The sequence below is a fragment of the Crocodylus siamensis genome, chromosome 14 (assembly GCF_052110815.1).
Source record: "Crocodylus siamensis isolate JL-2025a chromosome 14, ASM5211081v1, whole genome shotgun sequence".
Lineage (NCBI taxonomy): Eukaryota > Metazoa > Chordata > Crocodylia > Crocodylidae > Crocodylus > Crocodylus siamensis.
Genome location: NC_143408.1, coordinates 7482025 through 7624722, shown reverse-complemented (window position 1 = coordinate 7624722; position 142698 = coordinate 7482025). Strand labels below are relative to the sequence as shown.

At 47.8% G+C, this 142698-nt stretch overlaps 3 protein-coding genes across 8 annotated transcripts in view; all 3 read right to left on the bottom strand.

Annotated features, from left to right (window-relative positions):
* ATP8B3 (ATPase phospholipid transporting 8B3) overlaps positions 1 to 52428 on the bottom strand; it is a 54268-nt gene extending 1840 nt beyond the window's left edge. The window contains exons 1-27 of the mRNA XM_090026911.1: positions 52282 to 52428; positions 33274 to 33348; positions 32329 to 32420; positions 26762 to 26875; positions 25613 to 25711; positions 24526 to 24587; positions 23721 to 23793; positions 23532 to 23602; positions 22861 to 22943; positions 22352 to 22510; positions 20864 to 20952; positions 18253 to 18446; positions 16916 to 17124; positions 16419 to 16450; positions 14034 to 14190; positions 11156 to 11344; positions 10489 to 10601; positions 9998 to 10162; positions 9336 to 9447; positions 8792 to 8867; positions 7994 to 8135; positions 7484 to 7751; positions 6505 to 6728; positions 5099 to 5182; positions 2447 to 2686; positions 1553 to 1691; positions 961 to 1091 (exon numbers count right to left, since the gene is read on the bottom strand). Coding sequence (XP_089883037.1) covers positions 961 to 1091; positions 1553 to 1691; positions 2447 to 2686; positions 5099 to 5182; positions 6505 to 6728; positions 7484 to 7751; positions 7994 to 8135; positions 8792 to 8867; positions 9336 to 9447; positions 9998 to 10162; positions 10489 to 10601; positions 11156 to 11344; positions 14034 to 14190; positions 16419 to 16450; positions 16916 to 17124; positions 18253 to 18446; positions 20864 to 20952; positions 22352 to 22510; positions 22861 to 22943; positions 23532 to 23602; positions 23721 to 23793; positions 24526 to 24587; positions 25613 to 25711; positions 26762 to 26875; positions 32329 to 32420; positions 33274 to 33328 — 3372 coding nt within the window. The 5' untranslated portion in view covers positions 33329 to 33348; positions 52282 to 52428. The remainder of the gene's footprint in view (positions 1 to 960; positions 1092 to 1552; positions 1692 to 2446; positions 2687 to 5098; positions 5183 to 6504; positions 6729 to 7483; positions 7752 to 7993; positions 8136 to 8791; positions 8868 to 9335; positions 9448 to 9997; positions 10163 to 10488; positions 10602 to 11155; positions 11345 to 14033; positions 14191 to 16418; positions 16451 to 16915; positions 17125 to 18252; positions 18447 to 20863; positions 20953 to 22351; positions 22511 to 22860; positions 22944 to 23531; positions 23603 to 23720; positions 23794 to 24525; positions 24588 to 25612; positions 25712 to 26761; positions 26876 to 32328; positions 32421 to 33273; positions 33349 to 52281) is intronic.
* A 6845-nt stretch (positions 52429 to 59273) lies between these two features.
* On the bottom strand, positions 59274 to 73043 carry LOC149853304 (diencephalon/mesencephalon homeobox protein 1-like). Of its 2 annotated transcripts, none has more exons than XM_090026870.1 (4): positions 70415 to 73043; positions 61458 to 61664; positions 60509 to 60684; positions 59274 to 59986 (listed from the first exon to the last, which is right to left on the bottom strand). In XM_090026870.1, the coding sequence occupies exons 2-4, from the start codon at positions 61648 to 61650 to the stop codon at positions 59633 to 59635; spliced, it is 723 nt and encodes a 240-aa protein (XP_089882996.1). In that variant the 5' UTR covers positions 61651 to 61664; positions 70415 to 73043; the 3' UTR covers positions 59274 to 59632. The 2 variants fall into 2 exon arrangements, with proteins under 2 accessions (XP_089882996.1, XP_089882997.1); XM_090026871.1 differs by lacking the exon at positions 70415 to 73043 and adding an exon at positions 67736 to 67861.
* A 137-nt stretch (positions 73044 to 73180) lies between these two features.
* REXO1 (RNA exonuclease 1 homolog) lies at positions 73181 to 129053 on the bottom strand. Of its 5 annotated transcripts, none has more exons than XM_090026868.1 (16): positions 128766 to 129051; positions 110089 to 111845; positions 104243 to 104344; positions 101090 to 101291; positions 97924 to 98084; positions 95866 to 96003; positions 94424 to 94547; positions 92874 to 92987; positions 91449 to 91586; positions 88683 to 88796; positions 87208 to 87281; positions 82442 to 82552; positions 81457 to 81572; positions 80673 to 80811; positions 77593 to 77713; positions 73181 to 76888 (listed from the first exon to the last, which is right to left on the bottom strand). In XM_090026868.1, the coding sequence occupies exons 1-16, from the start codon at positions 128917 to 128919 to the stop codon at positions 76800 to 76802; spliced, it is 3654 nt and encodes a 1217-aa protein (XP_089882994.1). In that variant the 5' UTR covers positions 128920 to 129051; the 3' UTR covers positions 73181 to 76799. The 5 variants fall into 5 exon arrangements, 2 of the variants coding, with proteins under 2 accessions (XP_089882994.1, XP_089882995.1); XM_090026869.1 differs by lacking the exon at positions 128766 to 129051 and adding an exon at positions 121459 to 121589; XR_016439101.1 differs by having other exon boundaries at positions 76861 to 76888; positions 77593 to 79918; positions 128766 to 129052.
* Positions 129054 to 142698: the final 13645 nt, after the last annotated feature.

Sequence of the window (142698 nt, the reverse complement as noted above, 5' to 3'; positions counted from 1 at the left end):
AGTTACCCCAAAATGCTGCTCCTGGGTACATGACAGCTGCATTCCTGGGCTCCTGACCTAAGCAAACCTCACACTGACCTCAGGGGGAGTTTAGTAAGTCTGGGTCTTTGGACTGGGCCCCATTTTTGGACACTTTGGAAATTAAAACACCTTAGAGAGGCATGTGCTTTCATTCCCTGCACCACTGCTCTCTGCCACTGAGACCACCAGCACAAACAGTGTCAAGACCCCTGCAAGGATAGCTGTTCCAGGGTGGCACCATCCAGTAATCAGGCTCTGGAACGTTGGCCATGACACTGAATTGGGACCCATGCTGCTGTGGATTAAAATAAGGAAGAAGACCTGCCCCTGGCAATGAGGCAATGACTGAAGGATGCTGGTATGGATATTCCTGTTTCCCAGGTATTTCAGGGATGAAACAGATTCGCTGGCCATGTTCTCATGCTTCACAAAGGCTCACTCTTGATTAGGAAGCAGAGCAGCCATTCCTGCATAGTGCTGTGGTGTACAAATTAGCACTGCTGGGTGATGGGCACTAGCAATTAGCCCACCCTATCACACTGTGTCTGAAGTCAAAGCTGCCCAGAACAATACATCTGCCATGTGGATATGGCTACTGCATCTACTCTGGGGACACTTGGTGATCCTGAAACAGTCAAACAAAAAAAGCCGTCAGATGAAGACACACAGTCCTCCTGAAGAGCTCTGGTGCATTTTACTGGCAATGCAGAAAAACACAGGGTCACCTCCTAGTGACCACACGATATGCATGATACTAGCCTCCGGCCCAGACCTGGGTCTCGGATGCTGACTGATACCTGATGCTTCAGAGAAGCCCACGTTGTGCACCTGTTCCAATGCCGACTGGTGCATGTGCTGAGATGCCTGACAACAGGCCCTTACGACAGAAACCACAGGCTCAGGAGGGTTTCCCAGCCTACCTGCCAGAGCAGCACTCACCTGATGAATGGTGCTCTTGCCCATGATAACACGAACGAAGCGGAAGGTGAGGGAGGGGATGGTGTTCGCTACCACAGAGAGCAGGATGATAAGCAGAACATATGGATCAGTCAACGCATTCTTGCTGGCATCTGCCCAGAGAGAAGTCATACCACAGGGCATTCACACGGGGTAAAAGAACAGACAAAGGCAAGGGAGCAATGACACAGGGCCCCTCCACATGTCAGAGACCTCGTCCCAGGCTAACTGCAGCACCCAGTGATATCCTGGCTCACATGCCATGTCTGCCCTCCCCTCAAATCATACATCCCCAGCACAGCTCATAGGATGAATAGGGGAGGGCTGCATCAGTGACTCAAGGACTGAGCTAGGAGCTGCAGGCCAAAGCCAGAGGGACTTTGATCCAGGTCCACCAGATCATACTGAGTGGGAACTTCCCCAGTAATATTTATTATAGCTCTGGGGAATTTTCTACTGCTGCACAGGGTTCCCATAGCCCTGACTGCACCAGAGGGAAGACAGCAGCTCAGTGTGAATGGGGCAGCAATGGGGAAGAGCTCCTCCATTGTGGAATAACCTCAGGGCTCGTTACCTGGAAAGCGGAAGATGGACGGGGCCTCCTTGAAGGCCTGGAAGTTCTGCGTTAGGTAGGAAAAAACACAGAAGAGCAGCAGGCTGCCTGCAACAGTCAGGAATGACAGGACTGTCCAGAACTTAATGTCCAGGATGACCTGTCCAAGAAGAAGCAGATCATGAAGCTTTCTGAGGTCCCAGGCAGCTTTGTGGCATGTTTTACTGAGCTAGAACCAGTGGCTTGGACTTACCATCCTGCTTGACCAAGGCTGGAGGCAAGCAGTGAACGCAGAAGAATCCTGTCTAGCCTACAACCCAGCAAGTGAGATTTTCCCCCTCAGGGCTTGGCTCTGGTCTCTTTATGGTCTCATGACATTTGCTACTGATTTCAAAGGGAGCAGGTAGGTCAATGCTGAGGTCCCAGGAAAAAACCCACCCACTGCTAAAAAATAGGCCAGTCCATTTGGTGGTAACAGGAACACTGTGCAAAAGCCAATGAGAAATGGGTGCCCCACAACCCCAGCACCAAGGGCAGCACCATCATCTACAGCTAAACGGCTCTCGCTAGGCCAACTGGGCCCCTGAAGCTCAGTTCCTGCAGGCACAAGCCATGTGCACTCAAGAGTACACAGCCACCAGTGGTCAGACCAGAATGGGTCACGTTCACCCTGATTCAAGCCCACTGCCTCCAGTGCAGTTATATCCATTTAGCCCTGTTATACCTAGAAGCTGGGGTTCTGTTCAGCCCAGCAACTTTCATACTAGCTCAAAAGGTGCCACTCAAGGTCCTGTATTTGCTGAGCCTTTGCCCCTGAAGAAAGTGAAGTAGGCCCAACTTATACCATCCTTTCCTGCAGCACTATACACATGGGCATTCCCGCCCCCTTTGGCAAGTTAGAAGGACCCAGCTCACCTCAATGATGACTGACAGTAAAGCAGAGGTGGCCACTGTCACAGCAAAGGACTCATAATCACCCACAACTTTGCTCCCAACTTTGTCCTCAAAGGCCCACAGGGCAATGTAGAAGCTCCCCAGGGAGGTGGCTGTGCCATGGAGAAGAGTCAAGCAGAAGATCCGGTAGTTGAAGAACTCATCCCTCTGGCCCATTCTGTAGAGTTCAGGGAACTGTAGGCTCTTCTTAGCACTCACATCCTGCCAAATAGCAAGACAGGAGGCAGCTGAGTATCATACTCCCACCCCCAGCAAGAGCAGGCAGCCAGTGAGGAGATCCCAGCATCCGCGCACATGATCTGGGGCCTTGGGATCCTGGAGCACTGCAGCCCCAGCAATGTGCATGCAATCTGCATCAAATGTTCATCTGCAGCAAACAGCTCCAAATGCAATCATACCCCAGGCCACAGCAACTGGAGAATGACCCAGCCAAGGGAAAGGTGTGGCACAGTTCCTGCTCCCATGCCTGGGGCTCTGCTGTAATTTTAGGGATGGAGGCAGGTCCAAATGTGTTCAGGGAAGTAATATGCACAATTGGACCCAGAGCTAGGGTGGGTATTTGACCAGTCAAAGTTAGGTCAACTGACCAGTCAAATATTGGTCAAAAATTGTCAAAAATTGCTAATAGGTCCAAAGAATACACAGAAAAGCACAAATTTTCCATTAAGCAATGTGTTAAAAACAATTTTTGAAAAATCAGATTCTGTCAAGAAAACTATGAAAAAAATAGGGTTTCTTTTTGTAAAATTGCTATAATCTTTGACCAGTCAGAAATATGCAGTTAATTGACGAGTCAATGGACAATAGTTGACTGGCCAATTGATCGGCTTCCCAACCCAAAGCAGAGCATCTGAAAGAGATACAGCCAGACCTGAAGGGATACAAATCCTACACAGCATCTTGTGGAAGAGAAGGTGGCATGTCAGACAGAAGCAGAGGCTGCACTGAACTAACCTCTCCTGGGAGACTGACTGTCCAAAGAGGCAAGGATTTCTTAGAGTGAAATCTTTTATTGGACCAGCTATGTAGTTAGTCCAGATGTGCCTGGTTGTGCTTGGCTTCCTGTGATCAAAGACCTGATGAGGAATGCCTGTATTTGAAAGCTTCTCTAACTTTATTGGACCAACTATGTTGTTTGGATAAAAGATACCACCCTAACAAATCCTTGCCTCCTGCATAATTTCTGAACCATCACAGGTACAACACTATTCTTACACTTGCTTTTCTAAAGCAAACTGCCAAAGGAAAAGATCTAGATTTGCACCGAGATGACAGATCCACCCAAGACCAAAATAGGGGGTTTCAAAACCAAGTGAGTTTTTTTCCTGCTTTGTATTTTTAAGGTTTAAGGATATCTGGTTTTGTTGGAAGTCTCCAGGAGGACCCAGAATGTGAAAAGGAAGAGCTCTTAGCATTTTATAGGAGCAGGTGACAGGGGGTATGTGTCTACATTAGACGCTTCATGCATAGAAGACTAATTCTACTGCGCATTACCGCAGCGGGCAAAGCCTATGCTAATGCGCTCATGTGCAGATTTAGTCTAATACGCAGTAGCATTGCAAAAAAATGTTCATCTGTGCTAATGCACAGTAGCACCAATTACAGCGCATTAAGTTAGTACCTGTCATTACAGGTGCATAAATGAACATGTAGACGTGCCCATTGAAGTGTTTAACATAAAGAGCCTTCCTCCCACTATGTGCCACGTGCTTGAGCTGAACAACCTGGTAACCAAAGAGCATCAAATAGCCAGCGTGGGATTTGCAGATGTCCAAACATTAGGGAAGGCAGACTGAGGCCAGCACTACAGTTTCTGAAAATCCCAGGTTCTAACTACAGTTCTCTCCCCCTGACAGTCAATCAATCAATCAATCAACCAGTGAGTCAATCAAGCTTAGTTTTCTTGGCTCTGGTACTGTTTGTTCCTCATGCATCTAAAAAGTAGCTCAGGAAAACTGAGCCTGTGAGTTCTGAATGGGAAAAACAAGCAGGAACAACCATATGTTTTTAGCGGCGCAGGAGGGGAGCAAGGAATAAGATACAGTCCAAGGCATAATTCAAATAGAAAATATTGTAAAACATGTTTAAAAAAATTGAAAAGATAACTAGGCCCTCTCACCCTCCGAGAGCCCTTCTGTGAAATACGTCCTGGGGAATTATATGGGAGTTCCCAATAAAGGGGGCGGGGGGGCGGTGTGCTGGGAACTTGATCCCACAATTCCCTTTATGTCCTAACAGTGTCCTATAATGCCTGTCCCGAAGTATGCTGCTGCTGTGAATCTCTGGGATATATCGGCAGAGGCTGCTGTGGCCAGTTTGGTATAGCAGAGCACTAGTGTGGAAAGACAAAAAATACAGGTATTTTTCACATGACCAGATAAAGTCAGGTTGAATGTACCAGATTCCCAGCTAGTGCAAAGCAAAATAGCTCTGTTGAACTCAAGAGATAGGGATGCCGATTCACCTCGGCTAAGGATCTGGCCCTGCAGCGAACTCATCCATTCAGTGCAAACCACAAGTGAGATAAATGCCTTCTGAGCCCTGCGGGCAAGCTCCAGGGCTGTCCCTGCCCATGCATAGCAAGAGAGGGGCACTAAGCAGGGGGCACTTTACCTGTTCCAGCAGTCCCATGGAGAGCACAGGGTAGGCAGTGTAGAACACGTTGTAGAGTGCAAGGAACCATCCCTCATACAAAGGCTAAAGGGGGGAGGAGAAAGGGAAAAGGGTCAATGTTATGTAGACATAAGCAGACGGATGCTTTGAAAAAACTAAAAGAGGGGTGCAAGCAGGGCACAGTAAGGTAGACTGAAAAGGATCTGATCTAATGCCCAGTGAAATCCATGCCAAGTGTCAATGGACACTGGATCAGACCAAGAGTGCCTTCAGCCCTGCAGGCTGTGAACCAGCCACAGATCCATTAAAACCACAGGCTTTTAATCATCAAACCATGAAACGGTGGAGGCAGCAGGACCAGCAGCCCCTGGATTCTTTGATTCAATATTGGTTTCTGTTTATTTCATACTGCTTCTACATTTTTACTTTCCAGTTTGCCGCAGACTTCCCCCCCCCATAAAAAGCAGAACTGCCTTGTACAAGCCAGCAGTGGGGAAGATGGTAGTTCTGGTACCTGGAAAAGTTTAAGAAACAGTTTGGTTTTGTGGGAAAAATACCTTATCTGGATCAAAATCAATAATGTTGGCATATAAACAGTAACTGTTAGGTTTCAGAGGCAATACATAGTGAAATTCATGTTCAGAGCTCTTGTTTTAAGCTCTCTGCAGACTCAGACAGATGTGGCTGCAAGAAGCAGCCCTTGCTGAAATTGGGAAGGTTTCTCCTTATTTTCATGAGAGGGTGAAAATTAACTCAAAGTGTTTCAAAGATGACTCCTGACTCTGAGTGTCCACACTGAAACCCCTTAAAGGAGCCTGAGTTTCACAGGACAGTGCTCAGTCCTATCTGAAAATCTAAGCGCTGTAAGGTGTTGCCAAGCAGGAACTCATAATTACTTTTGCAGAGCTGAGCCACTGTAGCTTCGGTCTCCTTATGGTGAGCCCCATAAAAGCTCAAGATACTGGAAAAAACCTTATATTGTTTTTCAATACAACTGAGATCCCCCTTGAAAAATTCTAGTGTGAAATGGCTGCTGCAACACACTGCAGGGCTACAAAACTACCCAAAGCCCCTGGGCATAACCTGTGCCCATCTGGAAAGGACTAAGGAGAAGTCCCCTGCTTTTTACACAGCAGCTTTTACCCAGATGGTCTTTTTCACTGCTCCCATATAAACCTGAGCTGTTACCCTCAACTACACTTGGTGGATGCTCAAACAATTGCCTTCCAGGTTTCAGTCCAGCCTCCTCTTAGCAAGATGGAAGCAGGGGTAACCCACCCCAGCAATAACATGCAAGTGTCCTGCTACATCAAAGCTGGACAGCACCAGATATTGGGCAGCGTGTTAAGAGGGCGGGGACACAGGAGACCGTGGCAGTTATTAGGACACGACACTGATAGATTTACCTGGGCTGTAAAGCCATTGTAGAAAGCAAACCAGATCTGCGACATCAAGCCAGAGAAGGTCTTATAGAAGAAGTAGCGGAGGAACTTGCAGACGCGCAGGTAGGACCAGCGGCCATGAACGAGCAGGAGCCGCTGCAGGAAGCGGAACTGCGCCAAGGCGTAGTCACTGCACTGGACAGCTTGCATCCCCTCCTGCCCACTAATGCCAACTCCAATGTCAGCAGCTGAGGGAAGGGAGAGAAGCAGAGGAAGTATGGGTCTCATGGAGGAACATCAAAACAAGCCAGGGTGACTGTGGGCCAGCTCACGCAGGATTTGATGACATCAGCAACCTTTTGGCAGGCATGCCACAAATTATCCCTGGGCCCTCCCCAAGTGCCACTTTGATCCCGTCCCCCTGCCTGCCCTGTTCTGCTTTCTGCTCCTTGCCCTGTGCTGTCCAATCTGCCACTCTGCTTCCTCTCCTACCTGCCATTGTGCTGCCTGTCCCCCCACTGATCTGATGCATGCCACACACAAAAGCTGCCTATGCCACTGGTGGCTGGCCACCTCTGAACTAGGTATTCTATCTTATATGGGTCTGTTCCAAGACTTAGAGGTGAGGGATAAAAGGCAACAAAGAGGGAAGACCAGTCCCCTGGAAAGCTAACAGATTCACCACAGAGGTATCACACACTAAGCAGCAAATGTGCAGCCCCTCTCACTTGCTAGTGTGTAATAGTGTTAGTGTGGTGGTTGGTCTATCAAAGGGTAACGGTTTCCTACTGCAGCCAGCCACCAGAATTCACCTTTGGCTTCAGTGGCAGCAGTCTGTGCTAGGTTATAGAAGACTGCAGGCTCTAGCCCTGCTGTGACCCAAGCAAAAGGTTGTTGCAGAGGCTAAAGGAGATGGCAGGGCCCAATACGGAGGAGGTTTACCTTATGCATGCACACCACTCTTTCAGCTCATAAAATCCCCTTCCCCCACACTAAGCCTCACTTTTGATCATGTTGACATCGTTGGCTCCATCTCCGATGGCCAGCGTGATGGCGTTCTTGTGCTTCTTCACCAGCTGCACAATGAGGGATTTCTGTTTGGGGGTGACCCTGCAGCAGATCACTGCCTGGCAGCTGGTGGCCAGGTTCATGAAGGCTTTCTCCAACAAGCTCTCCTGCTCCTGTTGCACCTCTACTTTGCAGCACAGCATCCTCTTCCAGAAATTTTCCGTCTTCTTCTTCACCACCTCCCCTGTGCAGAGGATTTTATCCTTCAGGGAGAGCAGAGGTACAGGAGAAGACCTCAGACTAATGACTTACCAGGAGAAAGGCAGGGACAGGAAGCTTTAACCTTCCATCCCAGACCAATGCCACTTGACTGGCTGGGAAGGGAAGGATAATTATGTGGTGAAGGCAAAGGATTGAGTACCAGGACCCCTAGTCTGGAGTCTCAGCTCTTACCCAGGTTCCCTCTATGCAGAGGAGAGGAGGGGGAGGCTAAGAACTGCCTTACCAGAAAATCCCCAGTGATGATTAAGGCTGTTTTCCCACGATGAAAGGTATCCAGTGGCTGCTGGACAAAGCTGGCACTACACAGGGGTTCTCCACTGCTCCTAAGGTTGTTGTTGCTCACCCAGTAGGCACTGAGCATTTCACTGTGCAAGAAGAGCATGATGGAGCAGGGAGCAAAGACAAGCCATCACATGGAGCAGGTGTTGTGATTACACATGCTAAGCCTGCAGCTCAAAGCTAGCAGCATGGGGAAGAAACTGGCAGTTACTATTGTGCCATGAAGTGGGAAGGGAGGCAATAGCTGTAGTTTCAAGGAGCATGGTGCCTACTTCTCCAGAATTAGCCTGCTTGGTGCTCTCAATGGAAAAGACCAACACAGGACTCAATTGCCAAGGAGAGGGTCCCACTGAGGCAGGCTGTCTGGAGGGCTTTAGGTTTAATAGCCTGTTGCTGTCCTTGGTCATGTTCTGTAGAGGAAGAAAGGCTGTAGGTAAGGGCTGAACAGCAGGGCAGTGGTGAGCAGGGGGAAAGCCCAAGGCTTGGAGTAGCAGCACCTGAGGTTTGGGACTGAGAAGGGGCAAAGCAAAGCTAAAAGAACAGGAGCGTGGGTCCAGATTGAGGAGCATGAGGAGGTAGGTCAGGGAGGCCCAGGGCTGGGAGCGGCCCCCTGGCAGAACTATGTCCAGCCAAGTTGCCCAGCTTGCGTTTGCTTGTATGTCAAAAAACATTGATGCCTCTCACCTGCCCCATCTGATCAGTCACTATGAGCAAGAAAGAAACCCGCACATCTGCCCCTCACCTGATCTCCTCCTCCTCCAGGATCAGCATGTCATCTGAGAGCAGCCGGCATGCAAAGCCAATGTTCATCGCCGTCTCTGCAACAGGTATCATGAAGCAGGCACTTCAGCTGGACTGCCCAGGTGACTGGGTCAATGCCTTCCAGACCATAACTGTCTCAACTCATGTCTAGTCCCTGCTGCCCAGAGACCTAGTACGGGCCAGTGCACACCTCATGAGGAGCAGTGGCTTGAAATGAGGGTCCTGGTCTAGCTGTGGTCACTGATGTGCTGTATAATATTAGGCAGGTTGCCTCCCCTGCCTCAGTTTCCCCATTTGTAAAATTAAAAGCCAATGATTCCCTCCCTTCTTTTCTGCAAAGTGCTCAGTACTACTGAACTACAAAGAGACCAGCAAAACTAAAGAGATTCAGTGGGGAGACCCCAGTCTCCTCCCTTGCAGGGTAAGGTCCATTCTTCTCTGGTCCCAGACAGACAAAGGGTTTTATCCTGAGAGGAATCCAGAGCTTTGCATGGATGACAGCCCTTGGGCTACATACACTGTACCTTGCTTATCTCCGGTCAGCACCCACACCTTAACGTTGCCTTTTTTTAGCAGCTGGATGGTCTCAGGGACCCCATCTTGTAATTTATCTTCAATGGCTGTGGCTCCAAGTAGCTGAAGAACAAGGAGAGTAGATGGACCTGAGCAGCCAGCGTGGCAGAAGGCAGGACAGGGTGGGAAACAGACTGGTATCCAAGGATGGGGCTTGCACCCTGATCCATCCACCCAGCAGTGCTGTCTTGTCACTATTCTGCTTGCTGGTCCTTTGGGCTCCAGTCCAAGTGGGCAGCAGCTGAAAGTGATTCCCACCTCATTGTCAGCCAGGGGCCCCAATGTGATATGAGTTGGTGAGTTCTCAGCTCAATCCCCCAGTGGGCACATGTCCAAGTCACATGACCAACCGTGACAACCGGCCTCTTTGTGGGCACTCTCAGCAGATTAGGGGTAGGCAGCAGCTCACCAGACACTTTTATGTCCCAGCCCTGTGCTGGTATCACTGCGCCAAGCTGCAGCCCCAGACATCCATGCAGTCACTCCAGGGCAAGACTCTGCACCAGCCATGTCATCTGGCCTTGTGGCTCTGACCCAGTCACAGACCCGCCCTCTACCCATGTCCATACTAGCCCTCTGCTGAGTTCCCAAGCCTCACTAACCCTGATCCTACCTTGAGATCCTTCTCAATCTCCTCATACACCTTGTCCAGCTCTTGAGCACGGTTCTCCAGCATGATACTGGCCTTATGGTGCTTCTTGCTCCATTCAATGTAGTCCTTCTCCTTCACCTCCTTACTGGCCAAACACAGCGTCCTTAAAGTCTCTTCTGCAAAGCTCTGCAGAGGGGGACAGCACAGAGGTTAGTTAGCCAACAGCACCTCCCTTCTCTGTCCCAAGCACTGACCTCCTACATTCCCCCTGAAGGTGTACAAGGAAGGCGCATGCCTCCTTCTGATGCAAGTACCCCATGCAGTTCTTCATTTCCTTTTACCCCCTGGGGTGCAGTAGCTGCTCAGGGTGAACCAGGATCCAGCTCTAGGGAAGTAGGATCCCATGCCTAGGCCACGCTGGCTGCATCAAAGCTGGGGTGCCACAGGGAGGCACAGAAACAGACAGGTACAGCTGCCAGCCTTGCCCACCCAAGGGCTCATCTGGGACTCACATCAAGCGCCTTCTCAGTGATCTTCTCATTGGCTCCATTCTCATGCAGTCTTGTCAGGATCACCATGTCTGCCCCCTTCGAGTACAATCGGATCTTCCCATTGGGATCCCGCACTGTGGGAAGCAGGCTTGCTTAGCCAGAGTGCTATTCATCCCCATGTGCCTCCGCTGCAACTGAGGGAGCTGCAGATAATGTGGAAAGGCTTGGGAGCAACTAGTGCTTTCTTCAGGGGACTAGACTGTGACATCATTTGCACCACTGGAAATGCAGGGACTTCACTAGAGTCGCTCCTGATCTAGACCAGGCTGAGTAAGTGGAGGATCAGGCCTCAGAGTCTACTATGCGCCTCCAGAACTCCCAAGTCTTCCTCCTCCACCTGCCCACCCCCTCTCTGGTGCAGCTCCTTTCTGGCCCTCTCAGCCCTTAGAGGGCCAGGTTTGCGTTAAGATGTCAGAAGCAACCAGAAAAGCAAACAGACTTCTGGGGCTGATTGCCAGTTGCACCTGAACCTTATGAATCTATTCACACCGGTGCAATGTTGGCTGGCAACACAACTAACTCATAAAGACCACCATGGCTTTGTGTGCACTAATGTGTCAGGGATGCTGTCCTCAACCAGCAATTAATTGTCCATGCCAGGGTCTGTTTCAGCCCCATCTCTGCTCACCCAGGATGGACATCCTCTTGCGGACGCTATTGAAATCCAGCATAGCCAGCACTTGGTAGGTCCTCTTCACCCCCAGCTCACTAACGGTGATGGTGTCCTGTGTCCGGGAGAGAAAGACATATCCGAGGTTCCGGGCAGCCATCACCAGGGCCTCTTCATCCGGGGAAGCAGCCTGATAAACTAGCTGGCCTGGGAAAGGAGATGGAAATGGAGTAGAGACAGATGAGGCTACTCCTGTTTGCTCAAAGAGCAAAATAACATCTTCTTTAACCCCATCCACAACCACAAGAGTCTTGAAACTTAGTCTCTTCTGAACCACTTATCACCCTGCCAGGGTGGAACCACCTGCTTGGGTTCCTCAGAAGAATAAAGACACATATCATGCTCAGCACCTTTGCTTCTGAGCGGAATATTTTTAAATAAACATTATAGTACATGTTTAGTTAATCCTGCAAATCATGTATACAGCATGTCACAAATTTGGCTCCCTATCCTAGCCCAAATTTGCTCCTTCTGCTGTTCTGCAAAGCCCTTGAAAGCCTCTCGGTCCTCTCTACATGAGGCTTTGAGCCACTAATGTTGCCATCAGAGTAGGTGCACCAATGTAAAACCTCTGTGCTAAAGTGACTGGCATCAGTTTGCAGATGGAGAAAAGCAGGACTCCTGGGTTCTACCCTCAGATCTGAGAGAGAAGTACAGCTGTACAGCCCTTTGAACAGAAAAACTGTAACCACAAAAGATACTACTATGAATATGGCTGGTACCCGGGCAATTCCTGGTGCAGAAGTGGACTGTGCCTTTCACCCCTGTGCCAAACACAGCAGAGAAGCGACAGCAGCCAGGATCACCAGAAAAAGAGGACAGCCTGGGGGTTCTACTGGTCTTAAGCAAAGCTTTTTTTCCCTTCTTAGCATCAAGTGCTTAGCGTGGTAGCAGGACCTCACCTGGCAAGGCGAGATCACCTAGTTCCCCTTTGATACCCTGGAGGTCAAACCTTCTCCCTCTGAACTTGGCATGCCATTGCTTAATTATGTCATTAGGGTTAGGATTAGGACTCAGATTAGTACACTGAAAGTACTGATTTTCACAGATGCCTCCAATCCCAGGGTGGCTCTTCCTCCTGTATGTGAGTGTGAGAGTGCATGAGCGTTTACACATGTGTGTATACATGCATGCAGATGGGGTGTTTTCAATGTTTTTGATGTGTATCTCTGGTCTGTAGCAATCAGAGGAGCATAGGCTAAGCCCCTCCGGCATTACAGCAAAGCCCAGGTTTCTTAATAATCCTCCCTCACACATAAGGCAGCATTCCCCTTGGGAACTCTCATCCACAGGGAGGGTGTCTATCACATGTGACATCTCTGGAGGGTTAGAACAAGACAGGAGAAGGGTGGAAGACAGAACCCCTGGGCTCTATTCCAAGGTCTGACAGGGAGTATTAGTCATTAGAGCAGAAGAGCACTACTGAATTCATGCTTAGCCATAAGCCACTTCCCTTCTCTGTGCCACAGTTTCCCCCTCCGTAAAGCAGGGACAGTATCAACCTACCAGTACAATGGGCACCTGCACACGAGCAGTGAAGCTACTCTGATGCACTGTAATTACAGCATATCAGAGCAGATTCAATTAATCGAGTCTGCTGGTTTAACTAAAGCTCGTTTGATGGGTAAATACATAAGACATTCTGGGCTCTCTGAGGCTCTTGAAGCTGCTCTAATTGAACCACCCCCCGCACCGCATGTGTATAAATGCCCAATGTGATGTATATGAAGCCTAAAGAAACATCATGATCCAGCCTATCCACAAATCCACCAAGTCATCCCCAGGATGACACACCCAACTAGGCTAAAGCCAGTCCCTGTTGCCATGCACCCAGTCTAACTCCATTTCCTTGCATCTGCAGTGTACTTGGCAGGGCAGAAAGCTTGGCGTTATGCATATCATTTGTCACTACCAGTATGTCAGGCCCTTCCAGCACACAGCAATAAGAAAAAACTCCTGGCCACTGCTCAGGGGACACCAAGCAGAATAGTATCAGCTCAGCTTGTGGGTGGCACTTTAACTAGAACACCCTGCCCTTTACAGTGTGTGGGCTGATAGATCCAAAGGCTCCTACTGAACCCATTTAATTCAGGTTTTGATGGAAGGCCATGGACTGACTCTGCCTATTTGGAAAGGACAGTCCTGCTGCAAGTTGGCAGTCTTATCCTTTGTCCTCTCCTTAAACTGTTCATCTAGTCTGACACACTTCAATGGATTTAATGGCCCAGCAGAGCATTGTGATGTCCAGCAGAACATTTCTCCTCACAGGATCTCTGTTGGTGTCAATAGTTCTCCAACGGTACAAGGGGTGTTTCTGGGGAGGGAGGTATAAGGAGGCAAGGCTGCAGAGAGCTCCACTATACCAATTCTCCACAGGGGTAAGTCAGAGGAGCCCCTCAACTTCCCTACCTAAAGCTGGAGCCTTATGCAGAGACTCTGGAGGCTGGAACCATGTCCTTGATGGCCCTTCCTAATCCCTAGAGGGTTTGATGGGGCAGGGGAAAGGGGAATGGAGCTATGGTGAGATGAGAGAGTTTCACTGAACTTTGCACTTCTCATTGTCATTTAGACTAATACCAAGTGAGTGCAAAGCAGCAGTGGGTGCAGCAATAACTGACACTGCACTTCTCATTTGCACCACTGCCAGCATTTACACCAACCTGAGGTACTGGACCACACAAGGTGCTTGGACCAATTCATCTCCCTGATCTGGGCCTTGACTTGTGTGCAAATGGGGCAGCTTCCAGCCCCAGACAGACAACCCTTCATACATATCAGAAAAACACAGCCTTTCCCAGCAATGGACGGAGGCCAGACAATTTCTTAACCAACTCACTGTCTTTCTCCTCCACCATGACAGTGTGGCAAATGGCCAGCAGCCTCAGGAACTCTCTCACTACAGGGTTATCATCCCGCCGGACAGCTTCCAGAAGCAAAGGGTTGTAAAACTCCAGATTCTTGTCTGCATATGGGTTCCAGCTCAAGCTTTCATCCTGTAAGAGGCATTGATCTCTGCATTAATAGGAGTGAGAAACCAAACCCAACTGTTAGGGTAACACTGTGGATTTTTGGGGAGCATTGGACCTAAAGCTTTAATCTGTGACTCAGCAAAGCTGCTGACTACAAGGCAGAATGATATATATATTAAAAGTAACTGCGAATGCTTAGACAAGTAGTTTTTTGACCATATAATAGTATTGTTGTGAGATATATAGCTTTTATATATAAGATTTTGCTTGTGAATGCTTATGTTAAGTAACCATGTTAATTGTGTTAACCATTTTTCTGGAAAAAGCAGCAAATAAGTCTGTGTGCTGTGAACCAGCTACAGTGAGGAACGAGATAAGATACAGGGGCCCAAAAAGGTGGAGATGGTACAACCCGAGACAGAAAAAACAGACTGGAATGTGGAAAACAACACATCACTGGTAACAGAATCTGAGATGAACATATGCAAAAAGGTGAATGGTGATTGGTGAAGAAGCCTCCAGAAGCTTCCAGGTTTTGGTCAAATTCCACCCACTGACTAAAGAAGAGAAGTCAAGGTCTTAGACATGTGCTGTTAGCAGAAAGGCATGTAAATGAATGAAATGCATAGGCAATTCCATGCTAATGAAGCAAACAGTAAACAGAGGTGGAGCTTGAGATGGGAGGGAAAATGGGTGGAACCAAAGGAGGGTCAGAGGTGGAATGAATGGTAATGAGCATAAATCCAAGTGTATAAATGTGAGAGAAAAGTATTCTTCAGTGCAGGTCTCTGGTTTGCTGTTTTTTTGGGACCCTTGTCCGAAGCTGTCTCTATTCTGAATAAAGCTGTTGTGAGCAACGTGTGCAAGTAGCGTTTGCTCCCTGCTTGCTCTGGCTAATGAGTAACAGGATCCATGAGCAATTGGATCGTCCTCTCCCTAGTCATTGGGTGCCGCATGGAGTCGGGATCTAACACCAACATGGCACGATCACTTACTCAGCATGTCTCAGCACCACAGGGAGCCCCTTCCCATGGAAGGAAAATCTACATTGGCTCCGTTTTCCCTTACTTCTTTGTCTCCTATCCTACCATCAGTTTCTCTGTATAATGGAACCTTCTAAGTCCATATTTGACCAGCACTGCTCTTTATATTAAGAGTCCACTATAAATAGCTTTTAATAAATTATTAATACACATTTTAATAAATGGCTAATCAATTATTTTAGACTCCAACAGATCAATAGGTTGCTTATAACCAGGGCTTAAAACAATCTATTACTCCTAATACTACTCTTGCTTGTGACATGTAACATGCCTTTTAATAAAAGGAACCTTAATATAAAGCATTATGCAGATGCTAGTCCAATGATATTATTGAGGAGGTAATTAGTGGTGATAGATGCATTCTCCAGTGCCCTGCACATTGTCACCACTTACACAAGTGTAGGGGTGACATAAAAATATTATTTTTTATGTCTTGGTAGAATCTGATTCCCATTTTGCTATGACTGACAGCTCCAACCTAGAAGGTGACAATCAGGCTGTAACACCCAGACAGCACAGTATGGAATACCTGATCCTGCCATGGGGCCAGAGGGCAGGGAGAGAAGTAAGCTCTGCCATGTGTTGTTGTTGTTGTACATAGTGTCCCTGATGCACAGAGACATTAAGGACTCAAGCTTGAGATTCTGGAGCCTGACAGCTGCTCCACACACAGAAGTTACAGCTCTGAAGGTACAAAACTAAGCCAACATAGTTAAATTAATGCAACTGCGTATGTACACGCTTCATGATGTCTATTATTGAGCTGAGACAATGAAGGCTGGGTTTGAAACCCAGGGATGACTCCATACACAATGTTGCACTAGCTTAGCGTGTTATACCTTCAGCTAAACCAGTGCAATTTTGAAGACCGGAATCTACTCTTCTTACAAGTTGGATTTTAATAGATTTATACCATGAGCCTAATTCTCCATTGTCTTTGCCAAGTGAGTACAAAGTAGGTGCGCTACCATTTCACATCCATGGCATACCAGTATAAATTACTTCACACAAAGCCAATGAGAATCAGCTGATGACTTGTGTTCTCATCCCCACCTGTGTAAAGCATTACCAGCACTGCATAAATGACATTCGACAAAATAAACGTTTGACTCTGCTCCCACAGTACTCAAGAAGTCTTAGCCTCTGCCCTCAGATGGGAGCAGGGTCCTGTTCTATGCTTCCAGCAGATGAGCTGAGATAATTACTCACCAACAGTCTTCGCTTGCGGCCAGCCCCTGGACCTGCCAAAATAATAAAAAATATATATTTAATTAAGAGTTGGAAATGAATATTTTTAGTGGGAGATCAAGCCAAGGCTGCCCAAAGTGACCAATACTTCCACAACCAACTAGCTGGGTCAGCTGGGGTAGCATTGACAGAGCTCAACCTCACACCCCTAGGGTCATAGCAAGACCTCTTCACCACCCCGTCTCCACCCTCCAGCATGAGAAGCTGAGGTTCCAGCAAAACAGCTACCTAACAATACATGGAATAATGGTATTTCTAGAACAGCACCTATAACAACTGGTAAGGACCACAAAGCACTTTCTTATTTATTAATTAAATTAAACAACATATTCCTGGTTGCATGGCAAGCGGTAACAGAATAAGGAACAGAACCCAGTATCCTGCAGTACACAAACATGCCATAAGCACAAAGTCAGCCTCATTCAAATTCAAAGAAACTCGCTTCTGATGCAAGTTACCATAGATGATCCCATTGATGCAGCATTTCTTGAACGTCATAATGTTCTGCGTCAAGGTGCCTGTTTTGTCCGAGAAGATGTATTCAATTTGGCCAAGCTGGTCATTGAGGCTAGTGCTCCTGGCTTTCGCTGGAGTATCTTTAGCAGGGTAATACATCTCCACATCCCAGTCAATAAAAAAACTATTCACAAGATAGATGAATTCAAGCCTAGGGATCCAGAAGGGAGAGACACAACAGAACAGGAAAATTATTTTCGCCATGGAGACGAGGGATCTGCCACTGGCACAGAGAAAAGAGGAACAAATCTCCCCAGCTCTCTTTGTTCTAAGGCTCTGAACTTTCTGGACACAGATAAAGTGCAGGTCAAGAAAAGGCAGCTTTCCAAGGGAGCTCAGCACACTGAGCTGAATGGACGTAGGATGCAGAGCACCAACAGGAGGTACCAAATATTTGGCCTCAGGCTTTCTGGAAAACTTGGTCCTTAACAATGATATTCAAAGGTCTGAAGGTTCAGGTAGGGACCCAAAACAAAACTGATTCATACTAACCTAATCCAGTGGTCTTCACAGCTGGATGAGATTCTCAAACCCGCATGTAATCAAGAAACTTCCAGTCATCCCTACTGGACAGGCTGGAACTACCTCTCTCAGAGTTCTCCAAAGGGAGTTTATGTGCAAATGATAGCCAGGGTAGGACACTACAAAGCCTCCAGCCTCCAAGAAGGTTTAGAGAAGTCTTCTGGGTATTGATTCTGGTTTGTATCCCTAAACAACCTATATCCCTATGTCCTATTCGGTTTAGTGAGAATAAGATATTGATCTCATGTCAGGGCAGAACCTAGTAACTGATTTCTATGAAGTGCTATGAATAGATAACGTGCTGAATATTAATTAGATTTTGACTAACGGTCCTCCTCTTGGCCACCCTGCTGAATCCTTTGCCATCATCAGTCCATCTTCATGAACCTACCCCAAAATCCAAACAGCAGCACTTGCACTTCACCAGTAACTTTTGTTTGAGGACCTCAAAGCCAAACTATTGAAACTAATGGATTTAAGCAACGCAACCCACCCACCGAGCTATATAAACATCATCCATCTTTGACAAATAAGAAAACAGGGGCATACATAAAAGTGCTGTGCTCTAAGTCACAGCAGGACAGGGCCAGGTATGGGAACTGAACCCAGGACTTCAGACTTTCAGTCTTCAGCTCTAAATGCCAGATCCATGTGCTCTCTTGAGCTCTGGATGACAAAAAAGTCATTCCACAGGGAGAAGGGGTAAAGAGACAGCAACAATGTACAAGCATCATAAACTCTATTCTGCTGTTCTTACGTGATATACATGGACATAGGTATGATGATGCTCAGCAAGATCACAAACCCCCAGAAGGTGAAGAAGGCCTGCTCGATAGGGCTTGTCTTGGCATAGAAAGTCGAGAGATAGCTATGATCCTGCCGGAACTTCTCAGCCCAGATTCCACAGGCGACAGCGAGGAAGAACGATGCAATCATCAGCACCAGGAAGACCTGAAGGGGAGAGACAGGGTGAGAGATCTGTGCCCCAGGGCAGTTTACAAGAGACCACCCAGAAATTGCCAGAGAGATTTCATAACCAACCACCCTTGTTTCAGAGAGGCTGAAATTAGGCCTGTGTGCATTAAGAATTTTTACACCGGCATTCATACTCATGATGTTACTAGTGAAAATAATGTCCTACAGTAGTATAAAGCAGCATAAACCCCCCTAAGGCAGATAGGCCCTTAGGTTTTGTCTACATGGAACAGCGTGAAGTTAAACCATTCTATTTACAGGGGCAGCTCCTATAAAATATCATGATGTTGCAACATCCAGAGTAAAGCAAATATAAGATGCCTCAAAATCCAAGCCCCACAGCCTTGTGGGTACCCCTTCATTGGAAAAAGGCTAAGGGACATCACCCTGACTGAAACACGCCCTCGTGGGCATTAGGCAGTCAGCAGCAGTTCTTATCTGGCAGAAGCTACAACCATCAAAGCACTGAATGTCTGGACTCAGTCTGGCCTTTGAATTCTGTCTCAGTGGTCTAAAGGAGGGATGGTAGGCCTTGGGCAGCCTCCACTCCTTCATAATCTTGCCTAACCATACACGTTGAAGGTCACTGCGTGATGATCACAGGACTCCATACACACAGATTCATCAGGCACCTGACTACACCTCTTACACATACACCATGCTCCAGAGGATCGGCGGTTTTCTACACTTATCCTGGCATAACCCTCATGTGGATACTTTTATTCTGGCATAAAAGGACCGTCTTCTGATTTTGCTTACGTTGCTTGGAAAGGGGTTCAGAGTCAATCAGAATGATTCACACTTGCACTGGAATTAGTGTCCGCATGGGCAGCTATATAGTGATAACTAGAATGGATTACCGGTAAAGCTTTCCCTTGTAGAGCAGATTTTAGATTCAAGTGGAGGCTCTCAAACTTTGTCATGGTGTGGATCATATTTTACCCAGATCAAAATAATCCAATAACAGAAATTAGAGCTGTAATGACCTAGTTCAAGCCCCTGCTCAAGGCAAAACCATCCCTGTCTAAACCACCCTAGACACATCTTTATATAACCTGCCCTTAGAAACTCCCAAGGATGGAGATTCCACCAGCTCTCTAGGTAATCTGTTCCAATGCTTAACCACCTTCAAAGCGACAACGTTCTTTTGAATATCCAACTTAAATTCCCCTTGCTGCAATTCAAGACCATTGCTCCTTGTCTTGCTCCTGGGGGGTAAAATAACAGTCTATAACCACCCCTTTATAAGCAAACACCCTTCAGGTATTGATCAAATCCCCCCTCAGCCTTCTCCTCTCTGGACTAAACAATTGCATTCTATCAGCCTTTCCTCTTAAATCATGTTTCCTTTCCCTCTAATCAATTTTATTGCTCTCTGCTAGATTTTTTTTCCTGATTTGTCCATGTCTTTCTGGTTCTATAGAACAAGGAGAACTGTTTTCTGGTTGCTCAGAATCTAGAACAACGGCGTCTTGATGTTGAACGGGAGCTCCAAAACACCACCAAAACAGCAACAACACACACAGCGTGATCCACAGATAGAAAGCAACACATCTCCTGAACACCCCTCCTCCCTCTATCTGCAGCACTGACCCATTCATAGTAACAAAGCAGAGCGGTCATCCCTTAGTTGATATAATGCCATTAAAGAATTTCCTTTTTTTTTTTTTTTTTTAATGCATCCAGAAACCACAACAGCCATCCACAGAACAGGGTGTGAGAACCAGAGATGTACAGAATGGAAGTACAGAGCCACCATTTTGGAGCGGAAATGGGTAAATAAATGCAATCTTCAAATAGAGATGCAACTCCAACAACTGCTGGGCAGAAGGGATGGTCTTGCGGCTAAAGTTCTGGCCTGTTATTTAGGACATCTGTGTTTTGATCCCAGGTCCAATGCAAACTCCCTCTGAAACCATGGGGATAAATTCTTCTCTCTCTCAATGTGTGAGGAAGCCTAATTCATGTTTATGACACACACAGAGATCATGACAATGATGATACAAATTAACAGAAATTACATGGGTGGCGTTAGCACAGAGGTAAAGGGAAAATGAGGCAGTCTCCAGGGTACTCAACATCTCGCCAGAAAACCAAAAGGAAAACTTCCTGATGGGTCATTTGGTAGAAAGTTACAGACATCTAAGAGCAAGAGCATAGTGTCAGGTACTATAGCATCACCAGTACAAAAGTCCTACACAGCAATCAAATAGTACTCCTGTTTGCTTACTGATGCTACTGCAAGGCTATTATTCAAGAGAGGAGGACAAGCCTTTGAACTAGGATCTGCAGTTAGTCCACACCCCGAAGATAAGTGTCCAAGTAACAGGACAATGCACTCTCTAACACTCTTGGCTGCTTAAGAGCATCGTTTGTGAAAGCAACATACTTACTAAGATCACCAGCTTGTCCATCATACGGTCCAGCTTGGTTTTCTTCAACTGGATCTTCCCACAGTTTCTCATAATTTTGGAATCAAATCCTGGACAAATGATGTTTTAGAAGCAAAACTGTAAGCACATAACTATGGCTAGAGTTTGGTGAGCTAAGACACCGGCTGACTGCATTACCCTGCATTACCCTCTCTGCTCTCTACAGGCCTGGAACATAGGTGCCACGACTGTGACAGAGACAGTCCAGGGAAGCCTGCTTCATTATCCCACAGGTGCTATTGTGGGATAACGGAGCATGAGGCACTCCTAAAATCTATTCCCAATGTTTGCACATGATCTTGAAGAAGTCAATCAACCCCTCTGTGGGTCAGTTTGCCCAGCTAAAAACTAGGTTTATTTATGTGTGGTCCTTCACAAAGTCAGTGGTCTGCCCCTTTGAAGGCCTTATGCATGTTTTTATTATTTGCCCACAGGCAGCCAAACTTTGATTTGAAGGCAGCACTAGCCATTTGCCAAGAGCATAAATGTCAATTTACTCCTCTTGGCATCATAAAGGAGTGTGAAAGAATGGTGTAGAGAGACCTTAGGGTAACCGAACATCTGGCCCCAGGTATCTCTGGCATGTCTAATATGCCCATCTCAAAACTGCTTGCTGTCTAGCACTGACAGCCACAAAGTATTTTTGTTCCCTAGGGGATCTCCTCCTTCTCTGCCCATTTGGTTTTGATCTCTAGATCAGAAAAGATTATTCTGATCATTTAGTCAGGGCAGGCCAGAGGCTCCTACCCAGTACCTCCTTCACCTGCCCAAGACTCAGGCCTGAGCTGCCCTGTTACATTTGGAAAGAGACAGTCATTCTTGACATAAAAGCTTCCAATTATAAAGGATCCCCCATCTTCCTAGAAACATGAGCACAGTGGCTAATTAGCCTCACTTAAAAATTCACTCCTGGCGAGAGGGTCTTGTCCCTCCACACAGGGTCAGACCAAATGCCATATTTAAGGTCAGGAAGGGATTTTAACCCATGGTCAGCCTGGGAGTTTTTGTCTCTGTAGTCGGGGGGTGGGGGGGGTTGCGCCCTCTACCTGGGATCTCTTAAGCATATATTAGCTGCCATGGTCTCCCTGCTTTACCTGCGGCAGGTTAAGGTGTTATCTTGGGTTGTATCTGGGTTCATGGTAGTTTTGCTAAGAGATTCAATTACGGATTTGGACAGGATGGTTTGGGTAGGGATGATCCTGCCTCAGGCACAGGGTTGGACTAGATGACTTACAGAAGCCCCTTTCAGTCCTACTTCTCTATGATTCTCTGTGATTTGACCCCAAGCAGGTGTACTGATGTGTTCTGGCTAGGAATCTGGCCTCCTGATTTTAATGGGACTAGGCTGATTTATACTAGATGGGGATATGACCCATTGTGCTTTCTTCCCCTCCTGTTCTGCATGGAAGCAGCACAGTGCTAACAGGGAATGGGGCCTGCTGCGTTCACCTGCATAGATGACAAGCCCATAGCAGATCTCTGTGTTGCGTATCCTGCAGCCTCGCAGCAAGATCTTCTCACTGTCCAGCGAGTACTTCTCACCCTTCCACTCCAGCATGCCAATGAAGCTGTGCATCCGGCTGTTGGGCTCCTCACAGGTCACTTTCCCTGGGTGACCAAGAGCAGGAAGACTAATTCACAGCTAGGAAAAGGGGGATCTTTCCTCTCATCACCCTCTGTGACTCCTCTCCTTCCTGATCAAGGATAATTCAACACGGCTTCTGCGGAGGAAAGTCTATGCCCAAGGTACCATCCTGCACAGAGCACCTCTGCTCCATCAGGGTGCACCAGCCTCTTCCAGAACAGGGTGTGAATCAGGCCTCCTGCAGTTTGGTTCCCTCTTCTGAACAACAATGGGCTTAGAGCACTAATATAACCATCTCCCCAAAGGTTATGAGGCCTCTAGCACCTAATGCCCGAGTGCTTTTAGCACAAAATGGCTCTTTCAGGATGCTCACCGTCAAAGGCAGCCATGCTCTCCACACTCATCAGCTCCTCGTGTGTGACCAGAAGGGCTTGTCTGAACTTCAGGTTGGTTTCTCTGAAGACAAGAATGGAAAAAAAACAGGCAGTGGAGCTGCTAGCTCTGCTCCCATCCCCGAGGACTGGAGGGGTGGGAAGTTATTAGCTATTATTATTTGTATGACAATAGCACTTGGTGGCTCCAAGTGAGATCAGGCTCATTTGCCAGGTGCTGACCATTCACCCCCTCTTTCCCTGAAGAGCATATGTTCAAATAAACTAGCCAGACAGAGGGAGGCAGAAAGGAAAGATTATCATCCCCGTGTTACTGATGGGAAGCTAAGACTCAGACAGAGATGAAGTGACATGCCAAGGGCTCACAAGAAGTCCATGATAGGGCTGGGGATGTAACCCAGATCTATTCAAGCCCCTACTGATGCCTTACCCACAAGACCAATGTATTTTGGGCCCCATTTTGGATGTCCCACTTGAGATGCCTTAGGGACCTTACAGTGCTGAGCTCCCCGCGCTGGACCTTCTGGTCCTGGATGCTTCTGAAATCAGGTCCAAGATCCCTCCAGTTAGAGATCCAAAGCTGAAAGCCACGGTATCTCTGACCCCTTCCCAGTCTGGTCTTCCACAACACCTTGCCTGTCCCCCTCCTCACCCATCAATATCTGCCGTCTCCACATAGCACAGGCTGCTTGGCTCCGAGCTGGACAGCAAAAGCAGGTCAGCCTTGAAAACAAGTTAAAGAGAAAGTACCTAAGGGAGACCTTCTTATTATTAGGCCTCCTTGCCCTCCCCCATATACAGACTCAGAAAGGAGACAGTCAGCCACACAGGCCTGACTCACCGGCACAAAGCTGTCCTTGCGCAGACAGACAATATCACCAACACAGATGTCCCTCCATTTTTTCCAGCTGAAGCTGCGAGAGAAGAGCGAGCTGCTCAGAGGGCCAGCACCAGGAGACCAAGCCTCCTCTCCATTGGACAGAAGCCAGTTGGGTAGTGACAGGACCAGCTGCCACCTCTCCATCCCGCATGCCTCAATCCAGGCTTTTGGGACAAAATGAAACTTCAGCATGTGGCCCCTCAAATTCTTGGCTGCCCTCTGAGACTGCCAATTAGGAACCAGCTACAGGGCTGGTTTCACGCCATGTGCTGACTACTAGGATGTGGCATGAGATTCAGAAGTTCATGACAAGCCACCATCAATGAGAGTGACTTTCAGCCACAAGTGACCCAGCCTTGGATGGTAAATTTTGGTCTCCTCAGCATCTTTCTTCCTCCAGATCAACATCAAGCTAGAATGTCGCTACAGGTCAGTAGTGGCAAAACCACTTTGGATGCACTTGCATAGAAAGGAAACCTTCCTATCCATGCATCCTGTGGAGACGGGAACTCTTAGCAATGCTGGCTGGGAGAGGGATGAGTTAATCCCCAGGATAAAGCCAATGGTTTGGGAGAGAGGCATATATTTGGGAAGCTCAGAGGTAGTCACACAATACAACCACTTCTCTGGTCACAACTGTTATGTTGGGGGAAGGCTAAGAGCTTTGATAAGGACTTGGCACCACCTCTTGCCACTTCCTTCAAGCAAGGCCATAGAGACAGTTTATCCTCTCACTCCCTGGTGGAGATTCCTTGAGGCCTCTCACCTTTTCCCAGACAAGATTTCGCAGGGCCTGCAGTTGATTATCCAGTCACTTTTGTGTCGGGCCTGCACAAAAGAAAAAAAAGACAGGCTGAAGGGAAGGTATAGGCCACGATGGGATTTCTCACTAAGGCGGTAAGAAAACATCCCTCAGTACTGTGCCCTCTCCTGGAGATCCAGCTGCACACTGAAGAGATCTGCTCTCCAAGGTATTTGCAGCAGGGCAACAGGAACAGGGTTCCTCCAGATTTCTGTGCCCACAGCAGGTCATGGGGCTGCAGCCAAGCCAGATCAGCTCCGGGCAAGAGCCACCTCCGCAGCCCGCTTGGCCGAGACCTATCCCAGGAGGCAGGGAGTGTCATGCTGTCATGCCTGCCAAGGTGAGGTGCCCCCTGCCCACCTGACAGCAGCGAGGCAAAAACTCCATGCCACCGCCACCAGAGCCCCATGCCAGCCACACCACCATGGCCCACAGGAGGTACCACCACCACAGCAGTGTGGAGTTGTACCCACCACTGCTGCCAGGTGGGCAGGGGGTGCCTCACCTTGGCAGCCAAGGCATCTCAGTGCTCCCTCCCACGCTGGGGCCTGCCCACTGGGCCACGGACGCAGCTCCTGACCAGTGCCAGTCTGCAGGCCTAACCCTGCTGTGGTTGCAGAAATATGGGGGACACATGCCACCCCCCAGGGAGTTGCAGGAGCTGCCCATTACCATCCTGCCTGGCTGCATTGCTGGCCATGTGCAAGTAACCGCACACACATGCACGTGGCCCCTGGCCTCTGATGACCCTCCTCCTACTCCCCTTAGCCCAAGCAGCCCTTGCAGGCTCGAACTCTGCCAGCCTGCAAGGGGAAACCTGAAGTTTCCCAGGTTTTTCACCTTTAAAGGAGAAAATCTGCATTTTTCCTCAGGAACCAAAAAATCTGGATCCTTGTTAATGATACACTGAGCAACAAGCCTCTCCCAGCCTTCTCATCTCACTCACTGGTTCTCCAGAAAGGACCTCCCTGGCACCAGGGTCTTTCTGTGTACTTTCATTCTTCACAACCATGCCAGGGAATCATTGTCATTAAACTAACCCCATACTCACAATGTCATCAATCAGGTCCCGTAAGCCCCTGATGATAAGAAGGCAGCCCAGGGGCAGCAGAAGGGTGAACCAGGGTAGGGTGGAAATTTCAGGAAAGGTCTGAAAAAGCAGGTGAGACAGAAGAACATGATATCACCATGAAGGAAATAACCTTCACCACACCCTCATTCTCAAGGGTCAGAAAAGATAAAGTAATCTTCCCTATTCACATTAATCCTTTCGTGGAAGTGGTTGAACTGTGTGGTTTGGCTTAGGACCAAACCATAAGGAGCAAAAGGAAATTAAAGCAGCAAGCCTTATCTAGACAAAAACATTGCTCCAGTTTAACACGAACCTATTTTGAAACCAGGTTAGTTAACCTAGTGTAACCCTCCTGCGTAGATGTTCTTCTTTCTGTTTAAAGAAGGCTTATTTAAACCTATTCCTAATCAATATGAACTAAACTGAACTTAACCAAGGAGGTTCGTCTGCACACTGAACTGGGCCAACATAGCAATAGCTTTACATAGTTTTACACTGATTGAGCCAGTGAAGAGTTAGCCAGGGTCTTTTCATACTAGAATGCTCTTATACCAAAACTAAGCAGTTCACATACATATTTAAGCCAAATTAACTAAAGGATGGATTATGACTCCTGTGGTTATTTCACTTCCATTCATCACATGTGGATGGCCCCTAAGGGCATCTACATAGTCTGTTGCATTGCTTCAACTAAACCAGTTTAAAATTGAGTGCAACCCTATGTGCAAACAAACCCGAAAAGAAGCAATTTGGTTTACTGATTCTCGCTGATCCTAATTACCTCAAATTGCTTTTGAAAATCACACCCTTACTGACTCAAGGAAAGCAGGGACTCCTGGGATCTATGCCCAATTGCTTGCTCTGTGCTCTCCAGCAAGTTGCTCCAAAACTGCCAAACCAGAAAAAGGGATAGTTTCTGACCAAATTGGAGGATGGACAGGTGAAGTGACTTCCCCAGTATCACACATCAACTGTGTAGCAGACTTGGAGGTGAAACCCACTTGGAGTCCCGTTTCAAATTTCTGATGCTGCTTTTTCATTAGTCAATCTCTCTGCCCCACATGCCCACAACCTGGTGCTAGCTTGGCAGGCCCAGCTGTCACCAGCCTCCCTCCAGCAAGACCTTACCTGTAAAAGGATGACAAAAAGGAAGTAGAGATTGGCCATGCGATGGAACTGCTCATACAGGTTGAGTGGCAGGAAGGTCAGAGCATTGTATTTGCCCGTCTTGATGGCATTATCCTGCAAGGAGAAGATCCAAGACTGATATTGCTGCTGTTTCTCATGAAGGGGCAGGAGCAGGGCTGGAGTCACCTGGAGTTTCCTATGAAACATCTGCGATCTCAAAGGACAAATAACATCCCAGCTGATCTTTCCACTTCTTCCCAGAGGAAATACCCGACTCACTCTGCAGTGGGACTTGTGGGACTGGAAAATGCAGGGAACCTCTTTCTACTGAAGGGAGTCATATGGTGAAAGCGGATCTGCCCCTCACACACATTCTCTCTCTCAATCTCTATCCTTCATGCAGGGCTATGGGATGCAGTGTCATTTATGAGACGCATGGGTATAAAACGCTACCAAGCCAGAGCAAGAGCATTTGGCACCACGTTATGCCCTAGACAGGGTACAAAGGGAAACAGGTCCTCAGCCTCAATCAGCTCAGCTTTTTTCTTCCTCTCAGTGGTAGCTGTCATCTCAGTCAGCCCCAGGGATTGAAGGAGAGTTATCCTCCTCTCATGCATGCATACACATCACCCTCTTACCCCAGGTGCTGCATCCAGCTATAACAATTCCAGTCACTACCTAATTACAAGTAAAATATGTGAAAAATAGGTTGAGACCCCTGCTCTTTCCACTACCAAAAATTCTCACCAACTTTTCTCGCTTAAGCTAAAGATGATCTCGGTATAGACAACTATACCGTCACCTACTTTATTCTCTCTCTGTAGAGCAGGGATTACAAATCAGAATGGCTCCTCACATACAAAAAGCCAGTAGGTCATAGCACCAGCCTACCTCCCTTCCAGGCTAAATAACAATGGTGCAATATGGTGCCCTACTGGTCCTTTCTAGAGCCGGTAGAAATTTTTTGCCAAAGAGTAAATGGGGGGGAAGGCCATTAAGAAAGAAATAAAAGAATACAAGGCAGTCGAGGGGAAAGAGATTTAATGGTGGGGGTCTACTATAAACCAACCAACCAAGGGGAAGAGCTAAACTAGTAATTCTTAAGTCAGCTCACGGAGGTAGTTAGGTCAAAGGACGTGGTCATCATGGGTGACCTGAACTTTCCAGACATCTGCTGGGAAGAGCAGTCAACCAGGTCTGACCGCTCACATTGGTCCCTAGCCCGAATGCAGGACCTCCATCTAACCCAGGAGGTGCACAGCCCCACCAGGGGAGACACTCTGTTGGACCCGGTGCTGGCCACAGGTGACGACCCGGGGAGGGGACTGCGGGTGCTCGACCACCTGGGCGACAGTGATCATCGCCTGCTGGAACTCACCATCCAGCGCAAAGTGGCCAAGGCCTGCAGCAAGGCAGCAGCCCTAGATTTCAGGAGGGCGGACTTCAATGAGCTAAGGAGACTAGTTGGGGAAGCACCGAGGTCCCGGGGGGAGGGGGGCAGGTGTCCAAGAAGCGTGGTCGCTCCTCAAGGAGACGATCCTCCAAACCCAAAGGGAGGTAATCCCAACACAGATCAAAGGGAGCAGGAGGGCGCAAAAGCCCCCATGGCTCACCAAAAGCATCCGGGAATGTCTCCTAGCTAAAAGGGAGGCGCATACTCGATGGCAGGGAGGGGCCATCCCCAGGGAGGACTATACTGCGGTTGGTCGGGGATGCAGGGGGGCGGTCAGGGAGGCCAAGGCGGAGATGGGACTGGGACTAACTTCCCGGGTCAAGGGCAACAAGAAGTCCTTTTTTAAATACACAGGGGGCAAAAAGAAGGTACCGGGTAGGAAATTTGGTCGTTACACCAGATGACAAAGACAACATATTTAATGATTTCTTTGCCTCCATTTTCCTGAGGAGGGGCCGGAACAGCCCCCCCACCGGGCCCCCGTCAGAGCCCAGGGGAGGCGCACCCAGGCCGAGGGTCAGGGAGGGACCCAGGCCAAGCTAGTCAGGGAACTTCTGGAGGGACTGGATGTATTCAAATCAGCTGGTCCGGACGATCTCTACCCCCGAGTGCTGAGGGAATTGCCTGAGGTCATTGCGGGACCCCTGGCATGGCTGTACGAGCACTCGTGGTGCTCTGGTGTGGGGTCGGAGGACTGGAAGAGGGCCAATGTGGTTCCCATCTTCAAAAAAGGGAGGAACGAGGACCCGGGGAACTATAGGCCAGTTAGTCTTACCTCAATCCTGGGTAAACTTTTTGAGAGAATTATCCTGGCACTTGTCCACGAGGGGCCAGCAGGGGAGAGTATGCTTAGGGGCAACCAACACGTGTTCATTAGAGGCAGTGGGGCAGGAAGTCACCTTTTGTTTCTCTCCAAAATCTCTGTGCTGTGACAATGTGATGCGGATGGGCCCAGCAGAGAAGTCACACCCTTTAGGTAACCTGAGCTGGCTGCATTCCTGAGGGAGGAGGGAAGCCTGCTCCCCCTGCCTACATGACTGGCATCAGCTACCTGGGCGAGGGGCATCTACCTGGTGGGCTAGAGTCTGCCCGGCAACTGGTGACGTAGTTCAGATTGGTTGGCCAACAGCCAACAGGTGCTGGCCCCCATTGGACCAGGTGAATGAGGTCACAGGGGCTATATAAAGTTAAGACTGCCCAGGAGGAGGGGGCAGCAGCCATGCGGGGGAGTCGCACTTAAAGAGGAGCTTGACCATCTGAAACTGGCTCTTCCCCCCCGTCACTCCTGAGTGAGGAATGGCCTGCCTCCAGAGGGGATCTCCAACAGCCTCAGGATGATGCTTGTGAGTAAGCTACTCGAGGTCTGGGTAGATATCTAGCTGGCAGTAACACAGATGCGTGATCAAAAGGCTACCTCAGCCAGACTGCTTTGCTCAATGGGTTTTCTATGATATTGCTCTATCTTGTACCCTATTTTCACACTACCCCTGTAATCAATAAAGTTCTCCTTTGTGACCGGTGTAGGAGACTTAGAGGGGTGGGTCTAAATTATGCCTAAGAGGCCCCTTAGGTCTGCGGACTAAGAGGGACTTTCCTTTTTGGCCCCCGACTTGGGGAAGTGTCCCAAGTGCTTGTACTGGATCGAGTACCCATAGGATTTTAGGCCTGTGTTTCCCCAAGGACACAGGGCCGAGAGAGTCCCCTCTTGGGGTGGTGGCAGCTTACGTTACCCCCAGGCTAGTGAGTGTGCTCCAGGAAGGGGGTCAGCCAGACGTGAGGCGCCCCCAGGGAGGCACTCCGAGCCGGGAAGGTGGTCAGGCGCAGGGAGGTGGGTGGCTCAATGCAGGAGCGCCCCCTACTGGCTTGCCACAGGCAGGTCCTGTCAGACCAACCTGGTGGCCTTCTACGACCAGGTCACCAAATCCTTAGATGCAGGGGTAGCAGTGGACATAGACTTTCTGGACTTTTGGAAGGCCTTCGACACTGTCTCTCACCCTTTTCTCATTAGGAAACTGGGGGACTGTGGTGTCAACACCCACACAGTCAATTGGGTCACCAACTGGCTGGAGGGCCACACCCAGAGTGGAGGTGGACGGGTCATTCTCAACCTGGAGGGATGTGGGCAGTGGGGTCCCCCAGGGCTCAGTCCTCAGGCCCACACTGTTCAACATCTTCATCAGTGACTTGGATGCAGGGGTAAAAAGCACCCTGTTCAAATTCACTGATGACACTAAGATGTGGGGGGATGTGGGCACGTTAGAGGGATGGAATAGGCTGCAATCAGACCTAGACAGGTGACAGGGGTGGGCGGATGAGAATAGGATGGGATTCAACACCGACAAGTGCAAGGTGAGGCACCTGGGGAGGAATAACCAGCACCATACCTACAGGCTGGGGAACTCCCTTCTCGGCAGTGCAGAGGCAGAAAAGGATCTTGGAGTCATCATTGATGCCAGGATGAACATGGGCCAGCAGTGTGGGGATGCAGTCAGGAAGCCGCACCTTGTCATGCATCCACAGATGCATCTCGAGCAGGTCCAAGGCGGTGATCCTCCCCCTCTATGAGGCACTGGTCAGGCCGCAGCTGGAGTACTGCGTCCAGTTCTGGGCACCACACTTCAAGAGGGATGTGGACAGCATGGAGAGGGTCCAGAGGAGGCCACTTGCATGATCGGGGGCAGCAGGGCAGGCCCTACCAGGAGAGGCTACGGGACCTGAACCTGTTCAGCCTCCACAAGAGAAGGCTGAGGGGGAATCTAGTGGCCTGTTACAAACTAGTCAGAGGGGACCAGCAGGCACTGGGGGAGTCCCTGTTCCCCCGAGCACTATCAGGATTGACTAGGAACAACGGTCACAAGCTGGCAGAGGGTAAATTCAGACTAGATATCAGGAGGCGCGACTTCACTGTCAGGGAGGCTAGGATCTGGAACCAACTTCCAAGAGAAGTGGTGCTGGCTCCTACCCTGGGGGTCTTTAAGAGGAGGCTAGATGAACACTTTGCTGGGGTCGTTTGACCCCAGTACTCTTTCCTGCCATGGCAGGGGGTCGGACTCCATCATCAGCTCAGGTCCCTTCCGACCCTACAAACTATGAATCTATGAAACTATGAAAAGTATCTATGACTCTTGGGCTAACTCAGTAGTTTCAAGCAAAATAAAACAGAATACATTATTCTGATAATGCTGAAACATTTTGTTTTGATGTGTTGTACCCGAGACATCTCATTTTGGAAGTGCTGAAATGTTTTTACCTGTTTTAAAATTAAACTGACTCTTTTTTTTTAAAGCCCTTTTTAAAATCCAGCCTGAGGCAAAGAAAAAAAAAAACAGCTACAGAGGGCCAAAATGAAACAAAGTATTCAGCCTCAGGTTGAACAAAATGTTTTGGGCTGCCCCAAGTTAAATTGTTACCATTTTGCCAAAAATATCCTAACATTTCTGTATTGTTTCAACCTAAATTTTTTTTTTTAACTATTGGTTGGTTCAATCATCATACCAAAAAATACGATTCATCGAGCTGCAGTCCTTGCTCCAGCGCTCTGGACCATGACTGTGAAACACAGCCACACCTGTCTGTAAGATGCACTCGCCTTTATCTCAAGAAATTAGTAGAAATAGAGTTTAGAGGCATAACTAGCAAGTTTTGTGCTTTGAGGAAAACCCTACTGAGGGGAAGGTTGCCAGCCTTAGAGAGCAGGTGTGTGTGGGGGAAGGTGGGAGGGAGTCAATCTTACCTGCCACAGGAATTCAAAGTCCCCAGATGCTGCTGGCACAAAGAAGTATGCCCAGCCCTTGTTGTTGCTGCTACAGCAACAGCACCGAATCCCTGCATTTGGCTGGCTGCTGCTATAGTCATGGTATAGGGCTGCCACAGCACCATGGTCTCCCCAGGGAGTTGCCATTAGAGTGCCCCCCTCTAAGTGGGCACCCAGGGCTGGTGCCTTGCTCACCCACCCTGTTACGCTACTAGCAGTGTTTCCTGTCCTGAACATCTATCAGCTTGACCCCAGTCACTCTCACACTGCTCTGCCAAATGGGTCCCACTTTGAGCTGATGCAGGCAATGACAGTAGCAGCCCCCCGACAAAAGCCTGGATCTAATGCAAGATGTCTCACCGCATACTTCCTCTTTGTCAGGCAGAAAGAGACTCTCTTCTTGAACTGCATGTGGTAGGCTCGGTCATTGGCCCTCACCTCCCAGCTGAAATCTGGAAAAGTAGGCAAGCATTGAGCCATCTCCAACCCTCAATAACCAGACATGGGCAACACCTGGCTCATGGGAAAATGAGGCAAAAGGAGACAGGGGGTGTAGCTATTGGGTCATCAAAACACAGCCTAATGATGCTTTGATTGGTTTTATATGAGGACACTGGCATTTGGGAGCAATAAAAGAAGGCTATGGGTCTGGGATCCCAGTATTACAGAGAGATATGGAGTAGCCGGGACAGCGGAAGCTTGAATTCCAGCTACTACAAAGACACTCCCAGATCGGAAATTGTTCCTTTGCTCTTCTAGGACTAGATTGAGCGCAGCCCGCTGGGCAGTCTGCCAGGTGCCAGAGAACACAAGGAGACTTGCCCAACTCCACCCAACCCACCCCTGCACAGGGACCGGACACAAAATCAGTCTTTGAACTTCCAGCGAGGGAGAACTGAGGAAAATTAGCACTTGGATTACAGCCATGATGACCAAGTAGAGCACAGCTAGCACAGTGTGGAAAGGGAAACCTTCCAAAATATGCAGAAGGATCATCTACTTATGCTTTTGGAGGCTTGGGGTGTGTCTCAAGCATTTGCCCCCAGGGACAATCTCTTATGCACAATCTCTTATCTAAGGTGTTGGCTTAGTGACATAACTATGCACTGGCAAATTAGCATAGCTATAGATACTTCTGAGCAGGAAGTTGTGGGCTAAATTCCCCAATTGTATCATGGCCTACTTTCCATGGGCACCCTCATGCCTTTCACACTCCTACCTCTGTCTCAGATGCCTCTAATCCAGTCCAAACTTGCCCATAAACTCAATGCCAATGCACCTCCCACCATGCTGTCTTGCACTGACCTGACTGCTGCTTCTTTCCATTCAGGCAGCTCATGGACACCTTCTGCTCGGCCATGCTGATGGCAGCACAAGAATCTAGAAAGCAAAAGGACCAAGTATCATTACCAGAGTAACCACCACCACCTCACATTGCATTTAATTTCTCCTTTCACAAGGTGACAGTGCACTTAACAATATTATCCCTGAACTGGCCCTTTAAGTCCTCTGGTGCGAAATGGGAAAATTTCCTCTTGAACCCAGATAACGACAAACCTCTACCCAGAGGCCTCCAATAAAACAGATTATTAACAGGTGTAAATACAAATAATTCCTACTGATACCCAATCCTCCTAAATCCCTGCCTCAAGTTTATATCCCACAACAAAAAGTATCACAGGTTGCTTATGTGTTGGGTAAAAAAAAAAGTATTATTCTTCCATATGTTGTAAAGGCAATATCTCTTCAACAAAAATGTTTTGTTTTTCAAATACCAAGGTTAATACAGGCCTGACTGGCCATTTCCCACTCATCATGTTACTTTTTTCTATCATATTTCTTCTTAATCTTCTAAATAAAGCAGTCACGTGGTAAACTCACTACTGATTTAAGTGGCTGTTAATCCCAGGGGAATGAAATCACTTATAGTGGGAATAAATCCAGTCCCTAAATTCTAATTTCTCTTGCGACCTCAGGTCACTTCCACTGGTTTACTTGGACAGAAGGACAGACAGCAATCAGATATGAATCTAAACTTGCATCCAAACTTCTTCAGAGTTCAGGAGCATTTCTCTCTGGATCAAATAACTGTAGGTGCAGTCTTGAGGTCCTTGAAGCAATTAACTGGTTTTGTATATCAGGATGTCAGTGATGTAGCCACACCATGCTATCCTGTAGATAGCAAAGGGGTCCTGCTACTAGCATTAATTACAAGTCTAGTTGAGCTCAAGTGGTAACGGCCTGCATGTTTAATGCAAAAGCAGCAAGCAGCCTTATTCCCCCAAGCATACATATAGATGAACACTGGAAGGGGCTTTTGGCAATGTTTAGCATATACTATTCCCCCTGCACTCCATCAGATTCCATAGCATTTCACACAGTCAGTCCCGCATCCAGCTCAAAACCTTATATTTGACCAAAGCTTGAATCCTAGAAAAGCACCTGCTCTTGATCTGAAGACATCAAGAGATGGAGAATCCACCTCTTCCCTTCAGAGTTTGTTCCCATGGTAAATCAGATTTACAGCTCATGGATTCATTATGGTTATTCAGATACTACAGAGACAAGACTCCCATCGACATCAAAGCGGAGAGCATCTGAATAAGAGCTTCAGGATCTGGCCACATTTGCGGGGAGAGGGCTCTCTCAGAAATCTGAGAAAACTTGCTAGACTAGCAAGACTGGCACTACCAGCTGACACAATGGCGAAAGCATGGGTTATATCTCAACCCCATTTAAATCCAGCCCTGCTCCCAGGACAACTCTAAGATATTTTTCCCCCTCCAGAGGTTACAGGAAATCACTGGAGGCCATCAATGAGTAGGAGGAATTCTGTCAGCTCCTACCACCATACCCTAGACAGAGACCAAATGCCTGTATCAATAGTAAGATTTATTTCCCTTACGCTCTGTAATTCAGTGACCTTCCCCCACAGGGATGTTAGGGAGATTAATTGCGAAATGCTTTTTGATCCTTAGATAAAAGGAGTTAGTGACATATAAAAGTAGTAACTATCTTCTTATTAAATAATCCCATGTAGAAGACTTCCTTGCCATTATTTTTTCTCTTTCCTTTGATCATCTCCTAGACTTTCAAAATACAACATTTGATTTCCAAAATAGGAACATCTGCACACAAAGAAGCAATCAAACCTTAACAGCTATGAATTAGCCAACACCAAACCTTACAGACTTTGTGCAGTAATAATGAGCAACACAGCCCAGGAACTAGAAAACAAGAGTGATCCACGTGGTTTGTCTGTGTCTAGCAGCCAGAGTAAGAGAATCTCCTTTATATACATTATAACTCACCTGTTCATCTTTTGCCCCCAAATACATAACATATTGACCATGCCACAGACTCAGGGAAGTCTGATTGAGGTGTCTATGAAGATTTTGCCTACAAAATTTTCAGGCTCCCACATTCCTCCTTGCTCCCCAGTGCTCACTCACTCACCTTCCGCCCAGGTAAGCCGTTGGAAATGTTGCCACTGGCTTCAGAAGAGGAAAAAGTACGAATAAATTCCTACTTACCAAAGCAAGTTGGTCTAATAAAAGATATCAGATCCACCCAAAGAACCTTGTCTACTTACCAAAGAGCAGCTCAGGAACAGCAGAAGAGGAAATGACTAATTAGCTTCTCTTCAGAGTCCCTTAACCTTAGACCCTGCAGACAGCATAGTCCCTGCTTCCTTCTACTGATCCACAGCCAGTAGGTGCCTCAAAGGGATGGAGAAGAGCAAGGAGTGCAAGAGCCACGGTTTTACCTGGGCTCTTCTCTGAACTTCTGTGCACAGCCTGGGAATAGCTGAGGATGAGTTTTAGCTAAGTCAGCCAGAATTGCTAGTAGGGACCTGTGTCCTGTTCCTACCAACACTCCTAATATTGGCTCACACAAAAATCTAACCTATTGTCTCAATCTTTTTAGACTCAAGATACCCCTCAGAAAATGCCAGCTCTTAGTTATCACTTTGTTTCTGACTACTACAGAAAAATGATAGAGCAGCTTTTTGTGGCAAGGAACTCAGAGAAACCGTGAGTCCAAATGTTTTTTAATACTGTTAATTCCTAGTTGAAATCTCTGGGTTTATCCTGTGAATCGTGTTCGCACTCCTAAGAGTGCTAACATTGCATGGCAGCCCATGGCACCCTTGAAAGGATCTCAAGGCACCCTGGTTGAAAATCACTGATCTAGGCTAAATATATAGAATTTTCCTTAAAAATGCAATTCTCCAAAAACAGAACCAACCCTATGGGGAGGCTGAACCTGTATTTTACTAACTCCAGCTGAAAAGCATCAAGTAGGCCAAGATGATCAAAGCTTTAATCGGGGCCTGGACCTTCAGAAGAGGCCTTTCTTGCTTAGGAAAAAATTCCAGTCTCTAAGATATCCCCGCTGGACTTCACATTTCTGTGACCTATTGTATTAATGAATAATTAGTGCTATTACTATTTCTGCTTGGATTGTTCATCAGTTCAGAATTACTGATGTTCCCAGCTCCTGCCAAACCAAACCTGAGCTAATTAAGCACCTGCACTTGGCAGGATTGGAGGCACAGGGTTGAAATGGAAGCTGTGTGTGTAAACACAGGGGGATTAAGTACTACTCCAAACAGACATAACATAAAAACTGATCCTGGGGAAAAATGTGAACTGAAAGCCAGTACAACAGTGAGAAACAAAGACTGAAAGAACGAAGGAATGAATGAATGAAAGAATGAACAGAGAAAAGAATGGGAAAAAAAAAGTCAAAGCAGCCAAGAAATATTTCCAAGAAAAAATATGCCACAAGTTTAGTTCGAAGAAACCTCTTGGCCCCTCTATAAATATCACTCATCACCCAGATAATTAAAGATAAAAATTATACATTAGGCATGCTGGAACAGGCACTAATCTGCTGTCAGGGCAGCCATCCAGCTCAAGCTAGTGAAAGGTGACTGGCAAGCAGCAAGCTCTGAGGCTTCCTGTAGTTTCCTAGCTGTGCAGAGCTTCCTGGGGTTGGAGTGGAAAAGAGATGGTCTCAGCTACATGCATAATCCAGCTTTCCTGGAAAACACAGCTCCTCAATCCCCTTGGCCCCATTTGTGCTCTTCCCTTACTGCTTCCCCTTCTCCTTTCTTCGCAACTCCTTCGTGCCCATCATGCCACCCCTTATGCCTGGCAAAGCCTCCATGCCATCATCTGCCAACTGTCCATTTCTCTCCCCCTTCCAACCCTTCTTTAATCCCTGCCTCAGTCCTTCCTACCTCCTTTCCTCATCAATAACTCCCACATGCTCCATGCCTGTAGCTTTTGAGCTATGCCTCCTCTTATACTTTCAGATCTTCAGGCCAGAGGAAGCCTCTTATGGGTGTGAAAGCCTGGCAGGGCCTGAAATGGCAAGGCTATATATATGTGGGGTTTGTTACTCAGTCCCATCCCAGAAATGGGAAACCCAAGCCACCTGATTTCTTAGGCCCTCCAGCTGGGACCTGGCTATAAATTCCTGCTTGTTTTTAGTAGTCCCTACAGCCTTCATCGGTAGTGCTAGCATCCATCACTGAAAATACAAACTTTCAGGCAGCAAAATATTGCCTTGTGTACACAGAAACCTACTCTGGTTTGGTAAACCAGAGGCAAATCTATGTGGGCACTCCTCTTTTAGTTTAAGAGTGGCCTGCTTTAGTTTGGCTTAAGAGAGATATCCCAATTAAATTCAGCTAAACTTGCATATGTTTCTCAAACACAAAGAGTCTTCACAGAGGGGTTTGCATTTAACGCAGTGGGTCTTGACCTGTTTAGACTCAAGCCTGCCCTCAGAAAATGCCGGCTCTCAACTTTCACTCATTTCTTGACTACCGAAAAGGAACAAAGCAATTCTTCTCTTGCAATGGATTCCAAAAAGACCACAACAGGTTCGAATGTTTTTGACACTATGGATACCTAATTTGAAATCTGTGGCTGCATCCAGATGAGCACAGCTGTGCGGTATGTGTGACAGACTCATGCGTGGCACCACACACCACATATTTAGGCGTTCTCCACGCTGATACCTTGCAGCGCAGGAGGGGGTTTTGACCCCGCGGTCAAAGAAAAAGCAGGATGGTGCACATAGTGGCATCACGCGCTGCCCCAAACCAGAGCCTGGCTGGCCAGAGCCCCACTCGGGCTGCCAGCCAGGCTCGCAGATGCAGGAGCGCCACAGCTGCAGCTTCTGCCCCCCCCCCAGGTAAGTCTGCTGGGACCAGCACAAGTGCTGGCCCAGCCTCCCCCTACCCCACCCACGTTAACCTGCCACACACCAGAGGGCACGTGGCACAGGCGCTCCCTGGGGGCGAGCACCAGCAGTACGTGTGCCGCTGCTTCTCCTCTCTGGGGAACCAAACATCTGCATTCATGTGGACGCAGCTTCTGGGTTTATCTTGTGGATCAGGTGTAGGCATTTGCACTCCTAACAGTGTTAATATTTCACAGCACCCTTCAGCAGATCTCGCTGCACTCCGGGATAAGAATTGCTGGTTTAACTAAAGTGATTTAAGTGCTCTTTTTTGGAGACCAGGGCTTTTCCAGCTTTTTACTCCCATCGGTTCTGTAAATCCACGCACTTCTGATTCAAGTCTGCCTCATGCACACTTAAAAGAATAGTTTTCCAACCATTTCTCCCTGCACGACCCACTGAAAGCAATAGCAGACTGCCGGCCTCAGGGCCTGTTAGAGCTAAGTGAATCTTGGATTTTTTGATTCAATGGCCTAGCTAAAAACGAAGGGGGGAAAAATCAGTTTTAGTCAAACTAACACAGAAAATTTTCAGCAAAACGAACATACTGGATTATATCAGTTCCAAGTACTTCATTTGGCCCAAACTAATTGGCTTCATTTTCAGGTTATGCAGACCTTTTGCTTAACCATTTTTTTTTAATGCAAGTCACATTTTTTTAACAAAAAAAAGTCATTTTGAAACAGAGTCAAAAACATTTCTTATCGAAACTAATGTAAAGAAACATTTCTGAATTTCTAGTGCAATCAGTCATTTAAAAAATGTTTAAGCAAAGAAAATGTCATCGTATTTTGGAAAAAATGTCCTTCACATTTTCACCCAAAACTATTCACCAAATTTGCCCCGGGTTTGTGCATGGTTTGGGCCTCCCTGAAAGTCCATTTTTAAGCAAATTTACCGTTCACTGAAGAAAAAAATAGTCACCCAGCAATACGGGCAACCCCAAACACTGAAAAATCATGATTCAATCTTCCCACAAAATCATGCAATTGGCTTAAAATTAATGAGATTTTTTTTTTTCAGCATCCAAACATTTTGGGAGGGGTCTGTTTTAACCTTTTTGTCTCTCCGCTGACAATTAAATCCTAAAATTTCATTTCCTTCTGATGATCAGGAGCTGGGCTTGTCAGAAAAGCGTTGACAAGCTCGTGAGAGTCGACCCCGCTGCAATAAATGTTATGTTGGACCTCTCCCGAAGACCTGCTCGAGACAGGCAGACCATCGTGGCTAGGGAAAGCACGGAGCGACAAGAAGCGCAGCCCTCCGCCTGCCACCACTGGCGTGCAGATGGCGCCTGAGCTTAGCGGGGTCCTGCCCGTAGCACGTGAATGCCAGGAGACGGGACGCAGAGCAGCACGGGGAGCGCAGGAGGCCCCGGTCGCGTTCGTGGCCAGGCCTTGCCCGTGGAGCAGCTGCTGGGAGACCGAATGCGGGGACAGCCAGCCAAAAACGCGGGCCTCCCTCCTGGGTCCTTGCAGGCAGATCCCACTTACCATGCCCTGTTGCCTGGGGCAGGCCCGGTGCCACCCCAGCCCCGCCGTCATGTCCTCCTGCCCCTGCATCCATTTTGCTCAGCCCCTGCCCCCTCCTCGGGTCCTCGGGCCCGGAGCCAGCCCCCTCGACATCCGAGTGTCCCCCTCGCCCTTCCCGGCCTCCACACCCGCGTTGGGCCTAGGCCCTTCCCTACGCCCGGGCTTTCGTCCGCCGCGCCAAGGCTGCCTTGGCCCTGGCATGCACCTCTGCACTCCGCCTGCCTCCCTCCCAGGGCTCACATGCCCCTTTCCAGCCTCCCCTGGCTCCTTCCTGACCTTCCCCCTCACTGTCTCTTGCTTGGGGCACACATGGTAAAGGAGGAGCGGCCATCTTGCTTGAGGGCAGCCCAGCTACTAACAATAGAAAGCAGTGGCCATCTTTACTAAGGGCACACCCACTCAGGAGGGTTGATGACAGCCAAGTTGACTCTGGGCTTCCTGAGCTTCACGCTCCATAAAAAGCTATGGGGAGGCTGCGGCCATTTTTACTAAGGGCAAAGGAAAGAGGCAAGTCAGAGCCAAGTCAAGTGTAATGGCTCTGCAGGCTCCCCAGCGCATCCCTTCTCTCCTGCCCCACACTGAGAAAAAGGATGCACACTAGGGAGATCTCCATAGTTTCTGGGAAAGGGAAGGACTCCCTGAGGTCAGCAGACCGTGCTACAACACCGGGAGCTGCCTGGGTGCTTGTCGCAGTGGGGAGGCCGGAGCATCAGCAGCAAAGGACCTAAGGCTTGGATGCAGGCAGCCAGGGGAGGAACCCGGCTTTTTGAGAGCGGAGATATAGCAGTAGCTGTGGGAGGGAAACGGCAGGCCTGGGTAGTAGTTGAATGCTGCCACGAACAAACCCATAGGCAAAAGCCCTGAGCCCTGCCCAGTGCAACATGCAGGCCAGGGCTCTGCTGCCTCTGAAAGAGGGATGAACCAGAGGACACAAAGACTAAGGTCCTGGGAATCCTTACACCCCTGTATTGGACTGGCTTCTGGGATGGGATAGAAACAGCTGGGTTGATCAATGCCGCCATCACAGCTTGCCCACACTGCCAGATACTCGTCAGGGACATGTGCATCATAGTTTTCAGAGAGAGCATCCTTACGCCAAGGTCCCTTACACAACCCCTCTGCCTGGGGTCAAATAAAGGAAACCGTAAAAACTCCTCGTTCCCCTTGAGTGCAGTGAGCTGCTTGGTGCTCAGGCTGGCCCAGGAAGGCAAAGGCTGGGGGTTTAAGCACTAGATGGATTAACAAGTGGAGTGGGGAAACCTTTCTGCAGCCTATTTTTTGCAGAACCCATTACAGCTCTTCTCAGCATTTGGGACATTTCAGGATGTTTAAATCCTACTATCCATGGCTAGGCATGAAAAGTGTCCCCCAGGGCAGAAAGGAAGCCTGGCCTTGTAATTAATTAATGCCTCTGGATGGGAGTCAGGATATAGGCAGCTTTGTCTGTGCCACTGATTCCCGTGTGACCGTGAGCAAGTCGCTTCTCTCTGCACCTGAATGCTTCAACTGCAAAGTGGGCATAATAATCCTTCCTGGGCCATTTTGAATGCAAGCTATTCAGGACAGGGACCATGTCTTGCTGTTTACAGTGCTTGGAGTGGACCCTGAGGTGGTGCAGGGTCACTTGGAAGAACTGGATGCCTTTAAGTCGGCAGGCCCGGATGAGCTCCATCCGAGGGTACTGAAGGCACTGGCCGACATCATTGCAGAGCCACTGGCGGGAATATTTGAACGCTCGTGGCACACGGGTCAAGTCCCAGAGGACTGGAAAAGGGCCAATGTGGTTCCCATTTTCAAGAAGGGGAGGAAGGAGGACCCGGGTAACTATAGGCCAGTCAGTCTCACCTCCATCCTTGGCAAAATCTTTGAAAAAATCATCAAGGCTCACATTTGTGAGAGCCCGGCAGGACAAATTATGCTGAGGGGAAACCAGCATGGGTTCGTGGCAGGCAGATCGTGCCTGACCAATCTAGTCTCTTTTTATGACCAGGTCACAAAACGCCTTGACGCGGGAGGAGGGGTGGATGTCGTATACTTGGACTTCAGGAAGGCCTTTGATACGGTATCCCACCCCATACTGGGGAACAAGTTAAGGGGCTGTGACTTGGATGACTGCACAGTCCAGTGGGTGAAGAATTGGCTGGAGGGTCGCACCCAGAGAGTCGTGGTGGATGGGTCGGTTTCGACCTGGAAGGGTGTGGGCAGTGGGGTCCCGCAGGGCTCGGTGCTTGGACCGATACTCTTTAATGTCTTCATCAGCGACTTGGACGAGGAGGTGAAATGTACTCTGTCCAAGTTTGCAGATGACACTAAGCTATGGGGCGAAGTGGACGCGCCGGAGGGCAGGGAGCAGCTGCAAGCAGACCTGGACAGGTTAGACAAGTGGGCAGAAAACAACAGAATGCAGTTCAACAAGGAGAAATGCAAAGTGCTGCATCTAGGGAGGAAAAATGTCCAGCACACCTACAGCCTAGGAAATGACCTGCTGGGTGGCACGGAAGTGGAAAGGGATCTTGGAGTCCTAGTGGACTCCAAGATGAACATGAGTCGGCAGTGTGACGAAACCATCAGAAAAGCCAATGGCACTTTATCGTGCATCAGCAGATGCATGACAAATAGGTCCAAGGAGGTGATACTTCCCCTCTATCGGGCGCTGGTCAGACCGCAGCTGGAGTACTGCGTGCAATTCTGGGCGCCGCACTTCAAGAAGGATGCGGATAATCTGGAGAGGGTCCAGAGAAGGGCCACTCGTATGGTTAAGGGCCTGCAGGCCAAGCCCTATGAGGAGAGATTAGAGAAACTGGACCTTTTCAGCCTCCGCAAGAGAAGGTTGAGAGGCGACCTGGTGGCTGCCTATAAGTTCGTCAGGGGGGCACAGAAGGGAATTGGTGAGTATTTATTCACCAAGACGCCCCCGGGGGTTACAAGAAATAATGGCCACAAGCTAGAAGAGAGCAGATTTAGATTGGATATTAGGAGGAACTTCTTCACAGTTCGAGTGGCCAAGGTCTGGAACAGGCTCCCAAGGGAGGTGGTGCTCTCCCCGACCCTGCGGGTATTCAAGAGAAGGCTGGATGTGTATCTAGCTGGGGTAATGTAGGCCCAGCACTCTTTCCTGCTTATGCAGGGGGTCAGACTCGATGATCTATTGAGGTCCCTTCCGACCCTAGCATCTATGAATCTATGAGTCTCTACTTAATGCTAATGGCAGGTCAGATGCTTTTCTATGTTAACACCTTTTCTCCACGCCTATTGCTCACAGCAGAAGTTTCTATCCTCAGGTCACTTCCTACCGCTTTCTGTTAACAGCAAGACATCAAAAAATAGTTTTTTGTATCAGGCTTTTATTGATAATGGCGTACGGAAACCAAACCAAACCCAGAGTTGTGCATGGAAACTGCTGCTGCCTTTGAAATCTAAGTATTATCGTCCCATCTGCTCTATTTCTGGATACTTTATTCAACTGCTCCACTTCCCCCTGCATTGGTTTTAAAATACAAAGCACATCATAGACTTCTTGGAAGGAGAGGAAGAGCTGGACCAGGTCTATTGGCTTATGTCTTACTTGTCTGCCTGTCTGGGCACCAGGAACCCTTCAGAAATGTTGTATAAACTCCATCCAAATCTGCCCTGGCTTTGCCCATTGAAATAATACAGATCCACCACCAAGCAGAGGAACTGTTGGATGCCATCTGTAACTTCCCTCGGGTGAAGAACAGGCAGAGCTGGGCTATAGCAGACCCTGGCTCGGACTTTGCCATTATAACGAATGTTCATTGATTACATCAGTGTTTCTCAACCTTTTAGACTCAAAGCACCCTTCATAAGGCTTGAGGCCCCCGTCTGTACCTTTTGTGAATTGAGCAGCACCCTATTTTAAACATTTATCTTTTCATTACAGTGCAGGCCTAGTCATTACAGTGCCCATCTCCTTGTAGAAAGGCCAGACAGTATGGGCAGGAGAGCAGCCAGGCAGCTAGCCTGCACCTGCCCTTATTTACTGCACACTGGGAGCCTGAGCCTGCCCTTACCTGTTCATCTCCTCACCCTTCCTGTGGCACCCTGGTTGAGCATAACTGAATTACCCAATCCAGTCCACTGCCTTAGCCCAGGCTTATCCCCTACAATCCTCTTTCAGAGCTTTAACCAGGCTATTTATTAAATCTTTGCAGTGATCTCCAGCAGGAGAAAGTCCCTCATAGTCAACCTAATATGCCCCCTTGTTTAATTTTAATTCACCGACTCTTAATCATGTCCTCTCTGGTAGCCCCCTAAACTCCTTTCTGCACACGGATTACATGGCCCCGTTACCACCAAGTAAAAGTGAAACATATCTATGCAAATCAGGCACCTCATTCCCAGCGACTTGCCCAAAGCCATACAGGGGGTCTGGGCACTCAGATCACCTAAGACAGCCTCACTCTGTATTAGCAGTTTGCAAGTAGTTAACCTAATCCTGAGCCCCTGAACTGTCCATTAGCCAAGCTCTGGATTTTGTGGCCTACCTTTCTGGGACACCCCAACATGCCTGCTTTTCAGAAACCAGTGGGTAGCTGCCTCTGGGCCCATTTAAAACGGGCAGTGCCATCAAGCAGGGAGGGCTCTGGCTCAAGCCCCAGGAGGGCTGCGTTCTGTTCCCAGCTCTGCCACCGAGCAGAGCGGTGATGGTGAATGGGTTGCACCTGCCTCCCTTTGTCCGTCTTGTCTGTTTATGTTGTTAGAGACTATCCCTCGCTGTGTTTGTACAAAGACCAGCACAAAGGAATGGCAGCTGCTCAGACCTAATGTATAAGCAACAATAATCAGCTCTGGGAAGGTACAGAACAGCACATTCCCCTGGAAGAGCACGTCCTTAGCAGGGGACAGCATAATTGTATCAGGGGCCTGAGACTTCCTGGTTTTGTGCAGTCATTTGTATCTGTGAGTGGCAGCTGGACAACCCCACTGTTCCTGTTCAGCCACGTTACCTGATCTTACCTCTGAAGCAGAGATTCAGGCCCTTGCATTTTGCTGTCTTGCCATCCAGCTAGCTCAGTTGCTAAACTACGCTAGGGGAAACGGACACCAGGGCTAGTACGAGGACGTGGGATCACGCTTGCAGCCCTGCATGGTGTCAGGCAATAAAGGCTGGACTCGTCCAGTGCAGGCAACTAGAAAATAAACGGCGAGCAGTCAATCCAAATCGCTTGATGGGGGAAGCCGAACAGAGACCACAGAAGAGCAGAGGAATGGGACAGAAATAAAGGGGCATAAAATTCCCTGCAGGCAAACATCAGTTGCAAGACGGTGGGGGGAAAGAGACTGAAAGGCCCCGCTATAATTCCTACAGCAAAGAGGCCATAGGACATCCGGACCCCAGAGCACTAGGTGCTGTACATCTGTGCAACCACAGAGAGCTCCTGTCCCAAGGGGATTGCAAGCAAAATGGACACAACAGACAAAGCAGGAGAGACTGTGATTGCCCCAGGTCAGAGGGACCTTAAACTAGAACCCACATCTGCTCAAGCCCATTGTAATGCCCCACCAACCAAGCCCTCCACCCTCTCTACACAAAGGGCTGGGGAAGGGAATTCATGTCCCACCAGTGCAGGGACACAGGAGAAGCAGTCAGTCAGTATCTGGAAAGGCCGGTGTAGCCTCATGGCATGATCCCTAGCTGGCACACGTGTGTTTCCTGGGCATTGCTGGCAGGCACTAAGGGGTCATGGCCCAGCGGTGAACAGAGACCTAGCTATCTGCATAAGCAACACAGGGTAAGATTTTCTGAAGTGTCTAAGGGATTGAAGACCCTTCAAAACTGTCTTGGGCACCTTTGCAAATAGGACCCACAAACTCTTGCCCTGGCACCTGTGGTCTTTCCCCTCAGCCAGTGATGCCAGACAGCGACCTTTTCCCACACCATTCGTACCACCTTTGTCCCATGATGTCCCTTATACAGGGACTGCCCGGCCGGTTCATATCCACCCCGATACTCCATATTCAAACCCAGCCTGAACTCTCTCTCCCTTCTTCCGCCCTGCCCGCATGTGATTAACAGAACTAATCACCCATCCTATTATTATTGCTGCTGCTTATTTGTACTGCACAAGAGCCCAGAGGATCTAACCAGCAATGAGAGACGATGTTAGACCCTGTACCTACATAGACCACAAAAGGTTCCCAAAGCAAGCAATCAAACTCCAGTGACAGGAAAGGAAAGGAGCTGGGTGTCTTGGGGAACTAGCTGGGAACTCCAGAAATGTCAGTTCAGTTCTTGGTTCAGGCATTGATCTTCAGTGCAGCTCAGGGAAAGTCATCACCTGCAGTTTATCTCAGTGTCCCACCCAGGAAACCTCAGAGGGTCAGCAGGAGATGTGCCAATACTTCAGGCACAAGGACCTCAGCAGCCCTGGGAGCTAGAGCTTAAACTATGATGCTTGAATTCAACACCCCTTGCCACGTACCTGCAGGATTACCGTGCTGTAACCCAGTCCTACTGCATGCCTTTCCAACTCACCGGTCATGCCATAATTAAGGCTGTGCAGTCTCCAAGGTGTGAACTTTATCAAATTTCATTCTGCAGACCTGTCCTTGCTTACACTGGGCATAAATGCCACCCAGCTTCCTCAGTGTTACAGCATGGCAAATCATAGCCAATGCAGAGCAGCCCACAGGGCTGGGTTGGAGCAAAGGGCATGGGGCAGCTGTGGCCCTAGGAGCAGAGCAGGGACGTTGAAAGCTCGTCACATGCACCAGCACTTCATCCCATTCCAGTGGGGCTTGGGGAGCTGGACACAAGGCTGCCCCTGACCTCCACTCCTCCTTGGCCAGCTACAGAGGAGGGATCAGCCCGGGGGAAACTGCTTCCCCTCCAGCTCTGTGTTGTAGGTAGCCAAGGAAGGGAGGCACCCTGTAGTCCTTTACCGCTCTTCCCAGCTTCACCAAGCAATCAAGTGAGCTAACCATGAGTCTGAGAGACCCTTTACCATGAAAACAGTGACCCCGATGTTGCACTACCAGTGCTTGTTTTCACACTCGTTATGAGAGCAAATGAACCCAGCAGCAGCGCAGGAAGGCAGGACTGCACGCTGACAGCCAGACCCTCTGCGTCAGGGTTTTCTAGGGCCCTGGCTGTCGTGCAGAGAAGTAGCTGCATTGACTTAAGTGTGAGGAAGGGCTCCCTGTATAAGAAGGGAGCTGGCAGGTAGGTCCCTGTCACTAGAAGTGATGCAGGGTGTCTGTCCTCATAGAAACAGGAATAAATGAATGGCACAATGCTCCCCACCTGTGTTACCCTCACACCCTTCCTACCACAACTCAGCCTTGCTATTTCCACTGCCCCCCTCTCCTCCTGCCCATTCATGATCACGAAACACAAATATACCCAAAGCCCAGCTGCAATCTCATGCGTTGTCAGTAAATCTTTTAAGAGGTCACTCCCATTATCCTCCAAACGGAGGCGTGGCAAATAACTTACCCCAGGTCACCCAGCAGAGCTGGGAATGGAGCTTATGCTCCTGATGCCCACTCCAGTGCCCTTGCCACCAGACTATGGCGTAATGGGATGTTCACCTAGCCTCATATCTTTCAGCGGTGAGAATGCCAGACCCCAGCAAGCAGTCCCTTACATGGCCGCCTAAGGTATATTACCTAGCACACAGGGAGCACATGCCAAGCAAAGGAATCGCACACACCAGCCTGCCTCTCAGGCAGGAAGAAATGAAATCCAGAGCCCCAGGACAGGATGCCACCTGTTGAGAGCTACGGGCTTTTCCGCCTTCCTAGAGAGGAAGGGAGATTGGCTTTTCTTTGGCTTTGCCCAAAAGATGCCATTTGAACTTGTGAAATACAGCTTAGCCGCAGCCCTGGCACAGAGAGAAGGATGACTGAGCCCAGGAGAGGTTTTGTTCTGTAGCATCCAAGGAGTGGGAGCGAGGGCACTCTAGACTTAATGGTTATACACTTCAGACCATCTCTGCATTTACAGGATGGGCCTACACTGGGAGACCCAGCAAAAGTGATCTGAATCAGCCAAATGTAAACTGAAAGTGGATTAGTTAAACTGCAGGAAGCCCTGCATAGGCACATGCTTATCCTGAACCAGCGTCCATGCAGGGAGTGCAGGCAGTTTAACTAACCAGTGTCCATTCAAATTGCCTTGCTGGAGTGCTTTTGCACAGTCTTTGCACTTCCAGATTTCTCCCACACAGGGAGTGAGCAGTGACAATAGCTGCTATAGAAACACTTATGGCCACTTGAAGGAAACCTGGGGAACTAAGATGCCCAAATATAACAGTGACTTCATCGCAGTTGAGAGGGAAAGAGAGAAAGAAGGATGTGATGGCAGACAACAACTGTTAAAAGAATTTAAGAAGTGTCACGTAGTGTCAGACCAACAGTCCATCTAGCCCGGTATCAGTCTCGAACAGTGGCAGAAGTGGATCCTATAGAGGGGGAACCAGATAACCCCTATTCAGTACCCTCCCCTTGGCATTCACAATATTAATTTAGAGATGCCAGAGGAAACCTTTCCAAATGGTCTGTTCAATAGCTTTTAACAAATCTATCATCCATGAATTTATCCAGTTTTTGAACTGGCCAAACTATCTGCCTCTGCCACATCTTACAGCAGTGAATTCCATGAGTTAACTACACATTACATAAAAAAGTACTTTCTCTTGTTAGTTTTAAACCTGTCACCGACTAATTTCAGTGGGTGTCCCCTAGTTCTAGTATTCTGGGACTTGGTGAACAACAGTCCCCTGGTCACTTGGTCCACACCCTTCATGATTTTTCCCCTCTAGCCCTCTCCTTCCTAAGCAGAAGACTCCTAGCCTTTTCAGTCTCTCCTGGCATAGCAACTGCTCCACGCCCCTGATCATTTTGGTTGCCCTTCTCTGCACCTTTTCTAGTTCTACTACATCCTTTTTGGATATGTGGGAACCAGAACTGCACACAGCATTCAAGATGGTCATTGCATTCACTGGATTCAATGGGAAAGGCAGTGTTGAGACCTGCATCTGATAAAGTGAACACAGGATCAGGATAGCTTATACATCTCTGATTTAGTTGGTCTATAAAAGTGCCTCTCTATCCTGACTTCAGGCTAACAGAACTAACCATGTCTCTGTTCAATGGGAATACCCTCGTCCATAGCTACCCTGCACCTGAACCAGAATTCAACAGCTTTTCTGCCATTCTTTTGATGATATAACCACCCAGTTAAAAGCTATAGGTCTTCAGTAGCTGTCTCCCCTCTGCCCTTACCACAGCCACCCCTATGAGCTTCATAACATCAACTCCAACTTGACTCCACATGGAAAGCCAATGTGCAGGATTCCCTAGTCTCCCACACAAAGGCCCCCCCAATGCTCCCACTCCCCCACCCGGCTGGGGAGGTTATCATCGTGCTTGTTCGAACATGTCAGAAAGGCCAGTTGCCACCTCCCGCTCTGGTCCCCAAAGGTCTCATTATGCTGCTGCTGGACAGCAACACTGGAGACATGAACCACAACAGATCTATAAATGACACTAGCAACCTGGGCCCTTCTGCTTACCCAGCTCCAGGGTCTATTTGGATCCCATTGCAGATCATAACCCTTCTGTCCCTTGCACCCTGAAGAGACCAGGAACTGGGGGGAAGAAGACGACGACTGGAAAGGTACTCAGTGGCACCTGTTGCTTTTAAATACAATGGAGAGAGAGAGAGGGAAAGAGGCAGGGAGTGGGGAGGGCCATGCTCCTCCCAGAGTCTCTGTAGGAGTGGAGAGCAGAGGCTGCCGACGGAGCCTGCACAGATCGCTTCTCTCCAGCCCTGCATACAAAACCCTTTCATCCCAGGTCAGCCCTCGCGCTCCTGCCACAGCAGAGATAGCTGGGGCTTGTGGCAAGTACTCTAGAGGCACAGAGAGCTCGCCCAGCCCACACCTCCTCCCCAGGCTCCTCTGGGACGGCACTGTTGTTTCTTCTTTACATAACAGACAATCCCTCGCTGGAATGAGCTGCCTTGCTTTGGCAAAGAAAAGATCTGGCAGGGATCTTTCTGCCCCACCTGTAGGGAATCCTTGAGCAGACCCAGGCCCCTGGCTCTTCACTAACCAACCTCTCTCCCCTATCCTCTGCCAGGCAAAGGCCACATAACAGCTGGGATCTATTTCTTCAATTCACCTATATGAAATATTATTATTGTGGTCACAAGATGAGGCTCCACTCAGGGATCAGGCCCCGTTGTGCTAGGTGCTGTACAGGCCCATAGCCAAAGCCTTGCAAAGAGATTGCAATCTCTGTATAAGGCATGCAGGTACAAACAACATATGGGTCTATGTAGCAGGTAGCTGTGGGAGGATGGCCTCTGAGGAACAATACTGCAGTGGCCCAGATGATTTTCTTGTGGATCTCTTCCCACACACATTATTGCTAACTCCAAACATGTTAATCATAAGCCAAGATCCCAAACATCCCTAAATTATATGTAGGCAAATGAGAGAACCTGTATGCCAATTTGGAGCAGAGAGTTGCTGCTTAGTAGAAGCTGGCAGCTACCATACCAGGAACATGAAACTTGGCATTGCTCGTGTGCCCTGGAGCGCCATCTCCTCCCTGGCTGGGATGAAGTGGACTCATTTCACTGAGAAAACAAATCAATCGAGGATTGCAACTCACTGCTTCTCCTCCCCTCTAAGGAGGGCAAATGCTTGAATCCAGACACTGGCAGCATGTAATTGCAACAAAGTTGGGATCTGCCACAGGACATTTTCTCGAGGGCCTTAGCTACATGAACTCATTGGTGTTGGGCTGCACCTGAACTACATGAAGAGGGAGAAGTTAAGGATGTAAGATGAATATAGATGCAATGATACTTTGAGACCCTCAGAAGAGGAAACATCAAGGTCAAAATAATCTGTTTAAGATCTCTGGAGATGTCTGTGGAGGATGCTATGGAGCCCTGAGCAGAGCAGGTTCTGAGCTCCTCAGCAGCATGATTAGTTTTGATGTTTACAACAACCCCCTTGCTAGACAGCAAGCGCTGCTTCTAGTTGACGTGTGGGAAACAAAGGGCATGCTTACCCTGCAATGGGACTTGCCATAGCAGCATGCATAGACACACCTGAGCAAGCTTCCATCTAACCAACATAACTAACAGGAGCTGATGCTGCAGCAGCACAGGTTTCAGCATGGACCGTACATGCCTGCCTGACACAGTAGATGCTTAACTCGGGCCTTAGCCCACACATGAGCAGAGAGAGGTTAGTCTAGAAAGTGTATATCTACCCCACCTTCTAGCCCACACTGCTATGTCTGCAGTGCTTCCGGCCCCCAAGCTAGCTAGATTTACATGTAGACAGAGACCTAGACACTTGTCCAAAATCATGTGGAGTGATGGTAACAGAACAGGGTCTTGAACCAAGGTGTTCAAGGTCCCAGGGAAATGTCTTAGTGTAGAACTACCTCTGAACGAGCTGGCTTGGGTTCCAGAAACAGTCCGGCCAGAGCAGCATGGAGTTACACCCTGGCTGATCTACCCTGCTACACAGAGATGCTCTTGCAAGCAGACTGCTTCGAGTTCGCTCAGAATGGCTTGCATATTGCTACACTGCAGCGTGCAATGTAGGCATGCCTTTAAGCTGCCTGCGCAACCGTCAGCTCATGCCTCTCCTGAAACGGAGTCTCTCAGGTGATGACAAGCCCTGATCAACAGCAAGGGGCACCACCCCGAGAAGCCAATTAAACCTATGCTTCCCCCAGCCTCTTGCCAAACAGAAATTCGGCCAAATTTTCAGTTTGGAAACAGACACCTGGTGTTTCTGAAGCCTCCAATACCCCCGGCACCCCCGGCTCTGGACTGAGATTGACCCAAAATGCGCCAGTTTCATTGTTACCCAATCCTGGCAAGCCCAGGAGGCTTCCAAACCACAGCCCAGGCGCCCCGGGGCAGTCCGCAGGGCAGGGCTGCTGCAGCCAGCAGGCTACAGGGAAGCAACCAGGAAAGCTGGCAGGAAGTCCGGTTTGGCAGGCAAGCTTCAAAACTTGCCTATGTTCTGTTGGAAGATTCATCCAGCATGAAATATTTCCATAAGTGCTTCATAACCACAGACCAGATGAGGCACTTTATTCACACCCTCGCCTTCCTTACGGCAACTTGTTCGTGTGACCCTTCCCCAAAGCTAACTGAAGCCAATCTGTTTCATCCTAGACCAGACTCCATGTTAGTGGCCAGCAGTGATGCAGGTTTTCTGTATGATCAGATCCATTACCCCCGCATCAAACTCAATAGGGACCTGATAAATACACTCATCACATAAAACTCCCAACTGCTTTGTCTGCCCACTAATCCATGTGCCCTAGTACTTCCTGCTTTCTTGGGATTAGCTCCAAACAGCCATCATTATTCTTTCAACCTGCCAGAGAAATATTGCTTCCCCCTATCTTGCCTGGCCTTTTGGATTTCTACCAGCAGAAGCTCTGCAGCAGGCAGCAATCACAACCAGAAGCCTCCAGAGCAGCAGTACAGGCATGCGGGTGGCTCTGTGCAAGCACATTTACATACCTTCTCTCCAGTGCCAGGGGCTGCAGAAGCCTTCTTGTGCTCCAGCAGTACAGAGTCAGTGGGAAGAAGCAGGGGTTCTCCAGCTTCAAAGCACCTTTGAAAGGGGACACCAGCCAAACCTTGCAATGTCAGCCAGGCCAGTATCTGAGGGGCCCACACTCCTTAATGCTCTGTTTTTCCCCCATTCCCACTGCAAAGAAGGGTAGTGGTGTTATCCTCACTGTTCAGATGGGGCCCAGACCTCCAAGATGTTTAACACACCCATCTCCCATTGGGAAAACCCAAGTGACCAGCCCCAAATGAGGCAGGAAATCAGGCAGAACGGGTACTTGAAAAGACCTGGGCTTGATGTCTCAAGCAAGTGCCAACTAGCTCCAGGTCCTTTCCTGAAACTTAATCCCTAGAACAAATTCCTCAGCCCGGGATGGTTAGGAGGCAGTGGCAGCTTAGGCAAGTTTGTCTTGAAGCAGCAGAACAAGCCGTGAGGCCGTGTGGTCAAACACCAGCCCTTAGCCCCACAGCTCAGGCCTAGGGATCCCTGACTGAGCTAAAGCTTCACCATATCCCTGCTTGGGCAAGTAAAAGCCACACATGATCATTTCTAGCCCCTTCTAATCCAAGAGAGCATGAGCATGTCCTAGGTCATAGCACAGAGAGGCTCACTCCAGATTTACCTGTCCATTAATGGGAGCAGAAGCTGAGCCCTTGGATAATGACTCTTCCCCGATGCGGGGAGAGAGCAGGTTTCCTTCAGTCAGCAGCACCCCTTTGCTCCAAGCTTTTGCTCCTCAGTCTCTCACCCAAGTAGCACATCAGCCCAACCTGCTTGGTGCTGGAGAAAGGAGGAGGCATAGCCCACACTTCCTGGAACTGAATCAGAGCTGTAAACAGCCAGCCATAACCTGTTTTTGGAAAGCCTCAAAAGCAAGATGTGCTATGTGCCACAGTGCAGGGCAGGCTCCAAGCTCCTTCAAAAGCTCTGGGCTCTCTAGTTTAGAGCCACCAAAATCTTCAATAACTTCCCTTAGCACTAACATAAGATACGTGCCTGGATTCCTCTCTCTGCTTCCAGCTGTAACTCCCAGAGCAGGATGGGAAAAGCTCAGCAGCTCGTGTCTGCACAATGCCTTGAGATCTACTAATGGAAGAGAGAAAAGGAATGCCAGGAATGAATTATTAGTATCTGCACACACATCACCTCCCTCCCGCCCCACATACCTTCCCACATACACATGCTGGGATCTGCCTTCCCTGGAGCAGAATAGCCCAAAGGAGGAAGACCAGTGCCCTGCTTATCAGTCACAGATGCCCTAAACACAAGGAGTCAAAGGAAAGACTACAGCAGTTGATATAAAGGTGAACAGACTCTGCACAGTGGGACCCTGTCAGACATCGACAGCCATGGCCCAGCTCACTAGCTGCAGTGTCTGCACCGGCTTTGCAAAGTCTGTGTGAGTGGCAGCAAGCAGGATCCATGGGGGAAGACCTCCATTTCCACCCATGGCCCCTTGCCCATTCTCTTGCTCTCTGTCTTTTTTTTTTTTTTTTTTAAATAAACAGTCTGAGGTGAGGGGAGAAGAACAGGGATGATTTTTGGCAAATGAAGCAACTCCAGAACCAAAACCACCAAAGGAAAACCCTCAAGGTCATCTTGGCAACCACAGGTCCAGCCAATGAGGATGCCATTTTTGCCAATCAGTCGCTGCTTGCAATTAGCCAAAGAAACCAGGATGCAATTACCAGAGCCGGAAAGGCAGCATGCAGGCATTCGCAGCACAGCTGGGAAGGGGTGGAAGAGCGTGGCAACACCAGCTCCAACACACCTGCCCTGCTGCATTCACCGCACAATGGCTTAGGGTCACACAGTTGTCACGCACCACGCAGCTCCACTGGCTTTTTCACATGGATTTCAGGGATGGAAGCCAGGTCCTCCTGCTCCAACAGCCCTGAGCTGCAGCTGCCTGTGCTAAAGACGACTCCCCGCCTGAATTAGCTGTGTGGGCTCGTGTTGCTCACCTGAGCAGTTCTGATGCCCTCCAGCTGCCGAGAGCAGACCCACACGAGCACTGCCCCTTCCCCACCCCCGTGACGAACACCAAGCAAAACTCCTAAGTAGTGAGATCGTGCGACTCATTACCTTAATAATCAGGCACTTTTGACAGCCTCACTATGGTCTCCCACTAACAACCACCCCAGGTATTCCAACACCGAACACTATCAGCCTCCTATGCTAGATATAAAACTGATTGGATCACTGTCATCATCAAAAATAGTCCTTATAATGAGAGGTTGTCTAGCTGGGAGGAAGTATCAGGTGGGGTCCTTCCTGGCTCTGGTATTGTTCAATGTCTTCATTAATCCTTTGGATGATGGGATCGAGCACAGGCTCAGTAAATTTGTGGATGACACCGAGTTGGGAGGAGTTGCAGACACTCTAGAGGGCAAGGCTACAGTCCAGAATGACATGATTGATTGGAAAAATGGTCCACAATCAACCAGATGAAATTCAACAAGGACAAGTGCAAAGTCCTACACTTGCAACAGGACAGTTGCATGCACAAATACAGACTGGGGAACGACTGGATGAGCTGCAGTGCTGCAGAGAAGGATCTGGGGGGTTACTGTAGGCCATAAACTAAATACAGCAAAAGCCGTGTTATCTGGCACTTTACCATCCAGAATGCTCCACTAACTGGCATCTGCCAATACAATTCTTCCTTCCGAAGGATGTGGCAAAAGCGAAAACAGAAGTCCCACTTCCAGTTTTGCTGCCACAAGCCGAGTCCCAATTCTTCCTTGTGGCCCGTGGCCCAGGGCAAAGCAGCCTGCATGGTGCCCCCCCTCCCTGTCCCCCAGCACAATGATGCCAGGGAGTGAAAGCCCTGTGCACCAGACACAACATATTTGATTAACTGGCATATTTGATTAACCGGCATCCCCATTCTCTGCTGAATAACAGAGCTTTTACTGTAGAAACCAATAGTTTGCTCTTATTGCAAAGAAAGCCAACAGCATCCTGGGATGTATTAACAGAATTGTCACTTGAAAATCATAGGAAGTGATTCTTCTGCTTGATTCAGCACTGGTAAGGCCTCACCTGGAATATGGTGTCCACTTCTGGGCCCGCATTTCAGGAAGGATATGGATGGATTGCAAAGAATCCAGCACAGAGTGGCACCATTTATCAGAAGCCTGGGAAGCAACACTTAAAGGCCAAAAGAAATAGGGTGATTTATTGTGGAGAAGAGAAGACTGATGGGACATTTGATAAGTCTTCAAATACCTGAAAGGTGATTATAGAAAGGATAGGGGCGGGTTTTTCTCGTGGCTGTAGGGGGCAGGACTAGGAGCAATGGCCTCATCTGCAGCAGGAGAAATTGAGGTTGAAGGGGAGGGGAACTTTCTGACTATGAGGGTAGTCAAGCACTGAAACAGGCTGCCTAGAGAAGTTGTGGGATCTCCACCCGTCACATTTCACCAGGTCAGAGGGACACGTGGCTGGGACGGCTTAGCGATCCTGCCTTCAGCGGCGGGTTGGACTAGATGACCTCATGCGGTCCCTTCCAGCCCTCCTTTCCAATGATCCTATCAGTAGCTCTCTGCTTTTCATATAATTGACCAGGAAGAAAGCTGGTTTCTCCTCCCTGCCCTTCCCCGTTTTCCCAAATGCAACTTTCCCCTTAAGTAGCAGCTTCAATTGCATCAGGCTCTAGCCTGGTAATCGGCTCCTACTCCTAACCCCAGCCCAACCCCAAATCAGCTGAGAGAGATTTCCATTCTCTTCCCACTCTCTGTTTTGGGCTATGATCCGGGAGAGCCAGGACTCTCTCAGTGCCTGTTCGTACAGCACCTGCCCGAGCTGGAGCTTCTGCAGGCTACCGGATGTCAGTGGCAGAGATGAGCCCTGCACCTTTGACTGGCATGATATTTGTTCTCCTACTAGCACCGATCTTGGATTTGCTGAGGCTGAAGCAGGTCATGGCACCAACCTGCAGTGATGGGGGATCCGTTCACTAAGTCTGATGAGTAATTATCCCTTCCTTGATCATAGCCCAAAGGTTCATCCTGCCTGTAACAAACATCACTGACTTTTGGCAGGAAACTGCTCTCCTAAAACATAGCTGGTTCACTAGCCAGAAGTGGGACAGAGGCACCACCAGAGGGCAGTGCCCATCTCTGGTGCCACTTTCAGACCATGAGAGACGCTGAGAAGACGTGGACCTGGCCAAAGTGCACATTAAAGGCCCAGAAAGCTCAGCCTGCTCTTGCAAATCCTAAAACCACCAAGGTATCAACAACCCTCGCCCCCCACTGAGCGCCGGAGGCTGGATCAAAGCCGCCCTTGCATCCTCCTAGCCTTGCCTTTGAGATCTCTGATCAAAGTGTACTACACTTCTAAAGCACATCTGGATTCATCTTCTCCCCTCCCAGCCCCTGTTAACAGCCCGGGGGCTTTTTCTACCCAAACCCCGAAGGTGCCTCTGGCCTTAGAGGTGGGGGTCAGACAGAGCCGGAAACCTGAGCAAGCTTCACTTTAACTGAAAGGGATTCACACTGGAGTCCTCAGGCTCCATCTTGGGTCCTGACCAGCGCGGCCCACTTCCAGATCCAGTGCAGACTCGCCCCAAAAATGGGAACACTCACCCAAGCACCTGTTTGGGGGATACTAAAGCCATTGTGCAAGGGCTGAAATATCAAGGGAGCTGTTCATGAGTCTCAGTGTATGATACCCATGCAGGGCCCCAGGCCCAGGTCAAGCCTGGACCCGAATCCAGCCCCAATTTAAATGCTACTACTTCATCTCATCTCTAGCCCATGTACAGGAGCCCATGTGGGGGGGGTCCAGTTAAGATGAAATGAGGAGCCTTCTGGGCCTGTGCATGCATTGTCTCGCCAGGCCGAGACCCTCCCATGCTCTCTGCTGGGGTCAGGATGGTGATGCTGCCAGGGTACAGGGTGCGGGCCACATCCTGCAGGGAGCAGCACTCCCAGCAGACATTAGCCAAGCCTGGGGTAACAGCAGTGCTACCAGGTGAATGATTTACCACTTGGTGCCTGCTTGTCTGCAGGGGAGGATAATGCACAGGAACTAGGAGCATGGTGGCAGGAGACAGAGGGGAGGCTGCCACAGACTTGTGGTCCACCAACCCCCGCCCCCAGTATATCCCATAAGGCAGGGCACCCCCCCCCGCAGGTACCCCACCCATGGGAAGATCACCCCACCACCACCACAAAGCTACTCCACACCAAGTTCCTGTCCAGACACCCCTAGTGCATGAAGTGAGGCAAGCCCACTGCCTGAGCCGAGTGGGCTATCCTCCACATGCAGACAGACCCCAGTTTCCAGGGAGCCCTGCCTGAGAGTCGGTGCCTGTAATCCCCACACAAGCGCCCCATGCTCTGGCCTTCCTGCGCAGACAACCTCTGCCCTGTGGACAGAGGTGTGGGATGGGCCAGGACAGCCTGGCCTCCCTGCTCACGCTGGAGAACTGAGGGTTAGATAGATAGATAGATAGGTAGACAGGTAGATCAATAGACAGATAGATAGATTTTGTATCCAAGGCCAAATTAGCCAAAATTAATTCCAAATCCAAGAGTCCAGGACCATAAGTGACCCTACTACGGGCAAACATCCTCCACTCGCACCTGGGGCTTCAGGTGTTTCCAAACCCTTTGGTGGGCATCCTACTTGCATCCTACTGGAGGCTTGGGGTTTGGATGCCCCTGAGTTTTGCTTGCCCTTAGCCATAAGGTGCAGGGGCAAGCAAGGGAGGAGACTCCCATTTCCATAAACTGGGCTTAAACTTGGTGGGCGATGTGCTAATTTAAGACCTCGTCCTTTTCCTGATGGCACCTTCACACCCTCTAAAACCTCTTACTCCAGCCTCTGATGCTGCCTTGGAGCCAGCTGGAGAGGCCGAGGCAGAGCCCAGCAGAGGGTGAAGGCAGCCAGGCTGAGATTCAGCCCTGCCCAACGCTCCCAGCCTCGCCAGAGGTCCTGCCCAAAGCCTCCGACGGGGCTCTCTCAGCAGCCTCCGGAGGGGAACCAGCTGCCATGACCCAGAGCCTCTCCCCACTGCAGCTGACTGCCCATGCCACTCAAGAGGGATTTCCTCCATCTTTGGTGACCACCATGGCTCCCCCCCAACTCTGGTAGCTGCAGCTCTTCCCTTGTAGTGGAGGTCTCTGGTGTTCTCAAAATCCGGACTTTCCCAACATGGGGCCCGCGGTCTGCCGCACCCCCATGCTTCCCACAGCCAGCCTGTTTCTTCTGCCAGCTCCCTTGCTTCAACAGCTCCCTCCCTCCACCCCCACACCCTGCTGCTCCATCCTGGGGATCTAGCACACACCTGCTGCTCCATCCTGGGGCTGGCTCCTGAAGGGTGTTTGCATTTAAGCCCCTCATCCTCCAGGTGTGACCTGTGTGGGACAGTTAACCCTCCAAGTATCAGCATCCTCCAGGTTAGGAGCTGCCAGACTTTGAAACTAAGGAAGCCCACTGGCCTGCTGAGCAATCATCCAGGGCCAATTCGCCCCAGGGGTAAAGATCACATCACATCTGAATCCAATGCGGACAGGTTGAGCTTGGCCTCCTTCCAGGGGAACACACCGGGCAACATATAATACCACATAGCAATAGCACCGTGCACCGGCATCACACAGCCCCTCACACCAGAGCAGCACAGAGAAACGTGGGTCTCAGGTTGCTCTTCAGGGGGGCAGGACTGGGGTAATCCCACTCTCCCACCATCTCGCAGCCAGCAAGCACCTGCAGGGCACAGCCGGCCTTCACCGAACCCCTTGGTCACAAGGCCTCGCTGGCCCACCCCAGCTCTAGTTCTGCCTGTTGTGCTACCCCAAATCCACCAGAACCAAAGGAGTAGGAGAGCAGTGGAAGCAGATGGCCCAATGGCTCAGGACCAATGTGGGAAGAAGAGGGAAGGAGTTCATAAAAGGGGAAAGAAAGGGATATCCATACAGAGGAGGCCCAAAAACCTGCTTTATTTTGACACAGAAGGAGATTCTATTAACAAACCCACTGAGCACCTGCCACCTCCCACCCTGTCACTGAGACAAGGTCTCCAGAGAGGGGGGGTCCCCCTACACACGCAGGTGTTGGGATCTGGGCCGGGACAGAGTTCACACCACAGGGCACCAGCCCATGTCCCATGCTTGTCACAGCCCAGCTCAGGACTCCCCGAGTTTAAGACGGGTGGGATGCACGTGAGGGCACTCATATGCAGGTGGCAGCTGGGTGAGCTGGCACAGCCTGGCACTGGGGCAGATGTACCCTACCTAGGTCCTGGTGCACAGCAGGCAGAGGCTCCTGCACTCACAGAGCCTGGGATCCCTACAAAGCTTGCCAATAGGTGGGGAAGGAAAGCGAGGGCAGGTGCCACAGTCTTGGGTCGCTCCTCCGTCCGCAGTCCAGCCACATCCCATCCAGCAGCTGAGCCCTGGGTGTTGGCGAAGGGGCCTGCTGGAGACACCCGGGGGCTGGCTCTGCAGAGCCGGGAACCTTCCTCGGAGGGACGAGGCGATGCTCCGCTCCCAGGGCACTGCCCGGTGTTGCTGGTCGGAGTCTCGGCTCTGGCAAGAGGCGCCCCTTTGCTCCGTCTCCTCCCTTGGGCCTGGCAGACTCGGCCTTCTCCAGCCGACGGCGCTGCCCCTTGCGGAACTTGGCTCGGCGGTTCTTGAACCAGACCTACCAGGGAGGAGCCAAAGGGGGTAGATTAATGGTCCACCAAGCTGTGGTCTTTCCCTGCTGTGGTGCCCCAGCCCCACTCCAGTGAGGGCACCAGAGACCTGGCATTACTCTCGCGTGGTGCAGCTGGCCCTGTGCTCCACACTGGGTAGATACAGGGAGACCCAGGGCAGCCGTCAGGTTGGGGGAGGCCAAGTGGCTGCTGGGAAAAGGGCTGTCTGCACCATCTCCTACCCCAGCAGCATGCACTGCCCTGCCCCTTTTCTACCCCCGAAGCCTCTGATCCAACCATCCCCCTTCATGGAAAAGGTGGCAGGATCCTGGTGGGGCCTGAGCAGAGCATTCTCCTGCCCCATCCCGGCTGTGAAAGGGTTCATTCCTGGACAAGACAGACCCTCCCCCTTAATCCCTTTCCCATGAAAACCACTGAAAGGACCACCCCACTGCTGTCCTGATTTGGACCAGGCCCTGCCTGGAGCCTGCCAGGGCGTGGGTGCTAGGAGCAAGTGGCACTGGGGTTACCTGGACCCTGGCCTCGGGCAGGTTGACGAACACGGCCAGCTGCTCCCGGGTCACCACGTCGGGGTAGTGGGTTTTCTCGAAGGCTCTCTCCAGCGCCTCCAGCTGGGGGACCGTGAAGGCAGTACGGCTGCGGCGATGCTTCTGGGGCAGCCCGTAGCGAGCTTCCAGCAGCAGCTCTGGGAGAGTGGGGAGAAAGGGGGAGCAAACAGTCAGATCAGAACAAATGGCGCCTTTCCTCATGGGGGATTTCCCTGCCTGTCATCCCAAATGGATTCAACACACTTGGCTGCATGCAGCCAGCTCTGGGGAGGAGCACTGCAGCTCTTTAACCAGGGGGCTGCAGAACAGCTGACGGAGCCTGCCTAATTCAGGAGAGGACCAGGTCGTTGCCCAGGGAATTACCATTAGCTGAGCTAACCATCCCACTCTTCTTAAAGTAATGAAGTGTCAGGGGACAAGCTGGGGGAGCAGAGGGTCAGTGGAGCAGGCACCGTGCTGGGGCCCCGGGTGAGAGGGCTGTCGCTGCCACTGCTTACTGCTGCAGCTGTCTGAGCTTTCCTTGCATATCCCCAACATCAGACCATGCCACAGCACGGGCGAGTAATGGCATCACCTGCTGAGACCAGCCTCATCGTTGTGCCGTGCTGCCCACTCTGCTGGCATGACCAAAGCCCCCCCAGCACCTTGCAGTCCTCCCCAAGCCCCCTTCGGGCAGGAAGTGTTCTTTCCCACCTCACCCCAGTAAGAAAGTGAGGCACCAGAGGGGCTAAGTGACTCAACCAGGGCCACCTGGGAAGCCAGTAGCAGAGCAGTGAACGGAGCACCCGTCTCTCACAGGGTGCTCTGGCCCCAACCACTGGGCTCACTTTTCCAGTACCATAAACTGGGCTTGCTGGAAACCAGTGCTTCAACGTATGTCCTGCTGCCCCCAGCCCCTTGCCCATCCTACCTGCCAAGCGATCCACCAAGCTCACCGCCTGCAGGGCCGTGGGCTGTGGGGCCAGGGCTGGGGTCAGCGGAAAGGGCTCGGCTGTCGGCGAATGGAGGCTGCAGACCACGGAGAGGGGGTTCGCGGTGCCGAGGGGACAGCTGCTCCTGCTGAGGCAGTACATGGTGGGTACAAAGTGGCCCATCAGGGGCATCTCACATCAGGGCCCTGGAAACAACACACAGCTTTGAGGACGCAGCAACAGCCCTGCTCCGCGGCCCAGCCCCTGCGTAAGCCTGGCTGCGCTCCTCTGCTCCACGGGGGATGCCGGAGACAGGGATTCAGCCAGGAAGAGGTTTGGCCCTGATCATTTATGCTTTATATTGCGGTGGCATCCAGAGACCTCAGACAAACAGCAGGGCCCATCAGTAGCAGATCCAGAAAGGGGCAAGGACTGTGCAGCCCTCCCCATACTTCAGCCACGTTACGCCTCTGCAGCATGCGCTGAGCTCCCTGTCCGGTCAGCGCGGGGCCTGCTGGAGTTTCGCAGGCTCCGAAGAGCAAGGGGTGAATGCTGCTGCTGGTCGCCCTTCCCCTCCCTCCCCCTGCCCTATGAATTCGGCGGCAAGGGGAAGGAGGGGACAAGCCCGTGGCAGCCGCATTTACCCTGGGGTCCAGCAAAAGCAGGGGCTGTGCTCAAGTGAAGCACAGCTACTGCAGCACCCACCACCTCTGGATCCACCCTTTGGCCCCGCGTTGCACAGATGCCCAGGACTACATCCTTAACGAGATTCCAACTGGCAAAGCATGGGAGGGGAAACCGAGGCAGAAACTTGCTCACTTGCAGCCTCTGAATTACAACCTCCTAATGTCTCCCTCACTTCCGTGCTCGATAGGTACTGATACACCCTTTTTCCCAATACGTGTCTAGACCCTTTTTGAACCGGGCTACACTGTCTACCTCCACCGCATCTGCCAAGTCCCATCCTTTAATGCCATTCCCTGCGAGAAAAGAACTTCCTTTTTCATCGGTTTGAAATGTATTCTTTACTCTCTGCTGGTTGCTCCCTCCACTCACCTGTATAGACATATCCCTTGCAGAGACACGCACCCCTCCGTGCCTACATGAGCCTGTAGCCGAGCATGACAGGTGGGCGCAAAACCTCTCTTTGGTGGCAAGACACAGCTCCTCCATGGCCCTGACGTGTGCCACTCCCCCCAACCCGAACCACAGCCCCTAGACATGCCACCTCCACCCGGTTGATCATTCAAAGAAACAAAATTGAAAAACTAAAAACTTGCCGAGAGCTCTGTTAAGAATTGGCTAGCAGTTTGGTGTTACTGCAGTGAAGGTGTTTTCCCGTCCGGGAAGTTCACAGCTCTGTGTCACTGAGCCGAAACTCTTCAATGTTCCCAACTGAAATAATTTCACAATCCCCTATTTTGCTGGAGATGCTGGATTCCCCTTTCCTTCTGCTCAGACTGCTGGGACCCCCCAGAAAAGGGGCTCTACTCCACTCCCAGCATAGTCCTTTCCTGATTTGCAGCTTCCCTCTGCTTGGAGCTGCCCAGGCTGTCAGCGCTGGGATGCCAGACATACTAAGTGGGATCCCCAGCGGGTCGTGAATTGGCCATGGGACAAACCTGCTGTAACGGGACCAATGCAAGAGAAAGTGCGGGGAAGCCTCTGATGTGGAAACCTGCCAGAGCCCTCAAGCCTCTTGGATCTTGCTTCCTGATCTTTTTGGCCCTGGGTCTTGTGTGCTTGTTATCACCAGTGCAGCGGGAATGCGAAACAGCTCCGCAAGCAGCTGCAATGGCACCACAGGGCCGGTGTGCAGGAGCAGCCAGTCCCTTGCCCAGTGAGTCAGGCCCAAGGGGCATGTGGAAAGCTAGGACTGGGGTAGAGGGGTCCCAGCAGAGCTGTGGGTGCAGGGGGCAGCTCAGGGCTGGGACAGGGGTCAAAGGGCAGAGCTGCGGGGCAGAAGCTTGTTCCACACCTCCCTGGCATCTAGCTTTTTCAGCCAGACCCCAAACCGCTCATTTTCCTCCACTAGACTCTTCTCTGGGGCTGTTCCTGCTTCTCTACACCTCCCTCCTGCCCTCAGGGAGAGCACAAGCCTCAGGGGGCTCCATTGCTGCCCTCACCCCCTGCGTGCCCCCCCCAGCCACACGTGCACCCCAAGAGCTCTCTCACCTCTGGGGACCCCAACTTTCCCAGGAAAGCGCCTGGCTCCTCTCCTCGCCCTCCCCACAGCCGAGCGTCCTAGGCTCAGGAACAGCAGCCAAAACTTCTCCCCAAACTTCTACCCCCCTGCTTTTTAAGGGCAGGCAGCCGGGCCCCCCTCCACCCAGGCAGGCGGCAGCCAATGGGACAGGGAAGGCTTAGGCCGGATTAGGGAGCCTGTTTTCTTCCTCTCCAAAGGGAATTGCAATGGTTCCTAAGCTGGGCTCAGCGCAGGGGGGTCCCATTATTCCCCATTCAGGCTGGGGATTAGACTCGGGCAGGGGTGAAAGAATGCCGAGGGTTGGGGCTGCTTCCCCCTGCCCTCCCGCCCCTTCCTCGGGTCGGGCTGTCGTCAGCCTGCCGGGAGCCCACGCTACATTGGTGGCCAGGACCTTCAAATCCCATCCTAGCAGCTCTGCTTCCAGCAAGTCACACCCCCCGCCCGTACCTCAGTTTCCCCAGCCACGCAACAGAGTTGTGAGCGCTGACACCAGGGCTGGCGGGGAGGGGACTCACTAGTGCCTGCAGACATGGACTGTATTTGCAGAGGCCCAAGGCCATCCCCTTTGGTGTACCATGGAGGCACAAGATGCAACAGCTTCAGCAGTCAAGGGGGAAAGGGGTCGTGGGAGCTCCTGTCCAGGCCTGTCCCGTTCCCCTCTCTAGCGTCTTTGGACTGAGTGCTGCGTTCCTGCTTCTGGACTTGGAGATCCAGCCACGACTGGGCCCCATCATGCTGGGAGCTGCATGGAGGCAGAGAGAAATGTCCCAGGCCTCTAGGACTCTCAGCCTGCAGACAAAGCGAGGGTGACAGGAGTTTACCCCCAGAGCCCTGCAATAAAGCAATGCATTAGCTGGGTTTCAGTTAGGGAAATCAAGGCTCCAGGAACAGCAACTTGGCCAAGGTCACCATGCGAGTTGGCAAAACAGCCCAGACTGCAAGGCCAGCCTCCCACAAACATGTGAACCCCAGGACCCTGCTCCCCTGACATCAACTCAGCCAAGGCCCAATGCAATCCCCTCATATTTAACTCATGAACTTCATCAGGAAATGAAAGGAAAACCTTTTATGTGATATTATGCCCTCACACACACACAGGTGTACACACCCACACAACGTATATGCACATCCATGTACCTGAGCAACCCTGCAGCCATAACCATAATGTTCACAACTGCACACATTGCCATGCCTGGCCAGCAAACATAGCCCCAGACATGCAAGAGACCACTTAGGAGCCAGCAACTGCCTGGCCCTGGGCTGGCCTCACATACGTGTCAGTGTCTGGACTAGGGGGATTTTCTTATTTTGCAATAAGAATGGTGCTGGGAAACCTCAGTGTTGTCATGGACCTGCTGGCACTGGCCCAGAGCTGGCACCTCCTGTTTCCTCCTGCACACACAGACTTTTGCACATATACATTCACTTGCACAACTCCTCTTCATACACCCCCACCCATCTCTGCACTGCTGCACAAGTCTTCTTGCACGCACACACACTACTGCACAAACCCCCCACACAGCCACACCACCATGAGCCCCCGTGCATGCCCACACCACTGAACAAGCCCCCTCATACCTTCATGCCACCAAACAAGCCCTCTTGCATGCCTACACCCCTGCTCAAGCCCCCTTGTGCACCTATACAACTGCACAAGCCCCCTTGCACGCATACCCTCGCACACCACACAGGGTGGACCAGTCCTGAGCTGCTTTCTCCCTCAGGGCTCCAGGCTGGGCATAGCCGGGCACTTGGTCGGGACGCCCTTCTGCAGCTGTCAGAGCCCATTAGCGTCCAAGCCAAATCACCACCTAGCGGCTCCCCAGGCTGACAATGCCAGGCCCTTGGGGGTGGGGGGGATTAGCAGCCAAGGGGCTTTTGTCTGACCTCCCCCTGGGAGGATTAGCACAGATTTGCAGTTTAGAAGGGGAAGGGGGGGCTGCTCCTGCCCTGCTACCCTCAGAGAAGGGACGGCGCCAGCCCACAAAGGGCTTTGCTGTGGGAGAATGAAGTCCAGGGAGCAGTGGAGCAGGCCCCACCCTCCCCCCAGCTTCTCAACCCACAGCGGGTGCAAGGGCACCCCTTCAGCCTGTCCACCCCTGCCACTGCCCAGGGGGTGCCCGACTGTGCCAAAGCCCCCGGCCATCGCAGCCTTACAACGGCTGGCACCGGCTACAAGCTGGGGTGGGACTGAGCAACCGGGCTGCAGTCAGCCAGGCACTATCATCTGACAGAGTGAATGATCAACAGCGGGGATGTGCCTGCCTGATGTGCACCCCAGGAGCAGATATAGCCAGAGCCCCCTTTTGGGGTGAGCCCTAACACTGACTTGTAGGGTGAGGAGAGGCTGCGGCCAGGAAGCTGCAACTTCTCATCCCAGCTCTGATGTATGAGGATTGTGGTTGTCACTAACTCCTAAATTTTCAAAGGTGCCCACTGACTGGGGGGCACCACATTAAACCAACACCTCCCCCTGAGGTCTGGGCATCCAAGATTTTAGGCTGCTTCTGGAAAGGGGGAGATTCAGCTGTCCTGCACCTCAATCTCCTCCTCTGCAGAACGTGGCAGATAACCACACAGCTGCGCTTCATAAAATCATGGAAAAGTTCGTCTGGAAGGGACTTCTGGAGCTCATCTAATCCAACCCCCCGCCCATCCCTATTCAGACTACCCCATACAAATGCTGATCTGACCTTTGACTAAAATTATGCAAGCAACCATCACACAACTGAACCTGCCACTGGTAAAGCCAGGGGACAATGGCCCCATGGGCACACAGATGGGGAGGGGCTTGCAAATTCACTTTGAGGACATAGGCAGCAAAGCATCTGCAAGGAGGAATGCAGAGGCTCCATATGCCCACCTTCATGTAGTGCCATCTCCTACTGGACTGTGCCCTAGTGCATTGAGAGTTAAGCAGATACAGGATGTGCCACCCTGTTACGTAATACAGCCACGGGCAAGGCACCCATTGAAAAAGGTGGAGTAACTTCATATTTACTTGTGGGTAGTAGCTTGTGCCTGGACAGCTTCAAGCCCAGTAAAAAGGCTTGCTCAGTGCCAATGTTCCCTTGCCACCTTGCAGACAGGTATTGCAATAGCACCTACTGGCAGCCAGCCTGGGGGAGCTGGGCATGCATCTGCCCCTTATTACAGGGAGAAGGCTTGGGTAGAAAACAGCTGGGCCTCCTGCCTGGGCCTCTAGTTCTCATGAGGCTACAGACTGTGGATCCCAGCAAAATGGCTGCACAAAAAACAAACCCAACCATACTTGCATACGACGTGTGTCCAGGCCCTCCCACTTCTCACCGGTGCCGCAAGAGGCAGAGGTTCTCTGCCATCCCCCTTGCACTTGTGCTATGCCCGGGGGCCAAGCAATGCAGCAGAGCTCCCTCCATGCCTGGCATCGCCCACCAGGGAGCCATAGACAGCGACCAGAAATAGCCTTGACCCCAACCATGCCCATGACGATCATGGAGGGCCTTTGCTCTCGCCTACCAGGGACCCTTCCCCCAGGAACAGGCGAGCCACTCATAGGCCCCAATGGGGCAGCTCCCTGTAGCCCTTCCCAGGGAAGCAAGAAGCATTATCCAGCTTCATCAAGGGGAAACAGAGGCCGGTCAGGTGAGCAGCTCACAGCTATGCACTGATTGTGTCAGGGCCTGGGCAGGAGCCACCTCCACCAAGCCAGAGAAGCCGACTCCACGCTTTAGGAGGGAATTGCTGAAGAGCAAGGGCCAGAGCAGGGAGCTGGGCTAGGGGTCGGGGTGGGGGAAGGGGCAGCAAGGCTGCGAGGATGGAGAGCAGATGGGTTCGAGGCTGCCATGCAGCCCTCACCCACCATCGATCCATGGGAGAATGGGGCTTGACACGCCGGCATCACTCAGTAAGGAGCTTACCCCCGCAGCCACCCCCAATTCCTGATCAATAAATGCCCCCCTCCCCATCCCCACGCCAGCCCTTTCACGGCCCAGCACTAATGGGGCCCCCCTGAGCTGCTCCCATTGCTTAAGGGTCCGGACAAAATGCGTTAAAGGCTTTTTAAAGACAGGATCGATCATCCCCGCTGACCTCTGACCCCTCGTGCCCGTCAGCTCTATGGAAGAGGTCGGCTGCACAGACGCCCTGTGAATGCTGCGCGGCAGGGGCGCCCGGCTACATGCTGGGCCAGCATTCGGCAGGAGAGCCAGGCTGGGCCAGCCGGGATGAGAGCGCAGGCCCCTCCGACCTCCCCTCCCACCTCCTGTCCCCGCAGCCACCTCCCCCCCATACGCCCCAGCCCGGCTCCTGCTGCACTCGAAGGGGAGGCAGCCTCCTCCGCTCAGTTCAGACAGGCTCTCGGTCCTGTGGCTTCCCATTCCCCGAGCACCGGGGGCCAGCGGAGCGGGGCGACGTTTGCTCTGCAGGAGAAGACAGAGGAGCAACTCCAGGTCAGCGCTCGCGCACGCTCGCTCTGCCTCCAACTCTCCAGCGGACCTGCACCAAGTCACTTCCTTTCCCTGTGTCCCGGTCTCTGCTGGAATGGACCCAACTTCTCCCATTCCCGGCCTCTTGGTTTAAAGGCCATGAAACCACAGTCCCCACCACGTGCCCAATTACGGGCTGGCACAGAGACCTCAATCTCCTGCTCCCTACTGTACTAACACGGCAGCTGCTTGAGTCTCGAGTCAGCAAATGCCACGTAGCCTCCCTCCTCTGACGGGCAGCGCTAACTGGGCCCCTGGCGCCCAGAAGCTCTCTCTGGCCCTGGCCAACCCACTGCGTGAGTAAGCCTATGTGGCATGTTTCTCAGTCCCTCCAGTCCATCAGGGCCTGCTTGGGCTGTGAGCCACAAGGGCACTAATATTTCTACCCCACTAAAGCACACATGGGATGATGCTCTCATTGCCCATCAATGGCTTAATCCCTGATGGAGTCTTGCTACCCTCGTGGCTTGCTCATCACTATTGGACCAACAGGCCTGGTTTTTATAAACAAGCACTTTTTACATCAATGCTGTTTGCTCAAGTGACTCGGCTCCGGTCACCGCCGGGCCAGATCCCGGGGCCTCTGCGCAGCAAACCACAAGCCACAACGGCTTCAGCAAAACCCCCAGCCGGGTTCGCTCAAAGGGATGAGCAGACTCATCAGCCGCCTCCGCGACCCAACCAAGACGGGCACAAAAGGGCTGCTGGATGAACGCAGGCATGGCTGTGCCAACCAGGTCGGAGGCAAACAGGGCCCATAAATACAGCCAGACTCCAAGCCCTTCTACTCTAGCTCCTGCCCCTGGCAATGCCCAGCCCTGGGTGCTGCAGAGGAGGGCACTGAACAACTCTTGTGATGGGCAACCATGAATCCAGGTGCTGGGCGAGCTTTACATAGGTAAGGCCCACACAGCCATGTTCCCTGGGTGGCTCGGGCTCCGGCAGCTGTCAAGCCCATCGCCTGGGTCCCTGCACCACTGCTCTCAAGGAACGGGCACGGGGCCTGCAAAACAGGGGAAGGAAGGAGGCGATGAAACAGGATTCTCTCCTTGGGACACATCGGAAAGGCTTGCCAGAGCTCCAGGTGCCAAACATCAGAGGGACGTGGCCTGGTGCAGGGTTTGTCCGTCATCAAAGGCAATTCCCTGGGTCTTCAAATTAATTTTTGAGCTAATCAGGCACTGAGAAACCCCTTTGGGGATCAGGACAAGCCGCCCCTTGTCTCTTCGTTCCAGCCAACTGGGCAGCATCCAGCCTGCGCATTTTCAAAGCCAGACCCACTCCCGTGAGAGCAGTGCTGCCGAGGCCAGCGCTGCAGGGAGGAAGGAAAGGCCAAACGGGAGAACGGACCAGCCTGTTCTCAGGGGATGGCGCTGCTGGAGCCCGTGACAGGCAGGCATCACTGTGCTGCCCAGCAAAGGCCCATGGCTGAGACAACCAAAGCAACAGCATGACACCACAGAAGTCGGCAGGAATTGGGCCCCACCTCCCGTTTGTGCCTTCATAACTCTCCCCTTAGCCTGACTAATAAAACACCAATTCCCTTTTAAGCTGCACTTCTCTGCAGGCCTTTCTTTTACTTGATTTGTGAACCCGTTGTGACAGGGCCATGGGAGAACGCCCACCCCAGAGCTGGCTGCCTCCAAAAAAGGGACATGGCTACCTTCGATCACGCTCCACCCCCCCGCGTCCCACACACTCCTCAACACAGAAACAAGTCTTGACAGGCCTGTCAATGACCCAGCGGGTTGTTGCCTCCGTGACAACCACAAGGACACGGGGATCCCAGTGGCACAAATTCGCCAGTAAAGAGCTTACACTGGGAAATTAACTGAAGGCGAGCGTTAAGTCAGGCTCAGCCCCCCTGATCGATACTCAGCACAATGAAGGGCTTTGGGACCGGGCCAGGACACCCCGCGGAGCACCAGCACGACAGAACAAAGACAGATTGTTAATGCAGGAGCTTCCCAATCAGCCGGATCAATCGGCTCCATCACCTTTGACCCCAGAGAGAGCCCTGATGCCATAATCAACCGGCAGGGGCGCTTGGGGCCAGCGGCATTACACTGCCTGGGTTTGGTTCAGTCTCCCGGGCCCACCCCAGCTATGGGTGGGCTAGAGGCAAATGACTCCCTCACCAAGCCCCTTGGCTGCATTTTTGCTCTGTTGGGCCCCAAGTGCTCAAGAGGGACTTTAAAGCGAGGAACGGTGGGCAAATGATTCAAGTGCTAGGCTGGGATTACAGGAGTTTTGCCTCAAAGCCCCTTTTCATTTGTAACCTCACCTTGGTCAACTTAGGTTGGCACCCTTTATCATGCATGTCCTGCCTCCCGCACAGGGAAGATCTCTTCTTCTCTTCTTGGTGGGAATCTCCGCGGCTGCTACGGTACAAGAAAAAGGATGGTTTGCAAAAAAGGGTGACCAAGGAGAAGCAGATTCACGGCTTGCGGCCAGACTATTAAACAGGGTGTTTCTAACCCTGGCTCTGCTGGGCAATCTCGGCCAAGCCGCTTTGCCTCTGTGCCTCGGTCTTTTCATCTGCAAAGTGGGCATAACAATACTGACTTCTCTTTCTCAAGAGCTTTCAGATCTACTGATGGAAACTGCGATAAAGGAGCTGGGTATTCTTTTTGCTGCTTTACGGGAAACAGAAGCATGCGCATGTTTACTCTTGCATGCTTCTTGACCTTAGGAATAGCAAGCTTCATTGCACACAGCAATGTACATAAAGGCGACATTCTCAGCCTCCAAAACTACCAATAACAGAAACGGTTGCTGATGCTTAAAGAGCACCCTGCTCCCAAGTGCTACCCACACATTTGAGTGAGAGAAAACAACCAAACAAGATGACATAGGGGCTTAAAACGGCTTGAATACAAACCCCTCTAGTTCCTTGGGTTTAGATTTATTGCTACTTGGGGACAGGCCAGTCCTTGATTCAGCATCTTCAAGGAAAAAGAGAGACCCACATTTCCAACCCATAGGAAGATCAGCAGCTGTTAAAGTTCACCATAAAATAGTGCCATTGCTCTAGTTGTGGAAGCCTGGCTTGGAAGTTCAATTTATGCTGACAACCGGTTCATCAGGGACCTCCAGCATCTGAAGGAGTGGTGCTCAACCTGCAGTCCACAGGCCGGATCCAGCCCCTGAAGTGACTGGATCCATCTTTTCCCCATCCCTTTCCCAGGCAGATCCCCTGCACAGCCTGGAGATAAAATTTGCTTCCTCTCTCCCTCCTCTCCCTGACAATGGCAGTCACCTTTCTCCACTCTCTCCTACCCCCAGGCCCCTATTGGAAGGAAGTGGTGGCCTGCAGTGCAGCAAGGTTGCAAGTACCAGTTCACTGCTTTGAAAACTAGAGCTCCCCGATGTAAAGTACCAAATTCCTGTGACTTGCATTAAAAGAGCAATTTCTATCGGTCACAGCCTGCTCTCCCACGGGCAGGCGAGCCACACAAAGGCACCCTACTGCATTGCACAACTGGAGCCCAAAAGGTCCCAGCCTTGAGTTGTTAGGTCACCTCTAATGCTGACTGACCCCTGCTCACCTGACCAATGGTGTTTCCACTTCAATGGCATGGGTTCTCACCAGGGGAACTTCCTTTCAGATAGTTGGGATGCTGGAGAGGCAGCAGACAGGGGTGATCTGTGTATGGAGCCTCGCCCCCAGATTTCACAGCAGAATTTCATGCAAGATCAAATCATCTCTTATCTTGGAAATCCATGAAGAGGGTTAGAACAGCTGAGCCACCAAGACAGATGGGGACAGCTGAGATCACAGGTGAGCACAACTTTTATGGCATCCTAAATAACCACTGACATTGCCAAGCCATAACTAAGGCACTAAATAAAATGCATTGCCAGTGAGGTCATTAATGCCCTATTATTTTTAATTTGAACTCTTTACCTTCGCCTTCCCCCAGTGCCGAGTCAGCTCCTTCCACTGGCACCTTAATGTCCCCCCATTTGAGAGATTGATTGGCACTCTCAGAGCAACGGGTCCAGCGCCTGGGATTGTTCCCAGCCTGGACAGAACAAAGTCTGGCAGCTTGTACAGGGGATCTAGAGGTTAGGATCTCCCAGGCTGTAGCTCAGGAGGTTTGGTCCAGTGGTTTAAAGCAGACAGCTGGGAGTCAGGACTCCTGTGTTCTGTTCTCTGGATTGGAAAAGTGTGGCTAATTGCTTAGAGCAGCGATTTTGAACCAGGGAACAGTAGCACCTTCAAGGTGCTTTGAAATCCTTTCAAAGGTGCTGCAGGGTGCCACGCAATGTTAACACCATTGGGTGTGCAAACATGAGTCTCAAGATAAACCCAGAGTTTTCACATAGAAATCCAGTGTTAAAACCATGCTGACCTGCTGTGGTCTTTCTGAGTTTGCAACAGGAAAGAATCACTCATCATTTTTCTGTAGACAAAAGGTAAGGAAAAATTAAGAGCTGGCATTTTCTGTGAGGTGCCTTGAGTCTAAAAAATGTTGAGAACCACTGGCTTAGAGCAAAAGTAGTGAGGCAAGACCCCCGAGTTCAGCTCCCAATCTGGGAAAAGAAAATAGGGCTGGGAGGCAGAGCTCTGGATAGTGAGAGGGCAGGAGAGCAGTGGTTGCAAGGGGAAATTCCTGCAGGTTCTAGTGCAAGGTGGAATTTCATGGCACTGGTTGCTACCAGAAGATATGGGTTTCTGGGGAAACCTTGTCATATTGCGGATGAACTGAGCCATGTGTTCGCCTTGGCTTGAGCGTCACGGCAGCACTTGCCCATGCTCTCCATCTAGGGCTCTGCAGTGGACCTGACTGGATATCACTTGCATAGCGCTTTACCACGATGAAGAATGAGATGTCATAATGTCATGACACACCATACATATGATGTCAGCTCCAGAAAGGAAAAAAAAAAAAGCTGAGAGAGGAGAGACACGCTATGCTGCTTATCACCTTCTGGGCAGGTCACCAACAGCGTTTCAACAGCCAGGGAAGAGCCCAGTTGCAGGAGCAGAGTCTCCCTCCCAGCACCACAACAGACACCGATCAAACAGGAGCTGTCCACATGCATGTCTAGTCAACACCTTTTTATTAAAAATGATTACAAAAAGGAACAGGTTACAATACTTACAGACAACCCCAAAATCTAGTCACTTTATACCTTTGCTTTTACAGCGTTACAGCGTCCAATGCATTCCAGAGTGCACTGCTGACTGGGGGAACTGCTGTGCCAACCAGTTTAGCTGCACAGGCATCCACAGTCCACAGCGCTGCCTTCTGGGAAGGGGTGGGTGCGAACACATGGGATGGGGTGGGGATGGTGCAAGTTACAATGCATTTGTCCTACAAAAGGCTTGGGATGAAGCAGTTTGCCGATGGTGGGCAGCTGGCGGCTGCTACAGGGAAGGAATTTACAGTGGGCTTCAACAAGATGTATGAAGCCAGGTGGAATGTGCATCTCCCTTTCACTAGTACCTAGATGAGAGGTATGTGACACACTCCTGCCAACAGAGCCAAACGACTGTATTTTAGACATTCAAGGACTTGATTTACCCCATGACAGGCCACACAAAAACATGGGGAAAGTGGAAGCTATTCATCCATTTCCACTGGCAGAAACCTAGTTGAAACCATCCTTCCTAAGGGGAAGGGGCAGAGTAACCAGTCCTGTAGCCCTCTAGAGGGACACAGGGACACCTGGGAAGCTGGACCTGTGCCCTCTCATGGGCTGTGTGAGCCTTATCCTACTCACCCAGCTTGGGGGGCCTGGATGAGAAATCATGCAACATGCGTGTCCTAAACACCTTTCTGCACTGGAAAAAACAGGGGTGTCATCCTCCCTGGGGAAGCAGGAGGTGAAAAAACCAGAGATGTGGTTTTTCATTAACAACCTGAAGGGAAAGTGAAATGATAAAGAAAATCCTGAAGGCAAGAGCCTGCTTTGAAACCAAACACTGCTTCCAAGCCTCACTTCTGAGCTTAGTGCAGCTTGTTTCAGTTCCAGTTCCAGGGGGGCTGTAGGCTTGCCTCCCCTTTCTCTGGCTCTAGAGCAACATGCTCCTGTCTACAGCTCGGTTGCCAGCTTCTCCCTGAAATAAGACCAAGCCTTGTAACATCCTGTGCTAAACTTCGACAAGGGAATGCTCAACAGCAATAAATACAGGCTAAACTGGAAGCTTGAATTACTGTTTGCTGTGGGGAGGGGAGAAGGAGTGAAGAACTATGTTCTTCATTAGGAAGTGCCAAATTGTCTCCCCCACCAACCAAGCAGCTGAGAGCACAAGATCAGCATTGTTAAAAGCAAGTTACTGCCCAGTGTCTCAGGCGTGGTATCAGCAAGGAGTGGGGGGGGAAAAAGATCAGAGGTCATCTGCCGACCCATTCACATCCATGCCCAACAAAACCCAGTAAGAACTAAATTCAGCAACTCAAAGTACTTGGCAAAGAAAGTGTAGTTTGCTGGGGCACAGTATATTAGCAATGGGGGACACGAGTGCTGTTAACTGTGCTGTCAGGCAGGGAGTGAGGCTGGTGTCTAGCGCTCAAAAGAAATGAGGGCTATGCTTTCTAGGGGCAACAATGCAAAGAACCAGCTTCACTCTGACACTTTCCCAGTTGGAGGGAGCAGAGAGGAGGGATACAGTAGATGCAAGATGATTGGCAGTTTGGGGAAGCTGCAGGGTCACCAGGTCTGTCGGGGGGGTAGTAATCCACAAACAGGAATTTACTGAATTCAAAGTAGTGAGATACTTTCCAGCGGCAGAAGCATTGCATTTTTCCCCTTCCACGGTGGTACAGAGCTCATCCTTCACATCTACCATACAGTGGTTTAGGAAGGGGAGCAGTTCAGCAGGACATATTGCTGTAATGCACAGTACCACGCTGTCACCTGACCACGGACCTGCTCCACCTTCGCTGGGACCGTAGGTTAAGGCTCAAATTGGTCAGCACTGGAGGAAAAGCCCTGGGCACGTACACAGGGGTTCCTCACCCTACAGTACACCCACTGGAGTGGAGAGGCCTGGAACAAACCAAACACATGTAGGATAAGCAGCTTCCCATTCTGTTCAGTGTCATTTCATCAGTCAAGGGGATGCTATTAAGGCTATCTTCTGCCCTCCCAAAACCCAATGACATCTGGGTTCTTTTGCTGCTCCGACCTCAGTTAGGAGCAAAAAAGATTTGGCATTGAGACAAGGGCTTTCTCCCAGGCTTGGCCGATCCCCAATACAAACAAAAATAAAAAGGGGCACTGCCAACATGCTACACGAAAGTCAGGGCACCACAGCCTCTATTACCCGAACTGCCGCCTTAGCATCATCATTCATAACTGCATAATATTTATACCGAGACATCACAGAAACATGTTTATGCAAAGGGGGACAGATAGAGAAGAGCTACAACTGTGGGTATTTAAAAACCCAATTTGTGTAAACCAGTTTTAATAAAAACATTATTTTCACCTATTGCTTTAACCTTGCTAAAGTCAGCACAAACCACCACAGAAGAGATCTGTCTGCTGGGAGCCCCTGATGTCTGCATATTCAGTAACAAGCAATCCTAGCAGCACCCAGCTCTTCCTTTGAGCCCCCAAGCCTCACTCCTGATGCACAAGCATGACCAAGACTCTGGCAACCTGTTGCGGGGGGGGGGGACGACGACAGAGGGAGTCAATTGACACCATCATACCAAGGCACCCAGAGGATGTAAAAGAAGGGGTGTTTGCCAGATATCACAAGGGCATCAATGCCAGAATACAAACAGCCTCCTAACAGTGCACCCCACCTCAACAAGTGTCCCCTGCCTTGACAGCCATACACTATAATATGGCCTCAGACCTTTCCTTGCTATCCTATCCACCTCCTGCTGATCACAAAAATGGGTTGTGTAAGAGCCAGCAGCCATGGACTCCTTGCTGTCTGGGGAGTGTGGACACTTCTAGCTTTTACACCTTCCAATTTGCTGGTCATCCATCTGAGACCTGCATTTGTCAGGAGGAACTGTGGGGCTACCGCCATTCAAAGAAAGCCAACCCCCTTCCCTCCTCCAAGCCAAGCTGTTCTACTTCACTGCCTTTCAGAGACAGCGTCTCCTCCCACACTGGCATTCTCCTTTGCAGTGGGTCTTTGCTCTAGCCCCTCTCTGGCTGACTGGATTCTCCATTCACCACCTTCTCCGCAGATCACATAACATCGCCTGTTTCACAGCCTCCCTTGGTCTGTTTCCCCATCCTCCAGCTACTGAGGGTAGCTGTTTGCCTCAATACTTAGAGGCAAAAGCTGTGCAACTCTCCAAATAAGTTAGAAACAATAAAAAGTGATCTAAACATCACAGAAAGGTACTGTCAGCTGTATCCAATGGGCCTCTAAAAGCTTCTCCTACGGAATAAAGAGGCTACTACTCAAAGCTGCCTTGCTGTGCCCACAAGGCAACTACTGCCTCACAGAACATCCCTCCGGTGAAGCCGAGAGGATCAGAGAGCCACTACCTGGACATGTGAACCCTGCAAGCAGTGCCCCCATGCCCTTCCACTGTGCCAGCAGCAGTCTCTAAGTTTCATAGATGCCTACAAGTGCACAGGGGAATCTGGGATATGCATGCTGCTGGGTACAGGTGAACAGTGTTACTCTGAGCATTTATTGCACTGCTTCAAAGAGGTGAAGGAGGAACAAGAGAGAGAAAGAGCATGAGTCATCGCTTCACTTTAGCATCTTCTTTGATCTTCCAGATCATCAGCTCCATGCAAGCTCTGGCATCCTCGCTGGAGTCGTGCCCTTCCACTGGGAATGAAAAATAAATGCTTCAGGACACAGAAGGGACAGGCTCCCTAGCCTATGCCCCAACGCACTGACTCTGGAGTACGTGCAAGCAGTTCAGTTTATACTGGACAGTAGAAAGGGGAATAGTGAGTTTGCAGACTCAGAATTCCCTGCTGTTACCCCACAAGCATCATTACAAATCATCCCCACACAGGCTGTGGCATCAAGGATGTTGCAGAGAAACCAAGCTGTGGGGTGCCAGTTCTGCATTAAGTCAAGCAGACCCCTGCTGCCTGCTACGCCAGGCACCAGGTTTCACACACAGGCCTCAGGGGCTGTCTCCCAGGAAAGGCACAAACACAGCTCAGATGGTGCTGGTCCTGGGCATTTCTGCTCTCAGACCAGCAGGGACCCACCTTCAACAGAATGGAGTGTCATCCAATCTCCCTAGGTCAGCAGCGATGCCAGTTTGCTATACCTCTCAATAGTTATCACTAGCCTGAAGCCTTTGGAAATGTCTGTAAGCAGGGACTTCAACTAAGAGTTTGTACAGCAGTTACCAAAACAGAGGCCCAAATGCAGATACTACTGTCAAATATCAGGCAAAAGAAAGCATGGGTGGAGCAGAAGGGCAGAGGGATAGGCAGAAACAAAGAGACCTGGCACTTAGCCTTGATTTCCTGGCTAATTCCACCTATCACATCCTCCCCACCCTGCAGTCTCACCATTGTCCTGGATGATGCGCTTGAGGTAGTCTGCCATCAGCGTCCGGAGCGCTCGTTTGTAAGGCATGCCCAGTCGGTGGGGAAAGACAACCGATGTATCCACCACTGTGCAATGGATAAACTGGAGAGGGGGAAAAATATGCGGTTGTTTGCCCTCCTGTAAGTGCCATGACCAAGGATTAAAGCAGCACTTTGCTCAGCCTTCAGCTCCTTAAGTGACATCACCACAAAGCTCCCAACAAGCCAGTTTTACAGGTTACCCCTTCCCAGTACACACACACCTGCTCCCAGTTCTGTGCTTTGCAACACACCTGTTCAAAGAAAAATGCATAAATCGCCACAAAAATTAAAAGCTGCTTAAATCCAGTTTCCCTACAGACAACAAAACTCCACCATAAGAACAGACTGGCTAGTCCATTTAGAGCTGGGCCCACCATGCTAATGATCTGACATGAAATGCAAGAGTATTTAACCCATGACATGCCACAACTCCATGAAAACAGATTTTGTCTCTTTGATATACAGGTCCATTGGTTTCTAAGATGTCACTGGCTCTTTGAAAGAGAATCACTGGCACTTTAAACTAAAATGAATTACCATACCCATTCGCAGAGAGAACATGGGTGGAAAGAGGGTTGTTTTTTTTCCTACGCTAAGGCAATGATTTTAGCCTAGTCATTTTTAGTGATCACTAGGGTACAAACAGTAGATGGGCCTTGAGAAAAGGAAGATTAGAGGAAATATCAAAGATCCTTACAACAGTTCAACAATGACCTTCCTAAGTACCTTTCACTATTGTAGTACACTGCCTCATAAAAACTGCAATTTGGAGAACTGATGTCCCCATCCTTCCCTATAGGCCAACATCACTTACTGAACTATATTTCTCATGGTCTTATGAATTCCCCTCTCTGACTGAATGGCACGTTGCATCACAGCATTCCTGGACTTTTCCCAAATTTCTGATTTCTGCAACAGCTCCAGCCTGACCAAAGACAACGATCGTCTGTAGTTAATGTTGGATGAAACAGGGTAAATAGATCTTATGCTTCAGGTTGCAAACAAATCAACATGAAGGTAAGAGAGTTGCCTCCTAGTCGCATGCAATAATGCTCATTTGTTAGGCACAGAATGGTAGCAAGGGATTCACCCTCCAGTACTAGGCACTGCTGGAGACAGGATAATGAGTAGATAGTCAAGAGGTTCAGTCCAGCATGATCTGTCATGCTCTGACCCAAGTGCATTTAGAACAGTACGGGCTTACATTTGCTATGCACTTGACAGCCCTGAGATGGAGGTTAATTTGTGCAACTGGCCATAGGGGCAGTCCCATGACACAGGATGGACTCAGGCAGGACTTCTGACTTGTCAGCCTCCCATCTGTCCCCTACTTCTCCTAGGTATCAGCTAATGTTGCATGACAACTTGCAACTAACTTGTTAATAGTTTCCTAGCTGAGCTATGTAAATGCTATAGAACAGCTGCAGCTTAATCGAAACAACCTGCTGCGCTCTTTGAAGTGTAAAACTGCCAAGCATTATAGATAATCTCCTCTCCAGTGCAGACTCGCCTGGCATCAGCCCAAGAAGAACGATAATTACTGATGTAGATCAGGGAGACTGAAAAAACAGGATAATATAGCTTTAAATATAAGACTGAAACGCTACTGCTATTTGAAGCTTGCCATAGCCATTAGCACGATGTCGTCTTTACTGCCACAGCCTTCGGAGATTATGACTTTACACTGTCTGTGCTGACCATAATGCTTTGCTATATTGCTTTTGGGTTAGTTCTCTTGGCAGCTTCTGTGATGTTAAAAGAAAATAATGACTTTAAGGGGCCAGAACAGTCATATTGTGCTGACGAAACAGTAAATAATTTTTTTATTATGATTATTAATTCCTTGAGATCCTGGAACGGAGGCTGCTATAGGAGGGCAAAGCATTTTCAAGATATTAACATGCTAATGATTCCCAGCACCCCTCTGGTTACCTCTTTATCAAATAAAGTAACATAAATAAAGAAAGTGTGAAGAATGGAACTGAATTGCAGGTTGGACTGAAGTTCAACTGCTGCCCTGCCAGACTTCCTCTGTGTCCTTGGACAAGCCTCTCTCTGTCTCCCATTTATGCAATAGAGATAATAGGGGGTGTCCAAGGAGAAATACATTAAAGACACTGGGGCATCCAGACACTAGGATAATGAGGGCCAGAGAAGGCAAGGACCTTTTGTGATATCTTTTACTGAATTAACTGTACAGCTGGTAAAAGTTGTTGGGCCAGCCTTCTGGCATCAAGTTCCCCGTTCTTCAGGTCAGTTAAAGCACCTAGGATAAGCAGATTAAAATGGCTTACTTACAGTTGCACAGCAAATCAACAGAAACGTGGAGACAGAGCCCCAAAACCCTAACTTCTAGTCTTCTCCAGACACACACCCATTTTTGGTCAAAAAATTCACTCTTGGTTTAAAGGGACAGACCCAGATGACCTCCAGGGTGGTTACATTGCAGACCTCTATAGGTAAGGTGATGGTCCTCTTGCATGGTTCCCACAATCCCTGTTTTCTCTGCTGAGTACACTGAAGACACCATTCAGTGTCAAAGGCAATGGTAGGTATTTTTTTTTTTTTTTTTTTTTTTTTTTTTTTACAAGTGACACCTTCCAAATTACACTTCACACAGGGACTTAGTGGCAAATGACTTTTGGAGAATATCAACAATCATTTGGCTTTGTATTCTAACTCATTAGACTACACTCCAAAATTGCCTCAAGATAAATCAACCTCAAGACAAATCCATTTGGTGGGGAATTAAAAGATATCATTTATTACAAGTCAGGAGTCATGCGAGAAGCTGCTCCTATCCCTCTTATACCTGCTGAACCATTCATCAACCTCAAGCTATTCAGACAAGGATCCAGTGCAATCTTTTGCACTCAAAGAAAAAAATTCCAACCTATCTCCACATTTATTTAAAAAAAAAAAAAACAAGACAGATTAGGCATACAGTGGTAGGAAAGAAAAATCAGATGAAGCTGTAAATTCAGATTAAAGGAAAGGGTGGGACGGAATGGGTTTGTTACCTTTAGTGCAAATAAGTCACTTTCCAAGCTGTGCCCTATCAAAATAGTGTCTGCACTAAACATGTTCAGTAGAACAGCCTGGACATCCCGGAGAGTAATGCTTGTGTTCGCCAGGTCCTCTTCCGTCACGCCTGAAAACCTGCCATGCAAAAAAAGGGCATTTTCTTCAGTAGAGAGAAAAGCCTTCCGCACTTAACAGACACTCCATAGCACTTAGGGCAAGGAACGCTTTATATTATCAGAGGTCACACTGAAGACAAAGCTATTAGCAGGCAAACCCAATCGTTACTATTTAGAGCATCAAAAGGCGGCTTGCACACCATGTTATGTTTCCACCTATTAATGCTTCTGTGTGCTGGAACACTTTAGTAGGACTGCTTCTCCATTACAATATGAACCACTGAAAGCTACACTTGAGCAGCTAGTACAGTATTTAGCATAGCAAAAAAATTCCTAGACTCAAAGGGAACCCTTTATGCCCTCCACACAGGAAGGCTACCAAATTTGCAGTAGAAGGTTTTTTCAGGCTTCAAATTCTAATAGCCATCTATTAGCTAGAGATGTGGCAAATGCAGCTGCTGGTAAGGAAAGGCCAGGGTACCCCATTAGTACCCCATTATCACTTAGCCAGCAAACCAAGAAGCAGTGCTAACAGGCTAAGGGAGGGCAGCCATAAAGACAACCTGCCCTTTTTTATTTAAAAATCTCCCCAATAAGCAAAGTGAAATAACACCTTAATGGCTCTGGCCATACTCCAGCCACCCAGGAAAAAAGCTATTCTTACCTGGTGTTGTAGTCCACCACTTTGTTGTCAGGTTTGACAAAGGTGTCATAGACCACTTTCAGGTCAGAGTTGATCACAGTTATTCTCGTCAACTCCAGCCCTTGCTTGGTGTAACACTGTCAAAACCAAACACGACAACAGAGCAGGAAGAAAGGCTTACTTTGCTGGCATGAGCATGGAATGTGAAGTCCATCTCTCATTATTTACATGACCTCCTATATTCCTCAAGGCAGCAGATCTTCTGGATGCTGGCAGCAAAGCTGGCTATAAAACACTGGCGCCCATTAGCCAATTTAACTGCTGTTTTTCAAGGATGTTTATCACCTTAAATACTAATAGCAACTAAAATGTCTCCAGCCATTCAGTACAAGGTTAAAACATCCTGTGGCCAGGTATCAAAGCAGTCTAACAAATAATCCAATTCAAAGCTAAACATGGCAGTGAAAGAATTTCCGCTGAGTTTCTAGGATGCATTGTCCTATAGCGTGGCCTACAGATGAGGAATTTGACTATCTGCTCTCTAGAGCTCAGTGTAGAAGAGAGAAGGGGAAGTTAACCATTCAAAGCAGCAAGGTTGGTATTAAGAAAAGTTCCACAGAAGTCACCTACAGTGTATAACCCTCATGTTAAATAAACCTGCTGCATTGCCATCCTGAAGAGGTGTGCTTTTACTAAACAGTTACATCACAACCCTTCTCAAAGGGCAGGATCAGACAGCTCACTGTGACAAGAGGCCAGAACATGCCATGCCTACTGCTGATGGCTAAGACCCCCAACAAAGAGGATGCCAAATGCTACCGAATAAGTTACTAGGAACAGCTTTTCCCCTGTAGAAGCTTTCCAGGTTTTGGAGGGAGGCTACTGAGAGGAAACAAACGTCTCCTTCAGGATACTACTGTGAGGTACCCTATAACACCTGCTGCCAGTCTTACTTCATATGTGTATTTCCTGTTTGGTATTTGGACTCTTGGTCCCAGACACCCACCATTTCACAGTCTAATGCAAAGATTCCTGGATAGCCATCAGTAGCAGGCAACTTCTCAAAAGTCTTCACAAAACCGTCAAGGCTCTCCTTCCGCCCATCCTGGACATGTTGCTTTGGAAAGAAAAACACAAGCACAAGTTAGACAAAAGAGTCTGCTTGATATCCATACACAAGGCAGAAATGAGACCCACAAAATTTACTTTCTAAAGTGGTAGTCATCAAATCTCAGATTCAAATGAGACATGCTCTTTACATTGCCAACATCTAGGAATAGGATTATTGGATAAAGGTTTCCATCAGACTGGTATCCAGTTTCAGGGTTATAAAGCAATAAATTCAAACAGTCAGTGTGTCCAGAATGTGTAATACACTCCCTCCAGAGGTGGTACAGACACCTACCCTGGAGGTTTTCAAGAGGAGACAGGACAGTCACCTCACTGGAGTCACCTATCCCTAGTTGTCTTCCTGCCTAGAGCCGGGAGGCTGGACCTGATGGATCTGCAAGGTCCTTTCCAGCCCCTGACAATCTATGAATCTAAGAAAAACACACAAGAACACTTTCTAATGCAACAATGAGGGCCCACGAGCACCCGTATGCTTCTGTATCATTGGGCATTGGCACATTGGAAAAATGCAGGTATTCTGCAGCACTATGCACTGCTCTATTACTAGGAACCTGCCCAATTTGACACAGATGCCCGCCAATTTCATGGGCAGAACACAGGGCCCAGCAGCTATTTTGTGGGTGAAGTGTGGTGTCCCCCCCCATACCTCTGATTGGCCAAGAGGTCCTGGTAGCTCCACCCCTTGCCAATGATTGGTCATGACAGCTGCCTGTCACACAGCCCTGCCCCTCACCACTGACTGGTTGCAAGGGCTGTCCATAATGTGGCCCCACTCCTCATCCGCAATTGGTAGAGATCGGTAGGGCCACATATCAGGGAGCCCTCATAGCCAATGAGCATTGAAAGGCACCGGGGGGGGGAACCATCTTGCCAGGAGCCCCCACTCCCATCCCGCCCCAGCATGCTGCTGCAGTGCTGTGAGGACGGCAGTGTTCCCTCTGGGGCACCAGCAGTTTAATTTTCAGTAAGTTTTTTTTCCCGCCTACCCGCAGATTTCAGTAGGTCCCTATCTATTGCTTCAAAGGATTTTTACCAGGATAGCAAAGAGGACCGGGGGGCAGCCACAACTCTACACCCCCCGGAACATTTTGATCAGCACATCTAACAATGCATCTCTGCCAATGCGCACATCCAAGTGACACGATGCACGTTCTGGAACAGGTGCAAGTAGGGAGGGATCTCAAGTAACACTCTCTTTCTACCCGAGAAAACTTGCACCTGCAAATTCCACACCAAACTTCAAGCTGCAGCTTCAAGGTTTATATCACGGCTGTCCAACTCGTGGCCCACGAGCCACATGCAGCCCACCAGAGGTTAACTCATGGCTTAGGATGACCACCCAGATGCACGTCCCCAACACTGCCCCTGCTGCTGGAGTCTCCAGGCTCCCCCTTGCTCCTCTGGGTTCTGCTTCATGTGGCATCGCCCAAAGGTGCTGGGGAGTCCACGTGGTGTGCAGTAGGGTCCCCGATTTGATTCAGCAGAGATTCGGCCTGATTCAGTGGAATCGAAACAAATGACCCTTTAATCTCTCCGAATCAAACTGGAACCCTCCAAATCGATTTCGAGAGATTCAGAAAGATTTGGAGATTCAGACATAGACACAGCTTTAAGTGTTTTTTCTACATACCTCTAGATAGCTGGGACTTGTGAATGCTGCGATGCTGGGGCACATGGAGCATCCCACCGAAGTGCGGGGGGGCCCCCAGCGCGCTCGCCAGCAGACCTGGAAATGGACTAGAAGCACTTCCAGGTCTGCTGGGAAGCATGCTGGGGGGCCTCCCCACGCCCCTCCAGCTCAGCGAGTGGTGCCTCCTGAGGCTGACTGCCTAGCCAGGGAGGTGCGGGGGTCCACTTTGGGGTTCACCACTGAGCATACAGAGAGGCCACTCACACTCCTGTGGTACACTCCATGCGCCCCACCACCACAGCATTCATGGGCCACGCCTGCTACCTCCAGGTATGTAGAAAAAACTTTCAAAGCTGCATCTATGTCCGAATCGCTGACTCTCTGAATCAGCATCGAATCTTCAGATTTGGATTCAGCTGAATTGAATCAGGGATAGTGATCCAAAATGAATCACTATCCCCTGATTCGGGCTAAATGAGAATCAGAATTGAATAGGGCCCACTTTGCACACTCCTAGTGTGCAGCTTTCAGCTGCTCAGAAGTTGGGAGACCCCCGGTTCAGATCATCCCTCAGATTTTTTCCATGCAATATACTCTTGTCCCATGCATGGATAGCTACTCCATGCCCTCCCTATTATAGCTGGATGTGTTATGAATAACCTCAAACCTCACTGGTTTAAAATGTTAAACAAATGTGAAATGGTAATGTACAGTTGTGCAAGGAAATCAAGCAACTGCAAATAAAGTTCCCCCACTTCAAAATCAGATCACATATGGGGGGGGAGAAAAGGGACAACATGAGGCTTCAAGAACTATTGTTGCCTTCCACGCAACATCTACAACTTCTTCTGCACTTCAGAAATTCTTTCCAATTCTTGTCCAAGTAACAATAAATTTATTTTGAACTATAGCTCTAAGGTCAAAAAGTTTTAGCCCAGCTATTACGAAGTCAACAGAAAACACTAAAATGATTACTTGGGTATATCCACCCAGTTCTGCTGGCCTCGATTAATTGGTAGGTCTCTGCTTAGCTTAGCTTCCATCCTTACCTTGCCACCTTCATGCCCACAAACATGACCCCAGTATAAGACCACTGCCATATACCATTGCCTTATACTTCTCTTCCCTAATCCTCTTTGCCCCAACAAGAAATTAAATTACATCTAGTATTTGGCCGGGTGACAAGGTGTGAAAAGCTCAAAAGCTGAAGAAGGTGCACAAGTGCATGCTAATCAAAGCCAGCTGAGGTTTGAAGAGCACAGCAAAGAAAACTTGCTGGTTTGCATAAAGCAAACAATTAAGATGCAGCAGTGCCCCACATTGTAACAGATTAGGCTTTAATACTACAGGTGAGTGAGCTGTAATAGAAGCGCAATTATGCAGCCAGGCGCCCAGAGCAGGGCAGCTTCTGGCTGCTGCCACACGACATAACTGCATGGCTACAAGAGCAGTTTTCTGGCTATCCCTCACTTCTCTCCCCATCCTCAGTCAGCGTCCAGGGCAGCTGCCTTGGCTGCCACACCCTAGTTATGCTATTGTAATAGTCTAACACCCTTTCTACTGCATGATACTTCAACCATTTCAAAGTAAGAGACCAAACTTGCCTTTCGCTAAAAGTACACCCACAGACAAGCAGCAGGTTTATCTTACATGGGATGAAGCAGATGGTTGCAAAGACTGGCCACTAGACACCAGCATTTTCCCTCTCCCAACCCTAAACTATGCCTACGGAAACGCGTGCTTGCCTCTGTATATGGCCCAAAATAGCAGTACAGAATCAGGCAGAGAAATTATGTTTCTATAAACCCATCCTCATTCCTTCCCCAAGATAGGTACTATGGGCCAGGGCTGAGATTCTATGTGTACGGTGCATGTGGGGACTGGGGGAAGACAATCTGCCAGTGATCTAAATGAACTAAACATCTGGAAACAGCACTTTGCTCTCTCTGAAAGCTAGAGCTCAATTCTTGCATCTTGTTCCTCCCGCACAAACAGCACCTGTGGGTTCCAAGACCACCCCCTGCCCAAGGGCCCCTCTAGATGTTCAGGAAATGGTGTGATAGGATCTGATGCACAGTCACATTTCCTGCCATGCCACACATGCAGGGCAGGAGGCATGGTGGTGTGATTCAGCATCAGGTACTATCATGCCTTTACCTGAATGTACCAGGCACTGCCACAGCTACAAGTCTCCTCAGCTGACAAGGATGGCACCCATGGCAACATCCCATGCACTCCTGCAGCTGGGAGTCCCATCAGCTGAGAGGGCTCCAAGGCATGGGGGCATACCTTCTATATGTGCAAATTAAAGCTGGATAGAAACCAGCTATAAAGTTGTTGCACATTTTCGAACTCTAATGTGATGGCTGGATGGAACTTTTTATGGCATGATAGTTACTTTGCACGTGTAGCGATACTAAATTCATTGCACAATTAACCAGTTAATTGCATAATACATGTCATGTACAGTTGGGGCCCAGCCATGACATTTAACATTTCTCCAAGAGGTCTTACTCCATAACACTGCCCATCACAGCAAGCAAGTGTAGTGACAGTCCCTAGCAAAGATATACAGGGAGACGTATACTCCCCTGAAACCTTTGTGGGCTTGCAGAGAAAGGAACATAGAAAGCTCCCTTTACACTCTGTATGTGTGTGCACCCGTTTCCAAGTACTGTTTAATAGAAGCTTAAATGCACCTTCCTCTTTATCTCAGTTTTAGCACATCCCAAAAGGAGACTAGATCAGAACTTCTGTCGGGGCTTAGTCCAGGAGAGATTGCCCAGAGTAACTTTGAAGCTGTCACAAGGTAACTGTGATGCAGAATTCTCACTGATGTGATGATACAATTAAAATAATATTTCCTACCGGTTAATAAAGGTGAACATGCTACAGATGCCTCCCTGGGAAAAGCAATTACAATGTAAACCTTGCACAAGAGGAGAGAGTGACAAACCACGAGGGGAAGAGGGAAAATTGCCATTGAAAAGAAATCTCTCTTGATAACTTACTTTAGCAACCTGGCATCCTGGTGAACCCACAGCTCCTGAACAACAGCTATAATGAGTCTCCCATCCACCTGGCACTGACACAGTAAGAGACAAGAGTCAAACAGTGGAGACAGGAGCCTTGTCAGCTGGAGAATAAGACTGAGTTCACAATCATAGAGCTGCTTCAGAGAGGCAATGCAATGGAATACTTTCAGGATTACATGCTAACATTTCCATAACAGCTAAAAGAAAAAAAAAGCCTGAGGATTAAAGCCTCAGAGTCTACGGCGTTCAAGCAATTCCCTCCCAACCGCTCTAAAACAGGCTAACTAGCAGGGTACCAGATACATTCTGGAGGCCTGTTACAATTCTAGTTAGCAAACAAGCTTGATAAACAGATATGTGGATGATGAAGGTTTTTCAGTAATGTAAATTCACTCTGCGTACGGGTTATTTTCAAAGCTAAAGGGAAGATACAAATTAGGGAGATGCCTCACTGGGAAATAATTCAAATTTAATATAAACTTCGCTGGCCAGGAACTATGACTTCGTATTATTGGTACAGTGCCTAACAAAGATCCCAATCCCAGCTGGGATGTCTGGGAGCTACAGACAATACGCATCTCAACCAAGTCATACTTTCACATACTGATCTGCCTTTTAATGGTGACAATCTCTGCCCGTAATTATAGCACAGGACCCAGTTAGTGCACCTTCTAGACCAGGGGTGGGCAAAATGCGGCCTAGGGGCCAGATGCGGCCCGCCAGGCCATTCTATCCAGCCCACAGAGCCACTAAAAAATTTAGAAAATTAGTATTAATCTGCCCCGGGCTGCCTGTCACACGGCCCTCGATGGCTTGCTGAAACTCAGTAAGCGGTCCTCTCCCCAAAATAATTGCCTGCCCCGCTATAGACTATGTCATGCCTCATTTTTAGAAAGGAAATTATAGTGGTTCAAGTGCCAACCATCTTGAAGAGAAAATCAAGTGCAGTCACGATCACTTCGCTGACAGTGAAGAGCTCAATGAGTCACTACGACTCCAGAGTGTAATCATGTTTGAAGTCACCTGACCCAATTTTTGCAAGCTCAGAAGCCATTGACCTAACAGAATAAGCGGTACAAGAGAAGACTGAAGAGGGGCTGGGGGTGGGGGGGTGTGCATGCGTGCGCTCGTGTGTGTGCATGTGTGTGCATGTGTTTTTACCACTGCAGCAAATGGGTGTTTCCTGCATGACACCACTTCCCAACACCACCGTTCGCAAACTTTAGACTACTTATTTTGTAATGTGTCACACCACCAAGTGGCAAGCTTATGTACTGCCAATTTGAAGCTGCTGCACACAATCTTCATGAATCCCACAACCAAATAATGGCACCAAAAAACAGCTCAAAAAGTACCTGCTCTCTGTTACAACTGAAGCTTGATATGGATCGGGTATCAAATGCCAAAAGCATGTTCACCAATTTGCTGGGAAGTCATGGAAGGGTCCATACCTTTCTGCTTGCGTAACCTTCCCCAGTGATGGAGACACTCCTCTTTGCGAATGCAGTTCCCCGATGCGGAGACCATGTATTCGGTACCACAGCGGCAACATATCCTGCACGAAGCTGATCAAAAGTACAACGAAACAGCTTACTGGAAATTTTGCAATTCGCCCAGTTAATAAGATAAGACAAACAGGTTAAATTTGCTCTGCCCAAAAGAAATACTTTGGTGAAGTACTAGCTAATCTTCCTGAACTGTACATGACTGAAAAAATGTGTTAAGATTGTATTAATAATCAATTTTCGGACTCAATGATCTGCTCAGGTCCCTTCCGACCCTACAAACTATGAAATTTTAAATTTCCTCAATATCAAAGGAGAAAAAAAAAAGACTGAGAACTGTTGTCACTTCAGTACAATGACCTGCACTTAGATGGCCATATGCACTTAACATCACCTAAAAAATAAACCTACTGGCATGTGCCAAAAAGTTCAAAACCACTTTGGCAACAGGGTATGACAGAATGAAGGTGGTATTAGAAGCACACACAAGTACTGTGACATCGAAGTGTCCAAAGCTTTACAAATGCTGCACTGATTTTCTTCAAACACTGCTTATTTTTGTCTGTTACAACTATAAAACAAGTTTTGTTCAAACCTTCTCTATTGCAGCTTTATCAGTAATCAAAGGGCAAAGTCCAAAGTTAAAATAAATAGGGAAAAATAAGATTAGCTCTCCCATCCTGCTCAAATCTTCATTCAAATGGGAAAATGGGGTCAAAACTTACTAAAAACTCACCTTGGGCTAAAGCCACATTTTAAATTGAGAGGAGTATTTTTGAGAAACTTATATAGTCTTACCTACAAAGTTAAGCTATTATGGAATACATTTTAAATTCACATTAGCTTCCTGTGTGAGCACTCTTATTATTCCTGTGTGTGGTTTGGCTTAACATTCCCAAAGTGGACTAAAAGGGCCCTATATGTTGAATACTGCAGAACAGCCATTTTCCTCAAGCCCTTTGAAACAAATAAGGGAGTGGAAGGAAGAAAGGGATTAGACTGGGAACAAGAACTCAGGTCTCAGCTGTGGTGTTTCCTACTGCACGTACTATAGAGCAGTTTTACCACTACCTGGAAATGCTACACTCTTTGGAGTGAAACCTGTCACTTCAGCAGCACACCACAAACTACACAGTATAAAAATTTGCTGGGTGTTTAAGGTAAGCGTAATGTGTATTATGCTGCTTGAACCTGGCCAGATCCCCTTTCCATCACCCCCAACTCATTGTAAAGTGTATTATAAGACTGTTAATAGCTACACTCTATGAATCACATAAAAGAAAGCACATCCCAAACCAGGATGGTGTGTATGGTGGTTTCTATTATTCATTATTAACTGAACATGAGGCACATGCCAAAACCAAAGCAGGGAAGTTGATGACCGTGTTTCTAGACTATTCTTCATGTTTTGGCCTGAACAATTAGCTCAAAAGGACATTATCATTTAGGTGATAATGCTGTGCAACGTTAGCACATATAATTTTTACCTAATGTGTATTTTCACACAGAACTGTTGCAACTACATATAGCCATCTGTTTTCAATGGTATGGGTTACTAAACAGCCTCAAAACGAAGGGAGAGAACTGGAAATAAGACCCCAAGCTTGCATGCAGGCAAGTGACTGCTAGGGCCCTCAGGTCAGAGCTGACCAAACAGAGTATATGACAACAATAATACAATATAGCTGTGGTGGAGGTCGCTTCAACAGCCATAGTACAAATGTGGGCACAGGGTGTTAACATGAATGAGCGCTTAACACACATTAGTCAGCGAATGACTGACTCAAGACCTACTTTTGCCCCAAAACAGTAGAGATGCAATTTTGTTTTTCACTCTGGCTAGGCATTTTACTTTTAATGCACAGTACAGTAGCTTGTTCCATTTTCTTTAAATTAAAAAGTCTAATTCCTTCCAACAGACTCTAGGTTTTGGAAAAGTCAAATAAGCAGGTCAGGAGCCAGCCTGGAGTGGGGTACACATTTCAACTATTCCATTCCACTTAAAAAGTATATATAGTAGTGCCACCAAGCGACAGAACTAAAAACTACACTGCTCCAAATCATGCTGCAGGTTTATTAGTGAGGCACCACCATCAGCTGCTAGAGTCCCTGCCCTACCTTCCACCTGACTTCAGACTAACCTGACTAGCCACCTTTCTGAGGATGCTTTAGAAAGTCCTGGTGTGCAGAGCAGGCCCCCCAGTACTGAAGATCTGAATATTTGTTTCCAAACTTTAAAGTGAATCCCTGCCGGCATTAAAATAAGAGAATAGCAGCCAATGATTAATTAAAAAATCAGACTCCAGCATACGCCAACCTCAGGGGCAGGGGGTGTTGGTATCTAGAGATGCTCTCACAGAATTAAGCAACTGAGCAACAGCCTCGACCATTTCTTCTAAGGGCCTGATGATAAGCCTAGAAGAAATCTATGATCGCCACTCCAGGCGGTGGCTTGATCCTAATACAAGACATATGAAACTGCTGTGTGGGTCCAAACAGCATAGATACAGTATTGAAAATATCTTCCAAGGACAAGAATGCTTAAAATCCTATAGTTCTGCAAAAAGACAGGACGTCATTTGCAGCCAGCTTCATCTTCAGTATGAAGACTGCACCTTGTTAAGGGATGAGAGTGGCTGAACGTGGGATTGAGCCAACAGGCTGTACCTTGGCTAACTAACCTTGCTGACTGACATACCCAGAACAACTTACAGTCAGTTGTTTTCTTCTCCTCTGCAGTGAAAACAATAGCACGGCCCGCCTTCTCTGGATGTGGCATTGGGTACCCATTTTCTTTCAACTGATCCTCTGTCAGAAGATACTCCTTCAGTCTTCTGTACAAGGCAGATCCTAGATGTATCAAAGGACAGGCTGAAGCTACACCACTGAGGCAGCATAAACGTTACCGGTTGTCTAGACAGTAACAAATCAGCTCGTGCTCATCAAATCCCAAAGTCTTGAATCTGCTTTTCCATCTTCTGTTCAGTATCTAAACTAGTCTAAGGAAACAGGTTCAACAGCCGACATTTTTCAAATTTGAGGACTTAAACACCCAGACTGAGCTTTAAAATTATTCCACAACTAATTTTAGGCACCTAAGTCTGAAAAAACCATGACTCTGAACTATTAAGGCATTCCAAAATGAAATTTCTCGGGGCCTTATTTTATAGCATTTCACCTGGCATTTTCAGTTTTTAAATGCTTTAATAGATATGATTAATGGACCAAGGAATGTGTTTTCCACCATGTCCCTTGTGAGACTTCCTACAGTGGTCTGAAATCTCACTGTCAGGGGTTTTTCATGATATTCAGCCTAGGGGGGCTGTTCATTTCATTCCATTATGGATAGTTATAACTCCTCGTAGCGTGCTCAATAACTCCTTTGTGTTTACACTCTTCCAATACTGTTGCATCGCCCTTTGATGTGGTTTATCTGAGCTATACAACTCCTTTTATGCTTTCCTTACATGTCAATCCCTCCACTCCTTAGTAGTTTGAGTCTCTTCTCTGATCTCCCAACAATCTGCCTACCTCTTTCAGCAATCGAGGTGCCAACAACCAATTCAACCCAACAATAATGCCTGTGGCACAATCCTTTGTATACAATGTGACTTTTTACTAAAAAGCTGGTAAATCTGAAAGCAATTCCTACAGAACAGATGGCAATATAGTTACGTTGACTATTGCCCCTTAAGCATATGGAGCCACAGTAGCCCTGTATAAAGCAAACCTTCTGGGGCAAGAAAGGAAAAGCAACTCCAAAAGTCAGAAAACTGCAGATCAGGGATACAGGGCACCTGAAAATATAAACATATACTAGGAGTCTTCTGACTGCTTCTTGATGATGCATCAAAATGATAATCACCACATTCACAGTGTACCTTTGAGACAGAGAATAAGGGCAAGTATAGTGCACAGCACCCAGAGGTTGATACCAAACTTGCCATGTTAGTGAATAAGCCTACAACACTCCTACATAGAATGTGTACAGGTGGTAAGTGATAAGGTACAATGCTTAGATGGAAAATGGAAATTGTATTGCCTCAAGGTTCAGCAAGATGTTGTTCTGCCCTAATCCCTCTCTGCTGTTTATGCAGCTCTGACTTGAGGTAGGGAGATACTGAAACAGATACTTACCCGTTAAATCCTCTGCCCGCAAGCTCCCCGACCGATTTAGCGTAAAGCTGGTCTTAGCAGCAAGTTTCCCTCCTAGTACGGCTTCATGGGAAACCACTTTCTTGTTGCTCGTCTCTGCAGTGAGGATGAAGGAAGAGAAGAGAAACAGAAATAGAAAAAGTCAAATACAAAGCTGCCACCTTTCTAGAGTAAGAGAAGTTATTCCTGGTGTTTGGGCACTGCACACAGATGGAAGCTTGGGTCCAAATAGTTTGGCAAGCTAGAAAAAGGAGGGCTGAATTCACCTCTTTCAATTTTCTCTCTGTTCCAGAAACAATCATGTGTTTGGTGCTTTCAAAGCCAGGTTGTCTATGGCACATCCTGATCTGCAACAGGAAACCTGCTTTCTATACTAACACCCAGCTGTGGTTTTCCCAGGGGCAAGCCAGGAAGTCTATACAGTTCATTCCCATTAACTAGGGATGCATGCTGCTGCGCATCATTGTAGACAAGGCAGGAGGGCACATGCTGGATAGTAAAAAAAGAAAAATTCTGCTTGTCCACTCACATGAGATACTACGGACTGCAGATACCCAGCTGAGAAGAAGTGGGGGAGGGAACATGGGACAGGGAGGGGTATAACCATTTTGGTCACATGGCATCAGCATCTGGTGGAATCTCCCCATGAGCAGAAGGGGAACAATTCACTGAAGAAAACCACCTACTGCAGCATGGTTGACAGGAAGGCCAACCTGTTTTCTGGAAAATTACTGAACATAGCAGGAAGTGGGGAAAAGAAGGAAAAGTCACCCCTGTAGCGTTTCAAAGAATAACACCACTGTGACATCCCCAAGGCCAACCAGTAGGCTTAAGACAAGACCCACTGCACTGCATGCAGCTCTGCTGGTAAATCCCTACAGGCCAGACTTCCATATCAAATCTTTCATCAAAAAACTTTAAAAAAAACTTCAGCACCGTGGAATACGCACGGCACATTATCTAATGGTGGACAGGTGCTTTTTACTAATCATTATCTGGCAGGTCTCCAAAGGCCAGCTTCCCCGAGTTCAGGCCTTCTGACTAATGGTAGGGAAGGTAATGAAGACAGAGGAGGAAAAGGAAAGAGATCAGAAAAAAATTCACAAGAACAGCATAAATTGATTGTTTAATGTACCCTCTCGAGAGCCAATAATGAAATGTCTTAACCCTCTTCTTTTCTCTCTTGAAGCTTAATGTGTGTAACAGATTTCTGTGGTGATGGACGAGTCTATCACTTTGAAGGCATCATGTGAAAGTTACTCCATTAGCAGGGCTTTTCATTTTAAAGAACCTGTGCTAAAAAAATCCATGTGGCATTATCTCCATTTAGGTACCGACAGCCAACAAAGCATTGCTGGACTTTCCTCTTGAGGAGGTCTATTAAAGCTTGCAAGGCTAAAAACCTAACCGAAGTCGTCTGCCTTTCAGCATAATGCATCTGAGAAATTGGTCTGGCTTTTCAATGGGTTTCACTCTCCTGCTCCTAATCCGAGCACGGCTTTAGATTCTTAAACCACAAATGCAATACGTACTGTTTACGCTAGATGGGGAATTGGGTGCTAGGCTTCTGAGCTTCTTTAACGTATTCACTGCTACATTCAGGTAGATGTTCCGACTGGTACTGCGCTCATAAGCCACCTTCTCCTCAGACAGAGCCTGCAAATAATGTAGTTTATCATGACCTATGCCATTAATGATTTTGCTTTGAGTTAAAATGGGAGTCTCACTGTTCTTAAATAAATCGCAGGGTAGAGATGCACCTTATAAACTAAGATACAGAGAGAGCAGAAGCTTTTATGAATTCAAGTTCTCTTCATCAGATGCAGAAACAACTGATGAAGTGAACCCGAGTTCATGAAAGCTTCTACTCTATATTTTTGGCAGAGGCAATCTGTAAGATAACCTCTGCTTGACTTCAGATTAATATGGCTAACTACTGCTCTCTAAAACACAGAATTCAACTGTGGCCACCAAGTGACTGTCCTACCAAATGGCTTCAGAGGATCTCAGAAATAAATACACTTATATAAAGGGAAAAGATTGCTGTTCTGGAACTAGCCTTGGGCCCTCCTTGCACTTGAAAGGAAGTAACACTCAATCAGATCATGGAAGAGATGCATTTTGAACCCCAAAGCACTGAAGTCTTTTCATCTGAAACTGTCTTCTTGACCGCTGGATTCATAAAGCATGGCCCTGTGGCTCCTCTAAGAGAAAGCAGCCTGTTTCTGGAGTGCTAAGTACAAAGGAAATTAAAAAAAAACAAATGAAAAGGGAGGCATTCCAGAATGGAAAAGGAGGATGAAGGAATCCCTCACAGGCTAACACTTTGAAGGCACCAGTTTGGAGTTGGGTGCGATAGGAGCATATCAAACAGGGAGCGAGGAAAGGGAGACAGACAGCACAAGAAAAACTGTTCCCAAGTTTATCTGGTACAAAACTAATGTAGTGCACGTTGTCTGGAGTTTTCCTGTGTAACAAGCACTGAAGGGAACCCGCAGAGAACCATGCTGTGTTGTCCCCATTTAATGAGAGGCTCCTTAAAATTCATGCACTTCCTTTTGACTTATGGGCTTTACTGACTCTGCCTGCATCGCTTTGCTCTACACTGACCAGCTAATGTTCCAGCAGGTGTTTCCCAACATGCTCTAGGATCAGTGTAAAGCTTAGGGTGAATGTCTAGAGCTGACTGACTGCTTTTTTCATAAAATGGGTTAAGGTACCTGGAAAGAATTTCAATAGAAGTGTGCTCAGGCATCTCAAGAGGAAGAAACTTCCACGGTATTATAATCTTTTCCAATTCCTACAAATCTGGCATTATTTAACATACTTCACTCCTCTTTACACGATATTTTGGCAGCAGATGAGAAAGGGAGTACAACTAGAAAATATAACAATCTCAAAGGATAATGACTGATGGGGAGAACAAGATTCCTCAATTCAAGTTTGGCTCTTGCTTTGAAGTGTCAATACAGACCTTGTCAAATGCCTCCTGTGCAGAAGAGCAGAACTTCAGGCACTCATCAATGAAGATATTGAGATACCTTTGGCGAATGTTGGTTGGGACTTTGGCACCAAACTCTGTGGGAATAACTGGCCTCTTTAGAGTAGTGCTCTACAGAGAAAAAGAAAGGGAGAAACGGTTCGGAAAAGTTTGAGAAATAAATTGCTTTGAGTAGCTCATGTTTCTCATGTGTTATTAATAGTGTCATGACTTCCTTTCTGAAAAAATTGTTCAAACACTGGCATAACGTGCGGCATTTTCAATCCCAAAAATAACACTTGCAACTGTTTTGCTCCCCCTCAGCAGTCTTGCTATTCTAAAAAGCAGGTGTTTTTAGGGCTTTTAGGATGTTTTGTTGCAAATGAAGAATAAGGCCTTACGGTTACACACTGCAGCCAATTAGTCTCAGTGACGTTAGACGTACAGCTAGTTTGTCTTCAAAGAAAAACACCCCATATCATGAAAACTATGGCACTTACATTAAGAGTCAAGGTTACTGTGGTGCCAAGATTTACCCTTTGTATTGGAGATATGAATGCATGACACCAAATAAAAAACCAATAGCTCAGTCACGCACATTTTCGATACTCCATCTGGAAAGAAGGGAAACAAAAAGGAGGATGGCAAACACTAAGTGGCTGTGGCAAGCTTAACTGAAGCTCTGTATTTATAATCTGGGGTTTTAGTAAATGTAATGACTTCATTGAACTCCAATATCGTAATTTCCTTTGGGTCAATTACAATTTTGGATTTCTAATCTTAAATAACTGACGCTCAATTTCTCCGTAAAGTTTCTGAACAGGTATTTGCCAACCAAAACCAAAACAAAAGCCTGTGCATGTTATCTTAAGGTATTACCAATTAGTTTCCTTTTATATGCCAGCGAGTGTTACAAATAACCTGGTTTAAGGTCTCTGTCCCTGCCACCCACATTTTTTACTCATTTTATCATTTTGTCAGTCTCTGTTCAAGAGACATTCAGGAACATACCAGCCCAGATGGTGCCTGTTAGGACCAAGAGAAACTACAAAGGAAGAAGAGATTCATAGCAATGTCAGTTCTAACGAGTATGAGGGCATATGTTTTGCAATGTTATCAGTCCCACCTTGATAGGCAAAAAGGATGCCCTCTAACTTTATTGGTTCAATCACGTTCTCTTAACACAACTGAAACCTCTTCTAGATACAGTGCAGGTAAAAGCTTCATCTAGGCAGGAATGTTTTCCCAATATAACCTAGGACAGGGTTCAGTAATCTATGGCCCATGGGTCAAATCTGGTGTGCTAAGCAATTTAATTCAGTCCACAAAGCCAGGGCATCAGCAGTAACCTGGGAGCAGCAGCTGGGTCACATGCATGGGTCAGGCTTTGGACTGAGCTCAGTTAGTGTACCTTTTCTTAATTTAGCTTAATATTGCATGGAAAGCGGTTAAGCTAAACCAAACACTAGCTACTTTATTCCAGAATAAACATATCCACTCACACAGCTATGCCACTATGCCCATGTCAGCTTAAATTTCATGTTAGATAACACCAAAAGCTGCCTTGGGTAGAAAACCTTATTACCTTCAGCTACCACTATTAAAAAACACCATTTTTGTCGATCATAATAGGCCTACAGTATATGCAGCACTAGTCAAACACAGAGAATGACAAAACACAAATAACTACAGATCTACAAAAATAACCCAAGCAAAGTCCAGGCACCAGAGGATAGATCACAATTGGAAAAGATCTCCAATACATTTCAGCTTTAGGATCTGGTGGCAGATATACCCAGGTGGTTTGCTAAAGGCTACTTTTTAGGTTGGAAAGCATGTTTGCTCCAAATATTGCTCCTAGCTAACTGATCAGATACATATATTGAAGCGCTTGTAGGTTTACACATGACAGAACAGAGTGTCACACAAATCTCACTATTCTGGGAGCAAAGATCTTTCAGTGACGCACAATTAAATGTAATCAAACCAAAACGGAATAAATGGAAAGACCAGGCTGTGGAGATGGATACATTATGCAAGAGTTTGTCTTACCTGTAGAGAAGGAGCATGAGCTATCCTTTTTGGTTTGTTAGTGCTACTGGTCTTAGATGCCATCCCAGCTAGCGTACGGGCCTTCAGAGCAAGAACAGAAGTCTCAGAGTTGTTGGGAAGTGGAACACTGCCAACTGGAGTAATTTTCTTACATGCAAGAGCTAAGAAAGACAGAAAATATATTTATGCAGAAATTCTACCATCAGGCTAATTTTTGGTTTCAAAATGAGCATACAGAATTATGAGCCTGTGTGGCAAACAGGGATTCAGGGATGATAGCAGGTTTAATTCCTTTGCCTTCTCTGCCAAGCCAATGCAGAACAGATGCTTGCAAGATCTGTTAAGTTAGGTGGCATGACAAACTTCCGCACTGATAACGATGATGCAAGTTTCTGTTGCTATGTGCTATTATTTGTCTTTGATCTGGGTGCATGTAAGGCTTTTGTACACAAAGTTAATGAAAAATAACCTCATGTGTGGATACATTTATTCTGGGAAAGTGTTTGAATATGGAGCTACTCAGGAACTTGAAATTTAGTTACAATTATAAATGTGATGCATATACTAGCCCTGTGTGTTAAGGTCCTTGACTTCAGTACAAAAAAAGGAGGTAGAAGTTAAAGCCTACTGCACACTCCCACTCATGGCAATAGGTATAACGACTCTTGCATTTTTCTTCTCCTACATTGCTTGAGATCACAAAGCCACTTATTTAACGAAGAATGTGCTGGCAAATGATGTAGAAAGAGAAGTTAAGAATGTCAGAGCAACTAAGCCCTGATGGCATCAAAAGATGGTCTAAAAATTCTTAGGTAGACTCATTTGTTACCTGACCAGAAAAGGTCTTGAGCTGTTAATGGAAGCGACTGTCTCTTGAAACAACTTCTTCTGTAGTACAGCAAGAAGAGAGATGCTAAGGAGCTAAACTAGTGAGTCACCAGTGGCCCAGTGCAACCAGATACAAGAAAAGCCACTCAAAAAACCACTTCACTAAACCTCCAAGATAAAAAAGGAAAAGAGAATACAAGCACCTGCAATACAAATACTAGGTGGCAAAAGCCAGCTCAAGCTTTGGGTAGAACCATGGGCTCGCTAAAACCAGTGACAAAACTCCTATTATATTGCAGTGGGGCCATACTTCATTTCCTTAAAATTCAGAGTAACCACTAAGCAAATTTCACCTTAAGACTTGTTTGTGCAGTGGCTGTACAAATCCACACCAAGTTGGTTGGTGTTCTTATGGACAAAGAATAATAATAGGGTTCTTTCCCCTAGAGACGTCCTTTCCAGAAAGCATACCTGCAAAAAGAGTCTGCCTTTCTACTATCTATAACTTAAGGCAACTTTCCTTCCTTTAAAACATTCTCAAGTCATGTTCCTTCAGCTGGTGCAGGTGGCTCTCTCTGCACGTGCTGAAGGGCAGATTTTGTATGTGTCGAAGGTAAAACAGAAGTCTAAGTTCATGCTTCCACGGGACTCATTTATGCCAAGCAGCTCTCAGTTTAAGTGAAAAAAGTGAAAACAACAGAAAAAAAGTAGAAGATGATAAAGTATGCAACTTCCTCTGCAGAACCACTTGCTCAAACTTTAATTTTATGAACACTGGTTTGTTTAGGATGGTAATGTGCCTGTAAAATAAAAAGCTAAGGAATGCAATTTCAAACAAGTATTACCAACAAAAAAAATTAAAAAGCTAAGAAAGTCTTAACATTCCCTAAAAAAACAAATTAGGAAAACACTCAGAAACAGCTATGCTATCAAGGTTGTTAAATCTAATACAAATTTACCTTGATAACACAAGTCTCTGGGTAAAAGTGCTAAAGCAAAAAAAACCAAGCATGTTTATCCACCCCCATACCACCTTCCATTTATCTATTTTTTATTTTTGAATGGCTGTAAGCATTTCAGAATGACAGAAACACGAGAAACAGTAAATGGAAAAGAAAGCAATTAGTGAAAAGATTCACTTGTCAGTGGCTATGGAAGAGAAGGGAGTAGAAGGAACTGTAAATTGCTTGGAGCTGTGGCTTGCTAACCAGTTTTTTAAAAATATTCCCCAAAAAACCTGGCAGGTGCCATGCCCACGGGAGCTCTGGAAGGCTACGTTTACACTAGTATGAGACTTAAACTAGAAACTTCACCAAGCATAAAAACCAATGAACATACAATACATGTTTTAATCCAAAGAACTCCAACAAGAGAAGTTTCAGAGGGAGCCAAAGATCAGTGTGATGATAATCTCAGTAAAAATGCATCGGGGCCTAACTAAGAAAATACTGGTACTGCACAGAGACAGAATACAAACAGCTATTCAATGCAGCTATAAAATCCACTTATCTTCTAACATTACCAATCCTAGATACAAAAGGTGTAGGTTGAACCCTGAAGGAAAAGATGTGACTAAATTATTGCTGTTAAGAACACATGTACCTTCTAGTGCTTAAAATTCAAGATTCAAGTCTCTCCTCCATATTTATGCTTAGGAAGATGTTTTTGTCCCAGGTCGTTGTATAAGAATGATGCAATACTTAAAGGGGAAAAAAATCACACAGGGCAGAACTAGCGGCATTCAGAATTTTATCAGGTTTTCAGACGATCTGCATTCCTGTCCAGCAAGCTCAGATCAGCCACGCATTTCTTTAGAATGAGAGAAGTTTGGCTTGAACTTTGTAAGAAGTTTAATATACTTCTCCCCTCAGTTTATTTGTTTTTTCAGTATCCATGTCTAAGCTCAGACACAAAATTTTCAGTCTTAACTTGGGTGCAGAATGGAGATTTGGGAACTGTTCCTCTCCCATGAAAAGAATGGCAACTTTTATTTTTGGACATTAGGACTGAGCAACATGGCATGGATTCACAGAACACATTTTGCATTTTGTTTTGTAAAAAAACCTGTGAGCCTCTCTAGAGATGTTCTCGTTTTCAGGGAGCAGCGGCATCTTTTAAGCTAAGGAAAACTTGCAATATCCCTAACTGTTCGCCCAATGCACACAGTTTTGACCTTGCTAATGCTATCTCGCATGGAAAACCATGTGCAAGTCTTCTTGTACTTTCACTCTAAAATGCCAGGAACTGTTATTCTTCCTAAAATGCATCTAAAAAAGCAGTGCCATTTTAACGAGAGGAAGTGAAATGATGGAAGCCAATAATAAAGCTAGGAACTTACTCTGTTTTGCTGCTGTGGTAAGGGCTGCGTTTGGCACGTGAGCAATCCTCCTCTTTTCTCCTGGCAAAGAAAGAGAGGCCTTCTGAACTACCACAGCCAGCTGTGCTGCCTGCTGCTGTGCCAGCTGAATCCTCTGGTAACAAACCTCCTGGGCAGTTGGTGGGCGGTATGGCCGGATTACGGGCTTGCTTGTGACATCTGCCTGTACAGACACAAAGGATTCTAAGACCACCATATCTGCTTGCTAATGCCCAGCCCTTTGCTCTTCGCACAGAACTGAGAGAAGCAGAAAGCTCATCTACCACACTAGGTCACTGGATTTATTTTACTGAGAGGTTTGCTTGGGTCTGCTGCTGGAAACAGAGGTGATGTGGGCGTGCTGGTCTTCCAGATCACACCCACTGAACACAACTCCCTCTGGTTTTAGGCTTTATTTACATTTCAAGCATTATGAGTGTATAACAAAGTTATATAGGCATTTTCTTGCATGTGAATTTGGTGTGCAGGGAAGCAGTCTGAACTGACAACAGATCAAGCGCAAAAAGTTGTAGCAGTGGAAGATTCCCATACTCAGCTTTCTTCAACATGTCACATTGGGACCACCTCAAATTTTATTCAGAATAGAGAAGAGACTCTGTGCCCATTCAATAGTTGGGCTCTCTCTAAGACAGTGGAGGGCAGGCCACATGGAGAGTTTTGCTGGGCTGCTGTGGGCTGGATCAGCACGCCCACCCAGCCCATGCAACAACTCACCAAAACTCCCTATGTGGGATGGGGCTGCAGGAGGGCAGGGCGCAGTGCTCAGGAGCAGAACAGGTGGATGTGGCCAGGATCACAGGGTGGAGTAGTAGGAAGGGGAAAGTGCAGGGTCCGGGCCCAGAGCAGAGGCGCAAGCCACTGCCCACACACCCCTGTGACAGGTGCCTGTTCCACAGGCAGGGGCATGCAGGGAGCAGATCACAACTCTGCCCCAGCCCCATGCTATCATTACCCCAAGATCCCAGGGTCTCCCTGGTCCTGCCCACCCATCTCACTCCCAGATCCCCATCCCCATCCCAGCCACGTGCCCCCCTTGCCTGCATGGGTCTCGCCTGGTCTCCATGGAGACTCTGGGATCATGGGGTGGCGACAGCACGGGGCCAGGGCTGCACATCCATGCCCACAGAACCGGGACTCTGCCCTGACCCCGCGCTGTCTCGCCCTGCAATCCTGGGGTCTCACTGGAGACTGGTCGGGAGCCGCACAGGCAGGGCAAGCAGCCAGGTGAATGGGATGGGGTGGGGAGCTGTGTCCAGGGTTGGAGGGGCATCTTGGGGTGGTAACACCATGGGTCCAGGGCCAGGGCAGATCTATGATCAGCTTCTGGCATGTTCCTGCCTGCAGAAGCTGTGCCCATTACAAAGGCATGCGAGCAGCAGACTGCAGCTCTGTCCCAGGCCCTGCACCATCAATACTCTGAGATCCCGGGGTCTCCCTGGCCTTACCTGCCTGCCTCACTCCTGGATACCACTCCCTGCTGACCCACAGCCCCATCCCAGCCGCCTGGCTGTGCACCCTGCCCGAGCAGGACCTGGCCCCAGCAGCCAGTGTGGGGTGGACAGGCTGGGGTACCCAGGCAGCAGACAGAAGGAGCTGCCACCACTGGGGCTGCTGAGAAATAGTTTGACCTGCATGCCAGCCGTGCTGTGCACCCAAGGGCAACAGGACCAGCCGCATGCACCACGGCCCAGGCAAGCCCCGCACACCTGCAAGCCAGGCAGAACCAAGGGATTTGCTGTGGGCTGGTCAAAATCCCTCAGTGAGCGAAGTCTGGCCTGTGGGCCATATTTTGCTCACCTCTACTCTAAGACTACAAACCAGGGAACAAATAAGCATTGAATATATTACTAGTTTCTGTAAAATGGCTGCTTATCTTCTGCAAACTACTTGAGGCTAAACAGTCATTAAACAGTAACTCTAGATTACTACCAACCTGCTTTTGTGCGCGGTGGGGGAGGGGGGGGTCTGTTTTATCAACAGTTCCATGAACCAACAATTCTACTTTTATATAAAAGGCATGAAACCCAGACTGAAAGCTGCCTGTTTTCCTTCTAGTTTTACTTTAGTGCTTGACGTGTAAATTGCAAGGATTATAATAGGCACAACACAATTTAAGTAGCAGTAGCATAGCATGACACTTAACCCTATATGCAGAGGCAGAGTAAATGTTTTGCAAAAGTAGAAGTTAGTGACCCTATGTCACCCACATGAAAGGAGCAGGAGATAACACAATGTCCTAGCCAGTATTCTTTTAATGTATTAGGCTCCAACACTCACATCTGTGTACAACCTGTTGCTGAGCACGCCAAAACTGTTCTGTTTGCCTACACAATATCTGCATCACGGCTACCTTGTGTCTTTGAAAAAGGGTTTTTTGTGTCAGCAGTTTAATTGAGAAAATGTATTTAAAGATGCTTAAAATGTACATATTTACAATAACTATTTGAGTTCATGAATTTCCAATCCATTTACTTCCATCTCTTATCTCGCTAGGTTAGGAGAGCTTTATCAAACACATGAACTGGCTGAGGATATGCAAAGTAACCAAAATGCATTGACTTGACCACAAGATTTAAACATGTTAAAAACAAGAAAGCTCTTTCCAGGCTGAATTGAAAGGAAAACAATTCATTTTGATACTCAGGTCAAGCAAGTGCCTAATCCTCTGCACTTCTGCTACTAGAATATAACACTAAGTAATCTATACTCAACACCTGAAGGGAAACGCATTAAAGACTTAAAGTAAACAATTTATAAATACGCGCAAAAAATTAAAGAAAACAATGTTGTCTTAATGGGCCATTTTACTCTTCTCTAAATTAAAGAGGTCTTCATAAACACATAAGAGAAGATGTCAAACATAATTCTCTGATGCTTGAAATGGAGCGACTGCCTCTTTTTTGCCATTAACCTAACTGGAAGTAGTGGACTTCAAAGTGAAATTCTTCAGCCAGGCCAGGGGGAACTTCCCCAAAGAAGGATGCTAGTGCAAAGATGTTATGCTCCACTATCCTAGGTTTTGATTGCCTTTCTCAACGCACTTGATATACAACAGAGAAAGAACTCTTAACCCCCTGTCCAAACTACATTTTTGCTTCTGAGGTTTACACTTACATTTCCTTGCTTTGTAAGATGGGAGATCCTTCTTTTCTGGCCAGGATATAGAGTAGTTAAAGCATCCTCTGTCTTTTCTTCACTTCCCTCTTCTTTGGATGGCTGGAAAACAAAAGAGCAAGCTTCCAAAAGTGAGTCATCTGAAGAATGCACTCCAAGGGGATGTTTGGAAAGCCCCCCTCTGGGATAATGGAATCATAAAGAGAAATTGCTTCCAGACACCAGGTATATACAAGCTACCACCAGCTGCTAAACTCCTGAAAGCTAGCACTGAAAATAAGAGAGACCAGGAAAACAAATGAACAGCAGCATTGCTGTTCCCACCCAAGTAGTCTTTTCATGGACCTTACAATAGGATGCCTTGGTATAACCTATTAAAAACCATTCTTTTGACTGCCTAAGATTGAATGCCTTAACAGGACATTTTCACCTACCAACCACTTACACACTTGGTATGTTTGCCAGTATTTTTAAAACCAAGGAATTTAATTAAACTCTAGATTAGTTAATTTCTTGCTCACAACTAATGACCTATCACAGGGAAGGCCCTGTAAAGTTGCAGGACACTGAACAACACTGTTGTCATTGCATATTTAAATAATGCAACCCTGTAAGTATATACAGAACTAACTTCATGGAAAAGCTATGGCGACAAACCCAGAGATGCTTTACTATAGCAAGAAAGCAAGGAGAGAAGAATAACTTTATATTTATTACATTAAGTTTCAGGATGCTTTTGAATTGCCATATAAAGGCTCATGGGGCTGACGCCTCAGGCTTGTTCTCAACGAAAATATTCATGATTGTTGTTAACATTCCACTTGGCCATTTTTGTGAATGTTCAAAATATGTTTCAGGGGTTAGCTTCAGTCATATCTATGTTCAGATCATCAGTCTCTGTTCTTTACAGCAACTGTTGGCAGATTTCTCCAGGGAAAGAAGTCTGAAATTCTTCAAGAAATTGTAGAGAAAAAGCTGTAAGACCAGATTTTGGGCAGAGCTCAGAATCCAAATGAGAATTTCAATAAAGGGAATTTTTCAAAATACGAGAAAAAATAATAGTAAAGTTTATTAATAATAATAATAATAATAATAATAATACAAATAGCTCACATTTACTACCAGCTTTTTAAACTGCTCCAGTAGTTAACCATTTAGGTATCTCAAACATCACCCTTTTGAAAATCTGACTGCTTAAATTAGGTTTAAAACTGAGCTCCTTTGAAAGTCTGGCCCTATAAAATATTTTGAACATTTCATATTGCCCAGAGAAATTCCTTCAAAAATTAACTCATGGTGACCTGGGACTTCAGATGGTATGTGTGGAGCTGTGACTTTCAGGTAAGTGCACATATTATTTCAGTGTGTGAGTGCACTTCTTTAATTTTATCTGCATTCTTTTTGAAAAAGTAGAGCCTCTCTCTCAGGGGGAAAAGAGAAAGGAAAAAAAACCAGGGATATCCTATATGCAGGAATATAGGATATTGCATATGCAAAGCATAGTTCCTTGCAAGACCAACATAAATCTGTTGACCTTTGACCCATTCTGTGCCATATTTACATACCAGGAATTCCATCAAAGAGAAGATGGGCATTTCTTGCTATATAAATGACATGTCCTGAAACTCTTCTCATTTAAAAAATTGGTAATTCTAAGTAAGCCAGGCACAGCTGACAATAACAAGCGAGTCTTCTGTCCATAGCAAACCACCTCCTTCTATTGTTAATAACACCATGAATAGCATATCTGCATTTTAAGCATTATTTGATTTTGCTAATTTAATAGTTTAGATGAAAATGATTAAACCGAAACCTGATCTAGTTTCTTCCAACATGGCTCTCTCAATGCCACAAAATATTACTTGTCAGCAAGAGAAACATCACTGAGCCATTACAGCAAGTAACAGCTAAATGAGACTCTTTAATAGTTAAGCACGGACTCTTTCATGACAAGAAACCCTCCTTTTCATACACCAAGCCTGGATTTATTCTGCCATCTATATACACAGAATTGTTCTGCAGGTTTGAGCACATAATTTTACCTATAAGACACATTTTACCCACCATTAAAACAAAAGTCTCAAAACCAAGAGCAGCTTCTAATCAGGATTTAAAGGAAATGACTACAACTCAATGAGTGATCTGGATTAAAGGAAGAAGGGAACCACCCCTAATAGCCTCAGAGCCCCTTTCCATCCCTGTGATCCTAGACCATTCAGCTACAGGTCTCACACTATGCTCATCTCACTGACCTTTCAGATCAGCATTCCCAAAAGGGGAAAAAGTTTTGTTTCATCTGAAACCTTTTTAGTTGGAAACTCACTGGAAATCCCAGAATGCCAAAGTCACCACTGTCCTTAAAATACAGATAGGGTGTGTCTACACACGCATGTATACCAGCTTAAAATTACTGTGCAGTAAGAGGGAATAGGCCAGTGCCTACATGTTGGGACTAAAGTTAGTCCACACTCACAATGTTACTGCACAGTAAGGCATTTACATGTGCATTACTGCACAGTAACTAATTGGCCATAAATTTGATACCTGCATGATGCAGGTATCAAATTTATGCCCAAGTTGGTCTAAGTCACCGTATTTACTGCACAGTATGGGTGTGTACATGTAGATCCATGCCCATACTGCACAGTAATTTCAGTTACTGCGCAGTAAATGCGCACATGTAGATGCACCTACTAGAGTACAAAGCATTTTGGGTTATGGCTTCAAGTGATGTCACTTAGCAATTCATCAGATACTTGCAAACATATTTCTACTTTGGTACCATGCATTCTTCAAAACATGTCCAGAACAGCTGTTTTTGTAATCTCTTCCCCATCAAACCTTGTTCTTAGAACAAGGACTATACAAAAACAGCTAATTCAGCTAGTCTTTGGGTGTTTATATCTTGAAAGGAAGTTGTTTTCTTGTCCTTTTTAAACTAAAACCCATTTCAAGTTTGATTTCCTGAAGCCCCTGCTATGAATACAAATGAAGTAATCCCCATCAGAAAATAAAAGTCAGAAAACACAGGGCTCATCTACATAAGATGCTACAATGCAATAGCAATGAGCTACTGCATGGCAGCTCATCACTACCATGCAGTAGGGTTGCTGGGCATTAACTATAACACAATGCTACTGCGCAGTACCATCAGGAGAAAAACTGTGCAGCAGCAATACTACGCAATACTGCTTATGCAAGTAGTAAATGACTGCAGAGTAACAACTACGCAGTCCACCACTTGTGCAGATATGGCTACAAAGTCTTTTTTTTTTGTAAATATAATTAATGGAAAGTATAATGATACCCCTTCATAAACCCATCGTGGACTCACACTAGGAATACCGTGCCCAGTTCTGGTCCCCACACCACAAAAAGGATATAGAAGAACCAGAGAAGGTTCAGAGAAGGGCAACAAGGATGATGGAGGGACTTCCACTTGGAGAGACTAAAGAGGCTAGGCCTATTCAGTTTATAAGAGACACTTGAGGGGTGGCATCATAAGGGCTTACAAAAAAATAAGTGGCCAAGAGAAAGTAAATAGGGAATTATTCATTACTCTCTCCCCCCCAGCACAAGAACCAGGGGTCACAAAATGAAACTAGTCGGTCGTAAGTTTAAAACTAACATAAGGAAGTTCTTGTTCATGCAGCATGTCATTAAAGTGTAGAACCTACTACCACCAGATGCTGTATAAGCTGACAGTTTATCCAGAGTCAAAAAGGGATTGGACAAATTCTTGGGTGAAAGAGGCATCAGTAGCAATTGAGCATGGGAGTAAGGGACACAGCTTTTGCGTCAGAACTTCCTAGGCTTTAAATGCTGGAAGCTGCAAGTGGAAGAGGAACAGCAGAAAAAAAAACCCTGGTCATACCCAATTCACTCTCTTTTGTCATCTATACTCTGCCACTGTGTAACACAGGATACTGGGCATGATGGAGCTGTGGTCTAACCCAGGAAAATGGCAGTCCTAATGTTCTTATACACTCCAGCTTATTTACAGCCAGTCACTCATGGAGCTTGGGGTTCTGTTTTCATTATCTAGTTGAACTTGTAAAGTAGGAGTTTTGTTCATCTCTGCCCCACAGGTTGTCACAGGATTATTGCCCTCAGCGTGCATTCTAGTTTCTTCGCCAGTTCAGGTTTATATATTTATCAATGCAGCTTCCGCTACCTCCTTAATTTAATTCTTCTTAACTTTGGTACCATGTCTAGTAACTCCCCCTTCCATATAGAATTTGTACTACCCATAGAATTGGATATGGCAATCCTTACACAGAAATTGCAACAACAGTGGAAACTGGAGTAAAAGTTAGTTTTAAGAAGTTTCCTTTCAAAGTGTTAGCAAGATCATACCTGACTATTAGAGGTGCACCGATCCATCAGTCCATATCGTATTAGGACTGTTTAATTTCAGTTTTCCATTTTCAGCATTCAGCTTTTTTTTTTTTTTTTTTTTTTGACTGATATGGCCGATAATGTCACCGATAAATGCCGCATGCACAGGCAGAGCCACAGCATGCCCAGGGCCAGGAGTGCCACCCAGCAGCTTGAAGAGCAGCATCCAGCTGGTAAGCCTGTTGGGGGTGGTGGGTACAGATCGAGGCCCCTGAGGTGAGGGAGGGAGAGGGACTTGGGTTTGGGGAGGTGCTGCCAAGCCAGGGCAGGACAGGGCAGAGCCACAAGCAGCTTATCCAGGGAACATGGGGGGAGTGGCTGTAGCCCCACTCTCTGTGCCACCACCACCTACCCCAAGCACAGCCCCACCCCAACTCTCATTCTCCCACCACAAAGAGTCTGGTGCTGCCCCTGGCCCCAACCCACAGTGGCAGCCCACCCTCTCCTCGCACACAGATCTGGGGAGCACATACCACTGATGCCTCCAGCAGAGGTACACATAGCGGCAGGAGCCATAACCCCACCCCCATGAGCTGTCGACTCCGTCCCATACTGCACCCCAGCTGGACAGTGCCTGCCCCAGCCCTACTCCCTCCCTCACCACGGCGACCTTAATATACCTGGCCCATGTCCCTTCCCTTTCCCTCCCCCCCGCCCCGACAGACTTACCAGCAGGATACTGCTTGCCAAGCTGTGGGCTTGCGTATCAGCAATTGGATCAGTATTGGCCGATATGGCTCATTAGTAATCAGCCATTGGTACGGCCCCAAAAAATACCTTTATCAGTGCACCCCTACTGAGTATCTAACTGAATACTGGTCAAGGATCAGCATTATAGGAGAGAAGACTACTCAGGTGAGAGGTCACGGTCCTGGGTCTCTCCTATATAGGCAACTCCAGCCTACTGAGGGTTTAAGGAAAGATGGGACTTCTTTACATATCTTTTTTCCATTTGGTCCTCCACTCAATTTCTATAAGAGCCAGCCATACCAGTCTAGACACCAACTTGCCATTGCCTTCCAATCTGCTGCTTGAACACACTCTGCCACACTGAGCTCTGGGCTGTCCCATACAGAAGCTCGTCTGAATTACCTTACAAAGACCCTGGAAATTCCCCTTGAAGCTGTTGCTGTTCCCTGCCACCTTTGGTTTAGTATAGAAAAAGAGTAATAGAAGAGAATCACTCTAATCCATATTAAGTATCAGTGCAATGAGAATGATGCTACTCAACTAAACCCAACCACAAATGTACTCATGTGTTAGCCAAAACTTCAAGTAGATGGGTGATTTAACCTTTTTTGGGGGATGGGAGAGAATTCCCCCTCTTTTCCCTCTTCAGCTAGATAACAAGAGCAGATTAGCATTACATTAAAAAGCAAACAGATTTGATATTTAGATGTGAGGAAAGGGAAGCAACTGACCAGCTTTGAATTCAGGACAAGAGTTACCTGCTTCCCTAGTCTTCCCTTGTCTTCTGTTTTCACATCTGTGGATTCATTAAAAATCCTGAGGCACTCTTCCATGGGGTCCGAATCATAATCCAAGTCTCGCTCCAGGATGGAATAATCAATATCATCAGAAGCTGAAGAGGAAGACGACCTTGACAGCTTGGGACATTTAACATTCTTTGTCCCTTCGTCACCACTCTGAGAGCCAAAGCTACAGCCATCTACATCAGAGTCCGAGCTCACATTAGGACAGGTGGCCACCCCACGTTTTCGCTTCTTGTTATCCTCCTCCCCACTCTCATCTCCAAATAGGTCAACATGACTCAATGTCCCCTGCTTTGGTTTCTTCTTGGAGTTCCTAACTTCTCCAGAGCTCCCCTTCTCTTTCAGCTTCTCAGATGAAGTTTTGCCCCCTTTGTGTTTGCCACTAGGCGTTTGTTTGCCATTCTTCAAATCAGCTGATTTTACCTTGGAGTCCTTCTTCCCACTTTCCAACTTCTCTGTGCTAGAGTTTTTGTTGAGGCCTTCCTTCTTGCTTTTTCCCGAACTAGCCAAACAGCCAGTGGACTTTGACTTCTCTTTCTTAGCTACAACCACCTTTTCCAATTTTTTTTCAGGCTTTTTCAAATTCCCATCAGTTTTAGCTTTGATACTTTTCTCTTCACTTTTAGTTTTCATTGTTTCTTCTTTCTTGACTATTCTCTCCTTCTCAGTGATTTTACTTTTGTCTTTCTTACCTACCTCCTTCTGGCTGGAAGGCTTATTAAAATCTGTTTTTTTCTTTTTTGTTTTGTCTTTTGATATCTCCTTGTTCTTGTCCTGAACGTTCTGTTCTTTTGTGCCAGACTCGGCCTTCACCACTTTTGTAGTCTTTTCTGCCAACTGATTTTTCTTTGAACTTTCAATATCTTCCATGTCATACTGCACAGCCATTTCTTTCATCTCCCGGGAACTTAGGTCTTCCAATTTGGTACTCTTCTCTTTGCTGGATAAATCGTCATTTGATTTGCTTTCAGAACTGACTTTAGTTTGTGAACGACTAGAAGTTGGCTGATATTCCAAGTCAGCATCATCTTCAGAGTCAGAAAACCTGGCATCTGTTTCATAGTCATCAGATATATTACAAAACTTCTTGCAGGAAGGAGAGTAAGATTCTTCATGATTAGAGATCCTACTTCTTTTGGTCCCCTTCTGTTCCTTTGTGCTGGCTTTGCTCAAAAGCCTTGCTGAGTAATTTGAAAGAGGATCATATTCCAAGTCTGTACTAGGCTTAGAGTCATCAATCACATACTTATTGTTAGGAACAGCATTATTATATTTTTTAGTCTGAGCTACAGCCTTGGGAACATATTCCAGTGAGCTAGCTTTGGATTTTGTCGTATCCAAGGTGTATTTACTTGATCGACAAGTAGCAGCCAAAGGGGTAGGGTTGTAATCCGTGTTATTATTCAAGTTATAGCTACCTGGGTTATACTCTAAGGAGGTAAAGGAATCTGTTTTTGTCACAGCAGATGACACAGGTGTTTGGGGAATAAGCGAAGAGGCCTCAGATGTGCTGTATTCTTTTGTCGTCTCTAGTAGTTCCTCATACTTTTTCTGTTCTCTCTCAACTTCATTTTTGACTGCCTCAATGGCCTTGTTAACCAGCTCCAACTGCAGAATGCTAGGGGTGGATTCTGTAATGTCACTCAAAGCACCATTCTCTCCCTGGGTCAAAGGTTTAGGAAGCTCAGGATTATATGGATCATAACCACGCTCTGTAAAGGAAGGAAAAAAGTATTTTAGAGCTAACAATTTTTAAAGTAATACAATTCAGACAAAATACAAAATTTAGTAAAGTAAATCAAATGAAGTCATTTTAATCAGAAAACAGCATTGGACATGTAACAAAAATATGATCTAGTCAAACACAAGATAATAGTTTAGATCGAGGTGGACAATTATTTCAGTTGGCAGGCTGCGTAGGCAGTTTTGGGGAGCCGTCTCAAGCCAGTTAGCACTCCCACTCTTCCCAAAAACAGCCAGAAGCCTATGCACCCTGGGGTTCCTCCCCAACACCAGTGCCCAACAGCAGCTGAGCACACGGCCTTGGCCCCAACCCACCCCAGACTTGCCCTGGCCAGAGCAGACTAGGCCCAGACCAACCAGGACCCACATGTACAGCCCTGATCCCAGCCTGCCACACCGCCTGCTCCTGACCCATTGTGAGCTGCAGCAGGCGGTGGCAGGCAGAAGCTGCTGCTAGGCACAGGGGAAAAGCAGCTGCCTCCCCCTCACTGCTGCCAGGCCCTTCTTGTAGCAGCTGCCCAGAGCCTGTACCTGGGCTGCCCTGTGGCTCTTCACTGTCACCACTGCCCCGTTGGGGAGCCCAGAGGCAGCACTGTGCATGTGGGTCCTGGCTAGTCTGGAGTTGGTCTGCTCTGGAATGAGTCTGGAGCAGGTATGGGGCTGGGACTGTGCATGCACGTCCCCTCCAAACCCCATGGGGCTGAGACCAGTGGTGGCAGCAGCCAGAAGGAGCTGCCGCCACCTGGGCTGCCTAGAAGTGGAGTCCAGCCGCAGAACTGCCCAGCTCTGCTGCATGGCTGAGAGGTTGGGCATGCCACAGGCTGGACAGTGCTTGGGCCAGGTGGGACCAAAGGACCTGCAGTGGGCCAGATCCAGCCCACGGGTTGCATCTTGCCCATCCCCAGGTTAGATACAGTATCACTGGATGATCTCTTTGCCCCATACTACATGGAGATGAGATCAGATTATTAAAATGGCCCCCTTAGACCTTGAAGACTGCATAAAATACTTCTATTATTTACTGTAGATCGAAAAGCTCTGGAGGTGAAATTTGCTTCTGAGGTACTTTAAAGAAGAATTAAGCAACAATACAAGCTGGGTGTTGTTACTACATGGAACTATTTCCTATGTTTCCACCAGTCCTATTTTTCCCAAATTATTGTTACTACCGTGAGCATGTCAACATTAACACAACTGCACTAGAGAAAGGAATGTTTTATTATGACAAAAACTGTCAGTTAAGTTACAGTTTCTTTTTTGGCCAATGGCAATGAATTAAGCATCAAAAAAATATTTTCACTTGCAGTTCCCTGAAGGCTGTGATTGAAGGAGAAACTCTTACCTAGACTGGTATACTGAGGCAAGTTGATATGTTTGCCTTTGTAATGAAAGAAGGATGAAAACTAAAAGATCCTTAAGAAAGACAAAACCACATTGTAATTTCATAGAACAAGATCAAGACAGGATGATTAAACGTGTTCATGAAATTTTAAAGATAACCAGTGGTCAACATTTCTCTTTCCAGACATTTCTTAGACTGGATATCCTCTTCACATATTTACAGCATTGAAACTATATGAAAATCTTGGAGGACAAAGACTAAACGATACACTCTGGCATTACCCTGCAATTGTCACTTGCTGCTCATCACTTCTAAATGTTACATGTTTGTTAAATTAGGAATTCGTGAGGTTCAATTTAAACATTTAAGTCAAAGAAAATCCGCGAGTCACCCATTTGATATATAATCTGCTTGTAAGGCTCATCAAGGACTACTGAACCGGTGTACCTAATGTTGTAATTCTATAATCAACAAGCAAATAAAAGCGGGTGCAGAGAAAGTTAATTACAAAGGAGAAAATTAATAAAGGCTCATGATACCAATGATTCGGAACCAGGCTACTGAACTAGCCTGTTCATCTGCATGCATTTCTAAATGGCAAGCCAAGATCTCAATCAAGACAATTCTGCTGAACCCAGTGGCATCAGCTTAAGAAAACCTTGCTACTTTATACTGAAAGTAGGCTGTTTTTTAAAAGCAAATCAATAAAAATAATGGATCTGCTCACACATTAAGAAACCACTACCTAGGTTTCAGTGTGGCACATAGCTAAAGCCCAGTGTTCTGTGGAGATTAATAGACATTGTATTTTCATGTCACTGATTGAAGGGAAGTTCTTCAAAACAGCAGAATCAGCAATGAGCACATATTACTGTTTCTCTCAAATTACATTTGCATCCTTACAATGGGCCCAAATGTAAAACAGCAGATTCTGTTTTCTTGCAAAGGAATGATTGCTTATGGTCAGCAATACAAACCATTGCTTTGCATTCCCACCACAAGACTGAGTTGAGTCAAGTTGTGTCTTGCACAGACAAAAACTAACACCCCCTTCTCACTATTCACCTGTTTCAAAGCACTGTTAATATTTGCTCGCTGTTGGCTATTCAAAAGTTACTCCTATTAGCCACTGGGGCCAAGTATTTGGCACACTGCTTATAAGAAAGCAGAGAAAGAGATGGCATTTAGAACAGGAATGCGTAGGATGCATCTGTAGAAACAACGTGTACTTCAGCAATGTTGTTCTGTTACTTCTGACCACAGTCCTGCAGCACAGAACGTTTCAGGAGCGATGTCCCACTCTATGAAAACAGCACGGAAACATTGGAGTAAACTTTCCAAGTGGCGGCCTGCAATGTGATACTTTTCCGAATAGCAGAGTTAGTCAGCCAGTGAGTAAGGCTATGCTGGCAAAGAGCAAAGACGACAGAGAAGGCTGTCAAAATCCTATACGCTAGAGCTGTGCGAAACAGTTATGTTTTGATTTGGTTTCGGATTCGGTTGTTTCGGAGGGATAGCGATTCGTTTCAGTGTTTTGGATCACTGTTCCGTTTCGGTTCGGCCGAATCTGTTTTGGAGTTTCGCTGCTGTTTCGGTGATTTGGCCATAGGCTATAATGGGGAACCACTAAAATGCCTATGACTTTGTCATTTCTTGCCTGATTTGGATGAAAATTGCAGGGATGGGGCATGAAGCTTGCTAAGTTTCAAGGAGATAGGCGCAGGGGTTTCTGTGAAACTGCACCTCAAACTGTTCAAAGCAAAACTCGTATCACTTTCCGGCAGCAGCAGCATGCTGTCATCCCACACGCAGATCCAGGGGCCCGCAGACCTTCCGGAGAGCGCAGGCCCATGGATCTGTATACAGGCCGGGGCCAGCACCAACACCCGAGATTTGGACTGAAGTAGAAAACTAAGAGCAAAGTCATGGATAGATTGTTTAATCTTCAGGGAGAGAATTGCATTTGAAATACATCATAGCCAGTAACCTAACAACCACAGGGAGTGGTAACCAGAGATACCGGGCCCTTTAAACACAGGTTTTTTTAAACCTAATCACCCCTACCTTTTTCCAAAAATGTCATTTCTAGAACCAGAGAGAAAGCAAGGTTGGTAAGAAGCCCTGAACTGTTTACAGATTTTCTTCCAGCTATTTTACTCTAAAACAAGATGAAAACCCCAAATTCAGCAAATACCAATTTGTAAGAATGGAGCAAAACTAGCTGTTCGCACCAAGATAAATATCAGATAGCTTGTAAACAGTTTTTGGATGTGTAAGACAACATCCAAACACTGTCAAGTCAATCAAACAAGATTATATCTGCACTGCACACAAAAGTTGCACTGCTTTAAATATACTGGCACAATTGAAGCGATAAAAGAATTGTACTAGTTCAGATACAATTACAGGACTCTGACAGCAAGCTGTGTATACCAGCAACTCCTAATCCTGCATCAGGCAGGAATATTGTAAGAACATACCACCACAGCTGTGTCCAGACTAGGGACCAGACTGATATAACTACAAGTATGGACAAAAAGAATTAATTACAAAAGGTTAAAAGGGTGGGGGGGAGTGACAATACAGCAGATACTCCAAGCTAACTGCATGCATGCACATATGCCCTCTACTGTGATGAGCAACAGCTAAACCAGGGGCAGGCAAAATATAGCCCACGGGCCATATCCAACCCACCAAGAGATTTTCTCCAGCCTGCGGCACGCCCCTCAGTCCCACCCAACTCAGGAATAGGGGGCAGCCTGGGCTATGGGGCATGCAGCAGTGCAACAGCTGGACTCAGCTTCCCAGCACTCGCAACGGCTCCTTCTGGCTGCCACCACCACTTGATCTGGCCCTGTTGCCCAGCCACTCCAGACCTTTTGCCCCTCACCCACTGCTCAAACACCCGTTGAATCAGGCAAGTCAGGAGTGGACTGGCCAAGTTCGCCGATGACACCAAACTTTGGGGCAAAGCATCCACGCCAGAAGACAGGCGGGTGATCCAGGCTGACCTGGACAAGCTCAGCAAATGGGCAGACGAGAACCTCATGGTGTTTAACACCGATAAATGCAAGGTTCTCCACCTTGGGAGGAAAAACCTGCAGCACCCTTATAGGCTCGGCAGTGCTACGTTGGTTAGCACTACAGAAGAAAGAGACTTGGGGGTCATCATTGACCACAAGATGAACATAAGCCTGCAATGTGATGCTGCGACTAGTAAAGCGACCAAAATGCTGGCGTGCATCCATAGATGCTTTTCGAGCAAATCCCAGGATGTCATTCTCCCCTTGTACTCGGCCTTGGTGAGGCCGCAGCTGGAGTACTGCGTCCAGTTTTGGGCTCCACAATTCAAAAAGGATGTGGAGAAGCTTGAGAGAGTCCAGAGGAGAGCCACGCACATGATCAGAGGTCAGGAAAACAGATCTTACGATGACAGGCTGAGAGCCACGGGACTCTTTAGCCTGGAAAAGCACAGGCTCAGGGGCGATCTCATGGCCACCTATAAGTTTATCAGGGGTGAACACCAGGATCTGGGGGAACGTTTGTTCACCAGAGCACCCCAAGGGATGATGAGGTCGAACGGTCACAAACTCCTGCAAGACCGTTTCAGGCTGGACATAAGGAAGAATTTCTTTACTGTCCGAGCCCCCAAGGTCTGGAACAGTCTGCCAGCGGAGGTGGTTCAAGTACCTACATTGAACACCTTCAAGAGTAAATTGGATGCTTATCTTGCTGGGATCCTATGACCCCACCTGACTTCCTGCCCTTTGGGCAGGGGGCTGGACTCGATGATCTCCCGAGGTCCCTTCCAGCCCTAATGTCTATGAAATCTATGAATCAAAAAATCTAACTGTTAAAGGCAACTGCTTGGAAATCTCCTTGGAAAAAATAGCCTTTATTTTAATTAAGGGTACAGAGCAGTTTTATTAATTTAACAGCATGCTTACATTTATAACATTAGTACCGACTATGCTGACAACCATTGCTAATTAGAGAAAAAAAAGATCGTAACTATAATTTTTTTTAACTTTGCCTTTAATACATCAAGAAACAGAAAATAAGAGTCCAGAGTAACACAATATTTTTTCAAGAGGTTGCATTTTCTTCTGAAAACCAAGATTTCATCTTATCGGCTATTTTGAGGCTTTGCTCATCAATCTGAACTTTGCCATAAAACATCATGGACATCTGCCAGCAGAAATGGTATTTTGGGGTCATGAATACCCAAAGTAAAATTCTATAATTTGTACAAGTCCAATGAGGCAACTGTCATGTGTCCACTGGGGCAATTATTTGCTACAGGCAAATGGTGTATTACGGTGGTACTCAATGCTCCAGCCTTGAAGGCAGGATGAGTGGCATGCATCCCAATCTGGCCCCCCAGAGCCACCAACCTGGTGCACAAAAGTTACATCATCTAGCTTACAGGGCTCCCCATGGGTATGAAAATCTGGCAGTGGTGGCAACATTAATTGCTGTGGTTTTGGAAGCTGTGGCAATTAATGTTGTCACTGCTCCCCCATCAACAAATTTCCAGTCCCGTAACTGGTGAGACGGGCCCATGGGCTGCATTCAGCCTGCAAGCTGGAGGTTGAACATTACTCTCTACACTACCTGTTCCCTGACATCTAAGGGCAAGATGCTTTAACAGCACCTACCCTCTGATAGCACTCGTCTGTCCTCTAGAGCCTAGTGACATTTACTGTTCAAAACCAATGTGAATTACCTTGGTGTAAAAGTGCCATGGGTCTAGGCTTTTCAGGTATAATTGCAGTAAAAAAGGACATTAAGAGTGCCTGTTACTTGGTGCCCAAGCTACACCAGTAGATTTCTTTCATTTATAATGCACCTAAAGCCACAGCATCCAAGCACATTATAAACTGATATTTGCATCTATTTAGAAAAGTATAAAAAAAGATAGTACCTTGGGTTAATGAGAGATTTGGCAAAATGCATACGTCTTGCATGAGGCATTAAAAAATTAGTTTTTCTAACTTACTATTATTACAAGCAGCAGCTCATACAAAAGAAAACTTAATTTGCACAGTTAAACACGAACTACTGTTTCATCTGCTATTTAATTTAAACTGCCGCTGCTTCTCTCTCAGACCAGAGGAAAGGCACTTTGTCTCTGAAAGCTTGTGTAATATCTCCCCCAACTGTACAGCTGGTCCTATAAAAGATAGCACCAAAAGAAACCTTTACTTCTCATGGTGCGGACAAAGCAACTGTAGCCTTAACATGTGTTAGCAGGTTAAAGTCACATCTATGTTTTACCCCAAGTTTAACACGTGGCAAAAAAAAAAAAACGCTTGCCCTTTTCTCCCAGAGAAAGACAAGGTTTAAGAAATCATCAGAAGAAGCAAAGCCGATAGCTAAGGGACCTCTTCCTGCCAGTCAGTTCTTGCAAAAAGGCATATCTAATAAAAAGTATGTTTCACTAAAAAAGAAAAAAAGTAGCTTTGATGTCTTAGCAGCTTCAGAGACTATATTGCGATATAGGAAACACCCAGTTTTATTGTACCTCACATAGCATCAGGCATATCAACTATCTTTGCTGTGATGAGGTAAGCAACCAACAGGTTAGGGGCCTTGTCCAAAAACATTCCTCTCATTGCAGCAGCCATTTAACTAGCTTCCAACCCCAGAATTGATATAATAGAGATGATAAAAATAAATCACCCCAAGATTAATATTAAGATTTATGGAAGGAAAAGAGTTTCCAAAGGGAAAATCATAAAGTAAGAAATGTCCACACTTAGAAAAAGGATTAAAAAAAATTAAAATCTAAAAATTGTATCTTAAAAGCAAGACAGTGGACTTACAGAAGAGTGCGGAAAGGGAAGACCAATACAGTAATGTAATGGAGGGGGGAGACAACCAGGGCAGTAGCAGGTTTCCAGGATCTCCACCAGCAATGACAGCTGCCCATGCCAGCAGCATGGCTGTAGGCACTGACCAGGGCACAGAGATGTCCTCTTATACCTTGAACACTGGGAGTCATCCATGGACCACTGTAGTCCCCTACTTACTCATGCTCTCTCTCTCGAGTCTTTCAAGCCAGGCTCTAGCCAGTAGGTACCTGGGAGTTTTGAAGCCCTGTGACAGAATATCATATTTACTCACTTTTACTCCAAAACTTAGCCTTTCCAAATTGGAGTGTCTTAGCATGGAAACTGATTTTTCTGCCAAGGATAACAGCATAGAAACATGGTAGAATGCTTGAATGGCCTGTGCAAAGCAGCAAGTATTCGAGTCGCATTTAGACTCAGCCAATTTGAGGGACAGTGATTTGATTCGGTGATTCAAATCATTATTCCAATTGGATTCAGCCGCCAAATGAGCTACCAAAGCTTTGGACACCCCTAACAGATAGGCTGGGGGGATGTGTCGGGCTCTTCCTGGGAACACGTACCCCCAGATCTGCGTGCAGGATGACAGCAGGCTGGGGCCAGCAGCAGCACCAAGCTGATTTTTCCCAGTGCTTGGCACGCCCGTCATCCCGCCTGCTGTCATCCCGCGTGCAGATCCAGGGGCACTAGACTATTCCTGGCACTCGGTGTGCCCGTCCCAAGTGCCATGAAGAATCCAGATGGTGCCACCGCCAGGAAAAGCTTGACACAGCCCCCCAGCCCACCGCCCTCCCAGGGGGCACAGAGCAGCAAGAGGCACACCCTGCCCTCCCTCCTCCCCCGCTCCACACCCACTGACTGTTCCCACTGCAGCTGGCGCCAGTCGCTCCTGGGGCTGCTGCAGCAGGGGCTAGGGTGAGTACAGACAAGCTGCACCATGTCCCGTACCCCCAGGGCTCCACTTGCTGCCACTCCCCCCAGCCTCTGCTGCAGCAGCCCCAGGAGCAGCTGACACCAGCTGCCTGCACCACAGCGCAGCACAGCCCAGGAGCTGGGGTGAACGAGGACAGGCGGAGCACGCTGCAACCCCGGGAACAGCACGTCTCCCCCAGCCCCTTCCCTAGTTCCAGCCTCACTCCCCAACTCCCTCACTCACTGCCTTGGGAACCCTTCCCTATTTGTTGCTTTATAAAGTGGGTTCACTTTAGGCAAGGGAAACCTGTGTAGCCTACGGCCAAATCTTCAAAATCGGCCCCAAATCAATTCAGAGGTTTCTGATTTGATCCAGACCTCTTAATGAGTCCACTGATTCAATTAGATTTGGATTCGGAGATTCGGCCACTGAATCAGGCTGAATCCCCTCTGAACTGAATCCGCTACCAAAGCTTCCCACAGCCCTAATGTCTGATGCTTCTTTTCCTTCCCTTCCCTCCAATTGTACGGAGGGAGAAGAGTCCAGCAGGGTACAGCTGCATCACACTGATTCCTGCTCCACCCAAAGTTTAAAACCAACTGCTCAGCAGCAACATTTCTTCTCAGGCAGCACTGAAAAAGTCAGTTGACTTCACAAGTCATTATAATCTACCCGATTACAATCATGTAATCCATCTTCACTCCACAGCTCTTAACAACCCTCTCCTCTTAAATGGTCCCGAGGTTCCACTAATCAAGCTATCCTTGAGGTTCCACTAATCAAGCTATCCAAGCAATCTCTTCTCGGTATATCTGTTATTGCTTGGGCTCTTTAAGGAAGAAAAATGCCACTGGGAGTCTTATGCTACACTTAATATAAAAGATACACAACTTCAATAAAAATTCAGTTATTCAGACACTTAAAAACTAAATTAATTGACAGGAAGACTGGTAGTTTTCAAAGCCTAGGAGACATTATTTAAAAAAAAAAAAAAAAACTTCATTTGAAATCTATGAAAAATTCTGACTAAAAACAAAACTCAAGTTGTTTCAACTGAATCTGTAGGGTTTCCCCACCCCCACCAAAGCACATATTAGAATAAGGCAACTACTTTACAACTTTCAGACACCTGTGGCTCAAACTTTCCAGATTCCTTAATTAGTAGGTATGACATTCTTTAAATGGCTTGAGCACAGAACCTACAAGTCAGCTTCTTAAAAAAGACAAGCTCTTTAAAAGTAAGACAAATGAGTACATCTAAACCCTCCAGAACAGAACCAAGGTTTTTGGTAGTCAATTTATTTACGGTATTCCATTCCAAGGAAGAGAAGTATGACATGAAAGCACATAAATGCTGATCACTAAAGCTTGCCTGAAAGAAAGCATTTCTATTTGACTGCTTCTTCATGTACTGCAATCTACACAAAAATCACTTAACTCCAAATATAAAAATCATATACATCTCCATGAATTACCTGAGCTCCTCGCAGTTAATAAATAATGAAGATATTTGTTCATGCTGTTCTTGAGGCTTTTTGCATTTAGTCTGTATAGTCAAGACACTCCAATAAATGTTCATGTCACAATACACTGCTGATCAGTGAACTGACACAGCACCTTCTGGCTTACAAAGATAATTATGGCAGAGAGGCAGGACATGGTAACTTGCTAGTCCCGCCTTCGCCTCACGTACTCAAAAGTGAGATCATTTTAACTTCTAGTTTTGGGGCTTTTCTAGTTTTTATATCACTGTTATTAATAAATCACCAAGGCGAATCTTTTAAAAAAAAATAGTTATTTTCACCATTTCTCCTACTTTTTACATTTCACTCAGCTCAGACTACACAAATTGACCAGTGAATTTTGCTTACCGAACCTTGTATACTAACACGGTTGCACAGTTCAAATTAGAGGGGAACAATGTTTAAACAGGAAGAAAAATGTATTTCAAGTAAGTATGAAAGCCTCTTGTTAAAAAAAAAAAAGTCACACAGGTCTAATTACCAAGCCTTAGAACACTCTTTTAACCTCACTGGAAGCAAGTCTCAGGTGGACAATCTAACTACAATATGTAAATGTATTCCTACACAGTTTGAAGCAAGACTTGTACAAATAAAGTTGCATGTATATGTGAGCGTGTGCATGATTTCATGGTTAGGATGTACAATAAAAGTCTTTGACAGTACTGAATAACAGTTCCCAAATAAATGCCTATGAAACTAGTCTTTACAGCACTGAATGTTGGACACACTGGGTGCATCTACACAAGACACTAAATGCGCAGTAGACTAATTTTACTGCACATTACCACGTCAGAACAAAAAAGTCATGCTAATGCTCAGTAGAATTAGTCTACTGTGCATTAGCGTCACAAAAAACACTATACGCCAGTGCTACCAGCAGAGCAGCACCAGTTACTGCTCATTCAGTTAGTACCTGCAAGGGTGTGCCAAAGAACTCTGAAAGACTGCAAGAGGTCCGAATGGTTTACCACTATGGATTCCTATTTGAAATCTCTAGGTTTACCTTTGCAAGCACGTCAGCATTCCTAACAGTGCTAATATTGTGTAACACCCCAGAGCACCCCTGAAAATATCTCAAGGCACCCCAGGATGCTGTGTCACCCTGACTGAGAATCACTGCTTTAGACAAACCTAGGCTCCAGAATGCCATGAGCCTAGACATGACTGTAGCAGCAGCCAAAATGAAGGATAGTCATGGATCTACCCATACCAGCGATTCAACCAGGGCGGGCGTTGCAGTACCTTTAATGCTCCGAGATGCTTTTAATGGTGCCATGAGTTGTTGTACAATGTACAATTTGCACTGTTAGGTATGCAAACACCTGCACAGGATCCACAAGATTTTAAACAGGAATCTGTAGTGTCAAAAACACTTCAACCTTTGTGCTATTCTTGAGTTCTTAGAAGAATTGATGTATTATTTTCTCATAATCAAAAAACCAAGTGAAAGCCAATAGCTGGCATTTTCCACAGGGTGCCTCCAGTCTGACAAGGCTGAGAACCACTGGCTTACATAAACTGGAGGAAACTGTCCTAGGGGAGCACATGGAGTAAGTGCCCTTGAAAATGGTGACACAACAGCAACTCAAGGAAGAATTGTGGCCATATTATTTGATGCAGAATTCCTCCAACAAATTTTATATTCCAGCAGAGATTAAATATGGGAAATTTCCTTCCAAAAACCTCAATGAATTTCATTTTACAACTCTATAACTTAGGAAGCTTGAAAGAAAGTGCTTTTCCCTTCTTTTTGCAAAGGAGTGTGCTACCAAGAATGCTGCAAAAAGTGGCTCCTATAGTCTCCATCTATCCACCTTCCCATTTCCAGAAGGGACAGAAAGAAGTTACAAAAGAACTTCAAGCCTTCTACAAGGTAAGGACTATGTTTTATCCTATAACAGTCACACATACAAATCAAAATAAATCTGCTGCATTTGGCAACTGAATGAAGTGAAAAGAGGTCTGATTATAAGAACACTGATATTGTCCAATTCTCTACATGAAAAGATATGCTCCTGACTACACTAATCAGTGGTTTGTCTAATTTTCATTTGAAAACTAACAATCATAATCAGCACCCACCTTAAACTGACAACATTTTGGTAATTACTGTTTTGACCACTAACAGGAACAGGTCTAATATAAGCTTCTAAAGCTTCCCACTAGCACAGGCCTGGAGCTACCAACCAGTATCAACTAGTAGAGGTTTGAGGGAGACTTGTGAAAAGATTTCTCTCAGTCCTGGAATTTATTTATAAGTACAAAAACGCACAGTAAGCTCCTGATTTAGTTTATCTGAATTCTTCTATTTTTATTGCAAAAGAAAGCTAGCTACTTCAATGAATTCCACTTCCCTGTACACACCCCCCCCAAAAAAAACAACAACAACAAACCCAGCCTACCCCACCCAAGTTTCTTAGGAAAAGCCAGTCCTGCAGTAGATTGTTGGGGGTGGGGGGGGTGAGAGGGGAAGAAATCAGACAAATTGAACAGATATCTAAGACATAAGTCTTTATTGTGCAAGCATTTATTCATTTGCTTGGGACTCCCGAAGTGAATAAAACTAAGCATATGAACAAAACTAAGCAAAGGGGCAAGAAGGCGTAATGGATCTCTAGTTCTTTTCCCCATTTTGAAGCAGAGCTAAAGCCTGATTATTGCCAGGCTGGGGGTTTCAATTCGGGTTTGGGGGGAACTGTTTTGTTGGGGGGGGGTTTATTTGCTTGCTTTTGAAGAAGGAGCAGGGAAAGGTAAGCATACATGTTGTAACTGTAATTCTTCTGATGGTTGAAACACTTTGACAAAAACAAAGGCCTGACAGCACTACCTAAAGTGAAACTGTGATATTAGTTTATTTATGTTGCCAACTCATGTTTTATTAATTATCATCCTGCATTTCTAAGCAAATTTCATCTAAGGCTCTCATATGATTTTATAATTAAGCTGCAGTCCTGTTAGGGGGCAATATCTCTTTTATAGATGAAACAACAACAGTCGCAGAGGTGAGGTGACTTGCTGTAAGGCACATTACAGCACAAGAACACAATGTAATATGGGGGGGAAAAAGGGGCCCAGGTCTCCATGGTAGATCAGCCCCTCCCAAAACTATGGTCTGTGAGACCTATGCAGCCTGCAGATCACACTGCTTCCCTTCTCCTCCATCCCAAATCCCATTTCAATTAAGTCTGAAGATAAAGGTGCAGAGTGGTCCAAAAGAAATGTGGAGGGTGGTCAGTAATTTATCAGTCCAAATATTCTACAAAGCACTGCAATTAGCCCAGTGACTGTCAATCAATCAGTGTGCCCTGGCACCCCGAGATGATGCGAGATCCTTTTACAAGTGCCACATGGTACAGGCACGGACATGATTCACAAAATAAACCAAGATTTTTCCAATACGAATCCACGACGTCAAAAAGTATCTGACCTGCTGTGGTCTTTCCAAGCCCTCTGCAATGGAAGAATTGCTCTAGTACATTCCTACTGTCAAAAAGCAAGTAAAAGCCAACAGCTGGCATTTTCTGTGGGGGGGCCTCAAGTCTAATGAGAGGTGCATTGAGTCTCTAGGAACATTAAGAGTCACTGATATAGACTATATTCCTTTATTAAAATGCACTTGTTTAGCTAAAAATTTGCAAAAACTTTAAAGGATCTGGATACAGCAGAACCCTGCTATGTTGCTTTTCTTTGTTTAGTAAGGAAATCTCCTCTGGCCCATGAGACATGTTCTACACACTGCAACTATTAATATTTACTCTTCTAATATAACTATTTCCAGGCAAGGTGCTTGAAGCCCTGCTTTTTCAATCTTACACTAATAAAGAAATCACACAAAGGCAATGTCTATCTAAAAATATCCAAATGCAGCTTTATTTGGAGTCCAGGACAGAAAGAGCCAGCCTGTACCTGCTGCTATAAAGGAGGACAAACAAAAATAAGGCTTGGTTTTCCTTTTTGACCATTCCTGACCAAACTTACTATTTTTTTGATGTCTTTTTGTCTCTCACAAGATTTTATACTATTTATGAGGCTTTTTGAATCCATTTCCCTTCTACTCACCACAGAAAGCAATGTTTCTGGAATTAAAGAGAAGTCTTTCCCTTTTTACATGACATATTCAGTCTTTCACAAACAGTTAATAACATTAAAACATTCAATAAACCACAAGTTTATTGAACAAGACAAATGGATACCACCCTCATTCTGTAAATGGAAATGGGGTCACTTCACCCATGTCCACACAGCTACTCAGTGACAAATCATTATTAAAACTCAGGAAAACACAATTCCCAAACCCAGGCTCAGTCATTCACATAAATGATGTTCAAACACCCATTCCTAAAACATTGCTTCAGGTCCATCAGATCACTCCTAGTGACTTACAGTCAATACTGTATGGCTACTGTGCTCAAGCTAAGCACTATTTCTATAGTTGCACAAGTGGACCCTATGTAATTAATAAATAAAATGCAATATTTCTGCTTTACCCATGTATTCATACTTCAGTGCCCAGTTCTAATTTGTACGCACTGAACTACAGAGGTAGGGGGGTTTCTCCTTACAAGTAGGGAATGGGAAACTCCCCAAATTTCATTTGCTGAGTTGCTGTCACATCAAAGGAAGTGAGGAGGATGGAACGGACGCCACTTGCAACCTCTGCAAAAGGGGGAACAGGGTTCAGCCCTCCAAACCCAGGCAGACATCTGGCTCCTCCATTTGTTACCCACAGGGGACAGCTTGGCCCAGACTGCGGTAGTACAGATATTTTAGTACTGCTCTAACAATAATTCTAGAAGAGAAAGAGGAGGTGAAAAAGGAAACAAATGAATGCCTCAAAATGGTACTCCTCCTTACACAGCCCCCGCTTCATCTAGAGCTGCCTTGGATTCACAGCCTCCTCCTAAAGGCAGGGGGAGATAATTTAGCTCCCCATTTTTAACAGCTCAGTGAACTTCATCAGATTGGTCTGTTAGACTCCTCCATTCTCTCCCCCTTACATTCTGCCAAGAATAAACTACTAAACATTTTGGGTAGCACAGCTATAGTGGGAGTACTGTATTGTATCCCAATGCATTTCATTGACATCATGGTAGACTCCAGTCCTGTAGAGAATCCAGCTACTATAGCATAATTCCATAGCCTCGATGACACCTTCAGGGGGGGAAAAAAAAAAAAAAATATAGAGTCCACTTTACTGCTCTTGTTGCCCAGAGGTTACTTTTGCGGGAGGCTGGTAAAATGGTTTTTAATGTTACTTATCCAACAGATCCAACAATAAGGGTAGGTGTACAGATACTAGACCTGGGCTAATACCTTTTTGTAAGATTTCTTTGCAGCAGGGGTATCAAACTCACCTCGTGCCTTGGGCTGGATTAGGACAGTGGGGCACCTTGCAAGCCAGATCCAGTCAGAGGCACAGGCAGCTCCAACTCTGGCAAAGGTATGTGGTGGTAGCGGCACCTCCATATGGGAAGATGCCGCTGCTTTTACCACATAGATGTGAAGCTTCCATTGTGGCAGGGCGACATGGGGTAACATGGGGTATGAGGCATTCAGCACAGTAGCAGCAGCTCTGGCTCTGGTCAGGAGGACGCGGCAGCAGCAGCTCCTCCGGCACAGGATGGCAGCAGGGCCAATGGAGGAGGAGACAGGGCCAGGGCAGCATGGATAGGGAAAGCAGACAGAGGGCAACTGTGGCCATATGAGCCCTTGCTCACACTCCTACCACTGACTGCCATGTCCATTTGACACCACCACTGTTTTACAGTATAGGCAGGTTCACTGACAGATAGGAACTCATTCTGAATAAGAAAAACTTGGTCTCAAGGATGGTGAGTTGCTTGTTCACTGAATGAATTTCTGATACAGTGGAAGAACACACCACCCCCTGGCACAAATCTTAAATGGATCTTCACCAGCAAGGTGAATGATAACACATGGAAGGAAATACTAATTGAGCATGTGTTCTTTTATGTAAATCAGTGTCCCACAGACTGAGCTCACATACGGTGATTTTTAAAAAATAATGTTAAAAGTGCATTTTGTCCTTACAGCTATTTTCATACTTAATTACCCACTTTTAAACCTAACTCAACACACATTAAAAACAAACTAACTAAAAAAACTTCTGCTGAAAAGAACCCTGCCCAGGAAAAATGATCAGAAAAACCATGCTTATTTTCCAGGCCAAGGCTGGACATCCTTTTGGATATTTAAGGTGCTATTTCACACACCAAAAATAAATAAATCACTACACCCAAGAGTCTGGAAAAATACCCGAATAAAACCGGGGTGGTTACAGGGAACCAGAGAAGAGAGGAAGGGATGGAAAAAGTTAATGCCATAACCTGACTCACTCGGCTTTGTAAAATAAGCCACTCTGTGTCTCTGGGGTCAAGTCACCTACACCGTAACCTTGACTTTTCAAAACTCAAAGCCTCTCAAAAGGCCGAAATTAAAAAAAAAGCAAAATACCAAAAACCTAGACAGCTCTCTCTCCCATTATCAAAAAATGCACCGGAGATTTTTCTTCTGAGACTTCAACGCATCAAAACTGTATCTCTATAGACCAGAATAACTGATTAATCTTATGCCTCATCCAGTGTTAATCATAGTGCACACACTTATATTAATTATCCCTTTTTTTCTCTGGTATGCAGAAAGCCTCTAAGTCTAGTTTATTTGAGCTTCTCAGAACTTGTTACTGGAGTTTAATAAAGATGAAGTCGCACATCCCCATCTCTTAACCAACCCCATTGGCCAAAATCCTCTGAAAACAAAACCGTCTCAGATCTGAAGCGCCTGAACGCGCTGTCAAACCGACACGTCGCCGGCAGCCGGAGCGAGAGGAACGATCCCAGCACGCTCCAGCCATCATCATCCCAACGTGACTGGATTCACCGCTGAGGAAGAGACGACAGAAAGACATTTATTTCCCAGCGCGGGGGGGGGGGGGGGGGGGGGGGGGGGGCAGGCAAGTTTGTTTTCTTTTAAACGATTCACAACCCAAGTGGCCTTAGCGATGGGGAGACGCGAAGCAAGGGATTTAAATCAAGTGACCTGGCGAAGCAGCGCACTATGAAGCAAGCAAAGAAACTCAAATGGCAACGTCGCCTTTATGCCTGTCAGCGCCTCACGTCCAACAAATTACAGGGCAGACGCTAAGACGGGGAAGGGAAGAGGAGGAGGCGGCGGCCGGCTCCTCAAAGGGACCAAGCCAGGCAGGGAGCGCGGCCCGCAGCCGGGCCCGGGGGCGGTACCTGCGCCGTGCGTGGCCCCCGCGTCCGGGCCACCGCCTCGCGCCGTCGGGGGGTGCCGGAAGTGGCAGTAGGGCCGGCGGCAAGGCCCGGCCGCCCCGCCGTGGCCTAAGAAGGGGCAGTCGATGCATCGGAAGTAGCCACTGGATTTCAGCATCCCGCCAGGTCCGGGGGCGCGACCCCCGCCCCCGCCTCCGGCTCTGGCTCCGGCTCCTCACACGGACACCAGCTCCGGCTCCGCCAGCGCCGCCATCTTGGACGAGCCGGGCCCGGCCGCCGAGGACCCCGCGGAGGTCGCTGCCCTCACAGGGCTGCCCGCGGCGCGCCTGACTGGAAACCAACCCGCGGGGGCGGGGTTCCGGAGGGGGGCGGGGCAAGAGGGGTAAAATGGACACGCATGCGCGCGCGCTGTCTGTCTCTCTGTCCCCGTCCCGGTCCGCCGAAGTGGAAACCTCCATCCAGATTTCGAGGGAGGAGGAGGTTTGGCCCTGTCCAGCCACTGCACCAGCACGGCCATGCCCAGCCTGTGGCGCGGTACACCAGTGGTATGCAGACAGCCTGGCAGTGGTAGCATTAACAGATCAATTATAATTACTTCATATAACAAAAAATTGCTGGTGGTACTTAAGGTTGTATCGTTTTAAATTGGTGGTGCACAATCTATCGCCAACGTGTGGGGGGGTGGGTGCCCCCTCCTCACTGATATCAGCCGTGCACCCTGTGGAAGTGCCAGCCGTCGAACCGGAAGTTGGCAATGGGCCGCTGGGGAACCCCCGTTAGCAATCTGGTGGCCCCCCAAGACTCGGGAGACTCCAGTCACCCATGGCGGGAATTGTCCGAGTTTGGGAACTGCACTAGCAGACGCCCCCACCTGGAAATGCTCCCCTTAGCCCAGAGTCCTCCCTTCACCCTTGTCGAGGATGAGGTGAATTGGGAAACAGAAGCGAAAGAGAAGTCCACTCATTGCATTTCTTCTCAAATGGGTTTTTAATGTTTTAACTGTCAAAGTGTGCTTTGATCTGCCAAGTGAACCACAGGGGCTGCTTGGCAGGGTGTTAGAAGTGAAGTTGTCTATAGATAGATAACTTCACATAACTTTCCTGTTTATATATAACAAACAGAGAATAAAAACATATAGATGGATATAGATTGATTATATCCATCTATCTATATCTGATAGATATAAAGAGAGAGAGAGAGAGAGGAAAAACAAACAAACAAAAACCCCAAAAACCAAAGTGTCCTTCAGGCCTATGTAATGTGCTGTGGGGAAATGGGGGAGACCAATGCCCACAGATAAAACTATAAGCCTCCCATCATAAGGAACGGTGCTAAAAGCAGTCAGCTGATTATTTGAGACAGCTAGAAAGGAAAACAAGGAAGGCAGCGAGGGTCGCAAGTGAAGAACAAGGGAGCCAGATGAGGAGAGGAGCAGAGCACGTCAGTCAGTGCCCATGATGGGTGTCTTCCCAGCTGGGATGAATTCCTCACCAGCTGGTGGGCTCCACTCACATATGCATTTTTCAGCCCAAAAAAAGTGTCTGAAAAGTGGCTTCCACCTCTGTGTGAAAGCGTGTGGGATCTTCTGTCCCTGCATACATCTCCCTGGTTCTCAGAAATGTTCACATGATGAAAGACATTCCTCTAAATGTACTTATTATGTGTGTGGAAGTCACGCCTAGGACAACGCGTCTTAGATCAGGACCCCCTTGCACCAGGCTTTGTACAGAAACCAAATGACCCTCACAAACCATTATTTTTCCCTGGAGCTACTAGTGTAAATGCAAATCCTCCAGCCATTTCTGCTAGTTTACACTTCAGGACTGCTATATCCTGGGCTGTGTTTTTTTAACTTCCGATACAGACCTCAGGACCCTGCTAGAAAATTGCTTGGATATTTTAAAATGAAAAGCCCTGTAAAACAAAACCATACATACCAAAAGAAGTACTGACACTAGAGGGACCATCCAGGAAGCCAAATAATTTTAAAAGTGTATTAGTCAGAGGCTACATGTTACTCACACCTACAAGTCCTTAGCTGCATTAGCTCATTATCATGCCTGAGAGCCCACCCACATTACACACGCAAATTGCATTGTATGTGGCCAAATTGGGGAAGAGTGAATCTTCTGGTTCTTCTTTCATGCCAAAACAAAGCATTTGAAGGGCACTTTCAAGACCCTTTAGAGCCTATCTAGACCCTATCTACTAACTGTGCCATATGTATCCATCAAGACATTTTTCTGGATGAACTCTAATACCAGCCACCATTGCCCATTAGGACCTGACTATTTCTGCCACTTCTGCCTGCTGCCCAGCTATGGCACAGTGCAGGCAGACCCCCACCACCAGAGCCCCAGGCATCCAACTGCAGCACAGCACAAAGAGCTACTGCCCCTGCACTGAAGCCCCAGACACCTGACTGCTGTTGCATGGGCAGAGGTCCCCAAATGCCCCTGAAGCCACAGCTCCGCAGGCTGGATCTAAGGGCTCCACAGGCTGGTCCAGCCCAGAGGCCATAGGTTGCTGCCCCCTGCCCTATGGCATGCTAGGACTAGTCAAAAATGCTAATTATTTTTCTAGAGAAATGAGGAAATAAAATCACTTTCCAAAATTATATTTTTATACAGAATTATTTAATTGGCAAAAAGTTTAAACCAGAAATGTATGGTGTTCATAAAGCATTTTGAATAGAAATGTTTAGTTGTCAAAGTTTCCAAGCCATTTTTTTCCAAAACACAATTCACTCACGCGCACACACCCCTTTAACCAAATTGTAACAAGTTTTCCATGAAAATCATTAAATTATTATTGTTTTTTTAAATATTTTGACCAGTTCTACTCAATGCACCTCTAAGTTGCTAGTTAGATCTTAACTAAATTGGGAATGATAGAAAAAAATGGTTGCTCTTGACTGTCGGGTCAGTGGCCTGTGCAGCATTAATGGCTTCAGCCTGGTTTCCCACAAAGGAATGTTTTTTGCAGTATGCGCAATAGGGACAGTCAGTCTCATCTCATAGCACACACAACTCTCTTATCTGGCATCCTTATATTTTTTCACTTAGGGATCCTCCCGATATCATCATATCACTATGAGGGAAGGAAAAGCTGTTGGCCCCACTGTATACATGGGAACCTGAGGCACAGGAAGACTCAAGTCCAAATCACCTCACTATGTAGGCACCTAATTTCCATTTAAATTAGTTTCTAGAGGCAACACCTGGGCTTTTTATTGTCTTCATTTACTGAGTGAAGTCTAGGTGGGCCATTTCTCCTCTAACATCAGTCCACCCTAGGAGTTAGGTGCCTAAATACTGTTAAGGATCTGTGCCTTACTGACTCATCCAAGATCGTCTAGAAAGGCAGAGGTGCTGGAATTGAACCCAAGATTTCCTAAATCCTAGACTGGTCCACTATCTGTTGGATATTCCCTCCCCTTCCCTAATGCTAATGCCTGCAGCTGTGGCTGGAAGCATACAAGGGAGAGGATGAAAGAGCACGTCTTGATGCTGTGTAAGCAGAGAGCTTTAGTCGCCCCTGCATTTTAATGGGAGTCGCCCATACATTTTAATGGGAGCAAGTCCACTGATGTGATTCCATGCCTCCGATTTCCAGGTGGTAATTTCATCTCAGCACCTCAACACGCACACACAGCAACACTCTTGCCTGACCAGGCAATGTTTCTAAAATACCAATTGACCTATATGCTGAGGACAGGGTTAAGAGATGTAGCACAGTAGCCTAGGAGGAGCATGTTCTCAGGGAGGATCCCAGACCCCTCTGACTTGTTCTTGTATTGGGTGAAGTCCAAAAGGGCCATCCAGCATGAAATCCACACCGCTGTCCCGGTTTGGGAAAGAAGACACATTAGAGGCACATTTGACCCTACCCTGTGTCTCTTGGGAGGCTGTCACCGTGCTTTTGCCTGGATTACCATTGGACATCTCACCACCAAGCAATGCAATCCAAGACTGGCAGCTTGTTTACTGCAGACACAGCAAACGGCAATCCTCAGTGAGGTGGGAGATGTCAGGAAACATCAATGGAAATTTCAGAGCTGCTTTCTGAAGCAGTGCTGCCTCCACATGTTGTGTGTAGGAGGACGTGGCAGCTCCTTATATTCTGGAGCCACTAGTTAAGAATAGATACTCTCGCCTCAGATCAGAGCCATTTCCTGCATGCTGCAGCAGTGTTAGAAATTCTCCCTTGTACTACGCCATCTGAAAAATGTGGACTCAAGAACCTCGGTGACAATCAGATGAGACGGTCCTTTCTCTTCTCTTGCTGCTGGTGGTGAGGGCTATTCTTCCTCACCTGTATTCCCTCACATCCAGGTTAGAGCTGGGATAATGTTATAGCCCTCACAGAAAGCATCACAGAGGGGCACACAGAAACCAGATATGTGGGTTTTAAAGCTATGCCCAGCCATGTTCTGTACATTCCTCCATTGTAATAAATCTGTGACCACCTACTCATTTCCTGGCTCTCATGTCATGGCCTGCCCCAGCTCTCAGATCTATTCCCCAGTACTGAGGATTAAAGCTGGATTCCTCTCCTACAAAAGCACTGCCCTCCTCTCTCATAAGAGAAAGGAAAATCACCCTGAGATTTCAGCCATATGACACACAACTAAGTGATTCTGTTCCTATCCTATACAGCAAAGGGATATATTTCATGAAGGATCTTTGCATATTGTCCTAGGTAGGCAGAGCATGACTGACAGTGGTGTGCAAGACATTTAGGACTCCCAGGTGCTACAGTCATACAGATACTAAAGAATAAGCTGGATAGCCACCTAGGACTTCATAGCTGCTGCTACGCTGCCACTGGGCCATTGATAAGAACAGCTAAATTATTACAGCCAACATTTATAGGCACAAATTTACCATGGGATCTAGTAAAAAAAAAAAAAAAAAAAAAAAAAAAAAATCACACAGTTTGTATCAAATCAGTGGACTAGCATGTCACATACTGTATTTTCTCACATGCAACACATTCCCAGAATATACATACCGTGTTTTTGAAAGACAGAAAGAAGAAAAATAGATTTTGCCAGTTATGCCTAGAGCAGAGACACAGCCTAATACTCATTTGACTCAAGCTCCCTTTCCTACAAAACTAAAGCCAACTCCCTAACTACTGCTGGTGTCCATGCATGGCTCTATGATTTTGAAAAGCACTAAAGTGTTTGAGCTAAAGAGGCTGTGAAATAGGCCCGGAGTAGGCAGCTAGGACCCAGCAAAATTGCCTTGAGAAAGGTTGGCTTGATACGTGGAAGATCAAGACTATTAAAAATGAAAGCTAATGGTTAACACCTGTATCATAGTGCTTAGGGTTGGAAGGGACCTAAACAGCTCATCAGGTCCAATCCCCTGCCCCAGGCAGGAATGGGTCCCAGGGCCATATCACCCCAGCCAAATATTTGTCCAGCCTCCTCTTGAAGACCCCCAAGGTAGGAGACAGCACCACCTCACTTAGGAGCCAATTCCAGAGCCTGGCAGCCCTAACCACAAAATAATGCCTCCTGATGTCCAGCCTGAACCTTCTCTCTAACAATTTGTGAAGAACAATGAACCATTACGTCAATTGACTCCCTCTGCTGCCTCAACAGTAGTACCACGGCTGCTACGCTGTGGAGCAGGAATAAAACCAGTGTACTTCTATTCCAGGCAGAAGGTCACCTTCCCCACTAAATAGATGCACACCAGATTTGGAGGCAGAAAGATGCCTATTGTATGCAAGAAAATACAGCAAGTGCCCCTGGTGTTTAATCTGACCAGCCAGTGAGGAACTTGGAAATCAGTGGTTTAGTTAACCTTCCTTGCTCTTTTCATGTCCTTGTGCCAAGGGATTTTGCAGAATGTGCAGATTCGTTGGAATTTGACAGGGCTGCACCACGAGCACATCTGCTATGGCCTTGAACTCGCAACCTCTGGGCTATCAAATATGAGCTTTAGCACCTGCACCACCCCAGCCCTAGCCGTTTAGTTAACAGGATGCTCTGAAGCAGAGGACCGTGGTCAGTTGGCTGTCGGTAAACTCGGCAACCAGCAGTGGGCAGCAGCCCATAGCCCCCAGCTGGCCAGTTTCATAGTTCCTAGGGTCAGAAGGGACCTGAGCAGATCATCTAGTCTGACCCCTGGCCATGGCAGGAAAGAGTACTGGGGTCAAACGACCCCAGCAAGGTGTTCATCCAACCTCCTCTTAAAAACCCCCAGGGTAGGAGCCAGCACCACTTCTCTTGGAAGTTGGTTCCAGATCCTAGCCGCCCTGATAGTGAAGTAGCGCCGACTGATATCTAACCTAAATCTTCCCTCTGCCAGCTTGTGACCGTTATTCCTGGTCACTCCTGGCGGTGCTCGGGGGAACAGGGACTCCCCCAATGCCTGCTGATTCCCCCTGACTAGTTTATAACAGGCCACAAGATCCCCCCTCAGCCTTCTCTTGTGGAGGCTGAACAGGTTCAGGTCCCGTAGCCTCTCCTCGTAGGGCCTGCCCTGCTGCCCCCTGATCATGCAAGTGGCCTCCTCCGGACCCTCTCCATGCTGTCCACATCCCTCCCGAAGTGCGGCGCCCAGAACTGGATGCAGTACTCCAGCTGCGGCCTGACCAGTGCCGCATAGAGGAGGAGGAGGATCACCTCCCTGGACCTGCTCGAGATGCATCTGTGGATGCACAACAAGGTGCAGTCAGCCTTCCTGACTGCCTCTCCACGCTGCTGGCCCATGTTCATCTTGGAGTCAATGATGACCCCAAGATCCTTTTCCGCCTCCGTGCTGACAAGAGGGGAGTTCCCTAACCTGTAGGTATGGTGCCGGTTGTTCCTCCCCAGGTGCATCACCTTGCACTTGTCTGTGTTGAAGCCCATCCTATTCTCGTCTACCCACCCTTGTAACTTGTCATGGTCTGATTGCAGCCTGTTGCATCCTTCCAGTGTGCCCACGTCCCCCCACATCTTAGTGTCATCAGCAAATTTGAACAGGTGCTTTTTACCCCCTCGTCCAAATCACTGATGAAGATGTTGAACAGTGTGGGCCCGAGGACCGAGCCCTGGGGGACCCCACTGCCCACATCCCTCCAGGTTGAGAAGGACCCATCCACTACCACCCTCTGGGTGCGACCCTCCAGCCAGTTGGCGACCCATTTGACTGTGAGGGTGTCTACACTACAGCCCCCCAGTTTCTTAATGAGAACAGGGTGAGAGACAGTGTCAAAAGCCTTCCAGAAGTCCAGGAAGGCTATATCCACTGCTACCCCTGCGTCTAATGATCTGGTGATCTGATCGTAAAAGGCCGCCAGGTTGGTCTGACAGGACCTTGCACTGATGAACCCATGTTGGTTGCCCCTAAGCATGCAGTCCCCTGCTGGCCCCCCTGGATGTGTGCCAGCATAATTTTCTCAAACAGCTTGCCTAGGATCGAGGTAAGACTAACCGGCCTATAGTTTTCCGGGTCCTCCTTCCTGCCTTTTTTGAAGATGGGAACCACGATGGCCCTCTTCCAGTCCTCCGGTACCTCACCAGAGCACCACGAGTGCTCGTAAAGCCGTGCCAGGGGTTCTGCAATGACCTCGGCCAGTTCCTTTAGAACTCTAGGGTGGAGATCATCCGGGCCGGCTGACTTGAATACGTCCAACCTCTCCAGAAGCTCCCTAACTAAATCCTCGCAACCCGTGGCCCAGGTGTGCCTCCCCCGGGGCCCGAGGGGGGCCCAGCAGGGAGGTGGCTGTTCTGGTCCCTTCTTAGGAAGACGGAGGCAAAGAAATCGTTGAACATGTTAGCCTTGCCGTCTGGTGCGATGACCAAATTTCCCAATGCGTCCTGCAAGGGCCCCACAGTACCCGGGACCTTCTTTTTACCCCGATGTATTTAAAAAAGGACTTCTTATTGTCCTTAATCTGGGAAGCTAGTCCCAGTCCCATCTCTGCCTTGGCCTTCCTAACTACCCCCCTACATCCCCGAGCAACTACAGAATAGTCCTCCCTGGTGATGGCCCCTTCTTTCCATTGGGTGTAAGCCTCCTTTTTAGCAAGGAGACATTCCCAGATGCTTTTGGTGAGCCACGGAGGCTTGTGTGCTCTCCTGCTCCCTTTGATCCTCGTTGGGATTACCTTCCTTTGGGCTTGGAGGATCGTCTCCTTAAGGAGCGACCACTCTCCTTGGACACCTGGCTCCCCTCCCCTCCGGGACCTCAGCGCTTCTCCAACTATCCTCCTTAGCTCGTTGAAGTTTGCCCTCCTGAACTCTAGGGCTGCTGCCGTACTGCATGCCTTTGCCACCTTGTGCTGGATGGTGAATTCCAGCAAGTGACGATCGCTGTCGCCCAGGGGGTCGAGCACCCGCAGCCCCCTCACCAGGTCATCACCCATGGCCAGCACCAGGTCCAACAAGGCGTCTCCCCAGTGGGGCTGTGCACCTCCTGGGTTAGACGGAGGTCCTGCACTCTGGCTAGGAACCTGCGTGAGCGTTCAGACCTGGCTGACTGCTCCTCCCAGCAGATGTCCGGGAAGTTCAGGTCCCCCGTGACTGCCACATCCTTAGCCTTCACTACCTCTGTGAGCTGACCCAAGAATTCCTGGTCAAGCTCTTCTCCCTGGTTGGGAGGTCTGTAGTAGACTCCCACCATTGAGTCCCTTTCCCCTCGAATGCCTTGTACTCTAACCCAAAGGACTTCAAAGTGCCCCTCCCCTGACTCTGCTAATTAACGAGGATGTGTATTCCTCCTTAATATAGAGCGCCACGCCCCCACCTCTCTTCCCTATCCTGTCCCTCCTGCACAGCCTCTAGCCCTTGACATTCACTGCCCAATCATGCGTTGCGTCCCACCACGTTTCCGTGATCCCCACTATGTCCGGGCTGGTGTCACCTTAGCAGGAGGGTGAGTTCCTCCTGCTCGTTGCCCATACTACGAGCGTTTGTGTAGAGGCATTTGAGGCCTCCTGTGGGTGTGTGTGCTGACCCCCTAGCCCCAGCATTACCCTGGCCCCTCTCTCTCACCTGTTTATTTGCTTTGCTCGTTGGGCTGGGCTGGGCTGTAGTTGTGGGTGCTGTTTGGTCTGGTAGTCTGATGTTTCCTCCGCCCTCATCCTCCCCTTCCGCCGACGAGCCTAGTTTAAAGCCTGCCAGGGGAGGTCCGCCAACCTAGAAGATAACACACTTTTACCTTTAGGGGGAAGGTGGAGCCCGTCCCATCCCAGCATGTCTCTCGTCGTGATGTGCCGGTCGTGGCTGAGGAAGCCAAAGCCCTCCTCGAAGGACCATTCCCGCAGCCGCCAGTTGGTCTCCGCGATGCACGTTTCATGCCGTCTGCCTCGTCCACTCACTGGCAGGATAGAAGAGAAAACCACCCGTGCGCCCATCTCCTTCAGCACGCACCCCAGAGCGTGGTGGTCCTCCATCAGGCGATCAGGGCTCCTCCTGGCCGCATCGTTAGTGCCCACATGGACTAGGACCATGGGGTAATAATCGGTGGGCTGGATTACGGTTTGGAGCATCCCTTTCAAGTCCTGAATCCTCGCTCCAGGTAGGCAGTATACCTCACGTGCCGAGGGGTCCCGGCGACACATGGGGCCCTCCGTACCTCTCAGGATGGAGTCACCAATGACGATCACGCGACGCTTCTTCCTCCTGGCCTTCTTCAGCCTGCACAGGACGTGGTGAACGTGGAGTTGCCTCCTCCCCGGTTTCATCCTCTCCTTCCTCCTCCTCCTGGGCCGCCAGGGCTTCGTACCTGTTCTCCAGCCGGACTGGAGGAACCGGTGCTGCCATGTGTCAAGCAGCCCTGGCACGGGAGGTGACCGTCTGCCACTTAGCAGTGGAGGGCTCATCTTGAGGTGCATCCTCCTCGGTCGTACAGCCCTGCAGGGAAAGAAAATAGCTGCCAAGTTCCTCCTCTGCCTCCCTGATCCCCCTCAGTTCCAATTGCATCCAGCAGGAGGCAGTGTCACTAAGCAGCTCTACATTATTGTACCACACAGACTGCAGATCTGGAGACAGATCTGGGATATTTCCTTGGCATTTCAAGTGGCAGAAGCCAGCAGCTTGTAGGATTACCCCGTATCCTTCATTCAAGCTAGATCTAGCCCCAGGTCTCCTCCAGTATCTTTTCGTCAACTCCCTCTCCTGGTCTCATTCTGGATTACAACATTTATATTCATCCCTCAGGAACTCAGGGAGAATATGCCAATGCTGGGTCAGATCATTGGTTCATCCAGTCATTTTCCTGCCGCCAGCAAGGACCAGTATCAGGTGTTCCCAGACAGGAACCATACCTGTGGCCAGCTGTGAAATGCTTTGAATGGGAAGGAATAATTTAGTACCTGATTGAATTCCTTCACTGGTTCAGCTCTATCGGCCCTTGGTCACAGACAGCCTTTGCACTCCTGCCTTCCATGCTTCATCAGCACAGCACGTACAAGACCTGTTTTTAGGAAGGCTTTCTGATGGCCGTGGACACCCCTCCTCTGAAAAATATTTTAAGTACAACCCCCAAAATCAAACGGTCTGTTTTTGAAAATCTTGGCCAAGATAAGCTCAAGAAACAGCCCAACCTCATTCAGTCTTCCTTCCGAAGACCAAAGAAAACATTGCTCTCTTTTAAACTCCTCTAAAAGTTTCCAATGTCCTTCTTTTCTCTCCTCCTCTCCCCAGTCTCTACATTTCCTTTTGGAAAGGAGGCTTTTCCTCAAACACATCCAAGAAACATTGAACTTTCTGGCTGATGCTTTGGCTTGTACAAGGGAGTCTGGACCCCTTGCATAGTACTGCCACCTCCTCCTCTGCCTGTCTGTGACCTTTGACAAGCTGGTAGAGACAACAGCGGTCACGCTCACAGCAATCAAACCAAGAGACCCATGTTATCCAGTATCCTGTCTTAGTGGCCAGCCCTAAATGCTCAAGAGGTTGGCACCAAAAGCCTGGATGTGGGGAGCACATCTCCCTATTAGTGCAAGTCATCGAACTTAGACAATTGGGGTTCCCCTCAGCCTGAAAGATGTGGGATCATCTGCCAAACAGACCTACCCAATCCTGGTCTCCAGTAGTTAGTTTAGCTTCAACTCCCAAGCACACATATGAATATCTCTCTTAGAAAGTCAGTTGTCATTAATTATGACAAATCTGGAGAGTCTTGGGACCCATAAAAACATGCCATCCCTCTTAGACTCTCGTTAAGATCTTGACTTCAGCGACTTCCTGTAACAAGGAGCTCCAATCTAATCAGTAGATTCACCATCTCTAAATAGAGGTAAATACTCCTTCTTCCAGGGATTTTCAGAGTATTTGCTAATTACTCCTTGGTATACATACTTCTCAATAGTAACAAGCATGAAATAGATTGCATGCAGAAATCATTGATTATTGGCTGTAAAACACCAGCCTGGAGTCAGCTTTGAGGATCCCTGCCCTGGAAAGCTTAGTCTAGTTAAGGAGAATGAATATGCTTTTATCTGGACCCAGATAATAGTACTGGTCTTCCACTACCCCCAGTGAGCTTTGAAAAGATTAAAAGAACACAGGGAAAGACTCCTTATGCTCATTGTGAAAATGGGGAAACTGAGGTACAGTGCATGCGGACTCTAAAGTGACCATGGAAAATGGCATGATGGGATTCCATGCTTGCTGGCCATGACGACTTTCTATAGGGGACTGATTTATGTACTAGGCAGTGCTGTAGAAAAGGTAAGGAGCCCAGCTGCCAAGTAAAAAACTGCCCACATCAGACTGCTTGAAATACCTATGGAGTGCTAAGAGCAGACTCACCCTCTTGAGAATGGTCCAGAGGTGGTGGGGAAGGGGAAGGGTTTGCATGAAAACACTTTAGCAGGACCCCCAACCCTCCCTGAACCTACCTTAATTGATGAAATGCAGATTCCCTGTCCCACGGCTTCAGCACATGCTGGGTGCTCTGGACATGCTGGAGATGGAGGGCAGGCGGAGGCAGCAGCACCAGCACCATAGGGAAGTGCTAGAGAAACCTGGCTCCAGGAACAACAAAGGCCAGAGTGCATCTGTAATGCAAGCTGCCTAGGAAGGTATCTATGGGATGCTGTGAACAATCATTTGCAGAGTCCAAAGGGGTTGATCTTTGCTGGTTATAATAAGGGTCAAACAGTGCTTGCTTTCTGCAGAGCAGCTATCCCACCGAAGGGCTGTTTAAGAACTGTGCTTTAACCCTGTGGGACATTTGGAGGAGCATGCAAACACATCTATGGCATTGCTCACTCGCCGTCTGTCCAAGGTAGGCAGCTAGCTTGGCCTAAGAGGAGGTGGGGTGTTCCACTAGCGTCCAGGACACCTGACGTCTCTTGCCGGCTCCATTGTGGACCTGCTTTGGGACTTCGGGCAGATCCTTCCACCCACGTACATGGGCAAATCTGGGATTTTGAAAACGGGGTGCAGATGGCACATCATCACACACAAGACAACAAATATTTGTCTCTGGTTAAAGAGAAACCAGAACCTTTACTAATATGCTAGGGGCCTAGTGCTACATTATTCAGTTTAGGAGCAAAGCAAAAATAGACCTTTACTGGAACGTGCACTAATTTCCAAGATGTTATATAAATTAAAAAACAAAACAAAACGCAAACTAGGCAAAAAAAAAACCAGTTGAAAGATATTGTGCCATTAGTTCATCACAGTTAAATGTACAGATCTTACTCAGATTCATAAGACAAAAAACTAAATCTTCTTGAGTGCCTTGACACTGCCTCCAATACTTCAGTGTCAGTCATTTCCACACTTGAATTAGTATTACCACACCCAAGTCAAGTTTTTAGCTGGAGCTAAAAAAAACCAAAGTCTGCAGGGCTGTAAAATAGAAGAGAGTCATTACCAGGAATGACTAACAGACAGCAAAATTGCAGAAGAAAAGCTAATTTAAGTAGTGGAACATCAAGTCCATTTAAAAGGAGAAAGGATCGTTGACACCTCTGCAATGAAGAGGTTAGCAGGAATCAGGTAGATTGCAATGAGTCAGGAAGCCAACTGACTCCTTCAGTGCTGTCTAAATAGAAAAGCAGCCCCCCCAGGTATTTTGTTTTAAAGTGTGGTTGGAGCAGGAAGTGTGTGTGGGGAAGGGGGGGGCGGGGAAGAGTGCCACTACAGCACTGACCCCCAGCCCTTGATCTGCCCCATGAATGTGGTTCCCAATCTGTGGTACGGGTACCACCGGTGGTACGCAGACAACACGTCAGTGGTGCGCATTAACTTATAATTACTTTATATGACAAAAATTTGCTGGTGGTACTTAAGGTTGTATCGTTTTAATTTGGTGGTGTGCAGTCTGTCAGAGTTTGGGAACTGCTGAGCTACCAGAAGGTAATTGGGGGGGGGGGTGAATTTACCGTGGAGTGGCTGACACGCTGCAGTTGCGTGGGGCACACTTTTAACCACAGTCAGCATGAGGTGGGTTACAGCACTTACATGGAAAAATAAGCACACTTGCATTTACTGTAGGAAGAGTGTGCACTGCGGGCAACTACCACAGAGCATCTGATGTGCTGCAACTCGGTTCACGCTCTAGCTTACCTCACAGCAACTCAAGCACCCATGCACTCTGCTGTCTGATCTACGAGACTGGAACAGGGACTCTCTCCCCACCTGCTGCCACAGCACCTGGCACCTTGACACTCTGATTTCTAGCATAAAAATACCTAAGCTGCTCAGCTGCCTCTACACCACACTGTGCTCCAGCCACTTCCAAGAGATGACCCTCCCACTCAGAGGACAGGGGGTGGTGACTTGGAGAACTGCACCCGAGCCTCTGGAAGTGACCAAGCTCCCCCTCCCACAGGGAAAGACAGATGTTGGGTTGTGGCTAGAGCTGCCCTGGTGACCACCTTGCAAAATGAAATCCTTCATTGACTGCAGGGGTGGGAATCCTGCCCTGCAAATGCCCTGCACAGGGCCTGGCGTCTGCTCACCCACAAGTCTTTT

Excerpts from the sequence above, each read along its gene's own strand:
- LOC149853304 (XM_090026870.1), bottom strand. The coding sequence starts at position 61,650 with ATGCCCCTGATGGGCCACTTTGTACCCACCATGTACTGCCTCAGCAGG. Across the intron at positions 60,685-61,457 it reads CTTGGTGGATCGCTTGGCAG|AGCTGCTGCTGGAAGCTCGC; the intron begins GTAGGATGGGCA and ends CCACTCTCCCAG. Across the intron at positions 59,987-60,508 it reads TGCCCGAGGCCAGGGTCCAG|GTCTGGTTCAAGAACCGCCG; the intron begins GTAACCCCAGTG and ends CCTCCCTGGTAG.
- REXO1 (XM_090026868.1), bottom strand. The coding sequence starts at position 128,919 with ATGCTGAAATCCAGTGGCTACTTCCGATGCATCGACTGCCCCTTCTTA. Across the intron at positions 82,553-87,207 it reads CAGGATGCCAGGTTGCTAAA|CAACATGTCCAGGATGGGCG; the intron begins GTAAGTTATCAA and ends TTCTTTCCAAAG. Across the intron at positions 77,714-80,672 it reads GTGACTTATTTGCACTAAAG|TTTATCCATTGCACAGTGGT; the intron begins GTAACAAACCCA and ends CCCCCTCTCCAG.